Raw genomic sequence first — 139218 nt, 5'->3', positions numbered from 1 at the left:
ATAATCATCGGTTTCCTTCACATATATCTGTGTTTGAGTGAGTGTGTGTGTGTGTCTCACAAACTCTTCCTACCTTCACTTATAAATGATTCTAACTTACCGCTATATTCGCAACTGCAATGATCTTCATCACATGATTGCAAGTGACCAATAACACCGTAATACCAATCTGCACCATCTCATTCATAATTTAGGGTTAAGATACTAGTTTCGAATGAAAATGTAATTCGTCAATACTAATTCAATTCCAGATATGACATGGTGATCGAATAGTCTATCATTGACAAATAAACTATTACCATAAGTTAAGCTGCCTCTTTTGCTCTGAATCTCAATATGGTCACCAGGTTTCAGACCATTATTATTGGATACATAAAGAGTACAAGGAGAAATGTGAACTGGGGGGGATCGTAACCTGTCCCACGTTATACTGTTTTCAATTATTGGCCATTCACCTGTAGGACACCTGCAATTAAAGCTGCTCATGAAAATGTGCAATTATTTTGAGTGATGTAAAACTATCTTATAAGAATACCTTGCTTGAAAGGTGTTTGAAATATGATCATAGCTAAGAAGCGCATCATATGCCCTTGGACGCTGCAATTAATCATTATATAAAATCCAATATTTCAATTTTGCCATAAAAATCATAAAAATTTGTACAACATAAAGAAGAGTTAACTTACAGGAGTCATCTTATACACTTGAGCAGGGAACCAAAACTGACCGCTTTGAAGAGAAACGTACAGAGCCATGTTGGAATAATCTGACGCTAATAAATTAGTTGAGTCCTTAGGATTTTCCAAAAAGGAAGAAAGGCATAAAAGAGGCCAATCACCATAGAAAGATCCTAATGATCCATTTGGATTTAATTGCGATGAAGAGTTTTCTTTATTCAGTATCCTCATCATATGAAATCGCCACTCTCTGTAGGCAACATCACCAAGTAGTCTTCCCCACCTACGTTGTACGTGTTTCTCCCAAAATCGATTACTTCTGCATCTGCGCATCAAACAAGTGCAAACCTCGGACATGCTACATAGTTCAGTTGGTGAAAGTCTCTCGAGGATATTGTCCAAGATGGGTTCTGGTAACTCCAAGATAGGAGCTTCTTTCTTCATGGGAACAAAAATTTTGATCTTGATCTCGTGCTTGAAAGAGGAAATAAGAACAAGCCTCTATCGAAGAAGCAGGATGTATATGTCAAGTTCCACAATTTCGTCCAAGATGCCAAGCAGGATAATTTTTAACTTATGTCTTTGTCTTTTTTTTTCTTTTTGACCCATTGTGCAGGCTACTATCTTGTCTGCGTGCCTTGGTCCGGTGCAAGAGTTTTCGTTTAAAACAGAGTAAATGATGAAATCAAGAAATACAACTTGTTTTTTTCCCGGGCGAAAACGTTAAGAAATAGAATTGAATACTGTCGTTATATTAAATTGTCCGCCATTCTACTTAGAGATGTGACCCAAAGTTGCTCAATATTTGTTGTCACTTTCTATGTGAACCAATCTGTTGAGCGTGTTTGCGTTGCTAAAGATATACGAAAGCTAATTGCTATTTAAAAAAGGAGAGTTAAAACTCGGAGTCTCGCACACATGGACCAATCACCCTCTAAGTTTCTTGAGATGAAGGTGTGCGTGTAATTGGGTAAACACTAAACAGAAAACATGCCTGCACAAATTAAATTGAATTCAACTAATGTAAAACTAAAAGAATTAAGGGATTAATTGCACCCACTAATCACAAGCTATATGAATGAACAACATTCCAGTTCACTCTAGGTTGTTAATGTTCATTTTTTGGCCCACTTGTTGAAATATTAGCCTCCGTATGACTTCATTTTCAGTATTCCGATGTTTTATTATTATTTTTTTCTATATGTATTCAAAGTGTTTTAAATGTTAAAAGGACAAGAATAATTTTTTAAAAAAGAATTTATTAATTTTATTGTGTGTTGCATGGAATAAAATATCCAATTTATAATAAAAAATTATATAAAACGATTGACGAGAAACTAATTAGCGTAGCAGTATTGCTTAATGGGCCAATCTTGTTGCAAAGATGTACTTTTTTTCCCTATGGGCATCATTGGTATGAAAGTGTTTGGTTATCTTAAAAAATATTTTTAAAAAATACTTTCACGCAATTCTAAACAGAATTTATTTCGTATATTTAAAATCAGTTTTAAAATAATGATTTTATTTTCACCCAAACACCTTTATAATCTGATTTAGTTGTTTAAAATTTAAATGAACTAGAGAAACCCATCTCTCATAGACGCAGGGATGCTAGTTAATTCGAATAATTACTCCGCAATATGAAAGAGGTAATTAATAAAATAATTAATGCTCATTCGACTATCAAAACGCGTCCGCATTCAGTGCTCATCACCTGATGGGCAATCTGGGTCGTCCAGATTTAATATTTTTAAATAATTATTAAAAATAAAAAAATTATATTTTTTAAAAATGATAGTTAAGAGATTATCTTTATTTTTTTATCCTATACCGATTAAAATAATTATTTTTAAAAAATAAAAATAAAAATAAAATTAAATCTGGACCGTCTATATCATATTTGGACTGTCTAGATCTGATTAGCATTGGGTGCTCATCAAAACTGATGAGCACCCAATGCAAATCCCTATCGAAACTTTAATTTACTGTATGAATCAATAAAAGATGCTATAACTGATGAGCACCCAATGCTCATCTCTATCGCAACTTCAATTTACTGTATGAATCAATAAAAGATGCTATAAATAAGAAGAAAAAAAAAGTGAGCTTGTGATGAGCTAAATATGGTATTCGTTGTTCCATCTTCGAATATCCTCCACGTTATCCGGTTTTCTGATTCCTCCAATCCTCCAAACTCCATTTCTTTGTTCCCCATTCACCTTTCTATTTATCACTATCGATTTCCACTGTGAGTACTGCATCTTGAACACCACCGCTAACATTTCTACATCCACACAGCGATAATCAAATTACTCTTCTGGTCTTTAATATAAAACTCATTTAACTAGTTTGATTAGATTAAAAAAATTAATTAAATTAGTTAATTATAAAAAATGTGATATGTTTTTCTTAAAATATCACAATCATCTTTCTTAATACCCTATCTTACCCTTCTACTTGATTATGTTTGAGGGAGTATCCATAAGGGTAATTTAGAAAAAATTGATAAATATAATAAATAAGTTTTATATTTAGAACCAAAACCAACTTAACAATTAGGTCCTATATTAAGAACCGGAAGAGTATTATCTATCATCAATTAGTTCCAAAACCAATAATCATTAGTTTCATTCCGCAAATGTTGTGTGTGTGTCTCACACACTCCTTCTGTCTTCCAAATGATTTTAACTTACCGCTATGCTCGCAACTGCAATGATTGTTCCTGTCTTCGCATGATTTCAAGTGATCAATAACACCATAGCACCAATCTACACATCCCATTCATAATTTATATGATTAAATTAAACTACTAATTAACTTCATATGAAAATTAATTAAATCGATCAATACTACTATTGGATTCCAAGTAATATAATGAAGTTATCACTATTAAAGGGGGGGGGGGGGAACTATCACCATAAGCTCGGCTGCCTTTTCTCATCTGGACCTCAACATGATCGCCGGGTTTCAAATCATTTTTATTATTGGACACGTAAAGAGCATACGGAGAAGTGTGAGATGGGGGTAATCCCAACCTAGCCCAACTTATATATTTCTCAATCAGTCTCCACTCATTCGTTGGACACCTACAACAAACAGCTACTCATGAAAATTTGAAAACTTTTAAGAATAGAGATATATGACATCATGTTATGGAATTAAGTTCATTAAATCCAAACTATATGAGCGACAGCCCGACTATATCTCAACAATGTCATACCTTGCTTGAAAAGTGTTTGAGATATGGTCATAACTGAGTAACGCATGATATCGCCTTGGAAGCTGAAACTAATCAATGTAAAATCTGAATTTTCAATTTTGTCACAGAGATTATTATAACATAAAGAAGAGTTGATGAGTGAAATAACTTGCCGGTGCCATCAGATACACTTGAGCAGGGAACCAAAATCGACCACTCTGAAGAGAAATATACAAGGCCATGCTTGAATGATTCGATAATAATAAATTAGTCAAGTCTCTGGGATTTTCCAGATACGAAGAAAGGCATAAAAGAGGCCAAGCACCAGTAAATGATCCTAATGATCCATTCGTTGGATTCATTTGTAGTCGCAAGGGGCTTTCTCTGTTCATTATCCTCATCATATGAAATCGCCACTCTCTGTAAGCAGCAACATCAAGCAGTCTTCCCCACCTACGTTGTACGTGTTTCTCCCACAATCGATTACTTCTGCATCTGCGCATCAAACAAGTGCAAACCTCCGACATGCAACGTAGTTCATTTGGTGAAAGTTGGTCGAGAATGTTATCCAAGACGGGTTCTGGTAATTTCAAGAGATAAGCCTTTTTCTCCATCGGCGTTGGGGCTCTGTTTGTTAATGGCACTATTAATGTGAATATATATTTTGTGCTTGTTGAGAGAAACAAGAAAAAGGCCGAAGCAGAATATGTCAAGAACCTCAACAGTTTCCATCGACAGCTGCGTACCTTTTAATATCTCCAATAATAACGATTATTTCGTTGTCCTATGTCTCTGTTTTTTACCCCACCCACAGGCTTCTACTGTATCTTGTGTGCAGGCCCTTGCCCGGCGAAGTTCTCGTGTAAGACAGTTCAAGTAAATAGCAACAATTAAAACTTAAGAAATACTCCTCTGGTCCTTAATATAAGACCCATTTAACTAATTTGATTAGATTAAGGAAGTTAGGTAAGTTAGTTAATTATAAGAAAAGTGACACATTTTTCCTAAAATACCATAATCATCTTTTTTAATATCCCCTCTCCCTCTTCTATTTAATTATGGTTGAGGGAGTATCTATAGGGGTAATTTAGAGAAAATTGATAAATATGAGAAATGGGTCTTATATTTAGGACTAAAACTAACTCAAGAATTGGTTTCTATATTAAGGACCGGAGGAGTACTACGTCCGGTCTTTAATATAAAAGTTTGTTTGATTTTTAATTTGGTTCTAAATATATGATCCAAATCCATTTTGCCTCTCATGTTTATCTATTTTTTTCAAAGTAGTCATTGTAGTAATTTCACATGCTAAAAATTTTATCAAATGGTAGTTCTAACTAATATACATGATTAATAAAGATATTCTAGAGAAGACAACACATATTTAATACAAATAACTAATTTAACAAATTTTCTTAGTCTACTCAAATTAGTCAATTAATTTTTATATTAAAGACTGGAAGTAGTAAAATTGAATACTTCTATTATATGTGTTAGACTAAATTTGTTAAATTAATAATTATGTGGCTTAGCATTAATTACTTAATAGGAATATTCGCTATTATCCAAAGCAACTAGTCTTATTGTAATACTACCTCTAGTCCTTAATATAAAAATTTATTTAACTTTTATTTTAGTCTTAACTATAAAACCCTAATCCACTTTAGGAGTGTTTTAGAACCAAACCATGGTTTCAGAAGTGCTTTTACGGATTACGAAGTAAATATGTGGAGGAGGTTACCTCGTTTTGCGGAAAATCTGGAGCACCAAACACTTTGTCTTTTGTATTTATTCATTTTTTTTCAAAATACTCGTAGTACTTATAATAATGGTAGTTCTAACCAATAAATTTAATTAACAAAATATTTTAAAAAAATAATACATATTTATTATAAATAACTAATTTAATTAATTTTTTTTAATCTACTCAAATCAGTGAATTAGTTTTTATATCCAAAAGCGAGACAGTATTAAACCAAGAACAGCTATGGTCACGTGTTTCCATGTCTTACAGTTTTCCATGAAATTTATACACCTTTGCTTCCGGTTGGGCGCGTGCATACAGACAACCTTTATCTTATTTCAAAATTTTTAATTATGTGAACTTGTTTATTTAATATTTTTTAAAATTTTAAATACATAAGCTGGCAAAAATAATGCTTCAACATTTATGTCGAAACAAAACAACCATGCTTAACTAACCAAGTGAGTGAAGCAGCTAAGACTCGTAGTCATATACATATCTCTCTGTTCACTAGCTGAGATTCGGCTTTTTAAACAACCATGCAAAAATTTTTCATTATTTGAAAATGTGGAGCACTTCAGAAAACATTGTTTGTTTGAATTAGTTGTAAAATTGGCCAAAAAAAAGAAAAGAAGAATTAGCTGTAAAGAATTTACTTATCTCCCAAAACATAAAAAATATCTTTTTAAGCTGATCCAGACGTAAGGAAGGACAAATTATGCAGAACATCAATATCACAATCATGTGACATCTTTTCAACACATGCAAGTCTTACACATTACATAAATCTTAAAAAATAAGTCATGGTATTCATATATCTTATTAATAATGCAACTTCTTAAAGTTTAAACACACATATAATTAAATTTATTACTAATAAGCTCTCAAATCTCAACACTACCCAATAATATTGGGCCACAGCTCCTTCCACTTTTCAATTTCATGACTATGAAGCTTTTTTATTCCACCATAAAGGCCACCTCCTCCACCATCTGTTTGTTCCCCATCATTCATTTTATTTAGCACCACTCGTCTATAGTGGGAACCAGGAGGGTACTGTCTGAAGTCAATAATCAGCAAATCTAATTATAAGTGATACAATCTGTCAGTTTAACATTAAAACTCGATGGAATGATACCATTTTCCTTAACCAAGTTCGATAAGAGAAAGTATATAGCAATTACAGTAAGATAACAATCAGCATATATGAGCCTTCAATCTAAATCAGGCATTATTCACGCATCTTCTAAAATATGGGAAATTCACTTAAAAGCCTATATCAAGGCCAAGTTTATGCAGTTGAGTTATTTTTACCATAATTTTTTACTCATAAAAAAATCAAAAAATGAGTCATATCATAATTTAAATGATGGAGAGAAAAAAAATCTCACCGCTTAGGTGACAATGACAGAGATCATCCTCCTTGCACGATTCTAAGTGACCAACGATAGCATACCACCAATCTACAAAACATTCACCAACAGGAATGAAATGGACGTTGACACAAGATTGATCTTTCCGATACATAAGGTCATAAGCCACGAAGAAAACATAATATAAAATGTCAGAGCGATAATGCAAAACATCACGGCACTATGAATAAATACACTATGATATTTGGCACAAATATTTAATGAAGTACGGAAAAATGAGCCCCCCCTTTTCTATCAAAATCAATAAGAATTGTAATATCCACTGTACAAAACATATATAGTACCATAAGGGACATTTTTGCTCGATCTCCACTGGACTTCTATATGATCCCCAGGCTTTAAATCATTCAAACAATCAGAAACATGAAGAACATGTGGAGTCTGAGTTGGGGTTGCTCGCAACCTTTCCCACGAAATATTCTGTTCAACCAATCGCCACCCAGAATACCGAGACCTGAAAGATTACAGTGGTTCTGAGTTCAACAAAGACCATGAAGCATAATCAACATTTAGCATTTTGAAACTCACAAAATGTTCCGAAACTGAGACTCATAATTTCGAGATAAATTGTTGGGAAGCTCATAATATGGTCATGGTAAAATTCTCCTATTTTTCAGAATACTGTCCAAGAGGTTCCTATAAGTAGCGGCATCAGAGTCTAGACCCTTCATAAGGCCCTTTAAATTACATTAGATCCTGATCACTACAAGGTTATCCCACCTTTCGTAATTCCTGAAAGCCAAACAAGTGGCATTAAGGCTGTAAATGTGGCATCAGAGACTAGTTATGGTAGGGTTCCTCCCACACGTGGGATTCTCTCCAAAAGATCCCTACAAGTAGTGGTATTAAACTCTGGTTATAGTAGGAACTTAAGCAAGTCAAGTGTAATCCTTAAGGTTTTAAGTAAGTGCTTAATTCTTAAGATTTTGAGTTTGCTTTAAAATTTTGAATTAACATGTCATGTCAAACTCACTTATATACATTCTCTCATAATTTTAGGTCTAAACCCTCAGGAAATTCTCTATGGCTCCACAAATAAGCCTAATTACGGTAGTGTTACCCTGCTTTTAGAATGCTTTCCAGGGCCCCACAAAAATCTAGGTGTAGGTTAAATAATTTGAAGGAAATACTTAAAATACCTTGTCATAAATAGATTTGTTCTCCAATTATAGCTCAGCAGTGCATCATAACAAAGCATATAATCACCACTCTGCAATAAACATCTAAAGTTATTATTTGGCAATATGCATAAATAATGTCCTCATAGTCTCCAAAATAAATTAGTGGAGCTACATTTCAATGCATTAATTAAAGCATTTACCTTATAGACTTGAGCAGGGAACCAGAATTTCCCCTTCTCCATATAGAAATACCAAGCCATCATTGAATATTCTGATAGTGAATTACCAGGCAGTTTGCAATGTTCTAAAAACGATCCAATACAAATAATTGGCCAAACACCTGTGAAAGATCCCAGCGATCCATTTTGAACTTGCTGACTAAAATTATTTTCTCTCCCTCTTGTTGCTAAATGCCATTTCCATTCTTGATAAGCAACATTACCGATTAATTTTCCCCATTTCAGCTTTATTTGCTTTTCCCATAAAAGATCACTTCTACACCTGACTCTCAAGGAAGAGCACACATGTGCAAGTGTGCACAATTCAGCAGCTGTCAAGCACTCAAGAATGCGTTGTAGGGTTAGTTCAGGCAGATCTAAGAGAGAAATCTTACGTTCCCCTTTCTTCTCCTCTTTCGACTCTAAATCTTTCTTCAACATGGTGACCGTGGGACAAAAGAAGGACAGACCTGCACATCCAAGTATCACAAAAACATAAGTATTGACATTGAAAGAAATGAAATATCTTATATTCACTCTATACACCATAGATTGTATAATCTTTCATGCAAAAGCTTAAGTTTGTGTATCAATCACACGTCACAACGACAAGAGACTTTCAACTTTCAACTATATGTCAAATTAGTTGAAACTAAACTGTAGGAGTAAAGCAACCTTTAGTGACGGTAATATACTAAGTAGATCGGCGTAGGTCGCATTTTCTTTTCATATTTGTCGTGAGAAAAAATAAGTTATCTAAAATGAGAAGTAAAAGAGACACGGATGAACGAATAAAAAAAAAAAAAAAAGACTATTAACATTTTCAAAACAGGATAGATGATTCATCTGCAACCCACCTGCTTCTACCTAACTGAAATATGTGCAAGGTTTAATGGAGAGCTACTTTGAACTATTCTTGTAATATGTTGCCCTCATTAAAAATCAATTCACTGAACTCTACAAAAGAAGCTATTGTAATCCTAGATCCTTGAAAATATAGATGTATATGGTTTTTGTGTTAGAGAAGAGTAGGATAAAGAGGATTACTCTGCTCATGGACTATGCTTCAAATGGACAAGAACGCCATACCATCACCTTCTAGGCTACCAACATACCAAAACGATGGTTCAGTTGTTTTGAGTGAAGATTGTGGCACAAGGAGCCGAACGAGGATAGTAGTGGGCTTTTTTAACTCCATAGTTCGATGCTTAGAAAACAACGTGAAGATAGCGACCCAAATGGGATTAAGAAGTCGGCTTTTGACCTCTTGTATAGACATGACAGGCATGATAATAACAACTTTAGATGATTCTAGTCACGATATTTTTTATATGGGCCAAGAACAATGTTTACCAAGTTAGACCCTATTTTAAATTCTTAATAGTGACATTTTTTTTTAATTGAGTTTCCGATAAGAGAATGACAATTGACATATAAGCAGCATCAAAACATGCAAATTGAACAAAGCCGAACGGCGGCAAAAGGAGAATTATCTGGGAAAAGGGTACCTTAGAGAGAATTATTTGGCAAATAGAAGTTGTCATTTCATATAATTGAAGTTATTATTTCTTAAATTAAAATAATCATTCACCTCCGGCTGCAGCACCTGCTCCCAGCCTCCCACCACTCCTTCACTAACGTCATCTCCTCCCTCAGCTACCCCTACTGGGTCTCCGGCACCATCCTCAGTTGCTTGCTAGCTCCTCACCCGCAAATGGTCCTGACGGTGTTTCACCCGCCGGCGGCGGCTATGCTTCTGAGCCACCCGCATGATATCTTGCACCAACCTCTGCGGCATTCTCCGTCAGCAAGGCCTTTGTTGCCCGCACTGCCCTTGTGGGTAAATTTGTAGCCATGGCCATGATTGCTTGCAGCTGGGGAAGGAAGGATTGGTTTCAGTATTCCTGGATTCATCTAGAGGCAATTATGACTTCGAGATAATAGTTGTCATTGCTTAAAATTTTGTTGTCGTCTCATACAATTAAAATTAGCTATTTTAAAGGTAAGGAAGCAGCAGCTCGTGCGAACCAGTGGACCTATCTTTTCATTTTTCCGTTGCTACATCCTCTGCTCTCTCGTTCATTTTTTTTCTTCTTCTGCGGCTTCCCTTTACTTCGTTCTGTTCTATCCGCCGCCTCACTACTCCGGTCGCTCGTTCTTTTTGGTTTTCTTCAGCCGCCGCGTCCTTCCTCTCGCCCCCTCAGCGGCCGCCCAGGTGGCCCCAGTCTCTCAAACCCCAGTTACTCTTCCATTTTTCCAAAAAACTTTTAATATATTTTTTAATATTATTTAATTAATTTTTTGCCATATTTTTTTATATGTTTTTTAATTTTTCTTATTAAAAAATAAAAATATATTTATTTAGTATTCAAGAGACAAATTTACCCTTAGTGCCCCTTGTTCATATTGACCCCATTTTATTAAAAAAACTCAAAATTTGAGATAATAAGAATTAATTCATTTCAATCCAGTTGATCTCGGTTTTTAATTCAACCCTAAAAATCTACATAAAATATAATAATATTCAATAATCACGTGTAAAAATATTAGATGAAAATTTAATCATGAATGTTCAGAGTTTAACTAATGGATTTTTATAAAATTTAAATCGTGGATGTATAATTTATCATATATTATTTATTATTCAACTCATTACATTTTTAAATTATTTTTTTTTCCTGGCCGAATGCTTTTAAACCTGTTAAACACAAAGAAAAAGATGCTATTTTTTCAGATATCTAATATCTTAAAATATTTATGTTATATGCATTTATTCAGCACCTACTTAATAATATTTTAGTATGTACATTAAAAACAGTTTGGAGTACTAAACATATCTAAAAAAAATACTTTTAACATATTGAATGTATCAAAATATAATTTAGAATGTGAACATATCCAAAAAAATATTTTAAAATTTTAGTGTTAGATGCCTTATAAAATATTTTTTAAGGTGCTTAATTTATCTAAAAAAATATTTTAAAATGCTGTTGTATGTAGGAAAATAAGAAACTTAAATAAATAATTAATAAGTGAAATTGACAAAATGCTTGTAAGGCGGCAAGGCCCGCCATTTTGGTGGGAAGAAGAGAGGGGGTGGGATAAAAGGAATCGAGGCGGCCGGAGAAATGGCGGGGAGGGTTATGGCCTCAATAGCGCTCAGTAAATCTCACTCGTTCAAGAATCTTTTCTCAAATTCTCTTCTGTTTATTCCTCGCTTTTACCAGTTTGCACTTCGCAGTACCAGGTACTGTTCTCTTTCTTATGTTTTCACTTCACCTTTACGAATGTGAGAAATTATTAAAAAGTGATAGAAATCGATATCGGTGCTTGCATTATTTGACCGACTACTTGGCATTTTCAGGCGTAATTAAAATAGAGAGAAACCGAGTGATAGCATTTTCGATGTCCTTTTTTTTCTTTTTCTTTTTCCTAACCTCGAGTGGTTTTCTCTTGGAAAAAATTGGCTATATTTGTCTATTTTATGGTTCATGATGCTTCGGAAGTACAAAAATATGTTTGGCGATTATACGGCTTCATACGTATGCAATTATATTTCATCTCTATAAATAATAATGGGAGAGTCCTGTCAGGTAATTGCACAAAATTTTGAAGCAAGATGTGACAGGTCTTTTAGAATGCAAATAGTGAAGGTGAATGATATTGCAGCGACATATTACATTGTTGGTTTTAGTAGACACTCCGGAAGGTATAAATCAATCCAAAGATGTTTGATATTGTAACGTTGAATCTTCTGCATATCTACAACAACGCTGAAGGTCATTCATGTTTTAGTTCGGTTAATTTGCAAAACCCAAATCAAAATCTATAGAATGAGTTGTCTGAATATTGATTTGCACTGCAGTAGCTTGAACTCTGTAATAAGCAAGGCTTATGGTCTGAAGTCTAGTTTTGTCTACCGCTATGACATAAAAACATCTCCTTTCTTGGGACACCTATGTATTCATTCGGGTCCATGTCTGAACTCTGGTGATAAAGTTGTAGAGCAACTTCAGGATTCTGAAGACTCCTCTACTGTTACTGGTGCTTGTAATGGCAAAATAAAGAGGAAGAAACTAAAGGGGAAAAGGGCAGTTGTAAGGTGGCTGAAGTTCTTTAGATGGAAGAAGAAGAAAGATTACGGAAGAATGACAGCAGAAGAAAAAATACTATACAAATTGAAAAAGGTAAATTCTTGTTTTCTTGCCCAAGCCTCACTTGTAGGTGCACATTTCTATCTCAATTTGGTTTGCGCCATCAACTCTTGCCCAATGTCTTCAACTACTTTGAGTCTGTTTTCTTTTTCCTTTTATGCTATTGTGCTTGTTATGTGGCTAAACTTCCTTGTTTGCTATTACATTCACCATAAAGCAGCTTGTATTTTGCCTTTAAGATTAAATTGAACAGAACTTGCACTCATCTTCCTTCCTATGTGCAACAAGTTACTTTAACATGGTGAACTTCACGATAGGGGGGAAAAAATTCTGTTCTCGTTGGTGCGCTTCAGTAGATGCTTCAATAGTCTATTCACATTTCATGCATGCATTTTGGTGATTTAATAAAACCTGTTGATTAAAGAATCTGTTCATATTACAAAGTTTGCTTATAATTTTACTTTGCCATGTAGATTCATTCTCTATGTTTTGTCTCTTAGGTAGGTATATTTCTAAGATTCTTATTGTTGTTTATTTGTTCTCTAATTGCATAATTTTCCTGCGGGGCATATTTTTCCAAGTTGTAGGATAGGTGGATTATTAGGAAGAGAAATAAAAAGAACGATTGATCATATTATCAATTTTAGATAACTGAAGGGTTGAACCTCTTTAAAGAGCTTGCTCTGGTTGGATGCGGTAGACTTTTCCGGCCTAGCAGTAGAGATTTTTTAGGTGTTTGTTTGAATCCTCTATGCGAGAAGGGGACTTTTCTTGGCAATTTGTAACTATGAAATCGGTTTCTGTCTTTCACATAGATGCAAGTGAAAGTGAAAATGAATCGGGCGTATGTTAATGCTGCTACAGAGAAGTACCTGGGCCAAGCATAATGTGCCTGTAGTTAGCAGGCTTCTCTATGCTGAGAGTACTGGATACATGTGAATTTGACTTTCCAAAACTTGCCCAGAAGATTAGAACATCAGAAAGCAAGGAAAGGAGCAAACTCTCTGCTCATCTTAGCTAATATTTAATGGTAGAACTTTGTGCTTTGTCACTGGATAATATCTGGGTGACTGCTGTTGGGTTTGGTGGAATTGGTGCCTATGAAGAGGGTGATTATAAGTTACTCAATGCGCTTTCTCATGTTACAACATTCTGTGTCGCACAGAGCAAACTTTGCCTTGTCTAATAAGGTCATCCCTAGCAGTTCTATATGTGGTGTGTTCTTACGCTGGGTTTTGAGAAATCTCAGCATAACTATGATAAACTCATCTTAATTGAAAGTTTCTTAAGGCTTATGATACCTCAATCCTATAGAGTGTATTTAGATCATTATTGCTTAATAATCAGTTGCAACTCACTTGATTTGTATTGCATGCATAGTAACTGCTCATGCAGGCCTGAATGACTGGGAATTTGCAAAGACTAGCCTTTTACTTGCAATGTTGTCTAATTTATACAAGATCAATTTATTTTGGATCTTGATATACACTATTTGAAGCTTTTTTGGGTTATTTTTTCAGATGGCATTCTATGCGAAAGTCTTATTCAGTGTTATCTAATTGATGATGTGGTATTGTATGAGCATGTAATGTGGTTATGTGGCGCTTAGTTTGCATGCTTCAAGTCTTCAAATTGTATCATGAGAATGACAAGGAAACCAAGGATTGACAGACAAGAACCACCAATGATCTCCATCCTTTTCTATTTCAAAATCCATTCACCTCTGACACTCTCCTCCTTAATTGACCCACTGATGGCCTGCTGCTTGAATAGCCTAAAGCAACTAGGCACAAGTTTTATAAACATTGCGGGACAATTTTGCTTCGTTTACATTAGCATTACAGTGCGCTAATGTATTGTGTTTGGGAATGGAGGGCAGCGACTACAAAGGAGTTGAATAACACTGTTTCTGCTAATAATAGTGTTTTCTTGTCTTTTCTTTTTTTCCCCTCACATGACTGAGAAAACATGTATCGAGTTATATTTTGGTTCACCGATATGTGTTTTATGTCTGTCAGTTACATCAATTAACCAATTTTCAATGCTTTCTTCACTGTTCTAGGCTCGGAGAAAAGAAGAGAGGCTTCTTGAAGCTCTGAAGAAGATTGAGCCTGCAGAATCATCAGAAACAACCCATGATCCTGAGATATTGACGCCGGAAGAGCACTTTTTCTTCCTAAAGATGGGCCTTAAATGTAAAAATTATGTGCCTGTTGGAAGACGGGGAATATACCAAGGTGTAATTCTGAACATGCATCTGCACTGGAAGAAACACCAGACTTTGAAAGTGGTAGTGAAGACGTTTTCACCAGAGGAGGTCAAGGAGATCGCTGCAGAGCTGGCAAGACTTACGGGAGGGATTGTGCTTGACATTCATGAAGATGACACAATAATAATGTACAGAGGAAAGAACTATTCTCAGCCCCCAACTGAGATAATGTCTCCTCGGGTTACTCTGTCAAGGAAGAAGGTATGGTGGCTTTTTTCATGTCCTCTTTTTTTTGTCCAAGCTTCTGTTCAGTTTTTGGCCCGTCTCTTCTAAGAGTAATAGAATGAAGTTTCCATAAATTTGGTACCTCAAATTCCCCTTCTTACCTATCGGAGGTGCTCACAGTCCTTTCTTTTTTTTTTTTTAGTTGTATTTTTTGGGCTTGACTTCACCATTAGTGGAAAACTTTGAGGCGATAGAGCTAGAAATTCTCGGTTATTTTTCATGTCTAAATGACTAGTGTCTTTACATAGCTAATGGTCTTAATGTTGGAAATATTCATATCAGTGGTCAAATTGTCATTCCAATTGAGGCTGAAAAATGACAATTTTGATTAGTGGATCTTAATTTCTGAGATATGCTCACAGTATCTTTAGTAGCTGCTGTATTGTCAGAATTATTAATATTTACTTCATTCTTAATTTCTTATGCAGGCATTGGATAAATCCAAGTGTCGGGATGGCCTTCGAGCTGTGAGGAGATATATTCCGAGACTTGAGCAGGAGCTTGAGATGCTTCAAGCGCAGCTCAAGAGCAACGCCGATAGCAAAATAGATGCTGCTGAGGAAAACCAGAAAATTGATTACAATGGGAGTATTGAATCCGGTAGCGTTACAGAATTCCAGTCAGGGAATGCAGATAAACTTTATGAAATAATAAACAAGAACAATGAGTGCCCCGAGGGTGAAGCTGATATGGACACAGAATTGGATCCAGATCCCGAAGATTTATCAGACATCTTCGAGATTGACTCAGAGACAGAGGACGAAATAAAAGAGGAACAACCTCTATATTTGGACAAATTTGAGAAATTTCCAGATCAGAATGGCGGGGAAATCGATGACTTCGAGGAGCATTTACGACAAATATCTCTGAAGTCCAAAAACTCCAACTCTACGGAAGATGTGGACTTGCCCAAGTTTGATGAAGTTGACAGGATTGTGCTGCGTGCAGCGTCCCTCTTAAAGAAAAAGAGAACATGAGACTTTTTGCGGATAATAGGTGCAATCTTCGTTACAGAAAAGGGGGATCAACTAGGGAAAATGGAGATTGCTCAATTTTTATTGAAAACAATGGTAGTCTTCTTATTAGAATGGAAAAAACGAAAGGTTTCCGTTTTTGGATTGACATCGATCATATGGAGTATGGAGTAAAAGAGAGATAGGCATAAGTCATAACGCAGCAAATGGTTGCGAAACCGCTGGGAATTGATATGATCTCACGCGTTGGTTCGCAGTTGATTGCTAATGTGATATCTGAAAGAAAAGAAGGCTTCTCATTTCTTGGGCGGAGTGAAATTGGTTCGCGAAGCACCCCAGAGATTCTAGAAAACAAGCTGTTGTCATTTGATATGATATCACCCGCAATTTATTGCCGCACAACGCCGTACACAATTGAAGAAAACATGACTGCTGAGATAGAAAGACGATGCAACAGAGAGGGGATGCGCAGTAGGCAAGGGGGATAGCGCTCTGCGGCGGGAGAATGAAAATTAGCGGGCAGGAGCAGATGAGAAGGTTGGGGTGGGGCTAATTTTGTAATTGACATAATAATTACTCAGGAGGAATCAGGGCTCTCAATTTTGGGAGAAGTATCTCAAAGGACGAAAATGCCCCCCAAATTCGCTTCTCGCATTTGCTTCTCGGCTCCTCCTCCATCTTCTTTTTCTTGACACTACTTCCAGCTGCCGTCTCTCCGCCTCTACGCAAACCCCGTCCCATCGCATTCATTATCGCTCGTCAAACTTTGCTTTTTGATCACTGCTTGATGGTCGTGGGTTACCTTCTTTGGCAACAACTTCTCCTCCGACGCACTTCCTCCCCTGCGTGGTGTCATCTCTTGAAGGACATGACCGAGGCAACGGCTCCTTCAAGTTTAACTCCCTCCGAACTCTCTCTGTCCAGTTCTTTGGCGGACTAACCTCTCGTGCAGGTTTCTTCGCCGGACAAACCATTTTTTCATGATTATATTTGCATATGGGTTTAGGTCTGAATGAAATTAAAATGGATTGATTCGAATATGTGGTTGGTGAAATTTCTTGGTTTCGAATCTGATAAAATTTATAGATTTTGCAAATTTTGGTTTTGAATACGCGGAGGTGAACTACAGTGAGCAGAAGCAGCAGCATATAGCCCCCCGCGGGGGAGGAATGATGCATTGCGTGTAAGGGTATTTTGGATATTCCATTTTTCTTTTTCCACTTTATCACCGTGTTTTTTTATCGTGAATTATAGGGAATTCGTCCGCATGCGAATTGGACTTGTGCCCTTTGTACTTACATCTCACCTTTTTGTTATATTTTATAATTTATAATTGATCGGATATTTAAATTGTAATTTTCTGTGAATTTAATTGTTAAGAGACAAAGGTAATGGATTTAAAGAGTTCCTTCTTCCGGCCATAGTATAAAAAGTTAAACTCTTGAATCCTTTGTCATTTTTTAAGGATTTGTCTTTCACAAATCCCGGCATTGATTTGAATCGCATTTGCACCCCTCTACTCGAGCCTCATCGAAAAGTACAAAATATTGGATGACGAGAGGAATTGCTTTCTATTTTTGCTGGCCATACAACAGGCAAGAAGGGAATGCAAATTTACATGGGATCGATCGAAGTCCCAGTCACAGCGTAGAAATAAGCCGGGTGCTGTTGTGCAAGCTTACGCGTCTTCTCATTTACCTTTCCGTTTGAAGCTGGCGATCTCTCAACTACCACGCCCGTTGAAGAGGCCTTGTGGTATGATATTTTCATTTTCACAAGTCATAATTACAAGCAAAGTAACCCAGTTGTGTGCGGCAAAAGGCCGAAGGAACAAACGATGGTTGGGTTTTCAGTGAGTTCGGCGTTCGATTCCAAATCTGGGCAGATGATAATGATAGCTTTGCTGCTCATGATTGTCTCCTTTTATGCGGGCACCCTTTTTGGCAACAATGTTCCCATTTACGCATCCCAGCTTCTCTCCAATTCTTCTATTCGTTCTTCATTTCTGGTAACTTTTTCATTTCTGTATCAACTAACTTTTTTTTAAACTGGTTTTTATCGTTGGCGTTTATATTGCTTTTCTGGGCTTTGGGTTCGTGCCATTTGTTTCCAGTTTCTTGAAATGCAACATTTATCGAGCCCTTTTTGCTGATCTTACAGGAATTTGATTCTTGAGCTATGATGCTTTCTTGGATGCGATTGATTAAATAGCTAATTGTTTCTGGACGGACCTTGTATTATTATCGTTATCATTATTATTATTGAGAGGTATCTGGGACATGGTCATGGTGAAATTGGCAGTTTGAACGTTTATTTAAATTCGTTTTGAAACCTATATTAAAACTTGTGGTTGCTGAGTGCATTTGTTTCTGAATTCTCATTTTTCCAGTGCTTATATACTTAAATGCTGAAGCCAACTGTAAAGGGAATGGGGGTTTGTAGCAGCCACTTGTATCATTGAGTATCTTTAACTTTTTAAATTAATTAAATATATATTAGTTTCTTTAAACGCTGTCAAATCCAAGTGTTAAGTACCCCGCTCCAGACAATGCAGAGGATATCTTTTATTCAATAGCATAGCTTTCTGATGAGAAGAATGATGAGTACTCTCCGTCTCTTATTATAATATCTAATTTTTTGAATTGATTTGTCCCTATTTATGATATCTTTTTTGGATTTGTCTAAACAATAAATGCCTTAATTAATATACTCTCTCTCATTATCTTTTTTCCTTACATTCTCTCTTTTTTTTTCCTCACTCGCACCTACCCATTTATAAATAAGGGCATATTTGGGGGGGGAAAAAGTACATTTCCAACATATTTATTGCTTTTAACTAATTTTAACAGTTTTCTTAAACCACGTAATATAGTTAAGTGAATCTTATAATAAGGGACAGAGGGAGTACGTCAGAATATATGATCAACAAAATATTTACCTAGCTTTTTCTTTCTTTTCTCTATGAAAAGTTGAAAACCTACATTGGTGTTTGTCACTTGATGACTTCTATAAAACACTGGTCTTTTTAATTACATCTAGCTCTGCAAATTATGTGATTAGTACTAAAATGTTTCTTACTATTTTAGGCACATCAAGATTCACTAACAGAATTGCTCTGACTTATCGCAAAACGCCCCCACTGATTCCTGAAACTGGGATGGATGTATGCCCTTTGAAGTACAACGAGTATATTCCCTGTCATGATTTTTCCTATGTGGCAACGCTCCAAAACGTCGATTATTCTAGAAAAGAAGAACTGGAGAGGCACTGTCCTCCCCTTGAAAAGCGCTTGTTTTGCTTAGTTCCGCCACCGAAGGATTATAAAACACCTATTAGATGGCCTATCAGCAGGGACTATGTTTGGCGAAGCAATGTGAATCATTCAGTTCTGGCAGATGTCAAAGCAGGCCAAAATTGGGTGCATGAGAAGGGTCAGCTCTGGTGGTTTCCCGGGGGTGGTACCCATTTCAAGCATGGAGCACCTGAGTACATTCAAAGGTATCTGTATTTCTCTCATAAGGGTGATTTTACACAAGTAAGCTAGCCGTCAGTAAATGGTCATTTTCCAATAATGTGAATTATATGGTGCCTTCACTCATGCAGGTTAGGAGCTATGATAACAAGTGGTAAGGGTGATCTGCGTTCTGCAGGGGTGACCCAAGTTCTGGATGTCGGTTGTGGCGTGGCCAGTTTTTCTGCTTATCTTCTTCCCTTGGGACAAACAATGTCTTTTGCACCCAAGGATGTTCATGAGAATCAAATTCAATTCGCATTAGAGCGAGGAATTGCTGCAATGATTGCTGCATTAGCCACAAGACAACTACCATACCCTTCTAGTTCATTTGAGCTGATTCACTGCTCGCGATGCCGTATAGACTGGCATGAAAATGGTAATTGGCCTTTCTCACTGTTGTTTATGTTTTGGCATTTGATTGCACATTGAGAGTCCAAATTGACATTGAAACGATGTCTGTAGTGCAGATTGACCAATGTAGAGGATTTGCAAACATAAAACCATCCTATGACTAGTGCATTGTCACTCTGTTGGGGTTAGCCTTGTCTCTATGTTAAATTATTTTGTTTTCTGCAGATGGGATTTTGTTAAAAGAGCTGAATCGCCTTCTTCGTTCTAAGGGGTATTTTGTCTACTCAGCTCCCCCTGCTTATAAGAGAGATAAAGACTTTCCTGTCATTTGGGATAAGGTGATGACCCTGACAACAGCAATGTGCTGGAGGCTCATTGCCCGAAAAATTCAGACAGCCATATGGATTAAAGATGATGAGCCCTCATGCCTCCGGCAAAATGCAGAACAAAAGCTTATAAGTCTCTGTGATGCCGTAGATGATTCTAAGCCTTCATGGAATATCCCGCTGAGGAACTGTCTACAAGTTAGAAATTCTCATGGAGAGTCTCACAAGCTTCCTCCACAACGTCAGCGCCTTTCCGTGTTTTCTGAGAGCCTGAGCAAGATAGGTTGGCCTATTCTCATGTTAATGGATCACTCTTGTTAAACTCTAATCTTTTGATATTTCTGACTTCCATCATATTATAATTAGACATGGCCTTTCAATCGAAAGCAATAATTTTCCCCCTATTTTACAACAGGTATAAACCAAGATGAATTTACATCAGACAGTAGCTTCTGGGAAGATCAAATTCGCCAGTACTGGAAACTGATGAATATCAAAGAGACAGGAGTACGCAATGTGATGGATATGAATGCCTATTTCGGTGGCTTTGCAGCAGCACTGAATAACTTTCCTGTTTGGGTGATGAATGTAGTTCCTGCTAGCATGAACAATACTTTATCTGGAATTTATGACCGAGGACTCATTGGAACTTATCATGATTGGTAAAATATCCTAAATATTTTTCGTGGCATTTGCCATTATTATATACTATAAATATGAGTTAGCAGCACCAACAGCTAATTTCCAATATAAATACATGATTAGGTGTGATCCATTCTCAAGCTATCCTCGAACATATGATTTGGTGCACGCCTACCACCTCTTCTCCCACTACGATAACCAGCAAGAAAGATGCTTACTGGAGGATATCTTACTTGAGATGGATCGTCTAATTCGCCCCCTGGTAATTAATTGCTTCTCATCGGTGCTGTTTTGTTATAATTATTGTCAATTGTCAATTGTCAATTCACAACGATGTTTATTACTTCTACTACTGCTATTATAATGTTGCTACGTTAAATCCGTTTCCTTTCGTCTAATTTTCCCTAGTTTGCACACCTACCTTAGTCTTGCCTTATCATCCATGTTTCTGATGCCAAACTGCACTTCCTGCTATTTGTAATTCCTCGTGCTGTAGCTGCTACTTACCAAGTGAATAACATCAATGCAGGGATTCATCATCATTAGGGATGAGGATCATATTTTGTCAAGAATCCAAGAGATTGCCCCAAAATTTTTATGGGATGTGGAGTCACATTCTCTACAGAACAAAGAGAAGAAGATGGAAACCGCTTTAATTTGTAGAAAAAAGTTTTGGGCAATCGTCTAAGGTATATTAATTTGACCATTTCGTATAGGTGAGATTAAAAGGGCAAAAGAAGGTGAATTGAGGGAAATTTGAATAAAAACTCACTGAACTAGAAGCCCCTCCATCTTTCCTCTCATGTAGGTCCAGTGACCCTGGTCATTCTCTACTCTCTAGGTGGTGTTCGGCATGTTAAAAAAAAACATTTTGAAATATTTGGAAATTAATTTATAAAATGTGCGATTATAACGATTATTCATAGTGAATCAAACGCGACCTAGGATTCAATTTGTTGGTTGTGGGGTGATGAAATAGGGCGGGTGAGGAACCCGGAGAGCGAGTCTGATTGTAGGTGGCACTGGAAATAGCTTTGGATCTGCTTTGCTCCGATGTCCGACCTCTAATTCCGGGTTCCTCCTTCGCTTGCTTTTCGATCAGATCCCGATTCGGTGTCCTCGCACCCATACCCATGCCTCGCGCCACGTGCCCAGAGATGTAGAGAGCGAAGGTGATTTAACGGCTTGGGAGTAAACAGATGACAGGTCATATTCTTCCATCATTTAAATAAAAGATTTTAAAGACATGAATTTTGAATGTGAGATTTAAAATTTAAAATTCAAATAGAAAATCATAAATACCACCTTAATGTACTAAAAGGAATTGTTGGCCACCTTGGCGGATTGACGTACTTTTTTCACATGTTAATGCTTGAGTTATTCTATGATATTTTGTTTATTTGTGATGTATTATGGGAAAATCAGTTAGTCTCCGATTGTTCTCCGCATTTTAGAAAATAAAATTACAATTAGAGTTTTTTTTTAAAAAAAATTGAGACTAATATTTTGGTGGTTAAAATTAAAGGAACAAAGTTACGCTAAATCAAAATTTAAGGACTGAGTTCGATTGAATTAAAGTCCATAGATTATAGGAATTTTTTTTCAATTTATTGATTTTTTATACCGCATTAATCAGCTGTGCATGCTGTCATCTGCGAAACAAGCAGTGCTCCATATGAAACCTGACGCACGCGATATTAATTGTAGTTTAAAAAATCAACTGTAGTATTAATAAGCTTATTAGTTAATATTGTAATTAATTTTGTTTAATGTTTAAATTTGTAATATCTTATAAATCCTGATATTATCACATCTTTTATATTAAAAAAGTACCAGTCTGGCTGGCCAGCTTACTATGCTTATGGCCCATATGATAATGGGCTGACCCATTATACCCATTCCCGAGTATTCTTCGTTTGAACGTGATTATGAAAATTAGATGAGGGAAACCTAAAGAATACGTGAGAGGGGCCATAGAAACAGAAGCTGAAAAGACAAGCCAAGACCACGCTAGCCCCCAAATTTGGCATTCCATGATTTGATTTCATCTTCTTCTCTTCTTTCTGGTTTTCTTGGCCTTTGCCTCTCCCTTGTCCATAGCCCAATAAGCTCACTTCCTAATAAATTATAATTCTACTCTTCTCAATTTTCTTAAATCACTTTTTTATAGTTTTATTGGAGTATATGCATACTCCTTGTGCTCCCAAATGCAGAAACTATTTAAGAAGTTTGGTTTAGTTCTTAATGCAATATCCTAATAGTTGAAGGTATCTTTTGAAAATAAAAACAATTAAGTTAATTTAACTTTTTTCCCCTATACTTTTAGAATATGGACAGGGATACCTTGATAATGGTGGCCGAGGGTTTCGTCAGGGTCGATTGGTGACAGTTAGGAAAATAATGTATTAAAAGAACAAAAAGGAAAGCTTTCTTTATGTTTGGTCCAATGGAAAAAGGAGCTTTAAACTGTTTTAGGCCCAGGCAACAGTACTTCAAATATATTCTTATTCCTCTCCTGCCAATGCAGATCTTCTTCTGCTTTCAATCTCATATCCAACCAAAAAGGTCACTCAAATCTTTCTCAATCTTTTGGGACACTGCTTCCCATAACTAGGATAATATCATCAAAAGCATGATGTCGAGATAACTATACAGTTAAAAACCCTTAATTTGAAAAGTATATATCTGTTGGCAAAAAAAGAAAAGAAAAGAAAAGAAAAGTATATATCTATATTAGAATTGAAATCGGAAGATGTTAATTAATACTAACATTTTGAATTGCATAAAGTATAATTAGTTCTAATTTCAAAATGCCCCATTGATTGCAGAGAAGGAACCCATAGCGTATTATTGTCAAATAGATTTGGCAAGAAATAAAGACCCAGGTCATGTCGGCAAAGCTTTTATATGTAGAATATGCTTATTAATTATAATTTGAGCCACGTCGATGCCTTCTTCTTTTTTTCTTTTTTCTGTCCTTTTATTTTTGGGTAATCACATAATTTGTGTGATTCATGTAGTTTTACAAAATCTAAATGGAAAAAAAAAAAAGGCACTTTTAGTGGCGTTTTTTGAACACCAATTTAACGAGCCGCGAAAATTAATGTGTTAGCAACAATTTCAGTTGAAGCAGCTTTCATTAACCACGAATAATAGTGGTTACGCAACTCTGCCGCACGTTAAATACATGCCATAAGTAGTGATTGTCACGTGATATTAACCTAATACTTGTCTAAACTCTTAGGCAATTTACAGCGAATTTTTAACATTGTACGAGAAAATGTCTTCTTTTTAACATTTTCCTATATGTATCATTAGTGTCCCTTTTTTGGAGGTTCAATATCATGGTGCAACTTTAATGAATTGATGATCAAGGGACAAGAGGGGAAGATTGTATGAAATCGAGAAAGATAAAATATTCTGTGTCAACCAAAAGTGGAGAAAAATACTAACAGCTCATAGGATACCTTTTTCTTCTTCAGGCCACTTCGCATCGACTGCTATTGCATGTCGGGAATCCCTCTTTAGGAATTCCCACGAAGATTATCTCACTTGCAATTTTCTTCTCTCTTCTTTCTCGGCAGCAAATTGCATTATCGATCTTAATTCATATTCTCCATTATGCTTTTTTGCTAAAGCTTCCTTCAAGACATGGATGGTTCAACTTTGCCCACTATTATATATCTTGTGGGTAGAAGAAATATTGATGGAGATTAGATTCTTCAGTATACGTGCATATCAGCAGAAAATAATCTATCACGTTTATATATAATCTTAATGTATATATGCACCTAGCTAGTATATGTGCATATCAGCATATTTGATATGCATATATACAATACACACGTCAAAACATATTAAGTGCATATCAGCATAAAATAATCTATCACGTTTATATGTAATTTTAGTATTCTTTGATGCCAGTGTGGGGATATTATGCTTTTGAGAATTGTGTGTGTGTGTGTGTGTGTGACTTGTCTTTCTATTAAAATAGTTTAAGTTATTTGATAGGATTTACCTTTAAGATTATATACTTTTAATTCATTCTTTCGCAGAGATCCACAATCTTCATTTTTCATTTCTTTTCTTCAGTCTTGTTTTATCTCTCTTTTCTTGATACCATATTAGTCTTTGGAGAATTAAGTATATATTAGGTTCAACTTTCTAATAAATAGTTCACTTCATTTGATAGAATTTACCTTTAAGGTTACGTAGTATGCGCGCGCGCACACACCCTTTAATTTATCCTCCAATGTCAGTGTAGGACTTTAACAAGTATATAGTGGAATCGAAGCACTTTGTTCATCATCAACACTTTAAGAGAATCTTTATATTTATATTATAACTGGTCATACAGCAAATTGTTTGAGCGCATCTTTTTTGTGATGAGTGTTGCAATAAGGAAATTGAAGGAGTTAAAAAAGGTATGGTTGAGAATATTATGATGTTACGGAAACAGTGGACAATCTTCAGCAAGTGCGGGTAAGGCGTCCACTTCGCAAGCTTCTTTTTTGGGCTTTCAGCACAACAGAGTTGGTCTCTCAGATTCATCCTATTTTTAGCTTTCGGCATTAACATTCATGTGTAATTATAACAACCACTCCATTGTTTAATTCAATATCATATCAGTCTGTTTTTAAAGTTAATTAATTGGATAAGGGTGACCCTATGTGTGTTGTCCGTGATCTGTTGCTTTAGAGGAGATTCTCTAACGTGGCTCATCCTCAACCTTCTATTTCCATTTTCATTATAATTAGTCATTGAAAAGAAAGAAAGAAAAAAAAAGAATTGGCATACATATATGCTCCATTTATCGTGGATATTCCAGCCAGTTTTTGTTTGTCTTTCATTTTCCTTTAATTAAAAAAAAAAGAGGCAGCTTTAAACCCCATTAGTACAGTAAGGAGAAGGGAAAGAGTGAAGGTGAAAAGAACTGGAATGCTCGAATATGGAAACGAGAAAAGCAAGAAGTGGCCAAATACTGCACACGTCCGTAGACAGGAAGACACAGAGAGAGAGAGAGAGATGGGCGCACGAACTGATAAAGAGTGGAAGTTGTTCAGAGTGTGGCGGAGAAATCGATGCCCCATGGGACTCAGCGCCCTTCACAAATTGAACCCGCAAAGGTTCATATTGACAAAATCAAAATACTAATCACAATTGTTATCAGGGGAAAAAAAAATACCAGTCATAATATTAATTATGTAAAGAATTTCCATAAATGTTACGTTATAAATTAATTACTTATAAGATTTAATTATATGAAGGTGAAAAAAATAGAAAAATAATTATTAAATTGAACTCATATTAGGTCAAGTCGAAAGACACGTCTTGATAAAACGTCAGGGAAATTAATTAGCTAATGAATTGAGGGGGTGATGGGGCGTCGGGCGATGTATAAGGTTCCATCTGTCGAATAGAAATAGTACGGCATCTCCCGTGGGGGTCCGATTCGACCGACTCGGAATTCAGAGAACACAACAGAGCACGGCGCCTCTCTCTCTCTCTCTCTCTCTCTAAATCTCCCCACTCCCATCGTCCTGTCTTGTCTGCATCATATATATATATGTATAGATATTCAAACCCCCCCTTCTTCTCTTGTCAAATCATTCCCTGGCCCCTCGCTATATCTGTAGCTGCTCGGTAATTTTTATTTGTAATCTTGTAAGACTTTAAACATAATTAATGTCAGTGAATTTTGTTTTCATGACGTCCATTATCCATCGAACCAAATTCTAGTGATTGGTGAATGTGTACTTGTTGGTGCCATTTTCCTTTTACTCCAATCATCATGAATTGACAGTAACTTGCAAATGTTTATTTTCAAATTTATGTATTTGGATTAACTTTTTTAAAAATAATTTTATAACATATAAGTAAATATAAAAAAATGTGTATCAATATGCATAAAAATATTTTTTTAAAATAATTGTTGTGGATTGCCAAATTCCTCATTAAAAAGAGTAAAATAAAAAATAAGTAAAGTCAATTGTATGTGCCCGTTGGAGATCTAGTATTTGCGCTTTGAAATAAAGAGCATGTATCTTATATTAATGTGGTTTCCTTGTCAGCTCTGACTCATACACACACATATTATCTCAGATTTTTAATATAAAATTTTATTTGACTTTTATTTTAATTCTAAATATAAGACTCTAATCCATTTTGTTTCTCATATTTATATATTTTTTTCCAAGATAGTTTTTCTAAGAATGGTAGTTCTAGCCAATACACTTGATTAGTAAGAATATTTTAGAAAAGACATTACATATTTATTATAAATAACTAACTTAACTTTTTTTTCTTAATCTCCTTAAATTAGTCAACTAGCTCTTATAATTAGGACTGGAGGTAGTATATGGTTGCTGTAAATTATCCACCTGAGAGACGGAAAGATCCTTCTGATCGAATGTAAAACAGTTCCTTGTGAAAAATGTCCTGCACATAAACAGCGAACCTCTTGAAGAAAAAGAAATTAAAAAAAAAATCAAGAACAATGGGGATGGCTTTTGCCAAGTTACATACAGGAATATATATTGATTGACAAGAAGCAGATATATGTATATATATAAAACATACTGTTGTGGGGTGGGACAAATGATGCAAAGGTCGCTCACGAGATGAAAGATGCAGAATTACAGCGACCCATTGTACGTAACTAAAATTCAATGTGCTCGTTTATATGAGTGATTCAAAGGACCCCATCATATATACTGATATACTGTTTCCGGTATTATTTATAAAAATTAGTTGACTAATTTGAATACATTAAGAAAATAAATAAAATTAGTTATTTGTAATAAATAGGTGTTGTGTTTTAAAATATCTTTACTAATCAAATTTATTAACTAAAATTACTATTAATAGAAGAGCTATCTTGAAAAGAATGAATAAATATGAAAAATAAAGTGGATTGAGATTTTATATTTAGAATCAAAATAAAAACCAAACGAGTTCTTACGTTAAAAATGGTAAGTAGTATATAATATATATATATATTCCAAATTAAAGTGCCAACGTGCGGGAGCAAAATTAAAGGTGGCATATATACGGACAACCCTTTTCTTCAAGCCGCTAAAGATATAATTTCCCAACGTTGGGATCATCTTAATTCTCTGCTACAATAATACAGCGTTATAAAGGAGAAATGCATGCACATACACGAGACAGATAGGCATCGATCTGTATGTCTATTTTTCTCCTCACATATGGCACTTTTGCTGCTCTTTTGCTCTCTTTTTTTCCCCTTTTGAACTAGAAAGGTGACTACTAACAGCATTACAGAATAAGTTAGATTAAACCTGCAACTTTTTTCTTACAGAAGAGCTTTCATACCATCGAACTATATTCTAGTGCTGCTGTGAAGAAATAGAAGTATAAATTTTAAAACCAATCCCTGTCAGGTTTTGTGCTATCACCAAAGCATAGCTTATGCTTTGGTGATTCGGTTCGTGTTGAGAAAAGTCTCAATCATGCAGGTGTAGAGAGATTAGTTTGCGAGAAGTGACAACGATTAAGGTGAATTGGGGTGGGGGGGGGGGAGAGGTCAACATTATTAGGAATGAATTAATGTGGGACCCAGAAGAGTTTGTGGTCATCATGTGCATGGAGAAAATGCAGAGAAAGCAATGAGGCAGTGGCACCTGGGCTGAGATGGCAGGATAATGAATCCCACATTGCAAGTGAACAAGTGTCGGGGCCATCTCATGATGCCCAGCTGAATGCCCTAATTATATTGGTGGCCTTCAGCCACTCACACCAACTCCATCTGGATCGTATTGCTTCATGTAATTAATATAAAAGCTTGTTTAATTTTTATTTTGGTTCTAAATATAAGACTCTAATCCACTTGGTCTCTCATATTTATCTATATCTATATTTTTCCTAAAACAGTCCTTATAATAATAGTTTTAGCCAGTACATTTGATTAGTAAGGATATTTTAGTAAAAACAATATCTTTTTATTACAAATAATTAAGTTAATTAGTTTTTTTAGGGCTTCTTTGGAGCTCCATTCAAAATGGACTTTTAAGCAAATTTATATAAATCGAGACAAAACTCTTCTCACATACTTACCTTGTAGTTCATAAACCACGCTTGAAAAGCTATTTATAGGTTAATCCAAACAAGCCCTTAATCTACTTAAACTAATCAACTAGCTCTTATATTAAGAACCCGAAGTAGTATATAATTTTTCCTCCTTATTGTTATCTAAGTCATTTTAACTAATTCATTAGAATAAAAAAATGATAATTAAATCATTAAATCTGTTTCAAATTGATTTTCTTTTTAAACCCCACACATATTAAATAAAGTTGTAAAAAAAAGAAAAGAAAAATATAAGGACTTATATTGAAGTATTAATTGTACGGATAAAATTGATAAATAAGTATTAAATATTTTCTAAATGACTTATATTTTGAACCAAATCATTCTTTTATAAACATGTCCTGGAGGGAGTATATTCTCATCCCCATCTCCTATATGAATTTAGTTGAAGACTTTGGTATGTTTCTAAATATAAAGTTTCAATATTTTTTAACTTCATCATTTATTATATTATGCGAAATTATCCTTATCAATTATGCCCGCAATCAATGCAAATAATCTATACAAGTTAATTAACCAGCTAGTATATTTATAAGGGGAGCAGGTGTATTGTAACTGCGAATGCGAAACTCTTGTATTGTCTAGCGAGAGAGATATCTGTATGCTTTGCTTTAGCGCAAGTGCCGCCATCCTTGAAAAAGAAGTTCGCCTTCATTAACCCATTATTATTATTCTAACTCTTTCTTAATTGTTTTCTTCCACTCTTCCCCTCTCACCACTCACCACCCCCGCCTATTATTCACACTTCATTATCTGATTTCCCCTCACATATTATATTTATATAGGTCCCTCTCTCCTATATATACATGTATATTGCTTACGCATCCATATGACTGCGCTTTCTCTTTTTACCTTTCCCTCCTTTAATAAATTCTAAAGTAATCCAGCTTCGAAAGTGATTAGGAGGGGAACGTAACACCCCCCCCCAGACCCATTTTTAAAAAAAACGAAAATGACGAATTATATATGCGCCGTTCCTGTTTGAGAAAAGCATACTTCTATTAATTAGCCTGAGTAGTGTGAAGCATGAAAAAATAACCAGAGTGGGGGCTTTCTAATCCTCTTATATTCAGAGGCCGCATTAAGTATCATGCTGACCGACGCCTAGCTAATTAAAAAGATGGTCAACGACGCAAATTGGATATGGACCCACAGGAGTAATCAGCTGCCGTTTCATTGCAAATAAAAGTCCCCATCACTCCACCACCGAATCCATGATTTCTTACTGAGCATAACTGCTTTATGTTTTTTACTAATATTTAAATAAAAAGCAAATATTTCTTATTCGCTTCCAGCAATATATTGTACACGTAATAAGCTTTAGAAGCGGAGGTAGTACGTTTTTCCCATCAATGTGCTGCACTTAGGGCCTGTTTGGGTATCCCAAAACCGTGGTTTCAGAAGCACTTTTCCGCAAAACGAGATAATCTCCTCCACATATTTACTTCGTAATCCGTAAAAGCACTTCTGAAACCATGGTTTGGTTTTTATCCAAACACACCCTTAATAATTAATTGATTTGTTGTGTTGATTGTTTTTGGTCGTTTCCTTAATTTTCATCTACCAATTCGGTACGTACGTGATCGACCGTTTCAGTCGCTCGATCGAATCAATTCGAGAATTTCATCCTTCTGCACATGTTTTTTTTTTTTTTTAAAGCTTCGCATCGTACACATACTCTACCATAAAAGAAAGTACAAAGACAGGACTTTTGCTTCCCGATAAGTATAATTTAACAAATCCGCTTATCCACTATATATACAAAGTCTTACTCCTGGCCTCTTATTATGTCCAAAAATTAATACATGGCCATGCTCAGAATGTTTCAATGCGCTCCAGTAAATCAACTAGAGGATTACTCGTACAGAATGAGTTTTCTATGGTCCCGGGATAGAGGTAGCAAATAAATAGAGGAATTAATTTAATGGGTCAAAAGGGGTGATCATTTTAAGGAAGACCAAGCGAGAATGCATGACATGACCCATATAATGATAATAATATCCACGTGGCAGAGGCAAAGCACATTTCAATTCCCTAGTGTAAGAGAAGTCGCCTTTATTTTTTAGGTCAGTGTCCATATAGACGACGACCATCGATCACTTCAACAAGAGTCAAAATGGAGGCTGAATTTCGCCACTGGGGAAAAAACAAGAGACTGTCCTTTCCAACATAAAATCAGGCTGTTATATCTCTGAGGATATAAGTAAAAAGGAGGGAAGTGTCATGTGGAAAATATATATAGTGGTGGAATGTTCTCTCTTGTGGAAAGGCTTTGAGCTGACCCCAATAATATTCCACCAGCGCAGAGAATATGTAAGAGGCAAAACTTCATTGTGGGATTCTTGACTTCATACCTTCCACAAAATTTGAATCTGATTTTCATCCACTTGCTCCTTTATATGGAACTCTCATCGTTTCCCAATAACATCATAATATCTAATATCACCATCTCACCAAATACACACCAGACATGTATATATCAGTGTAGAGGGAGAGAGACAGAGGGAGAGAGAGATGTAGTGGAGACCTTCTATGAGGAGTGATGAGAGTCAAAGGTCAACCACAAATGGTGTCTGCAAATATACATGGTGAGACAACCCACCTCTGCATTAAGATTATACCAACTTCCTTTGTCTGTTAACTTAAAGCAGAAATGTACTAGAAACCCCACGCTTCTATATCTATTTCATTCCTCCATCAATTATTTTGCCACATCACTTCCTCGTCATTCTATTGCATGCACACCATCGCTTGTGTCCTTAAACACGATCATTAGTTTTAGAATTCCATTCTTCACCACTAGGCACTGGGCTAGCTGCAGAATTGGATATGCGATATATATAAAAAAAAATGAGGAAACCGACAAGATCTTGCAAATATTAGAGAATTTCTCCATTTGATTCCGAAAATCTTGGTGGCTTGAAGATAATTTTGAATAGCTCGATGACAAAATTACTGGTATGTTACATCAATTAGGAGAACAGTACTTTATTCAGGTGAAGAAAATTGGTAAAGTAGTCTGAAAGGACTCGTCAGTGGACAAAAAGGTTGAGGGGCAACCATCTCCTTTACGTGATGCCTCTGATGAAGATTTTTTTCCGCTTCTTTTCGAACTTATCAGAAAGGCACCTAATGCTTTGGAAATTTTAAGAGAGATTAATGCTAGCTACTGGCACATTCAACACTTTGCATATATAAAATAATAAAACTGCAATTTGAATTGCTAAAAAATATAAATATCAGACAGTAGGAGTTATAGAAAAACGTGGATACTCTGCGTCCTAATTAATATTGTACACTTGAGATCAGACCCTTTTAATTAACAGGCGGGGCCAGTTCTTCTGAAAGCTGAGCTCATCAAGTTTTGCAGATAGGAATCGATGTGCATGTCATGCGTGCGACACAGTACTTAACGTAAATACAGGCACCACCTATCACTCCCAGCCTTAATTCTCAAACCATCGTGCTACTTGGAGCCAGAGGATTCCCGATATATAGCATGAGATTTTACTTTCTTTGGCAGAAGATATGCCTAAAATTATTTATATGTAGTGTACATTATATTATATTGGGCTTGTTTGGAATAGTTTATAAACAATTTTTTAACCGTAATTTACAAAATATAAGTTAAATATGTTAGAGGAATTTTGTCTCAATTTATGCAAAATATACTTATAAATGATTTTAATCATGATAACAAACAGGATATTATAACTTAATGACATGAAAAGCCACTACTCTACACCCAAAGAAAAGACAATGAAACCCACCACAACGGAGGAGAATCTCTCCGCCCTCTGCCGGAAGCCAAGAATGTGGAGAAGAGGGGAAAAGGAGAAAGAAGAGCAAATAATTGGGGTTGGGAAAGCTGCAACAAAGAAGAAGGCAACCGTGTAGTATTGCAGACAGAAGGAAAGAGGACGCAGCGATGGTGATGGCCCTGACATGACAAGTCAAACGTCTCATCTCTACTCTCTCCTTTCATATGACTGTCAGTGTGAGATGTGCTGTCAATCATCTCTCTCTCTTCTGCCTTGTTTTTATACACACTCATAAATGAACTCCTGGACCGTACGTATGGGGTGTTTGGAGTGCCAAAGAAATATTTTTAGAAAGCATTTCTTTTTCATGAATCAGAACAAGTTTTTCTGTATATTTATTTCATATATTATAAAAATATATTAAAATAATAATTTGTTTTTATCTAAATACTCTCTTAAATGCAAAACAAAACTTTTGTCATATATTTATTTTATATTTTATAAATTATTGAAAAAAATTATTTATAAACTATTTTAAATAGGTCCTAAATTCTCCAGTGGTGGGACTATATTTTATTTTAATTAATCATGTTTAACCAGTACATTAATATTATTTTTAGTTTTTAAAATTTGATCTCATTTTAATTTTAATTTTCAAAATTTTATTTTATTTTGATCAAATTTAACATTCTTGATTCATAAGACAAGAATCTTTTTTAAAAAATTATTAATATCAAATGTTGGAAAAATTATTATTAAGAAGCATGTGTGAAAATTGTGTTAATTACTTAATTAGTAGCAGAGGTAGGAGGCAAGAAGGCAGGGTCGTAGGGGAGGATTGATTAATTAAAGTAGTTAATTAACAGTTTTATTGATGTGAGGATGTAGGGCACATGTCCCAAGATATGGATGAGTTTTGACCGCTCTTCCCCAAGCTGCCTCCTGCCTCATCGTCCCTTTCCACCTACCTTCTCTCTCTCTCCCCCCCCCCCGGCCAAAAAAAAATCCCGTTTTTATGAGAGGCTGCTCATTTTAATATTTTATGCCCCAAGATACCCCATTTTTCCCCCTATACACTGATGAGAAGATTTTTCTTTTATTAGCATTAAAAGGCTAATTCCCATTTCCCTGAAAAATGAAAAATCACGCTTAAAGCAACTGCACAGATGATCCTGCTCCTGACATCGAATACTTGGCCTCATTTTCAACTATTAATTGCCCCGATCTAAGTAATAATATAATCTCAAACCAATTCATTCCTTCCCTTTTTAAAGAGATGTTTATATAGAAACTAAACTATCATGAAGTAATTTTATGATCCATAAAATAAATATATAAAAAAATTATCTTAATTTATAAAAAAATATTTTCAAAAAAATATTTCTAGAGATATTCAAACACCCTTTAAGTTTACGTCTTTTTTTATTATTTATATAATTTGATAATTAATCAGACTACTCCCTCTACGAGTAGGGTATTAATTATAATAGGGATTGGACGATGGAATATATAACCATCACAATTAAAATGGCAACAAAAAAAAAAACCACAAACAAAACCATTAAACAAATTCTGGATACATATTATAACACATACTTAAATCAATGTTATCATGCGTTTTAGGACAGACGCATTATAATGAAGATATGATCCACATTATTCTTTATTTTAGCTGTTTTTTTTCCCTTTTGCCATAGCTATTTTAGCTGACTGATGAGTGATGATTGATGCCCCTTTCTCTGCCCATATTGCTTCAGTTTCAAAACATTTTTAAAATCAGATTTATTTATGGCAGGGTCCTAAATTAAAAAAACATTGATGAGACATGTTCACCATGAGTTGATCCACGCTCATATTATAACTATAATAAATAATCATAGGCAGAACATAAATGCAGGCTTTTTTTTTTAAAAAAAAAATCTGTTTTCCTTTTTCGGTTAGCAGAACAGCTAATCATTGGTGACATTTGTTTATTTTGAGATAATGATAAGCCTGATATGCCGTAGCAGACATGTGCTCCAATATATATGTTATCCATAAACAAAAGATAACATATATAAACTCAGATTGAACAAATTTCATGGCCTAAAATTGTACAACATGCAGACTTCCAAACTTAATTCATTATTTTTAAACTCTCAAATATATGTGTTATATATATATATATAAAATAAAACATAACTGATCCATACCGGAATCATTTTATTGACAACAACTGTAGAAGGCACGAAGTCGTCGTCAATTGTGACCCGGTTGCCATAAAAAATAGGAACACGCTAATTATTTCCAAGTAGATTTAGTGGAAATAAATTATAATATATATAGGATTCAAATTTGGGTATTATACAAATTTTTAATTAGGGACTGTCTTGCATGGGGCCGATTAGGAATATTATTATGACTTTTCACAACTTATTTAATATTCTCTTGGAGCTGCTCATAACGTATAGAACTATACTTAGTTATTTATAACATTTTTTTGTCAATGTTCGCTATTTTTTTAATTTTCTTTATTAAAGCGCGGCTCTTAAAAGCAGTTTGATTAATATGTGTGTGTTTGTGTGTGTGTGTGAGTATAGTGTCTGACAATGATCGCAAGCATATAGCTGTCGGTATGCGGAACGACAATAGTAAGTAGTTAATATCCCACGGTGGCCTTTTTTGGGGGGTCAATGTTAAAAACAATTTGTTATCAAATATACTACCTCCGATCTTAATTATAAGAGCTAATTAATTAATGTAAGGAGATTAAAGAAAGAAGTTAAGTTAGTTATTTGTCATAAATAAGTATTATCTTTCCCAAAATATCCTTGCTAATCAAGTATATTGGCTAGAACTATTATTGTTAAAAGAACTATTTTAAAAAAATGTATAAATATTAGAGACAAAATGGATTGAGATCCTATATTTAGGACCAAAATAAAAGTCAAACGAGATCCTATATTAAGGACCAAAGGTAGTAGTTATTAAAAACACAGAAGCTATTTACCAACAACAAGGTGTTAGTCGAGACGACAAGTGATCTCATCTTTATAAGGAGGAAAATACAAGTTTGAATTTTAGAAAGTGTACTTATTGGAAGAACTTTAACATTTTTAGTCCAAAAGAATTAATTTCAAGGCCAAAATAACGTGGGGATACTCTAAATTTACGCAAAAGAAAACACATAAGCTGTTTGAACTTTGAAGGCTATGTTGAAATAAAGTTATATATATATATATATATATAAACCTGCTATGCTAGGTACTCCATTAGGCTTCAAGATTTTTTTTAAAAAAATAATTAACTAATATACGTGACTAACTAATCTACGACGAAGGAAAATGGTATTAAATTATTAATTGAAAGACACTGATAATTTGATAAAATAAAGGGAAAATTATTCCCAAAAACCAAATTCAGGAGGTATTTATTTTTAAGAACCCCTTATGATAGATATTTGCAATTGATACTCCCACTCTAAAAAAAAAAAAATCGTTATCTGCATTTAAAAATTGTATCTTAACCGGGTCATTATGAAAAAGAAACAGAGACAAGTCTCTCTTTTTCTCCAATCATCGATATCAATATTACCATTAACACCAACCCAATATGGCATATAAATATTAATATGCAAATATATTCATTCTATATATATATATTTATATGATAACTTATGTTCTTCCTGATTCATAAATATTACATTTTGTATGGCAGGAGTTACAGAGAGACAATAATATTTTTGAACGTAAGTCGTAAATATTTCATTAGATATTATAAACAATCTTTATGAAGTAACAATATGGAGATAAAAATGGTGAAAAAAAATGGAGATAGAAAAAATTCTTAATCGTGGGAGTGGAAGAATGTAGGGGTCAACACTGAGTTTTCAACCAGAGCATGAACACCATATATATAGTGCTCGTTACTGTAACTGAGCGTGTATTTATTAGGGATCTCGATTTGAGATGGATGATCAGCAGCATAAAAACATGGGCCAATCAGAAGCCATCTTTTCAACTCATAATCCAATCAGACATGACTTTGGGAAAAAAATAATAATAAATCGAAATAGTAATTAATAATTTTAATTGAAATTTGAGAATTAAGATGTCCTTTTAAAACCCCTAGCCGCCCAGAATAGGCACCTCAAATTGCTCTCCCTGTCTGCCTCCCTCCTGAAAATATCTCTATCAAAACGCTCACAAAACGCCATCCCCCACACCTACAATCTCACAAACCAAGAATCCCATAACAGCAATTACAGTTCCCACCACACCATCCTCTTCATCAACAACACAAACTAGCTACTGAATTAATGAACCGAATCCACTTCCTTCTTCTCTCACTATTTCATTTCAGTTTCGCCCTCTTCTCCTGATCCTCCTGTCCCGTCTGTTTCTCCGGGTGACCACAAATATTAAGCCTCTCGCAACCCTAAAAGTTTCAGACGTAGAACCATGTCCTCGGATGACTCTCTCAGATCTCTATCTATGGACTATCTCAACCTGCTCATCAATGGCCAAGCCTTCAGCGACGTCACTTTCAGCGTGGAGGGTCGCCTGGTTCACGCCCACCGCTGCATCCTGGCGGCTCGAAGCCTCTTCTTCAGGAAATTCTTCTGCGGTCCTGACCAACCGTCCGGGCTGGACCCGGCCTCAGGGTCGCGGGTGAACTCATCTACCTCTCCGTCGAGGCCCGGGGTCATTCCGGTGAACTCTGTGGGCTATGAAGTGTTTCTGCTTCTGCTTCAGTTCTTGTACAGTGGCCAAGTCTCTATTGTGCCTCAGAAGCACGAGCCCAGGCCTAATTGCGGCGAAAGAGGTTGTTGGCACACGCATTGCACCTCTGCCGTTGATCTCGCCCTTGATACTCTCGCTGCCGCTAGATCTTTTGGCGTTGAGCAGCTCGCATTGCTTACTCAGGTTTTTGTTTTTTCCCTGCTTGCTTCTGTCATCTCCATTTCTGAATAGTATGACCAGTCTTACTGGTACTGTCTTGTGGGTCTTGAAAATTCGGACAATTGCTGATGGGTTCTGGCTTTTTGAGAAGCGGAAGGGGTTATTCTTTCAGCTCCCATTTTCTATTTTACTATTACGTATTTCTCAGTAATTGCTGTTATCTTATGGTGAAGCGGGTGAGGTTTGGTTTTCCAATCATCCCATGTGCAGTTTAGCAATAATTTGTTAATTTATGATTTGACTCTTGTTCCACCTAATTTTGTTTCTGCTTGTTGCTCCGCAATTGAATGTGTGACTGTATCTGTCTCTTCCCTCATTGTGCTCCTCCATTCCTTGCCAACAATTCTGTACTTTTGTTTCTTTTCATCACATACACACAGATTCTTGCTCTTCTCTTCCTAGCATCGGTTTTCTGCTTTTATTTTGTAGGCTACTTCTGGGTAGATGTGACAGTCCCTTGATTTTATGTCCCATGTATCGTTTTTCCAGCAATGGGATGCATCTCACTCGGTTTCTAAATTTAGATGAATTATCGAGTCCTGGCTTCTACTGTTTGCACGCCAAATCTTTCCCAAACATGTTCACTTTCCTCATTCGGTGTTTGGAGGAGAAAAGTGAACAAACCCGCGATGAGAAAAGCGTTGGCTTAAAACGTAAATTTAGCAGACCAACTATCCGCTTTGTTTCGCTTCAATCAATTCGTGGCCTTGATGTCTTACACTTATTTACAAATTATTTCTCCAGATTTGAAATTCCCTTAATCATTCCTTTGAATTTTTTTTTTTTGTTGGTGTGCAGAAACAATTAGCCAGCATGGTTGAGAAGGCCTCCATTGAAGATGTGATGAAAGTGCTTCTAGCTTCTACAAAGCAAGACATGCACCAACTCTGGACTACTTGCTCACACCTTGTTGCCAAGTCCGGTCTCCCTCCTGAAGTCCTCGCCAAACACCTTCCCATCGATGTCGTTGCTAAAATCGAAGAGCTTCGTCTCAAAACCTCCCTCGTTCGTCGCTCCCTAATCCCCCACCACCACCCCCACCACCATCACGACCATATCAGCGCCACCGCAGATCTCGAGGATCAGAAAATCCGCAGAATGAGAAGGGCACTTGACTCCTCCGATGTTGAACTCGTGAAGCTCATGGTTATGGGGGAAGGCTTAAATCTGGACGAAGCATTGGCCTTACACTACGCCGTAGAGAACTGCAGCCGCGAAGTCGCCAAGGCCTTGCTGGAGCTGGGTGCAGCTGACGTCAACTACCGCGCCGGACCAGCCGGCAAAACCCCACTTCATCTTGCCGCCGAGATGGTGTCACCGGACATGGTGGCGGTCCTCCTCGACCACCACGCCGACCCGAACGTCCGGACCGTAGATGGGGTTACCCCTCTTGACATCCTGAGAACCCTAACTTCTGATTTTCTGTTCAAGGGGGCCGTCCCTGGGCTTGCTCATATTGAACCCAACAAATTAAGGTTGTGTTTGGAACTGGTCCAATCCGCAGCTCTAGTGCTGTCCCGTGAGGAAGGCAATGCGAATCCTCCTTCGTCAACGGCCATTTATCCCCCAATGAACGAAGACCATAACAGCAGTAGTAGCAACAGCAATATCGCGAACCTTAATCTGGACGCCAGGCTGGTTTACCTGAACCTGGGTGCGACGTCGTCGTCGGGGCAAATAGGTTCGAGATTGGACGGCGACGAAGATAGCAGCCACAATAGCCAGAACCGTCATGGCTCCCAAGGTGGATCATGTGACCCAACAATGTACCACCATTCTCATGACTATAATTAAGCTCATATAAATCTACTGATACATATTTAAAAAAAGAAAAAAGAAGAAGAAATATATGAAATTGCACATGGATGATCAATATATTGAAAGGAGGCGAGTAGGAGCAAGTTGGCTTGTGGATAACGAGCACTACCATCCTGGATGGATATTGACGATATAAATTTCTTTTTTTCAATTTGTCACTTGAAAATATGTCTCCTTAGAAGATGTACGTAGATGATTACTGCTCTTTTGCTTTAGCTTTTTCGGATCTGCGGTTCGTCTCGGCGTATGTTTCGGTGTATTTTTGTAGGAGGCATTTCAAGGGTCGGCATTTGAAGTGGAGTTCATAGGAGATATATGGGATCAGAGTCAGCGACAAGGAGAATCTGATCAGTTTTTGCTGTAAGAGAAAAGGGCGTGCATGAAGGAGACGCAGGTCAATCTTTTCAAATCTCTCTCCTTTCACCTGTCAACTCCTTCATTTGTATTTACTTCTCGTCCCTTAGCTAATATTACGGCCCTTTTAATTATTTCTCTTGTCGTCCCTCGTCCCCACCTTTCTCATTTAATTTCCCTTGTATAAAAGCTAACCTACATTTCTGGGGACGTCTTTGTTTAATCAGTATAATTTTGTCACTTTTTTGGGGGTTTAATTTACAAGGGGTTTAGTTCGAACATGGTTACTTCATACGTATTCTCTAGTACTATAATCGAGCATCAGCTAGCTGTCCATTCTGTTCCCACCTAATGTCATATTTTCCCCTCCTTCTGGCTTTGTGGTAGGCCTTTGGAGAAATTCAATGGGTTCGAAGGTGATTATTATTTTAATAAATAATGCGGCTGAGGGACAAATTGATTGGTTGTCTTACATTATGTGCAACAATGAGTGTGATTACACAATAGGCTGCACTTTCTCCTTCGAAGCAATAATCCTCGTTTTGTCCACTTGCTCATGCCTTTTTAAGGCCTCCGGCTGAAAAAAACCCAGCTAATAAAAGTATATAATTACATCATGTTGCGTGATCATTTCTTTAATACTTTGATTATGTCCAGGTTCATTGGATGTTGGTTATTCAAGATTATTTCAGACTCTATTTTCCTGCATGTACGTACATGTTATTCCAGGACTTGACTGCATACAACAAACATGGAAGTAACATCCGAGGCCTTTGAATATATTTTTTCTTGTTGGTGTTCCTAAAACTACCATTACATTACATAATTAGCTACCCAAGGAAATAATTTTTTTCCTTTAATTATAGCCTTCAACATTGATTATCACCAAACTTCTATATATATATATTCACCATTATATACCCAATTCAGTCCTTATATAAACTCAATACCTTTTCCTTTGAAAAATCTACAAACAAATTTTTCAGCACCGAATATGTGTTTCCTCGTTTGTTTCACTGACTCTCCACCTATTTTTGCCTGAAATATTGCATACCAGATCCGTGTCTTTTATTCTTCGCCTCTTGGATACTTACTAGAACTACTGTATATAATCTGCAGTGACATACTGTCTGGGAGCCTTTTTACCCAGTAAGGACATATATAGCATACTAGCCCATGGACTTCACCCTGCGATTCATAATTATTGGTTGCATAATTTAGTAGCATAATGATCTAGCAGACGCTTACAAAGTTGATAGTTGTCTAATAATCAATGGGATCTGAAAAATATATATCATAAGTTGATTATCTGAGTTTTAGCAGCAACCCTAGGAGGTGGTGGGATGGTGAAACTTATCAGTAATGGAAAGTACATCTCTCACTCTAATGTGGCTCTTTCTTTCCAAATGCCTGTCCTTTTCACCCTCTTTTTTTAATGTGGCTGTTGCTCATATAGTTGTGGAACACACACACACAATGTCTATATATTTTCTCTTTGGTCTTGCATATACTTGATTAGAAACCTGAACAAATTATTCAGTGAGAAGGACTTCCTATTATCCATGAATTCTATAAAGTCATGATTCTTTCTAGCGACCTGTTATGCATATATATTTTATTCCATGATTAAGGATAGGTATAGATGATCAATAATGGATACATTGGTCAATATCGCCATTAATGGAAGTTTCTTTAGCACAGGCCCTTACCGTCCCAGCTGGATCTTTTGTGCATAATTGCACTTTCTTTATAATTTTAGTATCTCTTGTTCATTGAATGCTTGCAATTATTGTTAAGAAATATGTTCTGTGATTTGTGTGGTTTAAAGTTCTAACTCTAGTAGATAATGATTCAATCAAATGAGCATTAAATTTAATAGTGGCTTTTCCCAAATGCCTAGAATGTGAAAGACTCTTATTGGTGATATAAACGGTAACTTTGTCCTTGCTGGTCACCAAAAGTAACGGCATAAATTGAAAGCTTATATGTAAATGAAATAATTTTAGATCCTACTTTTTAACGTTCGCCCCTTTTCTTGTCAAAGTTAATAAAGATGTGGTTCTCCCTCTTCCGCGCCTCTCTATTATCCTCTCTTTCAATAATTCTCCGTTAATTTAATCTTTGATTGGCCCATGCTGACGTGTAATTGCCAGCAAGCATTTAGATTATTACCCTCTTTATTATATATGCTTTTATTTTCTAGTTAGGTTCAAAGCTGTTCTAATTTAATGATGTCATTTACTTTCTTTACCTTCAACCCCCCCCCCAGAGGCCAATCATACACGTAACTCTCTACCTCCATATATCAGATTTCACTGTCAAATGTCAATACATTAAAAAGGTAAAATAGAATAAAGCTATTGTGATATTATTTTTTCCCCCCCGAATCTAGGGTGTAAGTATATATCACATATTAATTCATTTCTTGGATGTGGTTTGGTTCCTCTATTGCGTGGGGAGTAAAATTATTATGAACACACCATTAGTAGCAGTATTAATATTTGTGCACATCTTTAAATGATCTCATAATTTGTTGCGTGTGATAGGGTTTATTATATTATTGTACTAGCCAGAATATGACCTGTTCGTGGATATTTAAGTCTACACAGTTCCAGTGGTCTATTCTTGTAATTTTAAATTTGATATTCATTTTGAAAATCCAACAAATAGAATTGGATTTTGAAGTTCTTAGATTCTAAGGAAAACTTGTTCATCGCTATCAAGATGAACACGTACAATATATACAAAATGAATTTATTTAAATATTCGAAAATCAAAGTCCTAGACATAACATATAATGCAATAATTAAAGAAGTCAGATGTTAATAATAGATATTAGACATCATTCCTTATAATCTTCACTTTGCAATTATGTATATACGCGAATTATGTGTATTCATATATAGGATTAATCGTGAAACAACGACATTGTGAAATTGCAAATGATTTCTTTTCTTTTTTCAGGTGAAGTTTCCTAGTGCTCGGTTTGATTGTTATCAGGTTATATCTCTATCTTTATTTCTCTTTTGTTTTTTCAAGATGTGTTTGAGACCTTCAAGAGAACAATTTTTTTTCAATTAATACAACTAAATTTCCTTTTCCTTTAATTAATAAGATCGAATAAAACTTGGGTGGTTGTTATAAGCGCTGCATACGTTGTTTGCTTTACTTGCCAGATATATACGTTTGCATAAAGCTAACAAAAGTACACACACTATGAAAAGATATTAATTAGTGTGGTGAAGAAGAAAGGGGGCAACAGACGAAGGTATTGCATGGCTTGTTATGCCATTATCACAATCTTTTCAAGCGGTAATATGGAATTGATAATGACGAAGCACATACATATACATATAAAGCCGATGCACCGTCAAAATTTTTTTCAAACAAAATCTATAAATAAGATTTGGAGGGTCATTGATGATATGATAATGCAAAGCATAATAAGGATACATATATTAAAAATATCAGGTTATTGATCTGCACGGCACGTGATGGCCACTTTCTAATGAATGTGTTACTTTAGGCACATCTATCATCGGTCCAATTTCAGTCAATGAACTGATCAGATCTAATGAACAGCAGAAACACATGAAACAAATGATCATTAATATGGAAAGCTTGGAGCATGTATGTAAGGCTATGCCCAGTACGTAATTATGTAAATGCAGGATAATTCCACAATGGATATTGTTTCTGCCTTCTCCACAAGCCATATATATATATATATATATATATATATTCTCTGGAAATTCAGGATTAAACCAATCTGGATTCCTAGTGTAACTTGTGGATACCTCATGTATGAATTACTAGTCTTAACTAGTCTAAAAATATACTCCCACCGGTACATAATATAAATCATTTTAATTAATCCATATATTTAAACATTAGTTGTAGGGACAAAAATGACAAATATATATTAATGACTTCTCAAGTAACTTATATTATGTACCAAACTATCATTCTAGAAGCGACTTATATTAAGGACCAAAAGAAGTATTTATATGTGTGTGTGGCGTGCAACGTGGCAGTGCCATCGTTCTATATGATGTATGTGCCATAGATGAGTCAGAAGACAGAAAAACATAACGAAGCATGTGCAACTTCAATTCAGGTAATTGCGAATGATGAGCAGGAAAAGTCATCAGACATTGCCTGATGTAGTGATCAAAGTTTCATTTATTTTATTCCAGACATCCACACAACACACATCTGTGTATACGGGGGATATGGGTTGCTACTATTACATCTTAAGTAAGCAATCTCTCTCTCTCTCTCTCTCTATATATATATATATATATTTTCAATTAGCCAAATGTATCTAGCTCTTTCTCCCATATAAAACCAGAATATTACTGTTCCTATTTATATACGTGGTGAAGGGGTTGCCGTATATGGTTTCTTAAACAAAACGTAACTCGGCACATTTTTGTAAGTGAGCCAATCTCCTGTAATATAACTTTTCTTTCGCACTTTTCTCTTATTTAACACACATTACATACTTTTCCCCTCTCTCTCCTCCCTCTCTCACACACACAATTATACTCTCTTTTTATTTCTTCGGTAGGAGGAGTTTCAAAGAGAGAGTGAGAAGAGGGACCAAGTAGCCAACAAGCATGCAAGCGCATCACATACATGGCCAGTGAAACCATAATCCAAAACCTGTGTGTCTTCGCAGACAGAAATAATGAAAAGAAAAAGTATACATATAACAAGTGTTTGTGAATATGAGACTTGAATGTGCATGCATGGGTGTTGTAATAATGCACAAACAAGATGCTAATATTAATTAATATCATAGTTTTTTTTTGGGGGGGGGGGGGGGAAGTTATGCAGTGAGAAAGCATCAAATAAAGATGTCCACATAAGTTGGGATCCCACATGATGCGCTCTCCCACTTCATATAGCAATTCGCCAATTCCAATTAGCGTAACAGTGGACGCATCACAATAATAAAAGCATCCATCCATCACATATCACACTTGGGAGTGGGGACACATGACCACATGTCTCTATCGTTCTAACCCATTTGTCTCTAATCCTATCATTTGCATTCCAATTTGAGCCACTCACTTATTGCCTATTGGCATACCCCTTGATTCCCAATCTTCATCATTTATTTCAAAATAATAATAATAATTCCATCTATCTCCCGTATTATATATATATATATATATATCGATCTGCTGATATCTCAGTTTTATTGCTAGAAAGACAAGGAGTGAATCACTGTAAACTAAAACCTGCGAGCCCAAAAAATTCGATGGGCACCGTCAGGTCAAGTGTGAAGAAATGTTCTGCCATGGAAACACGACGTTCCTGTAAATTTGCCCAGACACGTGAATCTGATTAATTTATAATTTACTTTCCTCTGCTTCTGCTTCATTACAAGGGCCGTTTTCAATTAATATTATGAAAATAAGGTCACTAGCGTACGCCGGTAGAGGAACACCTAACCTACATTAAATATTGGTATTAACGTCAAATTAACAACTGTAGAAATATAGAATTTATCCCCACCCTGATTATTATATGACACTCGTGACTCAGAATCAAAGATTCTCTCTAGTGTCATGGCAAGATTCTATACGACAAGGTGTTTGGGAAGTCTGCAATCCCCATAACACCCTTGCTGTAATTTTATATGGATTCCATTTCACCCCAGTTTTACTCAAACTTGTGCCATGTCTCTTTCAATCTCAGACGAATTCTGTCTTAAACACAAACATCTCTTGCCCTCCCAGGTTACTCCCAATGGAAAAAGGATATTTCTATTGCCGTGGTAACTTTTCCCCCCTTCGATATCCAACTTGGTCCAACTCAAAGAGATTTTCTTAATAATTCCTCGGCTATTGTGATAGCGAATTATGGTTTCAAATATGAAGATCAAGAATATATGACAGATTAGAAAAGCCAATTTAATTAACGTTTACATGCCATGATCTACTGTAAGATCTCGAATAATATACAAAATGTTAAATATAAAAACAAAATGATTATCATTTTTCCCTGTATGAACAATGAGCATTCAACAGTGCAAATTAATCTTTTGACGTACTGACAATAAAGGATATAACCTTTTCAATTAGGACGAGTCCTTATTACTCATATTAATGTTAAACGGGTAAAAGATAATAAAAATGTATATAAAAAAATAATTTTTTCATTAAAAAATGAAAAATATTAGGTGGTATTAAATAATAATCATAGAAAACAGGAATTATATTTTATGCATTAAAAAATAAATTTTTATTATCCCGAAACGAGCCCTAGCCCCTAAGAATCAATTCAACTTGAACTGAACATACGTGAGGTCTCCAACACCAAGTGTACATATGTCGAGAACAAAACATATTCTGAAGTATAAATTACTGTTCCAGTTCTCAATTCACACTCTATGCACCTTTAAGACAGGGCACGGGGAATGATCCATGACGTCAGAAACCTCAAGCTCACGCGATCAGTCTCAAGCCTGAAATCCTTCAGCTCACCACCTTGTATACAGAGACCAAGCTCTTTACTCGCCTACAGACACAGAGGTGCAATATGTCAACTTAACGTGTAAAGAAATTTGTTTAAGAAGAGCAATTAAAATGATATTCCTCCTCATTTACATGACTTTTCTACAGAATACTGTACTAAAAAAATCATTTTAATTGTATTTCATCTATGATTCTATATAATAAAATAAGATATCTCCTGCAAATTACTCAAATTATGACACATAATGACATATAAATGCACCTAGAAAAGTACACGTAATTGATGCAAACTGATAGGACTTTGACGTGAAGACATCTGCATAATTGCAATAGACTTTGCACTGTGACTGTGAGTGACGTTACGTCAAACTAATCCAAATATATTCCATTTCTTTCAGATGAACCCTCTCAAGCCTCACCAACAAGATTCTTACACCTTTTCTTAACTTTCAACTGACTCGTCAGAAAGCAAAATCAAACATGAAGTGAGAGAATTCTTTAATGCTTACAAAAGATGAGGAATATGTTCTTCACGAAAAGTAAATTTCCTTCTGAGTGGGTTTCACACGCAAATGCGTGTAAAACCGTTGACAAAACCAGCGAATACCACGTCTATAATCCAATTGAAAATTGCCATTTACTTTATTCCCCTCTGCCAAGAGAAAGTATCCTGGATTCAAAATGATTTAATTGTGCTTTCTTCGAACAGGAAGAACCCCTAGTGGCTTTCAATCTAAATAATTTCATGCCACATGGAACCCTTTATGGACCGGAAAGATGCAGGGTTACCAGAAAAGACTAAAAGCCAGCTTTGAAGTTGAACTTGGCTTCTGAGAATTTAAAAAGAAAAGAAGGGTAAGAATAACTGCTCCAGCAGCCAAGGTATGTTCACATGAAACGCCAGTGGAATGACTAAGCAGCCGACCCCAAAAAGATAAGGCTACTTCGAGGATTTCTTACTCTAGAAGGTACTGAAGGTGACTAGCCAACTAAAATAGGCAACGGGTCATATCCTCTTTATTTTAACATGCATCACTTAATTTCAAGGAGCGTATATCTGTATATATATAAACTTATAGCTAGAGCCAGAAGATTATCATTACCACATCACAGAACTTGATACCAGCCGGCCATATCAGAGGCACTACAGTAACTATCTACTCCAATATGCAGAAGCCAGAGACTCAGGCAAACCAGCCTCCACCAGGTACATAGCATCTCTCTCTCTAAAACTAAGGTACACAAATATAATCTAATCTTATTCAAGGATCTAACAGAACATGCCTTTTCTTTCTCATATGGTTCCAGGATACCCAACTGAAAATCCTCCCTCAAGAAGAAAGTTCTTCTCTGGAACAAAGAAGAAAGGCGAGAGGGGCTTCATTGAGGGATGGTAAGCTTCGATTAGTTAAACATGAATACAAATTTCTCCCGTAAGAAGGAAAGGTGTGGATGGATGTAACCAAGCACAGAGCATGTATTAGAATCAATATCATGAACCACTATCTAATTTATTGTTTGTTTCTTTTAAAATGAATACATGCGGAAGTGACTTTAGCAAGTTATATAACAATCTCAAGATGTAGAAAAACTTCCTCCCATACTCTACTCTCGAATTGTAAATTTATTAATCACGCTAGGATTACCATCTATAGACTCTGGCCTCCAAGCTATGTTATTAGCAATCTACTAAATTTTATTTTCTGTTGCGACTCTTATGCAGCCTCTTTGCTCTGTGCTGCTGTTGGATCTGTGAAGAATGTTGCTGAACCACACTTTTGGCAGGAGCGCCATATGAGACAACAATAGTTTTTTTCCCCCCTTATCTTGTTGGTCCATAGTAATTAACTTGATTGTGAGCACTCATAAATGGTATTTCTACCATAGTCTGTAACCTCAATAAAGTAATATCATTTTCACGGTTGATTACTCAGCTATTTGCAGCTCATCATATTATCTATAAAACTGAATTTTCTTTGTCGTTTCTTTCTGCATTCTACTTTTGCTAGTGCTCTCGCTAAACTTTTCTAGCTAGAACCAATCAAAGTTATCTTTTAATACACTGGCATCCATTTAAATTTTCAAATGTATCTTCTATACAGTTAGGATGTTGACAGAGCACGATGGCGTCGTTGATTCATGTAAACCTAGTGGGATCTCTTCTATACAGTTGAATTTCACTCTGGGGAAAAAAAGAAGAAAAAACTCAACTTGGTTTCGTTTTCGTAAGTTTTGCAAACCACAGGAAAGATTTTAGCCCATTACGAAACCTCAGAAGCTCTGGGATGCGTTACAAATATTTATCCTTTTAAATAAAAGACAAAATCGTCAAGACGCCACGAACCTGCTTTAGAGGAGATCTAAAGGCATTAAGAACTTGTTTAACAGCTTCTCTGGGAGCAGCTTTTGCAAACTCCTAATGTTCTTGCCATCACTGCTGTTGTTCTATTTGTAAGACAAGTGTACTTTCCTAAGGTCCAAATGATCGTATGCTACTTTCCTTTAAATTGCACTTTGAGAGTCTCTGGTTCTAGCAACATATTTTAAGACTAGGATCATATCAAGGCTAAAATCTGAAATATATATCATTTTGGCCTATAAATGTTATGAGCGCCGTTATGTTCACAGTCCTATCAATCGAGCAATTTGCACAAGTTTATTAACAGCATGATTCAATTCGTTTCATTTCATCCCCTGTTTTGCTATCAAGACAGCTTATCCTAATAATCTACATTCAACTTAATGACTTCTCTTAAAGTTTCTTTGCTCAAGACATCTCAATAAAGTGAAAAGCACGCCTTTTTATTATAGTCCTTGATGAAAAGCCATAAATTGTGCATAAAGTTCAAGAAAGAAGAGAGGAAAAAGGAAAAAAGGAATATTTGGAAGAAAGAACATATACTGAGGACAAGCTTAATCACACGTTTGAAAAAAAGGAAAAAGGAATAATAGGACAAGAACAGATGATAAATTAACCAACCTGAAGTTATCCTATATGGTATCTGATACTGGGAAGAGTCTTTCCAACATGTTATTTGAAAGGATCCTGTTGGGATCCAGTTCTCTTCTCGCTCTATTATATGCATCCACAGGAAAACGCTTTCTTAACCTGTCCTGCAGAGCTGCAAGCTCCTCCTTGTCCTTTGGAACCTAAATAACAAATTATATATATATAAGAACAGAGTAAATATTCTTCAAAATATCCCTTTAATTTTCCTCTGAAATTACGGGTGATATTAGCTAGATGCACCGCAAACCAGAGCTGGTACTCAACCATTCAAAGATAGGGTTGTTCAGCTCACACTTCAGGTCAGTTAAAATCTGACAACAGCACTTGTCCAAAACCACGGACACTCATCTATGTGCACGATGGGGGAAGGGGGGGGGTGGAGATATTGCCCTCATGAGAAAACACATCCAAGATATTCTGAAGAACAAGTTGAGTAGGTAACCAAACATGATTCGAGGTTGAGTAGGGAAATACAACACTAAGAAAAGCAATCCCAAATACCATGTGGAAACATCTCCCATAAATTGAGAGCTAGGATAATTACCTCAATCTTAGCCCAGTGTTCATAAGCCGAAAAATGATCCCACAATTTTGCCTGAGTCAGATGCCTATAATGAAAGAATTCTTCTGTTATATCCTTCCTCTGGCGAGCATCACTAGTGGGGAGGTACATGATAATACCAACCTGAAATGCCATCATATGTAAAATCGACAACATTCTAAGCAACATTATATATACATTATGTCAATCAACTAACATTGACATGATAAACTTTTTTTTTTGGGGGGGGGGGGGGGGGGGGGGTAATATGGTCATTAACCAGATTCATAGACAAAAATAAAAGGTACTATGTAGCTTTTAATTCGCTCGAAAAATTAGAATTTGAAGTAATGACAGAAAACAAGACAACTGAAAGACTTGTCAAATTAAAATATAACGATTAAACTTTTGGTCATATGACTATACGACACTAACATCCCACATCACCCAACCTTAGATTACGATCTGGACATGTGACAAAAACAAAGTGTTAGGAATCTTCAGTTATGGAGTCAACCAGCACAGCAGCTTATACTTACCCAAGAGAATATGTCTTCCTCAGATGAGCTTGAAGCAAGACTCATGGTACTCCTGCTGCTAGCTGTCCATCGCTGCTCAATTGGAGCAGGTGCAGGTATCTCTTCTTTCTCTATGAGTTGCTTCAGCTCTTCAATGTATTCAAGGTCTTTCATGCTTGGCCTAGATAGAGTTCCAGCGGGGAAGCATGTTTCTGACACCCACTGTTGACCTCCACAATCAAAGCCTAATATCTCATCACTCCATCCTACTCTATATCCCTCTGACTTCCGCCAGAATTCAGCTTCAGCTTGATTGACCTTTATGATATGGCTTTTATTGAGAGGATCTAGGGCAAGCAATTTATCTCTTAATTCTGTGAAAGAAAGCTCATTAATATCTTGTTCACCATCAACTGACGATTGAACCCTAGTTTCTTCTGCTCTGCAAACAATTATATAAACACCCGATTATGAATAAAAAAATCCACAAAACAGCAAAGCTAATGTACCCAATTCACTGACATATCCGAGAAATTGACAGTAATTTCAGCAAGTTGTTAGCTGACAAAACAATGAAATAAAACACATTATGCAAGACTGTCACTCCACAGATTGAAGCTCTTTCAAAATACCAACTAATGCGACAAATCACATTGCTCCAAAAGCCAGATATATAAGAAAAAAACAGAAATATTGTATCGCATTTGGTGCCCACTGACTGACATGAAACAGGAAGGATTTTCACAGTCCAGCCAACATGTAAACAATGGTTGCTATGAATATTTGATCATTTGTTCAAATCCATCTGATTCTTCCTCTTAATACAAGTCCAAATCATATCAGAACACCAGCAAATACAAGCTGACAATAAGGAAGAAAGGCCATGAGAAGAAAATAAACAATAATAACAGTGATTATGAGTCAAAAGAGGAGAATAGACTGCAACTTCTCAGCTTCTACTGGGTTTTATCTAGGAAGAAAATAAAAGCACTCATACCAATTATTTCCTTTCATATCAAGCCCACATAAAAGAATCTGCTAAGTTATACTATTAGTGGTATTAAATAGCTGAACCTGTATTTCTTTAGGGACTCTCTATAGAGGTCACGGACGTGCTGTATGGCTTCATCATTAGTGTATTTGGGTTTGAACTTGGGGGGACCTCTCCACTTTGAAATAGGATTGCATCTCACGACCACAACAGAATCAGTGTATGGGATATAAAGGTACTTGATATGCTTGTTGTCAGAGAGCCATTTTCTGCAGAGATTACAAAGAGAAAGGGCCAATATTACTCTTAGGAGCAAGATCATCAATCGGTTATGCAAAAGCAATCAAAAGAGAATACAGGAACATTCATGGAGAAGAAATGAAGTTAAAAACATTCGCCAACAGAATTTGAAAAAGATTACCCAAAATTCATGATGACAATGATGACGACGACGATATATGACAAACTTTTACATTAGTATTGTTCTGGTGTAAATTTTCACTACAACCATGTCTAAAATTCTTCTTCTTGAACAACCTCCTTTATTTCCACTTCAAAGTAGAAACCCAAAAATCAGCTTCACATTTAGTGCCTATTTATTGAACATCCTTCATACCCCCCTTCTGTTGACATTTTAATTTTCATAACCGATTAAAAAAAAAAAAAAACACACATCAGAACCTAACCATTTCAAGATGGTGTAGTCAAAGAATTTCCATACAAGCATATCTGAATATTTCAAGACAGGATAAATAATGGTATTAGATAACTGTTCTCACCATCGAGCATCAGGGTAACCATGCTTGATAACAAAACCATAATACTATGGAGAGGGAGACACAACAGAAGCCACACAACGTATATTGCGCTTTCGTTAAAAATTGAAGTAATATATCATCATCATCATTATTACTAATGTCCTCAATGGAAACAAGTTATAAGCTAACTACAAAAATATATCACAACAGTGGAGGCGAACATTTATATGACCAGGATGTTCAAGATGTAAGTTATGCGACTGCAGCGCCAATGAAGAGCATGATTAAATTACTTGTGGTTTTTCCTGATCTCACTCATTGTTGAGATAAATGTGTGCTCCACAAGCTCCTGTCTCTCAACACACTGAAGGGTCACTTCAGCCACAACTCCAAGTCCCCCAAGACCACAGCGAGCAAGGTAAAACAACTCTGGATCTTTCTCTTTTGAAATCTCTATGGTTCCCTTAGCAGGAGTGACTAGCTTCATACTAATGACCTGCTCATCTATGGGAGGCAATCTTGCCCCAGTACCATGTGCGCCAACCTAGTTATAGTTAAGCCAAAAGGTTAGAATTTATGATTTTTGATGATGACAAAAAGTTCCACTTACATAGTTAAATCAAATACGGGCAAAATTGTATAAAGTGGGGAAAATATTTTTTTTTCCTTTATAAACATACAAAAAAATTACATTACCAAGTTTATTATCATGTAAAAACCAAGGCAAACAAATCCCTTGCAAAATTGTCCGTAACTGCAGCAATACTTTCGTAAGCTGCGAACAATCACTTCAAGTCCAATTAAGAGATAACTCAACCACGCCATCAAATGGTTATGTACCCAACAAAAATATCAATCGTAATGAACAAACTCTGAGCAGCTTATGAAACATGAAATAAAAAACCTGAACAATGCCGCCAATCTGCTGTTCCCTAATGGAGGCGAAATTCTGTAGTGTAAGACCATGCTCCCTTAATCCATCAACGAGCTGCTGCACTCTAATGCCTGCCTGCACCTTCACGGTCTTCTTCTGCTGATCCACTTCCAAAATTTTATCCATCAATGCCAAATTCACCATCCCAGCCCTGGACAAACCAATCCCGTTGGGGGACAGACCCGACCCAACAGGCCGGATTCGAGTCTTATGCTCATGCGCGTCCTTCACAACCTTCTCCAGCTGCTCTAGATTTTCCGGCTGGTGAAAATTTCGGGTCTGAACCTCGTGGGTTCCACTCCAATTGGAGACTGTGTGAAGATCTTCAGGCAAGGGAGCGTAACGAAAGATCTCAGCTTTTTTGTGCTTGGCATTCTCCGGAAAGGGAAAGGAGTAGTAAGTGGCAGCACCGCAGAAGAGAACGAGGGCGCCATAACCCAGGTACTTGCGGAGTTCGGCATCGGAAGAGGATGAGGTGGAGGTCGAAAATTGACGAACAAAGTTTTGGGAGGGGGTAGTAGTTGCGGACGCTAGACTTCGAACAAGATGGGAATTTGAAGTGGAAGAGTGAAAGTGATGATGAAGCTGACGCTGAAGGGAACGCCTCAGAGTAGATCCTCTCAGCATCCTCGGACCGTTGGACCCCGTCCTGTGATTTTGTTACGTGGGTTTATCAGTGGTTCAAACGACAAGCTCCTTTGAGGGGAGCGGCTGGCGAACAGGGTCAAATACTCAAATCAATTGCACTCCCCCTCAGTCGCTCCTCATCACCCTCTAACTGAGTCCGACGGAATAAGGAAGTCAGTTAAGAGGTAGTTAACACTCTTATTTCTTTCTTCCTTTTTTTTTCCCCCCAATTCACCCTTATTTTATTTTAATTAAAAGAAGAGGGATAAGGTATAAATTTTACTCTCACCCATTTTAAGATGAACATGAACAGAGAATTCAAATAAATATCATTTTGAACTGAAGATATGGCATTTTAGGAAATGTTTAGATAGAAACAAAAATTTTACAATATACAAAATAAATATAAAAAAATTTGTCTCGATCTAAAAAAAAACTTTTATAGCTCCCCAAACACCTCTTTACTTTCATAATCTAGAGCAGTAGTTTAAGCCAAAGAGGAGTCATCAACCATTTAACTTCAGTTTTAAGGAAGAAATGGGGAAGAACGGGCCAGCAACCTGAAGCCCATTGCTTTTGTCGCATCGCGGAAGATCACAGCGGCATCCCGACAGCGCAGGAAAGTCTTTTGAAGGGCACTAGGGAGTTTCTGTCTGCTAAATGCTCGTCCTAATGTCAGTACTGTTCTACGTCATTCGCGTTTGTGCTCATTGAAGGAAAGTCTTCTTGGGGAAAAGAGCATTGCAAGCACTGGCGTGACATCTGGGTATTTGAACAGAAGTGGAACTAATAAAAGGGATGGGACTTTATGCTGCTGCCATTCATACAAAAATTTTGAACTTGTGTGATCCAAACATGGCGGAAAGCATAGCTAACGAATAATATTTTGAACTTGTTCATACAATAATTTTCGCCACACATGGCCAAGAACCAAAGCCTTGTTAATTGACAGATGAACTTCCAGAGCAGAATCTGAAATATAATATGTACAAAACTAGGCATGAGATTATTGAGTTAACTATATGATAGTTGATAAACATGCTAAGATCCATAATCCCTTGATGACCATCTACCCTCGTATTTCCCAAATGAGCATGCCGATGAGGGCATCTCATTCATGTGAAAGGGATCTGGTTCAATGCCATAATCTGTGAGTGGCCTATGCTCCAGGACATCATCATGGCCTTTCACAAATTCGGGTATCTCAACCTGTCCTTTCTTTATGTCATCCCAAAGGTATTGAAGACGGCTCACATACTTGATCTTCCAGTATAATCTTGCAAAAAGAATGAAACAATCGAAGGAATTAATATAGAGTTAAAAACAGCCCCTTAAAAACTAGCAGTGCACCACCAAACTTCAATTCCAAATGCATTTCAAACAGCCACATCATTCCATCAGAATGCACATGATAGGATGGGAAGAAATTGTCTATTTCAAATAATCAAATTACTCACCCTCCACTTAAGAAAAACCGGCCAAGGGTAGCAATGACTAGCCTTGAACGAAGCCCAGGGTGCACAAAATATACAGTTTGAAGCCTGTCCTTGATGTCGCTAGGCATTTCTTCATAAATCCACCTCAAGATAGTTACGCCTGGAGAATTATCCTCCTTTTGAACAGTGCTGTGCATATAAACGATGCAAAATGGACCATCTGGCAATTCACTGCGTATCTTGTGGTAAACATACCTCTTCAGCCGTTCAGCACTCACAATTGTTGCTGCAAATCATTTGAGAGTAGGTACCAAACGTAGTTATCAAATCATTACAACAAACGTAATTCAAAACAGCTTCATAATTATAGGCAAGACAATTGGCATTTTGTTTGTTCCTCTCTATTTTTAGTCGTATTTTCTAATTGCACATGACTTTTAGCGGTACACCTCAAGTGTAAGAACTAAACAGATCGGGGATCTGCGAGGAGTAACCACAGAACTGGTAAAAACTAAGAAAGTAGAGAACCATTGATATTACACAAACAAATTACCCGTAAGAAAAGTGTGGCTGCACTAAACCAATACATGGCAAGCCCAGACCAGACTCTAGAAGTGTCTAATTTAAAAATGAAAACTTACATGGATAGTAAGGCTATGCATATCAATTGTTAAGATATTTCATGATTTATACATTCGTGTGGAAAGTAAATCATCAGAATTCGACTCTCCAGACATTCGCATCGTTGAATTAAACAAATCACGCAGCCTATGCTCATGGTTATACTAAAACTTCTAATCCCATCCGGACTCTCTCACGTTCCACTATAATCAGGAAAGAAGGCATCCTTTTTTTTTTACCCATATATTATAGAACATCTGGTTAAGCCCCCGCCCTGCACTAAGAGACAAGGAAGTGAAAACCAACGCCTAGTTGAAAAAGGTTAAAAAAAAAAAAAAAAAACTTCAAATTCAAGGGTTTTCAACTAACAACACAGTTTTAATTAACGCCCTTCTTGAAAAGGCGGCGTAAAAGGAATGCAGGAGAGAAGTGAAATTGGAGACGAATTTGTTACCAGGATAATATTTGCCAACGATACGGAAAATCCGGTTACCGCAATTGTCAGAACCTTCAAGACGAAAGAAGTGTAAAAGATCAAGATCGGAGAAATCTTCGTCGGATGAAAGATGCTGAGCGCAATCATGCCAACTCTCTTGTTCTTCGTCGTGGTTCTGAGTGGACAAAAAGGGACGGGCATCTACACCTAAATCTGATGCCAACACTAACACTGAGAATTCGTCTGTTGAGCTACCCCCGCTCATCGCTGCCTTCTCGCCCCTCCTATCACTCCCACTAGGCACCAGCTATTTTCTCATTATTTTCGGGATGTGGTGTACGGACGATCTTTCAAGAAAACCTGTAAGTCTTTTCTTTTCTCTCTCTCTTTTTTTTTTTCCTTCAAAAGGGTGGGGAGAAGTTGGATGAAGTTGCTGCCTGCTTTTGAATTTTATTTTTAAAATAGAATTTTTTTCAAAAGAATTATAATCAGATCCTAAAAAAATATAATAACAATAATAATAAAACTAATTCCTGAAGTTCTTATTTCTTATTCTAAAGCTTGTCATTAAATACTGTTTAAATTATTATTAAAAATTTTTAGTAATTATTTTTCTTCTTTGAAATCTCATTGTAATTTTTCCTTCTTTTTTTTCTCTAGTTTAGACTTATTCATTCACAACTTAAAAATATTCAAAATTATTATACTCTTCCGGTCCTTAATATAAGACTTGTTTAACTAATTTGATTAGATTAAGAAAGTTAGGTAAGTTAGTTAACTATAATAAATATGATATGTTTTTTCTAAAATACCTTAATCATCTTCATTATATCCTTCCCGTCTCATACCTGACCATGATTGAGGGGTATTAATAAGGATTATTTGAAAAAAATTGATAAATATAAAAAATAAATATTATATTTAGGATCAAAATTAATTCTATAATTAGGTCCTTATCAAAGATGGGAAGAATAACATGTTTACATTTATCAAGTGAATGCGGGCCAGAAAAGGCGGGAGAATTTATAATTCTGGTAAAAGAATGAATTTACATTTATTTTTCTTAAAAAATTTATACATTAAAATCCCCACCTCCTCAACCAATGCCCAGATGGAAAAATTATTCGCTACTTTCGAACTACCGTCCATAATCATCTACATTCTAAAGTCCTAAATATAAAATTTAATTTGTCGTACTAGAGGTAATATATATTATATAATTGCCTCCGCTTGTCTTCTATTTTTTTTTTTACTTCACTTTATCTCTCCTTTATATTCAAGTTTTTTCTCCAGTAATTGTTCATCAGTTCATGGTTTTTTATTCCTATAAATTTAATACATTTACATTGATTTTGATTTTTCATCTACGAAGATAGCAATTTTCTTACAAGGACTTCTTAAATGTCGGCCTCAATGTTTCAGCGGGACCAAAAAATGTTAACCTCAATGACATTTAACGGTGCAAATTAGTTGGAGCCAACTAAATTTTATATGAGTTAACAAAAAAAGGGGAATCCAATCTAAACTGAGATCAGTTTTGTCCTTTAAAAATTATAAAAGTTCAACATTTTCAAAATTCCATTGGCCATTTCAATATAGATTAGCAATCCAGGCAGGGAAAATGATCGGACATGTAAAGCATAGGATCATATCATATACGGCTGCGGTGTAATGAACCTCTTCGAGAAATACAAGTCACGGCCGCCGATAAGAAGCAAAATGAGACTGACAAGAATGATAACCACCTCTCCTATTAGAGATAATACTGTTAGAGTCTATGATCTTGCTATTTATGAGACAAGCTGCGTTATTGATTGGCAACATTAGTTAATCCATAAAATTGTCCAAGGCTTATCCATTGTGAATATTGAATTTTTCTTAAACTAGCACCCGCAACAACTAAAAATTAAAAGATGACATCTGCAAAATTTAGGAGAGCTCACGGCTACGTTTAGCAGCAGCAACAACAGCATTCATCAGTGTTCCACGAAACCCACCTTTCTCCAACTCATGAATCCCAGTAATTGTTGTCCCACCAGGAGATGTGACATCATCTTTGAGCTGACCTGGATGCTTCCCAGTACCAGTGGCCATCGATGCTGCTCCTAATACCTGAATACGCAGCAAATTGCCTTTTTACTTTGTTTTCCCTCTAGCAGGAAAAAAAACCTAAGCACAACTGGTTTAAACGTAGCCTCATTGTAGGATGCCGATCAATAAGCTCTCAAAAACAAGCTACAGACCTTACTAGAAATTAGGGATCATAACAATTCTCAGGAAATATCTTTTGGCAGTAAAAGAAATAAGCCTTCTTTCTGGGGATAAATGTTTCTTGCATCGATGGAAGTAGATTTCTGATGTTAAAGACGAGATATTGGAACCAATTCTATAGAAAATTAGAAATAAATATAAACCGTAAGAAAAAGTAGAAAGTTAAGATATACTAAGGCAAATAAAGTGCTAACCATATGACTAAGGAAACGTTGATAAGTTGCAACAGCAAAATAAAACTGTACACGGTTGACATTATACTTTCGTTATGTTTTTATCATAGTGAATAGCTCTCCAGAAAATTTCCATTATGTTTGAAAATTGAATCATAAAAGAAAAAATAGTCACCCAGGAAGTTGAGATGACAGACCATTCAAAGAGGTAAAAAAACTACTCCAACCATATATGAGTTCCAATCTTTTTTTCATTCTGTGTTTCTGTTGTGGTAAGTGATGAGAAAAGAGAGAGAAAGAGGGAGACAAAGGGGGGATTAGGAGAAGAGAAACAGAGTGATTGACAGAAGATAAAAACAGAGAGAAAGGAAGACGAGAGAAACTGAAATGCTCTTAGGTTTATTCAACATTCAACAACTGAGTAAAATTAGGTTTAGGGGTCTAATTTATAACCTATGACCCTCACCTACTCCCAACGGCTATTACCTAGTAACAAACTTCATTTATTTATCATTATTATTCCATAACAAAATCTCTAGGAAGACTTGTGAAAGAATGAGTGATAGATAAAGCATATTTTGAACCACAAATGCGCAAATTTAATATGATATTTCATTTCTTAATTGATCAAAGGAGAGCACAAGAGTACTTACAGTTTGAGAAGCTAGACTCAAGGCAAGGTCTCTTGGAAGACCTGCAGCTACTCCACCATCTGCTAAAGCCTCTATAGCTAAATAAATATAAGCTGGACCACTGCCACTGAACAATTTCAGCAAAATAAGAGCATCAAAAATTTTGAAAAAGTAATCAAAAAGGACATTCTATTGGGGTAAAAAGGGGCATAACTTTTTCTCCCCTTTTTCCCTCGGAGGTATGAAAAAACACAGGGCTTTCTTTCTCCCCCTTTAGAAATTTAAAAATGCTCTGCAATTGTGAAGATAAATATCCAAATACAACCCACGTCTGGATAAAGTAGCGAACAAACCTCAGGCCAGTTATTGCATCAAAATACTTCTCATCAGCTTTCCATATTTTGCCAACTGATCCAAATAATTTGGAAATAAGGTTTCCATCTTCTTCTGTTGCAGCTCCTCCCAAGCTCATAACTGTCATAATTTAGGTTAAACAAGTAAACTTATTGATGCAGCTCAACAAACCATGACGAAGGACAGAAAGCCAATGGGAAATAATGGATTTTTCCTTTCCACAGAAACATGCTAGGGGAATAAAATGGAAGAAAAACAATCTTATAACAATGACCACAAGATTAACTCTGATGAGTTAATACACAAGAAATGATAATTAAATAACCTTTTATATAAGCCATACTTAATTATTTGTCTAAGACTGTTAACCAGTAAAATATGAGTCTGTAGCCATTAACCAGATCCATTTGGAGGTCTCCATCCCCACCCTTTTTAAAAGCAAAGAAGAAAAGGATCTCCGATTACAACAAACTACCGTGCTTAATCATGTTTAACAAGGTGTTAAAAAGCAGATCTGGATCTAATTCTCCATGGTATATTAGTAAATAAATATCTCCCTCAAACATTTCAAGTTTCTAACCAGCCAATACAGAAGCAGAGAGGGATCTCAATTCTGAAAGCCAGTAAGTTTCCAAGGTGGTGATGAACAGTATACTCCACTCAACCATACATCGGTAGTCCGTACTTAGACCATATTGAAATCCTTGAGTTTTCTTACCCCCCCCCCCAAAAAAAAAAGAAGTTTTTTCTTTTCCAATCAAAATGGTAAAACAAATATTCCATAAGCACTCATAGGGATAACAGAAAATATCGAATGAAACCAAAAAATAAAATAATAATAACATCGAAATTTAAAGCAGGAATATATTAAGCATTAAAGATCATATTGAAAGTCACATAGAATTAAGGAGTTTTATGTCATAAATTACACCGTACAAGGCGTCAAATCTCTGCATGGATTACGCAACTAAAGGACGGAACATTGATTAGCCATTGAAGAATACAATATTTAAGATACCTGATGCTGCCTCGCCTACAGCAGCAGGAGTATTAGGCATTACCCTTACAAATCGACTGTGGCCGGCCCATTCCTACATATGGAACATTTACTTCGGTCAAATGTTTCAACGGAGGCATTCTGAATATTCATAATTATTTTAGTAACATCCACAAATAGTTGGAAGTCACAACAAGTTTATCCGCCAAAAATGTGCTAAGACAAAGGATTAATGATCATGGGGAGAAAGGCATGTGACTGATATTATGACTGATATTCTTTCATCAATTGTTACTCCAATAAAATGTTGATGCTACCAATATATAAATAATTAGTTTAAAGCGCAATGAATATTCAGAATTTCAGAACCTGGAGATCTTTCAATTTCACCCCAGCAGCAACCGAGACCAGAAGCTTCTTCGTTGTAAGAAGTGGCCTTAACTGCACAATCACTTCTTTCACTGCATAAAAATGACAGTATCCGTGTTAAACATGCTAATAAACACAGCATATCAGCAATCCGACCGAGACAAAACGTTCAAAAAGAAAAAGAAACAGAGGGTTGGGACGCAATTTTGTTTATCGGCATCTCTGCACCATCTTTGATTAAAAACTGGAAAAGAGTATTAATAAATAACTCCAAAAAAAACATTTTGATTTACATCAGACACAATAACAAAGGAATTTCACGAATTACATTCGAGAATTCGAGAAAAAAGTGCTAAATCGGTAAGCAAGGCAATACCTACTTGAGGTTTCACAGAAAAAATGACCACATCACTGTCTTCAATCACCTGCGGTGAAAAACAGAAAGAAGTTGCAATTCGATTTGTAGAGTAAGAAGCACGAACAAATATCTGCGGAGTTCCGTTATTTAGGCAGGACAAAGCGCAAATAAGAAAATACGTCTTGATTGCGGGAGAGAACATTGACACCGATGGACTCAAAGGCAGAACGGCGAGCAGGATTGGAGTGAGCAGTGCGAATCCGAGAAGCGGGTAAGACGCCGGATCGGACGGCGCCTCTGGCAATACTCTCTGCCATCTTCCCTGCTCCGATGAAACCTACATTGTACTTATCCACCGAAATAGGAACAATCTCCATTTTTATCAAGAAGATTAAGAGCTCAAGGCTAACTCTGCAGCACTTCAGCTTCACCTTTCCAATTGCTCCACGCAACAGCCTCAGCTCTCACCAGTGAAGCATTCCCAAATGGCAGTGGAGTGAACTGGTGTGGATATTTTATGTGGAGGCTGGCATGCAATATAATATTTATTTTTTGATGGCTGGGGACTACGTGTCTACAATCAAATGGGTTGCGGTTTTTTTTACAAAAGAAAAATTATTTTTTCTTATAAAGATGAAATATTTAATTATTGCCCAGTTTTTTTAATTTGTCTATCTATTTATTATTTAAATGAAAAATAAATTACGGGTCAGATTCCTATGAGATATAAAATAATTAATTCAAAATATATTGATCTAAATATTTGTTTTCATCTGTCATTCTATCGTAATTAAGGGAATACCTAACAGATTAATCATAACCGGATATCTTATATACATTTAGCATCTATGACGATCATTATTTTTTCAGTAGCCTCTGGCCGTATACAATGATTGATGCATATCATAAGATTTATTTAAGGTTTTGAGGCCGCCGAGGGGCGGCGGATGAAAGTGGTAAAGGAGAAGCTACACCGTACATAAAAGCCTCCAAAAGTGAATTTTTCACCCTAAAATATACGCCTCACAAATTTTGTCGATAATCTAAATTATTTTTCAAAAACCTCGACCAATTCCTTTCTCTGCTTCATTGATCCCTCGCTCTCCATATTTAAGTATTCCAACATAAACGATAATTATTGATAAATATCATAAATAAAGACATTTCTTTAGAGAAAAATAATTTATGCCTCTGTAAATTTGCAAGAGGCTCTATAACAAGGATCACGAAAACCTTTAGAAGGTACTCCATGGAGTATTATCTCAGTCGAGGATTATTTTTCATAATTTAATATATTTTTATAATTATTATTGAATATTTTCCGGTGCAATAAAAAAAGATTATTTGGAGAGAGGTTACAAGAGTCGTAATTCGTAAATGTCATTATAGTCAACATATCCAAATGGTTTTATTGCTCATCTAATGTAATATTAAAAACATCGGTGCTAGATACTTCTGCTTTCAAATTAAATAGCATTGCCAGAGTTTTAGTTCTGAGTTAGAGGAGGTAGTTACTGTTTTTGAACGACCAACTCTGAAACTCAGGAAGCATTTGTATGATTTTGTGGGAATTTCTTTCCCATGTACAATGCTGATTGAACAAAATGGGCTTTTACCCCGTACTATTCATTAAAAAAAGAACATCACCAGCGTTTGGGTGCAAAATATACACATTTCTTCCCTAACATTGACTGAATTTGGAACTAATTAAAAGCACATGCAAACATAAATTAATATGTATTTGGATCATTCTATGCAAAAGTATAGGCAATGGAATTAGTGAAGCATAAGACTTCGACTTCCATTTTAAAAATATGCTCAACGTTTTTCTTTTTCTTTTTCTTTTCTGTTCTTTTCTCGTTTTTCGGCATCTAGACACACATCAGTAGGACAGCTTCCAGGCAAACCCAGGCAAAATCACACTCGCGGGTCAAAGGCAAGCAAATAATTTCAGAGTTCCATATTATCACAAAAATACATATTAGATACATTTCCAGCTTCTCACTCCGGTACGAAAGGGGGAGGGGGAAAAACCAACCATATCATGGCATATCAGTATTGGCAAGGGCTGAGTGCAGTACGTCTTCAAGATACTTCTCAGCAGCAGCATACTGCTGTTTCTTATCCTCGATTGCTAAGGCAGCCAAAGCTTTATCCTGCACCATCCCCACCAACACAAAATCATGAATAGAACAAATGACTAAAATGAAAAGTGCTTCTGAACCACAAGAAACTGAAAGATGACATACCGGAGGTAAGTCTTGGTAGCTCCTGAGAGTGTCAAGGATGGGTTGAGTTTTCTTCTCTAACTCCTTTCTATGCTCGGTCATTTCAACCAAAACACCATGGCTAATCTCAGGGGAATAACCCACACGATTAAGCATTGCCTGTGTCAACAGTTCTTGCGCATAAATTCATGAAATGAATTGGGAATGAATAAATATAAACCTACAAAGGTATTTCAAGTTTTGAACGAATGCAAAAAAAAAAAAAAAAAAGCAAATGTAATCATTCTAAATCATACGCCTCGCTGCCACTTTGGTAATAGTGTGATGCTGTTGAATATCGCTTGAAATTGTTAAAGGTCAAAACCAATTTACAATCTCCGTAGAATATTGCACTCTGGAGTCTACACTATGTGCTACTTCCATTGACAGCATAAATACTGTTTAGGAAGCCAAGTAATGCAAATCTAATACCAAGAGCTTTACATGTATGCAAGGGAACTTCTACCGACATGACAACCTAGAATAGCTCATGTGCTTGAGGCAGGAGTGATTGAAGGTTTTTTCTTTTCTTTTTAACCAAAGATTAAAGAATAACTCCAATCAATCAACATTACTTAAATACTTCCAATAACATGTGCTCTAGACAGTAGATACACAATAATCACAAAGGTTAACAAACTTGACCAATTCTAAGAAAAGTGACCTTCCCATCTTTCGCCCTTGTCCTTTTTTTCATGTTACGGGTAAAAACTCGTTGGTTATCAGTTATTTGCACCTCATTGTTCTGTAATATAACAATTTAAGTTTCTCCATGAAATTTTGGTACTTTATCCTTCTTTGTCAACGCTAATAGCCAGTAATTCAAATTTAATTTTTATTCTAGAAAAAAGGTTTACATATAAGAAGAATGCATCCCACCAAAAACAAATATATCCAGTGCTGTCTACTCTGGGTGTTAGCGATTTGTCTTGATTCCATAGCAAAAATTGTAAAGCAAGGACACCTTTACCTTGTAGTTGGCACACTGTTGCATGTACTGCCTTTCTTTTGCAGCCATTACTTGCAAGTTCGTTCTCCAGTTTTCCATTTGAACTTCACATGGAGCTACTTCATCTTCTAATTGGGCAAGTGTTCTGGATAAATCGTTTCACAAAAGTGAACAAAGAAAAAACAGAGCTTACCCTACAAAGGTTCCACATACGATCTTCACAAGAACAGTACTTGAAAAAACATCAAAAGCACGTACTCATCTGAAAGCATACCTCTTTAAATATGTTAGCCTGGCTATAGCTTTTCTAGTGAAATCAAGGAGAATCTTGGACTCCTTCAGTACTTTAGACCTCTTCTCCTCCACACCAGTCTTCCTCAAAGAAATATCAGCCAAAGCAACCAGAAAGCTGAAAACAGTTTCCACAGCTTAAACTTTGAAGCAGAAAAACAAGAATAAGTAATAAATCCAAGGATACTGAGTAAGGTGAAACATACCTACTTAGTTCAGTGTCTCTAATATTCAACAAATTCGCCACATTTGCAAGAACTTGCGTTGATGCAACCACATTTGAAGGTAGACTCTCTTGGGCCAATCCCACATTCTCCAATATCTCTCTAATCCTAGCAGCTGGACCAATAAAATTCACCAAACGGGGGGAGAAAAAAAAAAAGATTTCAATTTGAGAGCATCCCATAACTTCAGCAAAATCAATTGATCCTCGAATTTTGTTCATATAAAAATGGAGACCCAATCCATCAACTGCCGGACTAAACATCGTCATCTTGAAGAAATGCATAATTTGAACAGCAGAGATCAGATTTGCAAAAGAATCAGAATCGCAGAAACCCTACCTTGGGATCGGTATTCCGCGGCCTTTTGACGGAAATCACGAGCAACGAGTCGGGCGGCTTCATCTTTGGCCTTGGAGAGGGTAAGCAAACTGTGCAAATGAGCGACACTTCGTGGAGTGTATTCAAATTCAGGTACAGGTTTGCCGGCGGCTTCGAATGTCTTGGCAAGCCATTCCTTAACTTCTGCAATCCGCGACGCGTCGGAGCCGCCCTTTGGTTCCGTTAGCAGAGGATCTTGTTCGTTCATCTTTGATCTTTTTCGCTCAAATCACTTGTCAAGGCTCAAACACAAATTGAAAGCATTAGACTAAAACATCACCAATTACCGAAACAACAACTCCAATATAGACGTGTTTCCAATTCTAGGGACTTGGGAGAGTTTGCTTGCCGCACTGACTTTCGATTTCGATTTTTGAACCATTTTTGAGACTTTGAGACCCTTTCAGTTCAAATCCCTTGAAGTGACTTATCCGGGCCAACTACTATATAAATTTCATAATGAAATAAAGGGAAATCATGAAATAAACTGCTTTTTTTTAATAACTTTTTGAACGCAGTAAAATTTGAAAGGAAAAATGATAAATAAAAACCTCCTGCAAAATTGTGATTTAGAACTCTCAGTTTGAAAAATAGCAAATAAAGATCCGATTCTATGTAAAAATATAAAATCTTAGTGAAATATCTGAAATACCTCTCGTCTAAGTGACAAGTTGTCTATAAGAAATGACAAGTTCACTTTAGCGAATAACAATTTTAGTACACCAAATCACAACTTGGTTGAGGGTATGTCAAATGATAAGTTGACTATAGAAAATGACAAGTTCATTTTAGTGAATAACAATTTTAATATACCAAATCATAACTTGACTGAGGGGCTTTTCAGACATTTTATTAAAATTTCATATTTGTAATATGAAACTATGTCTTTATTTGTCATTTTTCAAATTGAGAGTCCTAAATCACAATTTCACATATTATGGGGTCTTTATTTGTCGTTTCCCAATTTGAAAACCAATTAATAAGTTTTTTTTGTTGCTACAATTAAAATTAAGTTTTGACGCCACCAACCTAAAATCAGTCCAAGATGTATAATACTCAATCGGGCCCAATGCCCACATATTGCTTGTTTTCTTTTTTTTAATGTGAAGTAGTGTCTATTTTTTTTTCTTGCGTAAAAAAAATACTCGTAGTATCATCTCTTATTTTTTTCTGTCAGAACTCAGAAGTATCATTTTTTTTCCTTTATTGGAGTAGTATCATCTTTTATTATCGTCAAATTTTATGTTTTATTCTTGTCCGAAAGAAACCTTCTGTGCTATAAATAAAAATTACATTTTTATGAGCAGACCCTAGTTGGCCGTAACACCTGCATATGCCGGACACACGCGCTCTAGAATCTCTTTCTATGCATTTGGACTGGGCAAGATAAATCGTTACAGTTAAGAAATTCATCCACTTGTTCATTTGCTGCTTTTCATTTATAGCCTAAATATTATCACCTCCTTTTATAATTTGATTCATCAACGTAATAATAGTTTGATTCATAAAAATATATTATTATCACCTTATAGTTAATAATATTTTAAAAAATACTCCTATAATTGTATCTTTTTACACGACACATAAGTTGTGTTGAAAATACTCTAAGATAAATTATTAAAGGTACGTATTTTGAGAAAAAAAATTAGCACATATTTTTTATAAATAACTGACTTATTTTTTAAAAAAAATAAAATGTATAATTAACTTTTACATTTAAGTACTTCATCGAGGATTTCTATGATGAAGACTTTCCTTAAGGAAGAATGTTTCCTTTCCATCCTAATGACTCTACTCTCAACATGATATGCCTAAGATGTAAATATTTCCTTATTTGACTCCGTAACCCATTATCTTACTCCAATCTAACACCTGCTGTGTCAACTTATAATGACAAATTGAGAATAGGTCTCAACTTTGCCTTACTCCTACTACAGTTACACCGTGTCAAAATACCTGTCACCCGTAATAAATTTCAAATCAGGCCCCACTGGAAATCATGCTCTGCTGCGTGAGCAAAAGCTTGACAGAATGGAAAGTAGGGAGAGTGGGATGGAATGTTCAGAGCCTTAGAACCTTGCAGCAACTATGCATCACACCCGTACTAAAGAATGCGCCTTTATAAATCACCCCAAGATGATAATCAATCAATATCATCAATATATATAAAATAAAATCAATAGCAAGTTATACTACTCATAAATTATAATTGTACAGCTCATTTTTCTGATTTCAAACAATGCTCAACAAAATATGTCTAGTTTATCTAGAATAAAAGTTGAGACAACCTTGTCACCGAAAGGAAAAAGTTGAGATAACCTGAAGGCAATGCTAAATATTAATAATTTATAATAATAGTAATAGTAATAAGAGCAAGCATTCAGAATTGCATCTGCGTCTCTAAGTCTAGACTGGAAAAAAATCCAGGGTGAAAAAGAAAACCACCATGTTATGTTCATGAAGTTCACAGCTACACATACAGCATGATGCAAACCGCTAGGAATGAAGTTTGCGCGATTATAAACATGGCACTAGTTGGAAACTAAAATTCGCCGCTTCTGTATGACTGAACAGCTAGCTTGGACTACGACTAACAAAATACAAGAGATAACTGCACAAGAAAGCATCACCAAACACATCGGTATGTGACATGCATCTGGGAGATATCACCACTATAAGTGACTTTAACCACTTGTCCCCTCTCCAGTCCATAATATCGCGCAATGGCATCTTTCTGCAGCATGCGGGGAAGCTGAAGAAGAACCAAGATTCAACTAAGAACACCAGTGTTGAAATTTCTACTTTTAAGCTTACAACAATCAGATGATACTTACTATGCAAACTCCATTACAAAGATAAATAAGTATATATTATCTTACATTTTTAAGAATATGTCCCAACTGACCTGCTTTTATTCTAAACTTACTATGCAAACTCCATTACCAAGATAAATAAGCATATCTGATCTTAACATTTTTAAGAATATGTCCCAACTGACCTGCTTTTCCTCTATGTTGTATTTCTTCAAAAGCTCTTGCTTCTGTTGATTAGTCAGCACCTCATGCTTTGGCTTTAAGACATGCTTTGTAATGTTAACAAGTAAATCAGTTATCTGAAAAGAGGGTAGAAAAGCATTTAATGAATTATGGAAAATCTTCGGTGAGCAATGAGCATAGATAAAAATATTAGTTGAAAGGTCCAATTTTGGGGGAAAAAACATCACTACACACACACACACCAGTTGGTCATATACCAACCCAGCAGAACCTAAGATATCCATCTTCTTTACGAATTGATGGGGGGCCTTTGAAGTCATAAACTAAAAGGCTGAGTTGTACAGAGCATATAACCTAAATAGATCATCAATGGATCAAAAAACCATTCGAGATCCTATGATGTCACAGTGCGGCAAAGCATCTCAAGTGTGGGATGTTCTTACAAACAATCATGCGAAAATTTACTTCCAGAGTCAGGTTTCCTCGTGTCAAGATGTATGATATACTTGAGGCTTTACCCATAGAGATTCTATAGAGTTATATATCTGTGGTAACAGTGTCTGTTTCTACTAACCTTTATACTCTACTAACTTGTAAGTTCACTTTTTCTATGAATTTGGAATCATTTTGACAATTTTTGCACTCCCTCTCGTGAATCCTACTTTATTTAATGAAGGGCATTTCAGGGAAAGACATTTAAAGATCCAAAGAATGTCTTTTATTTAGCTGTTGCACAGGAGATAACATAATGTCATGCTACCCCTGATCCTTTTTATAAAACAGCTTTTAAAAGGTTTTGGTGTTTCTATTTATAAGGTGCCTTGCAAAATCTAGGCAGTAATCAATATGTTTTTCCCAAAAATGCCCCCGGACAAGATTGCTTTTAATAAAGAGTGGGTTTGGCCAAAAGATAATCAAGAGAATGTGAGACACAAAAGAGTGTTTACTGAAGGATATTTGTGGAAAGATAAGGTCATTTTAATTATCAGGCTCTAATTAACTTTTTCATGTTAAGCAACAGTAGGGTTATGCTTTGACTAATCTATTACTGTTCTCATAATGGAATACTTCTATTACCTGATTTTCATCTGAGAAACATATTCCATTAAACACAAGAATAACGGGGTTGATCGTCCCCCAACATCTGAAGGTCATTATTAGCAAACCCATTGGTACCACTTACATTGCTTCTTGAATAAGTTACTAAGAATGACGATCAGAAAAACAAAGGACTCAGAATCTTAAGTCAGATTTCAAAAATATCACAATGCAATATATGCACAAAGTTGTTATAGCCTAAAAATTCTAGAAAACTGTTGCGTCCAACTTGAGATTAAAGAAACAACAGAACATAAAAGAGAACCATGCTCTAGAAGATGAAAGACAGTTCTGAGAAAACAAACCTGGAAAACTTCAACCTTGAATTTGAAAACTTCTAAAGCTTTCAAGGCCTGGTTAGTAATCTGGTCCTGTACTATCAATATCATCCCAGATAAAGTGTCTGTGTTAAAAAGTTGGCCTGCAAGGCTTCGGATCACATTAACTTTTACAGCACCAGGCCAGCAAAAATTGACCAAGATCTGCAATTCAAGGCAAGGAAATAGGTATAAAAATTCATAGAAAAATAAGAAAGATAACTGGTTTCCTTAATTTAATTGAAGTGATATTATACCGGCTTTACAAATAACATATCTGATTATCTCGTGTGATACACAGCCTGCTATGAAAGAAGCATGTCTAGTTGTGATCGTAGTGTCACTTTCTAACGAAGCTTATAAAACATTTTACAAGAAGCTATACGCCGGGGACATTCCGACATCACCTATCCCAAACACCAGGATGAAATGCGAAAAACGGGTTTCACAGGGTGACTGGCGACAGTGGACTGAGAATATTGCCCCAAGAACCAACAATATTGCAATCCCTAAGTACTGAAAGGGAGAAATAAACGGTAAAGGGCTTAAGAGTGTTACCCGCTTGGAAGAGTCAGAGGCGTGAGTGGCCGAGAAGCGGAGGCGTTCAATATCGGGGGATTGGCCGTGAATGGCTCGAAATTCGGCGAGAGAGAGGTCGATTTCAGAGGAGGGAATAGAAAAGCCTCTGTCTCTGAGCATCTCGAGCACAGTCTTTCGAGAAAGGTAGTATCTGTGACTCTCGATACTGCCTTCGTCCACATAGCTGCAGAGGGTCTTGGCTTGTGCCGGTCGTTCCTCCTCATGGAGCCCATTCGCTTCCATCTATCTGCCCCGATACTCTGTTCGGCGTCCCAGATCTCCCAACCCAAGAGTCGCACCACTCTGAAGCCTCACTGTTGCTAGGATGGCTTAAACTCGATTGTGGAACCAAGGGAGTTGAGATCAGAGTTCGAGCTGATGGCTGTGACAGACCTGCAAAGTAAAACATACTCTTTAAGTATTTAATTTTATTCTTTCGAATCATTTCAATGAAGTTGAAATATCAGCGGATATTAAAAATTTTTGGTGATTTTAATTATCATTGCGATCATTTGTATTATTATAATATATAAAAAAAGTGTTTGGCAAGATGAAAAAATATTTTTTAAAAATACTTTTCTGAAAAACGAGACAGATTTCTCTACATATTTATTTCGTATACTGTAAAAAATAAAAATACTTTTAAAATCATGATTTGATTTCCATCCAAACATCTTCAAATATATAGTAGGCCTAAATCTATTTGGAAAGAAGTCACAATCTTCCTTCACAAACATAAAATCCCATGATAGATGCAATTTTATTTTGTGATGTATAGGTTTTTTTTTATTTGAAATAATTCTATTTAAAATATTATAGAGTATTAAATATAAACGCATCTCCTCGTAAGAACTCAAAACCTTAATTCGCCACAGTACAAGGACCCAATCTCGATTGATTTCATGACGAATACGATTAATCATTAGCTCAAACAAACTAACAAAGAGAGATCCGAACGATAAAAACATGTAGAGTACATATTTAATCAATGGCAAAATTACTTTGCAAGAGTTCTTTTTAATTGGACGAATTCAGTTCAAAAATACAATACATTATATTAGGTATACGTAAAAATAATTAAAAGATGCGCACACCTTCGTCTTTATTAATTGGTTTTTTAGTGAAATTATGTGATTGGGAATGTGATCCCATGCATTCTCGCTTTATGCAATTCAAGAAAGTGTGAAAACATAAATCTACGCAGCTACATATAGATCCATATTTTTTGAAATTAGATTTATTAGTTGTTTGTTCTTTGGCTTTATACCAGTATATGGTATTACTTCCATTTCTAATTATGAAATTTTATTTATAAATTACAAAAAATATTTTATAATTAAGATTGGGGTAGTATACATTTATTTTTTGTGACGTGGATATTCATGTTTCACTACATCATACTTCGGCGTGCCTACTTTGAGGCAAATATATGTATTGTTGTTTTTAATATGTATACACATATAATTTACACATGACTTCTATTTTAAGACCCTGTTCAAGCATGATTGATGAACGACATTATCGCTGAAATAATTTGCTTTTGACAGTATCTGGTCATTGTGCTCGAGATACCCGTAAGATGAATGGCTGCTGCTGTTGTTATTATTATTGCAGTTAATGATTTTTTTTTCAAATATCGTCACGTGATATTTATTGGCAGCCTTATTTAAGACGAATCGAAGTTGCTCTCACCTGATTCAAACTATTAATACCTACTGTTCCTTTAGATCTCAAGCGTCTTGCAAATGTCTAAAAAAAATATAAAAAAAAGTAAAGATATAACTGTAGATCTCTTTTCGAAGTAAATTTGTCTTCCCACTTCTGCACATGCTTCAGCTGAAAATTCCCTATTCAGAAAGTTTAAGTCTAACGATTAAATGAGCTGGCAAACAAATCTAATAATTGAGTATGTAAAAGAAATTCAGTTAAAAATAATATAAGATAAACTAAAAATTTATAATTACGACAATTTTATTTGGGGGTAATACAAACTTTGGTCCATCAAATTTATTTTTATTTTAATTTTGATTTCTCAAATTTCAAACCATAGATTGTAGTCCTTCAGGTTTATTTTCATTTATAATATTGATCTCCATAGTTTAACAGATACTTGGACTATCTTACTCATTCAGAGATGAAAGCTTATAGTTTAAAATTTCAGAGATCAAAACCAAGATAAGAACAAATTTAAAAAACCAAAAATTATATTAACTATTGTATTTGAGACGCTTTCAAATGCTAAATATGAACTCGAATTTTAAATAGGATTCAAATTTTAGTCAGTGCCGTTGGAAGAGGTAGCCTTTGCGACAACCAATCCGTATATTTCCGCTACAACTATTCCGTATAAATGATATTAGGTTGAAATGCCAGATTCGGTCACATGCTGGGAGACGGACATGGGCTCGCAAACCATGCTACTACGATGGATGATCAGGCGTCTGCCTGTGCATGTCCAGGAAGTGTGCACGTGCATAACACGGACCCAACGTCCTCAGATTCCCGGCCAGTTCGCTCAGTTACAGGTTGTTAGGGGGGTGAGCTAACTAAAGACACTGTCCTGGTCATATTAGCATCTTCACCGCAAAGTAACCGCATCCCCACAAAAGTACAGTGAGAGTCGATATTTCCAACGTTACTAATTACTCAACCCCGTAAAACGCGCTCGCTTTTAATTTCTCCGCTGTTTCCCGACCCTCCACCCACCACCCCACCCTACCTATTGCTGGCTATTTACCCTTTTATAAATAAATTCCAAATTATTGCTAATTTGAATTTAAATTACTGAAAAACTACTATATCATGAAAAAGTCAACATTGTTTGACATGGCTCTACTTTCCAAATTTTGCAGAGCCTTATTGAAAATAATAATTTAAATTTAATCTTAAAATTGTAAAATCTTAAATTTTTTAGTGCTACTTTCAGTCCTAAGCTTTGTACTTTGGACTTAAAATAGCATAGCAATACATGTGTTATTCAAACTTAACTTCGCCGGAGTCATAGCAGAGCCGGCCCAAGTCTATTAACAGCAAGAAACATATTTTTTGTTGTGGGCTAATAACATTGACGACGGATCCACGTTTTAACTCGCAATCCTAAGGAACCTCAGCAACAGGCGCATGGGAAAACTCACAAATCATAATTACAGGTCAGTCATCGAATTTGGAAGCCCGTTTTATGAATATTTAGATAGAATCAAAAACATAATTTTAAAAATATTTTTATGATATACAAAATAAATATATAAAATAGTTTATCTCATTTTACGAAAAGATGTTTTTATAAAACACTTTTTATACCTGGTTAATGCAAACGTTGATTCTTTAAATTTATCCTCATTTTGATTTTGGTTCATCAAGTTTTAAACTATAAGTTTTAATCCATCAAATTTTTTTTTATTTAAAACATTGGTCACTATAATCTAATAAAAACGTAGACCATTTTACTCCTTAAAGGACCAAAACCTATAACTTAAAATTTGAGAAATTAAAAAATAAAAAATTATATTAAGTTTTTTATACCTGCCAAACGCCCTTTTAATCCGAAAAGATGGCTTAGTGTTTTTGTGAAAATATATATATACTCCTCCGATCTTTAATGTAAGACCCATTTAACTAATTTGATTAGATTAAGAAAATTAAGTAAGTTAGTTAATTATAAAAATATGACACATTTTTCCTAAAACATCATAATCATCTTTCTTAATGCCCCCTCTTTTTTACTTGATTATAGTTGAGAAGTATCCATAGAGGTAATTTAGAGAAAATTGATAAATATAAGAAATGAATCATATATTTAAGAACAAAACCAACTCAACAATTAAGTCCTATATTAAAGACCGGAGGAGTATATATATATATATGTTCGATTGATGTGTAAGCAAAAGGGCACTAAGATTTGAAGCCACCAGATTGATTTGCTTCAAAAATGGAAGGTACCCGCGCGGCATGAGACATGTGATTCTACGCTTTCGCTGTGGTTTAAATTTTTAATAATGCAGCTTCATTTTGTGACAAGGGTTCTCTCTAATCTTAAAACTCATCTTCGACTTCAAGAAACCCTGACAGAAGTGTTTGTGTTTTTCTCAAAAAAAAAAAAAATTACATATTTACTTTGTGTCTTAAAATTATTTTGAAAACCATAATTTAGTTTCGGCCAATCATCTCCCGATGTACCATACACGGAGACACTACGCAACTTGAGACAACTAAATTAAGGGTGTGTTTGAATAAAAACCAAACTATAGTTTCAGAAGTGCTTTTACAGATTACGAAATAAATATGTGGAGGAGATTATCTCGTTTTGCAGAAAAGTGCTTCTGAAACTACAGTTTTAGGATACCCAAACAGGCCCTAAATCAAAGCACATATATCCACAAAAGACGACCCACTTTTATTTTCTGCTGTTCCGAGAGGCTGCGAACAACAACAACAATGATGATGAAGATGAAGATGATGATCATAATCATAGATCACCAAAAAGGCTTTGCCATACAGGAATGACAGGCACTCATATTTTATATAATGATTTATGTAGTTCTTAGAACTCATGATTGCAAAATTCAGCAAAACAAGATATGGATCACTGACTGTCGTTACCCGGAAGCCTCAATTATGAGCAGCAGCTTGGACACCTTATCAAGCCATTCTCATTGCAATTAGGGCACCTTCTCAACTGTCCTTCTTCTTCTTTAAATACTTTTCTGCTGCCATTACAATTAGGGCAAGGCACAAATCTTGCATCCCCACATCTCTCGCACACAGACCCTGGATCCTGAATGGGAAACCCTTTCAAGAGCTTGGCCAATTCCCCAGCTTCATTCAGTTGCTTAATCTCCTCTGCGCCTCCAACATGTTTTCCCCTTATAAAGATCTGTGGTAATGTCATTGCCTTGCTTCTCAGAGAATTTTGCAATTCTCTTCTGTAAGATGAGTCCATAGAGATGTCCCTTTCATCCACGGCAACTCTGAATCCTCGCAGTATCGTCCTCACTGAACAGCAATCTTCATAAGTCTTGCGGATTCCTCTTAAACTCGTGAAATAAACCACTATTCTCTCTTCATTGCCCGCTGGTATACGACACGAATTGTAAGAAAACGACGAACTCAAAGGGCTAGACCCTAACGACCGGACGTTTCTGGGAACATTGGTGCCTAATTGCCTTGATGAGAGAGCTCGCCGATAGCTCCAAGCCACGTTTGGATCTAATTTAGAGAGCAAGGCTTCCTCCGATAAGTATTGCCAGAGCGGCTTCTTGACAGACGAAGGGGAAGAGTTTTCAACAACTTCTTTTGACGAAGAACATTTCAGTGGCTCAAACGATTCAAGCGGTACTTTCTTCGCAGACCCATCAAATGCAGTATACCTGCATGAACTGGGTTTCTTCGGAACACACACAGGACGGTGAAAAATCGAAGCTTGAGGCTTGGTAGCGTCGTGGCAATCATCATCGTTGATGCCATCCATGAGTTCCCAAGTGTTGATAACAGAGTCAGGGGACAATGACTGCTCAGCCTCTGCCTCATTCGCTCTGCTTTGACAAGTGTTGGTAAGACGGGTCGGAGATTCAGACCGAACATGACAATCGTCGGAGTTGAGGTTAGGGTTTCTAAGGTCGGATCGGTCATGTAAGACAAGAGAGCCGTACGTGGTGGAGGTGAGAGATACGAGGTGGTGGGTATCGCCTTTTCTAGTCGGAGGATGATGAACAAGAGGCATTGGCAGAGAAAGAGCTCTGGGAACAGGTGGCGAAGAAGAACTGGATGAATGTGAAGCTGAAGAAGACGAAGCCAGAGAAGAAGAGTGATCCTCTGGGTTTTTGGCGACAATGGTGACGGGTCTTGAGGCTGAGCAGCCCATGAAGGCAAAAACGGCACTAATTCAAGAACTAGGTTTCTATTGCCTGCTCTCTCCAGAAAGTATTCAGACTTTCTGGGTTGCTTGTCTTCTATAGAAGTTATGGTTGTCCTTGAGGAATCATGATGTGTGAGCTTTTGAAGGCTTAGATGAAAAGGGAAGACAGAAAGAGAAGGAAATGAGTGGGTTGAAGTTGAAAGGGAGCTTTCAAGAAGGTTGGGAGGGGGAAGATGATGAGAATCAATGCTTTTGCAGTTGCAGGGATTTTTATATTGATAAGCCAGGAAAAGGGTTCACTTTACTCGGACTCAGCAATGGAAATTTCTATTCCATTTGCGCAGATCTAGCTTATTTAGTTTTATCTATCTGCACTACCATTGTTAAGGCCTTGAGCCTTCTCCTTAGTGGATCGCAAGTGACTCCAACTAACGCGTAGAGACCAAAAAAAAGCGATAGGGAACGTGCTTAATTCGGGCCTCCGAATGAATTTTTCAGTGCTTATTTGGAATTACTTAATTAAATATTTTTAAGAACATTTCATCTGAATTAAAGCTAAGCTCTTCCCACATCCTTATTTTGTATTTTACAAATTACGATCTATTTATGAGTCATTTCAAACAGTTCCAAATCAGTTGATTATAAAATATTTCCAGTGAATTACTGCTTCCAATCCTTAATATAAAAATTAATTGACTAATTTGAATAAATTAAAAAAGCTTATCAAGTTAGTTATGCATAATAAATATGTGTCATCTTTTATAAAATATCCTTACTAATTATATAAATTGATTTAAAATTTTATTTAATGAAAATTTTAATATGTGTAACTACTATAATAACTATTTTGAAAATATATATATATAAATGAGGGAGAAGATAGATATAATTTTTATGTTTATGATCGAATTAAAAGTTAGACTAATTGTTATATTAAAAATGAGAGGTAATATCATCCTGACTTTGTTGAGTATCGCAAGAGTAAACGATTATCATGTATCTTAACTCTAGTTGGTTGTCGCTGATCAATCCTCGGAGATTAGGCCTGCCTCCATTTATCCTAAAATCCTCAACTATGTGCGTCCAAATTTACTACCTATTCAAGGAAGTTGAGTAGTCCAGCTAACAAGACTTATTTGATGTGAACATCAAAGCGTCCGTGATAACTAATTTTTTAATAATGATATTCCGATTTGTTAAATTTCATATCCTGCTAATTCAGATCGAATTCTTACTAACTAATGTAGTTCTTCTACCTTCATGTCCAATTAGTTACTTAAAGTAGTCTTTCCAGTAATAGTGCCACCAACTAACCGAAACCAACAGTATGCCAAAGAATCTTTACAAGTCAAGCTTTGCATGTAAAAGTTGATATACAGTCAATTTAGGGGAACAGTAATTAAAGTGGAGGAAAAAAAGTATAAAAGGAGGTAGAAAGTGGAATAAAAAGAAGTGGGAGAAGATGAGATTGTAGAGGAAAAAATAAAGTGAAGATACTGATAAAAGATGAATCATAGGGGCACTCAGAAACGAACAGATTGAAGTGGACATTTGATACATGAAGAGGACCACGGCGCAATCAATTTGAAGGACCAGAAAGACACAACTAGGCCACAACTACCTTGTTCCTATGTGGTTGTGAGCTCCTACATTAGCTGTCTCCTTCTAATACGTTGCTTTATCATTTTCATACTAAGTGAAATGTGTTTTTTTTTTTTAAAAAAAAAAGATCGTAGTACCCTACCTATGTCTTTTCGCTTCTCGCCTGACTCGGTTTTCCTCGTGATTTTTATATTTAAATAAAATCAGAAGTCTTCGGACCAAAAAATTTGATTATAAGGCTATTTTTGTTGTTAAGTGTATAGTGTTTGCTTGATTTTGAATTTTGGATATTGATGGGGATTAATGAATCCATCTCTTTGCCATAAACAAAGAGGGCGCTGAAAGCGGTGAATCTATTTCGCTCTTATTTTAGTTGGTTTTTTCAATCTCTCATTCTCTATTGTTCACCTGAATTGTTGTAGTTTCATCTTTTTTTGTTTTAAAAAAAAAGCCACAGGGATGATATGGGGAACGGGGTTGTGACCTCGTTGGGGTGGAAAATAATCCAACGTAAAACAGACTAGTATTTTATCAACCCAAGTTGGCCAACCGAACTTTTATTTTTTCTACAAAAAATAAAATTTTATTACAAATTTTTATAGATTATATTCAAGTTATATAACCTAACAAACACATGCAGCATTGAACAAACGTTATGAATAACAACAGTGCCATATAACATGAAAGGAGGAAGGCAGCGAGGGAGAAGGAAGAAGGAAGGTAATTAAACAAGCGTCAGACGATGAAGATGCCTTACCTCAGGCTTATGTAGAAAAGGAAATGGAAACAGGATGACAGAACTAACTAAACATCATCCTAAATCAAAACCGATATGATGCTGCTATCAAATGATTTTGAAGCTAACAAGCCATCTGCTGGGAATGTTGAATATGGGGAGGCCAATGGGTAAATCATACCTGATGTTGGGCGCATGCAAGAACTAGATCAGAAATGGGCATGGGCTTTTGATTCTTATGCCAGAAGAGGCAAAACAACTACTGATGGGCATTTAATAACTTGCACTGAAAGAAGAACAAAAAGAACATCAATTAGAGCAGTGAGAGCCCAATGATATCAGAAAGGGCAAAAGAGGCAACAACTGATATGTGCACCGTGTGAAAAGTCAAGCCTCTCAAAGTGCTGGGAAATTGAGACCAATCACAACACCAAAAGCTAAAATAATGACAATAACAACAGTGATAGCAGTAAAACAAGAACAAAGTTCACTCAGAATAACAAGTCATCGGGACCTCATCTGTGTACTGTGATAAAAGCAATCACTTGGACTTGAACTTTCCGTATTAGGCATTAGCAACCAAAAACATTGCCTAAGCAAATAATTGAAGTTTCTTCAAAGTTGCATGTGCCTTATAACAGCTCAGGAGAAGACCAAAACAGCCAAAAAAAAACAAGAAGAAGAAGAAACAGTAACACTTCCAACCTTCAAAAGAAAACAACTCACTCGGATATCAGGTATTTGCAGCTGAGGATTGGCGGGATTCTCCGCCCCCACCAACTTAGTCCAAGGTCAGAAGGTCCAATAGCAGAGGCTACCCCCTCCAGATCACTTGTATTTACTTCTCTGAACATGAAATCATTAAAACCACATCATCAGTGAAACCTACGCTTGTTGGCAATTTGGCATGAATCCAGCAGCAATTTATTTTCATAATCCATTGCTCCACCCCACAGGGAACAATATCCAGGAAGCTGAAAAATCGCACTTACCTTGCCTTTGGAATTACTTGGAACCATAGGCTATCTGAACCACCCCAGAGATCATCTCCAGCAACAATTGCTTCACCTACATTTGAGATTGGTTGTATGTGTAAATGTGATAGAGCCCTCAACTCTAATAATCTTAATAACCAACAAAAACTAGAAATAAGCAACAACAACAATAACGTGGCATGGCACTTATAATACTAGTGCTTCCAGTCCTCTATATAAGAGTTATTTGACTAATTTGAGTATATTAAAAAAATTAGTTAAATTAGTTATTTATAATAAATAGGTGTTGTCTTTCTTAAAATACCATTAGTTAGAACTACTATTTAATGAAATATTTAACATATGCAATTGTTATAATGACTGTTTGGAAAAAAAAAAGACAAATATGAGAAACAAAATCGATTGATGTCTTGTATTTAGAACTAAATTGAATATTAAACAGGTTCTTATGTTGAGAGTAGGAAATAGTATTGCTGAATAATAAAGTCATATTACAAGGGAAATAATGATTCAAGTCAGATTACTTAATTTATTACAGCAGATGTCAAAATGACACTAAAAGCAGTCATTTCGGCATACATGATCTCTAATTAAAAATATAAATATTGAGACACGCGCGAGTCATCTCTGTTATAGTTATATAATGAAATATATATATATATATGTATATATTAAAGTATGCGTAGATTATATTGGGGAAGTGTATATATTCGCAACCTCCTAGATACTATAGTCTCAGACCTTAATAAATTCTTGAATTATCTGAATGTCATCTCCGACGTGGTATTGAAAGCTTATGAGTTGATTGTTTCTCCATTCATCGAGTCACAAAGAAAACAACCATAAGGTATAGAATTTAAATATTGATATATTGAGTATTAAAAAAAATGATACATTTAGTCTTATTTTACAATAGTTTATTTATATTTTGAATTAATAGTATTTTTATAAACATTCCCCGTAATTGTAATTTAGTCAAAACATAAAATCACTCGTTTACTCAGAGCACAAAACCATCAGAGAGCGGCATAAATCAAATCACTCTGCTTTTAACAATACGATAATCAGGCATGTTAAATTTAAAAATAACTTTTCAAAAGAATTTTTGACTTTTGGACAAAACAAGCTCCAAGAAAGCCTCAAAATTTACCCTTTTTTACTGAAAACGTTTTTACTGTTGATGAAGATGAGGATTTTTATTTAGGTTGATTGACAGTTGATTACGGCAGAATTAGCTGAAAACCAAACCAAACAAATCATAATTTTTAAAAATAATTTTACGAAATAAAAAATAAGCTGAAAATTTTTATTTAAGTTCGGTAAAAATATTTTTTGAAAAATGATTTTTATGCTAACCAAACACGCCGTATGCCTGATTGATTCCATTTGAAGACAAAACTTTGCGATCCTGGAAGCAAGGGGGCGGGACCTCGAGGGCTGAGTGCGGGTGATGGCGGCGAACTTGCAGAAGATCGAAGGGGATGATTCAGTTTTGCTGCGCGTCACCCATTCAAATATTAAGACCTTCTCCACTGACATTCGATTCTCGCTACAGGTTTGTGTCACTTCACGAACCATTGCCATCCACACTAGCCTATCAAATTCTTCTTCATTTCCGTTATTTGAAAACGTCACTCACCTGTTTCGTAGACGTCAGTCGAATCTGTAAAAGAGAAGCTCTGGAAAAAATGCGGTACTTCGGTGAACTCGATGCACCTCGAGCTCTATGACGACGCAAACTACAAAATTTCCGATCTTACCGACAATTCTAGACCCCTGGGGTTCTACTCACCTCTGGATGGGTCAGTATGTTTTATTATTATTATTATCATCATCTTTCTTCTCCCCTTTTACATTTTACTGTTATTCAGTGATGATATAAAATTACGATTATGCGGAAGCCAAATTTGTTGCAGTCATACCTCGAATATGTATTAATTTAACATTTTTTCGAGTTACTCTATGTTAACTGCGTCGAGCTCAGGGTTGAGGTCGCCCTGCTGCCATCTCCAGTAGAGCCCTCTTTGTTTATCCTGTTGCAGCATTATGTATGTTCTCTATCTAGTGATCCTTCTTTGGTGGTTTGTTCCGGTTCTCATGTTTTGCTGTCACCTTTTACTATATTTTTCGGGGGCAAATTTTGAAATGCGAGGGCTTCAAGTGTTTCTCTGTTCAACTGTTATGGTCTCCCATGTCGCAGCGTCCTAGGTGCTTCAGTTGTCAAATGCATGCGACATTGCTTTGAGAAATATGTTGCATTATGATTGTTCATGTTTGCTATGCTATGTAATTCTCAAAAGCACCATTTTGTTGTTTTCTTATACTTCTAGTTTTTGTTACCATCTTGTTCTTTACATCGTCAAAAAGTTAGCATAGACATTTGGTTTATGTATCTGATCGGCTTCTATGCATTTGCTGCTGGGGCAGGTTTCGTTTGCATGTTATAGATCTTGATCCATCATCTGTCACTTCTGGTGGTTGGCTGGAAGATACTTCATTGGTGGAGAAATACACGATTTCTGAAGAAGCTTATAATAAGCGTGAAGGTATGTTATCTTATCCATTTGAATGAAGTTCAGCTTTTATCCAAAAAAACGTACTCTGTACGTGTATTTATATTAGACTTGGTTAACATTGAGATAGTTGAATAAGAGGTGAAAAATATGTTGCCAATCAATGAAGTTATGATGAAGAAATTATTCCATAAAAATTGACTATTAGTGGGTGATATGTGTTTTATCTTATGCTTTTTCAGGAACTTTTAGAAAATTTAAAGAGAAATTGTCTTCCCAAAATCCATCAACTGTTGCGGCAAAGGTAAGTGTTTGGTTGATTTATCCCTCTTATATGCTGTCAAAATGCTCTCCAGGAGTAATTTGCGTGTTTAACATAAAGATAAGACTACGTTGGAGTTCCGCATGTTCATTATTATCTTTAATGGAAATGGATCATATCTGCCATCTAGAGGACTATCTGACACTTACAATGATTGGCCATTTCATTGCACAGGTGCCAGACACCTCTCTGGAAGACCTCCGTTCAAACATTAAGGTCAGTCAATTATCTCTCTCTGTCTCTCTGGGTTGCTATTCATTACAACTGCTTTATGGAATTTTTAGTCTGAGATGAGCTTTAGCACATGGATGTGGCAAGTGAAAATAGGTGGAGTATAAGAGTGGGCAATTGATTAGTATAGTGTAATGTTTTGATTGTCCTTTCGTTTATTATCCTGTTTAATAACTATAAAAAACAAATTGACTAATATTATTTTTGTTAAGACCACAGTTGATATAATTATTGAATGACTTGTTAGAGTAGAGCTTAATCAGCTTAGAATTTTTATGAGCGCACACACTTGCTGTGATATTTTACTACCAATCATTAAAAATTTGTGCCAAGTATTAACTGCTTCTCGTATAACCAAAGAGTTGGTGACTGATAAAATCAGAAGCTGGTTGTATGCTGTGGCAGTGTGGCTATTGTCGTCTGAATTGTGTAAATATGTTTTGAGTCACACTTTGTTGGATATCTTGAGCCATGAATGTTTTCCTTTGGACACATCAATTATTGCATGCCTTCCTTTTTTTCAGTAGATGCATGTTTTCATTTTTATTCTTTTTCTCCAAAGAGATAAACTATGCATCTTGTCATTATTTAAATGTCATTCAGATCATTTAATTATCAAAACATTGACTATAACGATGATCTTACTCCTCTCTTGAATTTCTAAATATTAAGGTAGGTTCCAGATGTGAAGTTGAACCTGGGGAGAAACGGGGTGTTGTAAAATTTGTTGGCCAGGCAGAAGCATTGGGTCCTGGCTTGTGGATTGGAGTACAGTATGATGAACCCTTGGGCAAACATGATGGCATGTAAGGCTTCTATTTTTGCGCATCATATGTAGAAACCTCTTGTCTAAGCTCAACTATTGAGTTTGCTACTGTTAGATTATTTTCCCCTCAAGTATATCGGGCTACTCATTAGCTTCCTATCAACTTCATATTTTCCTGAATAAATTGTAAACATTTGTTTCTTTTTCAGTAGTGAGCTCTTCGGTTCTCCCCCCCCCCCCACCCCCCAAAAAAAAGAAAAAAGAAATTGTTTTCCCCTTTAAATATTAGACAGACTCTCAAATATATATAGTGGAGAGATCCCAAGATTCACATAGGAAATAGTCTAAAATTTAACTATCAGTGACACATGCTTAATGTAAAGGGTTTATTCCATTCATTGGACAGTTCTTACACAGGCATGTCACCTATTTGTACTTTGGGGATTTTCTTTGATTGTGTCCTTTGGGGATTGAAGATGTGATTACAGCAATCATGTTGCTGACACATCAATCTAATACTACCCCCGATCCTAAATGTGAACTTCACTTTGTAATGCAAATTGCAGATAACACACGCACCTGTCATTTTGTAACATGAAGTTTATTTAGTTTTCGTGCGTATATAATTTTGCAGCCACGCCTGCATGCCTTATCAAGTTATGATGTCTATCGGTCATGTTATGCTGCAGGGTGAAGGGAGTACGCTACTTTGAATGCCCTCCATCTCATGGGGCAATGGTTAGAGCAGAGAAAGTAAAGGTTGGTTCTTAACCATGTTGTAGTGGATTTCATTCATTGCCAGCTAGGTTTCATTCTTGCACACGAGATTGGTGTTCGAGTTTGTTTTTCTTCTTTTCCTTAATGGCCCAGATGCTTTAGTCCGAGATTTAACATATCAATCTTCTCCTTTTTCAGGTCGGTGATTACCCCGAACGGGATCCGTTTGAGGACGAAATATGACCGTGGTTTTTTTCATTTGGACCTGAAAAGTTGAGCACATTTTTCTTATCTTTTTCTTGAGCATCTAAACATTGCGGATGGAAACGCAACTTTCTTGAAGTTTCTGGGTGGCTCATGGGTGAGGATTATTTTCCCCGGAAAGAAAAAAAAAAAGAAGCTCCAATCTCACCGCATGCTTGTTACAAGATATCCACTGTATTTTACTTCCCTCAGCTATCATTTGTCCTGCACAGCTGTTGGGCTAACTACTAATGTACTTCACTTTTCTGCCTTTCGACGTAGGTTTATGTTAGGTGCATATGTTATAAAAGATAAAATACTACTGATGCTCAGCAAAACTCAAAGTGAGATGATTACAAAGGCTTTAGTTATACAATTGCATCCCAGCCTGTGAAGGGGAACCACCAGGAAAAGATGAAACCGTTCGTTGTTCAACATTTATGTACAGCATCGTGAAAATAGGGTTCCACATTGCGTCCAATTCACATTCAAATCGTCTCCGTTAGAAACTGATGAACATATATTCCTCGTCAATAAAGGCAAAAATAAACGCCCGCGAATCATGTACTTCCACCTAAAAGTCTTCCGGCTCATCCAAAATAACCTTCCTGTATGAGCATAGAAATTTTCACATCCGTTAAAGGACACTAAGTGATTCAGGAAACACAAATTCTTACATATTCTTTCGATTACATGTACAAAGGTAGCAATCTGAGTTCCTAAATCATCCGTTAAAAGCTTTAGTCTGTGAGGGAAAAATTACTTGAGCATCAACATTTTGAATTACGGGATTTTAGTATTTATTTCTTACAATAAATGAAGGAGAAACTGACTTCTCATGTAACTCAAGTCTGGAATTCTCTAACCCCATGGAAAGCCGTTTTAATTTATCGGTTAGCCAGAATAAGTGAAGGGCGAACACATTATTACATTGTACCATTTTTCAAAGCTCACTACGGTCATGAACACAGACGGACAAGCGAGATCAGAAATTAGCACTTTGCAAACAGAGAGCCATACCTTCTTGCTCGAGTAGTTCGTTTTCCAGTGTTGTCACCCTTTACCTCCTTCATGGTGCTTTTCTTTGTTCTGGACCGGCTTCCTCCTATGATAATTAGTTTCGTCAGTCATGGATAATCAATATGCCCATATAAAACGTTGAAGTGTAAGTTGCACGGTTCACATGTCATGAATAATGTGCGTGGAGTTCGTCGTAGTTATAAGAACAACCAAGAAGAAAAGTTTAAATGCTTAAACGGTAAAATACCTCTCTTACTGACCAACGGGGATTGAACTTCGATATCCCCTCCATCAGACTCTGTCAGCTCACTTGAAATAACAGAATGTTCTTCTGAATCAGTGTGTTGGCTTTTCAATTTATGATTCTTAGACAAAGCCATCCTCTCACTGCATGGGTCGATAACTTCACCACCTGCTTCCTCTGCTTAATAATCAAGGTTTTTCAGCAACAAAATACTAGTCGGTCAGTAAAAACAGCACAAGCTGCATGAAACTTGTACAATTTTCAAATACTTTATATCCAGTAAATTCATGCTGATTATGGAGAAGATTTTCCCAAAAATTATGACAATGCAGTATCATATTCGCGCTTATAATTTCATATGCTCATCATCGTCACCAACATGTCTCTTTAAATAACTGCCCATATATAATTGCGTTTGTGGTACTTACAAGTTTTAAACGGTAGAAGGCTTCATTCCATCGTTTTATAAAGGTTGATCGCTCGACATTGAAGAGCGCATGTTCACACGTGAAAGTTATTTCACATACATGCAAATAATATTTTCTTTTGCGATTAGTATCAGGTAATCACTACTTATTGATAAAATTCTTGTGGTGGATCCTACCAATCTATCTTGGTTTCACCTAAATTTAATTTTTGGGATAGACATCCCGTCTTATTCCAATCAATCCTTCAAGCTAAACCTACATAATGGGAGACAACAAAAACGAAAGAGCGGAAACTTATGCTGGAAACTGGGGGCTGCAAATAACTTAATGGGCGGTCAGTCATTCGACTCAAGCAGAGATTATGTCAAGGATTATTGTTTGTAAAGTCGGAGATAAATTATAAAGGCAGAGAGATGCGGAAACAGACTGATACGCAAGGAAACATGAACTTGAAAAGAAAATTAGAGCTCATGGACAATTATAGATATCTCTGAAAATTTAGGGAAATTAAGAGGATAATGACGGACTTTCAAGTTAGTGGAATTAACCTGTAGTAATATTAGATTCTGTATGGTCTTCAGCATCTAAGGCCGCAGTAAAGCCTTCCCGTCTGCCGATCTTCCGTTGATGAATGTGGGCGTTTCTAGCAGTAACTTCTTGTTCCTTCACTTCCATATGGAACTTGTGTAGTTTATCCTCGAACTCTTCAATACACGATTTAAGCTCTGGTTTTGCAAATTTCTTGCCCTGATTTCAATTGAGAGTATACAGAGAACAAACTCAGCCATTATAAAATAATAAATGCCAGGGAAGCGGAACATCATTATCCTTTTCGCCGGAGACCAAATTATTACCTTGTTTATTATGTTCCTAAAATGATCAATAACAGACTCCTCTGACAAGGCATGTTCATACGTCTTAAATAACTCAATGAGTTTCTTCATCCCTTTTTCTGTAAATGCTAGCTGAGAAAGGCAGTAAGAAAGATGTTCCCATTGTCTGACATCTGCAAAGGTAAAAAGCTACATTTATCTGTAAACAAGAAATTAATTTCTATTTCTTTCTAATTTAAAGTAAATATCAATGCGTAACAAGGCAAACAGCAGTTGACCAGAAAGTGAATCATGAAAAATATTATATTAAAGGCAATGATTGTTTATTACATCATGGGAAAGGAAAAGAACCAAATAGAAGAAAACGTCTGTAGTTTATATCACCTTTCAGCAAATAAACAGGATTGAAACTTGAAGATAGTGGGTGAGATCATTTCAGACTGAAATTCATATAAAACTAGTGACCTCGGTTCTTCATTATCGCAATTGTAATACTGAAGGAAAAATTTCCCCCATAAAACAATCTCAGAAACCACACAAGTATAAACATTATCGGGCCTTAACTTTCGTAACAAACAGTTTATCCTTTGCTGGCTAATCACCACCTGCGACTTTGCTTACTAAATATTAACAGGGAGTGTCAAGATATTGTCAGGAAATGAAAATACCTGTAACACCATTAAACCTATTGCATAGCTTTTCCACAAGAGCATCCATTTGTTTGTCCTGAAAGAATTCAATAGAACTCGTGAATATTACAGCCAGAAACGTCAATCAAAATTACTGAACATTTAAAATATCCCGTACCTTCTTGATCGAAGCAATTAAAAATTGCATGATGTTGCAGAAAGAATCCTTGGTAAGATTCTGACTGGATAACTTGCTGAGTATATCAGGAAGTAAATTATAAATTGGATTGCTTCCTGATGGCATGATGAGAAGAGATAAATTAGATGCCATTTTCCTATAGAAGGGAACATTAGAAGAAAATAATAGGATAGCAGTAGTATAACTTTTTCCTCACAAGGACAACTCTTCTGTATCTAAATATGCACATATACCCTGCCTGCTTGACATTCTAAATAATGATTTATTAAATTTGGATATCTTCATCCAACACTAAATATGACTGCGAACAAGGCACGGCGCTAATACACTATTGTAACTTACAATTTGCATTTAAGAGTATATATAAAGAATTATTAAAGTAGAAGAGGAAAACCTTTCTTGGAAAGTTCATGAAAAAATAGCTTAGCGAGACTTGAAATTCTCTTGTCTTCATCCTCTAATCTCACAGCCATTTCGTTGATGTAACCTTTTACCTGAGCAACGACACATCAGATTCACTTTAACAGCAAAAATTGAAAAGGGAAACAAAGTTACAGCAACATCTACCTTCATCATGTCATTCAGTATGAGATGTGAAAGCACCAGAACAGCATTCTTCCTTACAGAAACGCAAGGATCTTTAAGGCGAGCATACATATGCTCTGTCCATGGTTCTAAAAGATTGGGAAACCGAACTGCTAAGTCACCCAGTGCAATAGTACAATTAGAACGAACAGTCTCTGAATTAGCACCTTCGACAACAGTGAATAGGAGCTGGAGATTTGCATCACTGAAAACGAATCACTAAGAAAACTATTTCATTCTCCACAAAACATCAATAACTAGGAAAGTGGATGTGGGGGAAAGGTAGCAAGGAACTCACCAAAACTCTGCATCAATAATCATGAATCGACATAAAGCTAACATTGCTGACGCCTGCAATTCTGGGTACTGAATACATAGAAGTTACATTAATGAGCAGGAAAATTGATTGTCACTTTCGGAGTAACATGAAGATTTGAAAAATGTAAAGCAGCTGCATTATAGTATTCTGATTTTCAAAAATTCAAGTAACTTCTCATCACTTCTGCAATAATATATGACATTTCATCTTTGTTAAGTTTGCTCATCTCCATCTCTAGACGTTCATTTACTGTAATCCAAAACGCTACAAAACTTTTGGTAGCCAAATGCATTGGTTGTATTTTACATCATATCTTACTTTTGGTGCTGGAAACCAAGAAGTTGGGAAAGCGAGAAGAGCTTAAAAATATTAAGGCAATCACCTTCTGCATCAGTCCAAAATTTCTACAAAGCTTGGACAAAAAAGTCGCGCAGATTCCAATCAAATTCTTTTCACCTGAACAACCAGAAATGATTTCCTTCTCTGCTTTTTCAAACAAAGCATCAAGCACAGCGTCCTCAGAAGCGGCCAAACCTAACTCTTGATTTATATCATTGTCCTGCAACGCATTATGCAGACAACTCTTCAGAAAGCTGAAAAGTAATAGATAAAATTATCAAGGAAGAGAACATAACCGGGGGGAAGAAAAAAACTCTTACACACCTTTTGCATAGCAGATGGAGCTGCCCCATTGCAATCTATACTCTGATTCTCAGCATCCATTTTTTCCTTCGCTATTTTCTGTTTCTGAATTTTTCTAGAACACGATTCAATATATACTAGTTGATTCATGGCAACATGACTTGTGACAAACAAACACCTACTTAGTTTTGCCACTTGAACGGTAGTAAGCATGCTGACTTCAGTGGGATCACTGTCATTCTGCAGACCATCCGCGCAATCATTAAATACGGAATTCAGAGTCTTTCTAACCAAGTCAGCAGCTATGGCTTCTGGGGTAGGATGAATTGCATATATGGCAGCTATCGCTCTGTCAGCAGCAGCATACCAGATATTTCCTGGAAGCCAGGAGCCCGTAATCAAACTTTCCAGAATACCAAATATCCGAGCACCACTAGTAACCAACAATTTTTTCTTGTCATCATCAGACAGTCTCTGGATAGCAAGACATGCTGTCCTAGCAAGCAAAGGATCAACTTTAGCCCAACGACCAAACCCAATATCAATGATGTCCTGTAAATGTGAGCCAAGGACACTGGCTGATGAATTTGCCACCATGCAAAGAACAGATAAAGCACCACGGCTATGCTCCGCGGTGGTTCCACTAATATTGAAGCAAAATATATCCCACAAAGCTGATATCTGAAACAGCAAAGACATGAAATTAATTAATGGGAGCTAAGCCTGATAATGGGCATAAAAAACTAATTTGACCAAGAAAAATAAGGCATCTGTAAGGCTATTTAAATCAGCAATCGAAGCTCATGGCCAGCGTCAACAATCTTAAAGTCCTGCTTTTCAGTAAACAAGAAGTGTATAGCAAACAACACTGTCTGTCATATAACATTAAACAGTAAAAGACAATACTAAAGCCCGGAGGCTGTCAAATTATTTAAGCAATATATTACTTAATTAAAAACAACAGAAGAAAACATACAGTGCTGGAAGATAAATCACCCTTGGAGACCAGTGCACCGATTATAAACTCAAGAGCTGCTAGATCCCCTATATTGGAATCAGTGACAAGACTCGCGAGATTCTTTGCAGTTTCAACAGGGTTCTTCCTAATATAAATAGTATTGAAAGCGTTCTCCACTGCTTCATAGATGGATTTATCTTGGGAAAATACCTAATACCAGAAAGAGTTAATTGTGGAAAACGATATCATCCGAGCCATAAACAAGAAAGAATGGAGAGCTTACCAATGGCAACATTTTCCGTAGACATTCCTCTGAGCCATCAATTTGAAACTGTCTACACCTCATCAACAAGAGAATTGTATTTTCAACGTCAGTAGCGGAGGATGAAGCCATCAATTGGACAAGGGTAGGCATCGTCGCACATATACATTTAGAGAACCGTAGTCCAGCCTCAAGCGATGCTACCAATGCCCTTGTCTGCTCCAGATTCCCAACATCCGGCAGATTACTATCTTGCAAAGCAGTCACCTCTCCTGGCTGCGACATACAACTATCAGTTAAACTGTCTTGATGCTCCTTCTCAACAGGTCCAGGATTTAAATTGTCGACTTCACCGTCACCAAGACAGTTATCACCATCACATGGTAAGTCATCAGTAACATTTTCTGAAGGCATAGCTGGCTCAAGCTCATTTAATCTCTTTTTGTACTGGTCTAGGGTTGCTTCAAATGAAGTTATTCGGAGCTGTGGACCAAATGGGTTGTGCTGCAGCATCATGATCAATAGGTTTAAAGCAGATTTCCTGACAATTGCACTCTTGTCCTCCAATCTACCAGCAGCAACCGACGCGACTTCATTCCACAAACCAATTGAAATACAATGCTCTTCGCATAATTCAGCCCATACCTGGAGAACTCGACTTCTTGTATAAGCTGACACATCTCTACAACGCTCAAGTAAGATTTCCAACATAGCTTGCTTAGTACGCAGGCGAATAGATTTTGAGCTCACTTCACCCTCAACGTCCTTAAATGCCTTTGCTATCAACTTTCCCAGCACACCAACAAGAGCGTTTCTAATCTTGTAGGATTCACCACCAAAGTGTGGAATGAGAATGCCAATATTAGTGGAAACTAGCTTAGGAAGGCGATCAGCTAGCTCAACGAGAAAACGCCCCACATTTTCAGCCCCAACCGTGTCCCTTACATAATCTTTTGGATTAGTCCTTCCAATCTCTCTAATAAGAGAGATGGCCATACTTCCGTCTGCATACTTCTTCTCAGCATCCGCGACTGCATCAGCCATGTGGGCAACAACAAAATCATGCCTGTGAATCAGGTGCATAATGGATGCACACGATTGTGCCATGTAATGGTACTTTGTAGAGCAAGCCCCAATAATACGACATAGAGCTTCTTTTGCTTCAGAATCTTTAAGGAGCGTTGGTTTCTCAAACAAAGAGAACGCATTTCTATAAAAAGGAAATGTCAAGTGAGGAGGCTTCCACTAAAAATTCACTAGGAAGGAAATACATCTATCTACCTGCAGAACTAAGAGATAGATCTCTTACTTTGTAACAAAAGACAAATAATTGTCATCCGGGTCAGATGAACCAAAAAGTAGTTCAAGGTTGATCTCCAGTGAATTAGCAATAAGGCCAAGTATTCGGCCTCTCTGTGCCTCCCAATTCCACGAATTCACGGGTTGTTTCTTCCTGTGAGTGCTAGCCGTCACCTGAATTAACATTAAGATGCTTCAATTGACTGTGACAAAGGGATGCATGTATCGCTAACTAAAAAAAGCAATGAACTTGTGATGATTTTTGATAAAAAATGGAAATTAGTGAAATGCAAAACCTTCACACTGTTGTTCGAACCACTGTCGGACTCTTCGGCGAGAACTATGTTTAGGAGGAAGTATGTATATATTTTAAAAGCATTGCGATGAGAAGCAACGCGATCTAGTGCTGAAATCTCTTCATCCTGACCTTGAGACACCCTTAGGAGCGAGTCTACATTAGGTAAAAGCACGCTAACATTGGAACGAAGACTTTCGACGATATTCAACTTGCAAGATGGAGAAAGACTGCCATAACTCCGAACCAATGAGTACACCCGATCAAAAATATCTTGGTCTTCAACACAGAACAATTCTTTATCGGAAAGATCAAAGGACACGCCTGTTTAGACGAATAAGCTGATAATTAAGTTCTGCTAATCGAAGATTTATCCGTTAAGCTGAATCCATTATACACACGGTTCAGGTCAGAGGACTTATTTATTCGTTTGGTAACAAAAACCGAGCGGTGCTGAATCAAATTAGATCACAGTTTATCGTGGAACAGAGAATTTCGTGTAGAATAAAATTTGGATCTGTGAAACGCGGTGAAGGAAAGAACCTGACCTTTGACAAACTCTTCGACTTCAGAGGCGCGAAGTGAAGAAGTGTCCACAAGCTTTCTGACGCAGAGGCGGTCATCATCGTGGTCTTCTTCGAGTTCTTGAAGAGTACGGGGGAAGACGAAAGGAGGAGCCATGGAGATTGGAGGAGAGAGCGAGGTTTTCTCTGTTCTTTTCGTTCCAAGCACGTCAGTTTCTTCGGGCGAGGCGTGACCTCCAAAATTCAAATGCAGGTGAACAGTCTGAGCGGGAAATTTTTGTTGTCGCACAGTTTCATATAAAAATATAAAAGAAAAAAGACCAGCCCCAGAAAAATTAAAAAAATAATCAAGTTATTTTTAAAATTTTAGGTAGGTGGGATGGGGGAGAGAAGCCGATGACGGAGAGAGTAAAAAGAAGAGGAAAGTGATTAGTGAGAGAGAGACGCGTACCTATTTCAGTGGAGAACAAAAGACGACGACGAACAGAGGCGAGTAGCGAGTATGACTATGGAGAGTGTCGCTCACGTAAGTGGAAGGCAAGCGGAGGTTGAAGGGGTAGAGGGAGACTGCGAGAGGCAGGTCGGAGGCGGACAATGTGAGAAGGCGGCGGCGACAAGGAAAGGGAGCGCTCCTTCGATCCCGCCCATTTGACAAGTTTCAAAAAATGACAGACAGATGGCAAAAAGTTGCAAAAAGGTTAGAAGTGACATCATAATGCGAAACACGTAACTGGAAATAAAAATTGCCTTTCACCCCAAAAAATATTGCCTCGTAACAGCGATAGAAGTAAAATAATGGCTACATGTTATTCAAACGCCCAATGTTTACATGACCCTGTTTGGCATGATGTTAAAAATCACTTAAAAACATATATTATGTAAATTCAGATAAGATTTTTTTTATATACTTATTTTGTATTTAGTAAATTACGATTGAAAAGTTATTCCGAGTGGGCCTATATTGATATGTTGCCTTGTAACGTGGATAGCTTCATTACATTGATAGGTCAAAATTAATAAATTAAAGACAATTTTGAGAAGAACCATGGTTAATTAAATTTCTTGATGAATCAATTCTAAACTCTAAATTTTAAAACTCAGTTTTATAAATCTAGTCATCTTATCATCCATTATTTGGTAAGTTCATTTTATTTGTGAGATTTCTTACATTAAATTTAAGTCCATTCATACTCTAACGTCCTAACAATTAATTGCTCCTTTGGGCGTGAGTCCATTAACTCTCACACATTAAAAGTATCACATATATAAACTCCCAATTTTCGCAATCCAGGCTAGCTCAGTTTTCATGTTACAAACAGTGTGCCGCATAAAGTTTATGCCACAGACAAAACAAAATCACTATCATCTTTAAACTTCAAACGTGTACAGACTTTCCAGATCAACAAAACGTGCACAAACTTTCAATGACATCCCCCCCCCCCGGCGGGGGGGCGCAGAGATGACGAGACCTTGCCAATACTACTTGCTATAACTTAAATCCTTCAACTTTACTCTACTTTAATTTGAGCTCACGTAATGATTGATTCGGACTAGTAGGTTAGGATTATTAGCATGGATTACATTCATGCCAAATAACAGTCTCAACGTTATGTTTATTTTCTTGTTATACAGAAATTTCTTGGAAAATTCTACCCTTTACAAGAGTTTTTGGCTTTTTGCCCACGGTATTATTTCATCATCGGTTTCTCCCCGTTTAAACCAAAAAAGAATCAACATCTTCGAGCTTAATATTCAAATTGCCCATTCCAAATACTACAACAAAGACTTAACAAAATGGTAGAAGGTGCCAACCCCAATACTAGTTGGACCTAACTCAAAGTCTAAAGAAATAAATAAATTGCATTTTTGTCTGTGAAAAAACTTTTACCTTCACCCCGATGTTTTTTCCCCTTGCCGCGTGGTTAAACAAATAATCACCCATCCATGAACTGTGCATGATTGAGCGAACTGGCCAACGCGGCGCGCAAAATAGAATTTGCGGTTCTAGAGGTTTGGTGAGGCAATCGAAATTCATCAATCATCCAATACAGAAGCCCTCGGAAGCAGTTTTTTCTAAAAATAAAGTCGTCAATCATTCGACCCCTTTATCCTTTGCCACATGGGTTTGTTCTCGGCATCTATTCATCAATTTCTGGCTCTTCCTTGAGAAGCCACCGCGGGTGGAGCTGAATATGGCGGTGCCATGGAGCATGAGTCTCTGGATGGCGAAGATGGTGTGGATTGCTTTGAGTGGGTGGGTATCTTCGTGCTTGACTGTTGCTGACGAGGTTGCTAGTTCTCTTCGATCCGGTGATATTGGCCCCTTCAACGTTGGATGATTCAAAAACCTAATTCACCTTTGCTTCGGCCCTGGTTCGTCTCACGAAGTCATTTTTATGCTTTCTCTTACTCGGTTTTTTCTGTTTCTGAAACTACAATCGTTCAATTAGCTGAAAGATTCATTGAACAAATTGACTGCGCTTCCTTTACTCCACTATATTTCAACCATTGCCATTAGCTAGTTTTTTAAATGCACTGACATAAGAGACCAACTCAGTATTGAATTGTTGTCTTCCCTTTTTTCTTTGTGGCTGCTGCGGGCATTTAACTCTGCCTCCTATTATTTCTGAGTTGGCAGTGAAAGATTGGAAGAAGCTGATGTGATTACAGAATAGTTGAGCGGTGATTTAGTAAGTTCACCCCTATGTATTTATTTTGGTGGCCTCTATGGGCTATGGTATAGTTTTCAATCCTTAGTGCCAGGTCCAAGTACTTGTAACTTGGAGTTAGGGGGTCCTGATATATATAAGAACAAAAAAGTGTTTCATGGAAGTAGACATGGGTTTGAAAAGCACTGACGGTCAGTCATCCTGAAACAAAGATAGCCTGTTGAAGTTTGAACTTTTCCAATAGCCGTAAGAGTGGTCAATTTCCTAGTTTAAGCTGAAGATTTGAAAGAGAATGTTATGGGGGATCATAACATCTGGGTAATGAAGTGGGAACAAGTGTATTTTGATCAATTAAAGATGAATTCTGCTTGTGCTTCGTCAATTATTTGAATGAGATTCTCCCTTTTCACCTAAAAAAGATGAGTTCTGCTGAACAACCTTCCAGAAAATGGCAGGACAAAACGTGACAAAGAGCTGTGCTTCTGTGTTTATTATGTCACTGATGTTGTCTTGGCAGCGGCCATTTTACTTCTGTTTGAGTTATTAAAAAACATGTTAATTGTTTAATATTTGTCTGACAACTCTCACATATGGAATATGTTTGTACAAAAATTAAAGCGCCTTCCTGAAATAGATTCAAGTGGGCCAAGGTGAACAGTCGCTGTAGAGTTGAGACAGGTTCTGATTATGCAACTTGTTAGTGGATTTTATCTTTGTATTGTATTTATTGTTTTAGTTGTTTGGTGTAGTGGGTGTTTTTACAATTTATAGTGTATATAAATACAATGTGTTGATCGCAGTGATATTTATCAGAAATTCAGCAGGCGGTGGAAGAATGATCAAGAAAGGTAATCAAAAGTCACTTTTTCTGTCGTGCAGTTCTTTGGATTGTACGGGAAGAAGAGGATAAGATTCATGTTCAAGAATGTTTGCCTCTCGTTCCAGTGTGTCAATCTGGTGTTGAGATATTACTGTTTTTCCCCCATAGGTTATTATCTAGTCAAAATAAAATATGATTCTTAGCCATACGATTTGATATAGACTATTCCCTGACTTGAAACCATACTTGTAGGATTGGTGTAGTGATGGAATTTGTAACGCACTTGTAAAGAATGGTACAATTTGCGTATAATGATCCGGCGAGGAGAGCATAAACACATTCGGGTGGCCGTTGTGAGAATAGTTTTGAGCGTTGGGTTTCCCTTATCCCCACAGTGTTTGTATGGATGAAACAAATACCCGTGATTAAGGATTAACGAATATAGGTTTTGGAGAGAGAGTGTGTGTGTGTGTGTGTGTTTCATTTTCGCCACCCAAATAGTAAATGCACTTTGAAGTTCCGATTGTTTCCGCAGCATCGGGTCATGACTGCTAATTCTGTAGACACGATATAGAGATATCGTAATTTTAGAGCCGGTAATAGGCTCAGCCTGCCAAAAAAAAACCGGCTTGGGTTGGCAAAATGTTATTTCGTCAACACTGTGGGCGAGCCGGTTGGCGGGCTGATCCTTTTTTTTTTTTTTTAATTTTCATATAATTCCCAACATATTACACAATATAATTAAAATATTTTGACCTTCAAATTCTACATAAACAATTGAACATTGTCTTATTCATATTATTGCATATATAATTAAGCAATATTTGTGACCGTGTGTGTAGTTATCTAGAGAACATTAGCCATCTTTTATTTTTTATTTATTTGTAGCATTACTATATAAGTCCTTATAAGATTAAATAAACATGTGATACTTATATATATACATAAAATATCTACTTAATTAATTTGAATAAAAAAATTAGTTAAATTAATTATTTATAAAAAGTATGTGTTATTTTTAAAAAAATATCTTCTTAGATTATAAATTAATATTTATATTATTTTATTATAACCCACTCTTAAATTTAAGATTCCAAGCTCAATTTTAATATTTTAAACTAAATTCAACCCATATAACAATAATAGTTTTTTATTAAAAAAAAATTAATACGGGCTGGTGGGTGCCCAGGGGTTCATGCTCCTGGTTCATGCTGGCACTTTAGCCCGCACTGTTTTAAGCCTGTACTGTCATGAGTTAGTCCGTATCCATACCCCCAGTCTGCTTTCCCATCTCTATATCATATCCCAGAGAATGAGACTGGATTTACCGGATCATCCTCCTGGCAGGAAGCCAAATTTCGACTTGTCAAATCCAAATAATACAATTTAGCGTCTGACCAAGTTTCGAGGAATATGGCCTGTTGTGGTCAGGCAGAACAAATTCTTGAATTTAAATTAAAAATAATAATAAAATTGGAGTTTTTGGTGAAAAGGATATACTTAGGGATATAATTTTAGAAACAAAAACCGGTTAACTTAAGTGCTCATGGATCATTATGCATGACCTGATGTCTCTACGAGAGCGAGAGAGAAGACAAATATCAACGAGTCGCCTTTGATCCGTGACTGACCTTGTCGAGATGCCCAGGCAATTGGCTGGAAATTCCAAATTTTGTGGATCTAGGTGTGCTTTGGTATACAGTGACATGCATAACACTCTTCTTGTCCTTGACATATGACCTAATTATTAAGTTGATTTTGATAATAAATATAAGACTTATTTCTTATATTTATCAATTTTTCTTAAATTACCCCTATAGATATTCTTTCAATCATAATCAAATAGAAGAGAAATGGAAGATATTAAAAAAGATGATTATGATGTTTAAAAAAAATCTTATATTTCTTATAATTAAGTAACTTACCTAACTTCCTTAATCTGATCAAATTAGTTAAATAGGTCTTATATTAAGGATCAGAAGAATAATTAGGGACAGGAGCAAAATGGCTGGAGTTGAAACATATGATATACAGAAACGCAGAGAACCAGTGCGGACGATAAAATAGAGTGTTATTGTGCGAGGGAGGAGACATATTTTCCTTTGCTGAGTTGTTCAGAATCTCAAGACAGGCAGATCGAAGATTCCATCAAAGTTGCTTCGCCCAAAAAAAAAAAGACAAGAGTTGAGGGGAGGGGGTATAAACTGCAGAGTAAAACGTGTTAAATATAATAAATACCACATAAATAATCCTTTGCCAAGTTACCCAGCAATTTTTTTGGTAGTATCATCAAATTACCATGTTCATGCCAATCCATGCGACATTTCGTGTCAGCTAAAATGAATTAGAAGGATGTGCTAGTATCCTTGTAGCTAATGCAGCGATCATTACAGCAATTCCTCGCTTTAAGGCGATTCGAATTTGACTCTCACGAACACGTTCATGCTGATTTTTCATGCCTGTTTAGAGTTTGAACTCTAGTTTCTTCTGGATTGATGTGCTTGGGAAGCTAAATAGGAAGGAAATATTTCCAGGAAATGTGTACAGGATGAGATTAAGAAAAAGATACATGAGAATTCCATTTCAAAAACGAAAGAGAATAAGCTGGCATGACTCATCAGACCATAGTGGCTATGCCATTGAATCTTGTTCTTGTCCTATCAGTTTCAAGCGAAAGCCCCTCTTCCACGGTTTTCCTCTTGTTAGTATTGACTATCTGCACTGATTGTTGATGTTGTTGTTCTGCCAGAGGTTGTGGTGCTAGTTGAATCTCTGGGGTTTCAAGCTTTCCATCTCTTTTTTGAGCTTGATCCTTCAATTTCTGGGTCTTCATCATATGGGGTCTAAGCCTATGCAGATCTGCTGGCTTCACTGGTTTCAAGAAAAATTCCTCTGCCCCTTCTTCTAGGCATTTGCTAATCCTGGAAGGCACATTTTCGGATGACATAATCACCACTGGTATGTTTCTCAGAGACGAAGATTCCTGAAATACCACAAGTAATGGCCTGTCATTTTCAACTCTAATGCCTCTCAGGTAAAATTTGCTAGCACACACTTTTCAGAGATTCTTATAGAATTCTTCAGCTAATTCCTAGCTAGCGGCTACTGAAGCGGGGCATTTTTTAAAAGCAAATATTGTGACCGTATTATACCAGATTCGTTTCGAATGGGAAATTGTAAATCAGCTAGGAATTGATATATGTTATATGGCAAAACAATAAAACTAAGGAAATTGACAGTTTCATGCCATTTCGATATGGGATTCAGAGTTTCGAAATGTTGAGTCGGGTGTTTCCAATAAAAGATGAAGGAGGCACAGGTTCTGTATTTTAAGTTCTCAACTAATAGAAACAAACAGATTGTTTGAAAAATTAAATTACATAACAGACGAAGAATCGTCAGAACTAGAAAGCGAGGCATACCTTGATTCTCTTGAGTAAGTCATAGCCAGTCATGCCAGGCATACAGTAGTCTGTAATAACAAGGTTCACATCCACTTCCTGGGAAAAACGCAAAAACCAGGAGAACTTCAGGTCAGACATCCAGGAAAAGAAAGTTGGTGGGGAAAAAAAATGGAAGAAGAGACTGGGGGAATCTCATACATTTTGAGCAGAAACAAGAACGAACAATACCTGATCACTGTGAGGAGACACTGAAGGTGTATTAGGATCGGTCTGATCATTGTCACGCAAACCCAAAAACTCTAAAGCCTTGCTACCGGAATCGACGGTGGTAACTGTCATGGACATAACGGAGTTCATTAAAACCGGATGAGGAATCAGCGATCAAGAAAAGAAGAGGGTTGTTTTATCTTACCTTCATAGGAGGAGGTTTTGAGGAGCCTCTCAATAAGCTTCCGGTCGATTAGGCTGTCATCGACGGCCAACACGTGAAATCGGGACTCACAGGCCATTCCCATTTTCAGATGGAAAATCAGAAACCCAGAATCGCAGGAAGGTAAAGGCACGAGAGAAGATGAGAAGGAGGTAAGAGAATGGAAGGGAAGAGAGAGTTGGGTTGGTTGTCTGGTTTTCAGTTATGGAGGAGGAGGACCGGGGAAAAAGATAAAAGGGAAGAGTTTTGTATTGAAAAAAGACACATCGCATCGCACAAAGCAAGATCCGACCAGATTTCATACCAAATCCAAATCTTTCAAAATTTTCCAACTTGATCTCTTCATTACAAGGCAAGCGTCGCTAATATTCAAACAAATATATAAATAAACAAGTCCTACTCAATATATTTTTAGGCTGATGCAAAGGCTGGGCTTTGTTTATTTATTTTGTTATACGCAGAGGTCACCGGCCCTTGATATGCACAAATCACCATACTAGTTTATATACCAGAGAATCAACACAAAGATCAACAGGGACTACTATAATAATCAGTATGATTTTGATGAAAAATTAAGCATGACTACAGAATCGCATTAATATGTTTTATGATTTCTCTTATTAAATGAAAATTATTTTCGTATAAAAAATTATAACAATTGCTTATTGACAATAATAAAAGGGTAAAAAAAATATGGAATTAAAACTAAAAATTGAAAAAATAAGACTTTTATTTTCCTAATCAATGCAACCAGATGAACTATGATGCTCATCAAAAAAACCAGATAAACTATGATAGTGTTTCGTAAATATACCAAAGCAAGCTTTCACCTCTTTATTGTATACTTTATGCAGTCTATGAAATGAGTTTATAATATGTAAATCTCATATCAGATCGCAAAATGGCAATAAAATTCTTTAATCCCTCCAGTCAATGGCAATCGACGATGAAGACAGTTTTTTCCCCCCACACGAGGACGGTACAATTTTCACAGCAAAAGGTGACGTAAAAATTTTTTTAAATTCCAAATAAATTAGAAAAAATGGCAAAAAATAAGACCACTAAAATACCAAAAAAATTATAAATAACGACCCATAACATCATTAGTATGTGTTTTTAAAATAATTTTTGTAAACGGGTCCTGTGTGTAATTTTTCTATTTTGATGTTTTTTTTAATCATTTTTCCAAAAAATTATGTTATTTCGTGATATTATTAGTTATGGAGAAACATATTCACGTGAACAATTCCTTGCTGGAGGGAACCAAAAAGGTTTAATTCCCTGTTGGACTCTTGAGACATTACCTGCCAAATGTTGAATAGTGATGGATACCGTCACATATAGGCCAGCCCCCTTATTATTACTGTCCCCAATCCTAATTATAAGACCCAGTTGACTAATTTAAAGAGATTAAAGAATTTAGTTCAATTAATTATTTGTCAAGAATAAATGTTGTCTTTCCTAAAATATCCTTACTAATCAAGTGTATTGGCTAGAACTATCATTGTTAGAAAAACTATCTTGAAAGAAGTGGATAATTATTAGAGATAAAGTAGATTGGGGTTTTATATTTATGATTAAAATAAAAATCAAACAGAATTTTATAATTAGGATCGGGGTAGTATTTAATTATTCATTTATTAGCAAGGCATAAAAAAACGAACGTATCAACCTCGGAACCACCACGCTCCTCTCCAGTCTCCATCTTCCTCCGCGGGAAACTGGAAATCCTCGACCGTTGGTTTGATGGAACAGTGAGGGAGCATGAGCGATGTTTGAAGGCCAAGATCTCCCCCACGCCACGAGCTTTCCATCTTACTCTACACCCTGTAACACCTAATCCCTCGCTTTGCTCTTCTTTACGGTGAACTCCATGTGGCCATCTGGACACGTGGATCCTGTCCACAGCTTCACCCCTCCGTATCTCTACATCATATCTCGTTTCTCCACTGATGTGTCCTCCTTTTTAATTTTGGGTGATCCATGTGTTCTTATTTATTTGCAGGGGGATTGAAACAAATTTCAAAATATTATTTTATTTTATTTCTAAATTAGAAATACATTCCATCCGGGTCCAAAATGTAGTTACTGGTGAAAACAATTTTTTTGCAGAGGAAGACATAGAAAGGAAAATCGCTTTCCCTTCAGCATGGGCCATGGGGATTCTCTTCTACCAATCATGTTTCTTACTTTTTCTTTCATTCCCTCTGATGGTCCAATCCCTGAAATTATTGAAACATGCCAATAGATTTTTCGAGGAGGAAATTTCATCCAAGTAATCTATAAAACTGCGTGTCATTTAATGGTTTAATACAAAATAAACTATAATTTATCTTGAAAATATATACTATCTATTGTTTTTAATGTAATAACTACTTAACTTTTTCTTTTTTATCATTATAAGAGTTATTTAACTAGTCTGAATAAATTAAAAAAATTAGTTATTAGTAATAAATATGAGTTAATTTTCTTAAATCACCGTTTTTATAATTACTACTTTTGGATGAAAATCTTTCTACACGAGTAATCAGTAGTGATGTTTTAGATAATGAATTACAAATTTAAAAAATAAAATAGATTGAAATCTTATATTTAGGATAAAATTTAATTCTCAGCTATCTTTTATATTGAAGACCAAAAGTAATATTATGTTCAGCCAATCATTGTTAAATAGCCGAATTAGATTGCATGGGTGGTGTGAGATTACAATTACAATACTCACTTACAGAAAAGCATTAATATTATTAGATTACCAGCATAGTTAGTAGGTTATATAAACAAAACAAAATAGTAATTGAGATTTATGCAGGGATGACTAATGTGACTACGAAATAAAATTTACTAATACTCACATGGATTTTATCAATCCGTTATCCCCCCCCCCCCCCAAAAAAAAAGAGAAATCCTTTTATCTAAAAAAGTTAGACAAGCCGGACAATAATTGGGCTGATTTGAGAAGGGCGTGAATAAAGGCGCAGAAAATAATGAAGAGGCCGCTTTCTCCTCTCCTTTGACTGGGAGAGCCACCATAGGAGGAAAAAAATTGAAGGATGTCTGCCCCCAAAAGTGCGTGTATGTGCATTGTTTCTCATCATGTCAAAATTCCTTCTCCTCATCTCTGCCTTTGGCCTCTCATCAATTGCTTTCTTCTGTTTTGACCATCTTTATTTCACCCCACTTTTTATTACCGAGTTAGTTTTTTATTTAAAATAAAAGGCATTAACAATTTTAAATTGTGAATGAGATTAAACATGCAGCCTACTAATGAGAGCGCTAGAAAGAAATATTTTATATTACTCTCTTAAATATTGAGCTAATTTGATATTCAATGTGGTTTAAATATAAAACCTCAGTTAACTTTGTCTTCAATATTTATTCATTTTGCCTTAAAATAATCCTTATAGTGATTGCATATGTTAAGGAGTTAGTATCACTGGGTAATTCAAAAGTGCAAAATTAATAAAGTTATTTTAGTTATTTTAGGAATGACCATATCTTTTTATTACAAATAATTAGTTTAACTAATTTTTTAAATATATCTAACTTAGTCAAGTAGATTTCATATTAAGGGGGTGTTTGGCTAACCCTAGAAATGCTTCCCAGAAGCATTTTTTCGTAAATCGAGACAAACTCCTTTACATATTTACTTCGTATATCATAAAAGCACTTCTGGAACTATAATTTTATTCTTATCCAAACACTTCATAAGAATCGGAGAGGTAGTGTTGAATTTGAGACTAGTTATATTGTTTATAATCCATATTGCTTATAATCAGAGAGTAGTGCGTATTTTTATAAATTTTATATGATGCATGCATGTAGAATAAATACAAATTTCAATGTGCCAAAAAAAATTAAATTTGTTAAATTAATCAATCCGGGCACATTGGATTGTGGATGTGATGGATGAAGAGTTTGAAAGGCAATGGAAACAAACAGACATGGTCCCCTGCCATGGCTTTTATGTGAAGCCATGGACCCCTCCATTAATATTCCCTTCTCTCTTCCCATTTTCAATTCCCTCATCAAACGCCCTCCCTTTTATTTTTTTCCAAAGTGCCCACTCATTATTTATCATCATCATTATTTTTTATTATCACAGGTATATGTTGTTCCCATTTTCACAATATAAATATATTTTATTGTTATATGTGTGTGTTATAAATCCTCCCATTAGGAATCGTATCAGTAGGATATACATATTAATCAGGCTAACGCATTCCTGCACTCAGCCTCGAATTTCTATTTCGTTATAAAATCCCATTTGGATTATTTAAAAACATTAATACAAAATGGAATTTTTAAATGATTATTGATTTATACTCGGCTTATAGTATTATTTGACTTATAGGGAAATATATATAATTTTAGGTCAGTTTCGTATAAAAACAAAAGCATATCTCAAAGATTCGATTCTTTTTTCTTTTTTCTTTTTTTTGACGTGACTAGATATAGTGGGGACCTACCCAGCGATTTAAATCCGATATTCCGATTTAAAATAATAAAGAGGCCAGTTAAAATTAATGAGGAGCGCCACATGTCGGCTTTCTATTGGCCAAATCAACTTACCAAACAAACCTACGCATGCACAAGTATGAACCTAATAATACACACAATTCATTCCTGCAATATCGTTGTCACCATGTTACGCAGACAAACGTGCCCAGCAAACTTATACAACTCAAGAGTTTTGAAATTCACGACCCAAAAAAAAAAAAATAAAAGGTGGGGGGCGGGGCGGTTGTCACCCAGCAGATTTTTCCCCCCTCCTCAGTTCAATTTTACATATACTCGCCTCCACATGGCAGCATGTGAGTGGTTTTTTCTTTTTTCGAGGGGTTTTTTCAAACAACATAACACGATGTGTGTGTGTGAAGGGTTCTCACAGAAATTAGGTTGGTTTGTATACAACCTGCTCCTTCGGATCCTATATATAAATTGCCCGTAATTAATTAATAAAATTATTAATATTATTTTTAGTTCTTAAAACTTGATCTTATTTTTAATTGTAATGCTTGAAATTTGAAATTAGTAGTTTTGGTTCTTCAAATCTTGTTTCAGATACATAAAAAAATTTGACAAGCCAGATGATATTAAATTTTAGAATCAAAATTACTGGGTTGAAATTTTATGAACAAAAACCAAAACAGTATTAAATTTTAGTTAGTAAAGAGTATGATTTTAACCTTTAATAAAAATAAATTAATTAAAACAATAAAGTTATCTAAAGTTTGTGTCACTTTCCATATCACTGCCTCGGGATCTCTTTCCATTGGACATCAAAGTTATGCCTTTGCCGTTGTTTCATAGTTTCTTTAATACCCCTCGGCTTCTTAATATAAGACCCAACTTGAGTTGGTTTTAGTTTTAAATATAAGAATCATTTCTCATATTTATTAATTTTCTCTAAATTACCTCTATGGATACTCTATCAACCATAATCAAATAGAAGAGGGATATGAGGTATTAAGAAAGATGATCATGGTGTTTTTGGAAAAAAGTGTCATTTTTCTTATAATTAACTAACTTACCTAACTTCTTTAATCTAATCAAATTAGTTAAATAGGTCTTATATTAAGGACTGAATGAGTAATTTTATGTCTCCTCACTCATTGTAACTTGCCAGACATTTATCACTGCGTCCTTTTTTTCATAGGAAAAGAGGTGGACATTTACAAGATGGCTCATAAAATGCTGCATTAAGAGATGAAAAATAACTTATATTAAGGACAATAAATTTCTTTTACAAGGTGTCTAACATATAGAGACGCAAGGAGTACGGACTTTTATTTTAATATTCTGGCATCCTGATATCTTTTGATATTTTATGTTGATAGAAAATTGATGGGTTGGACCTAATTAACCACACATTATATATATGTATTTGCGGCCAATCGTTGGATGCAATGATTTAAGATATTGTAATGGTTCAATATAATATAATATACACATGATTCGTCCATGATGGTTTTATTAAAAAAAAAGGCCATCGATCGAGCTATGGGGGGTTCTCAATGAATAATTAAGTCAAGCTAATTAGTTTAAGAGATATGGCTGTACGATGGGATCTGTTTTAGAAATATAATTAAGAGGAGATTAGAGCAGAGAGATTAGAGATTAGTTTTTAATTAATTAACTATTATACGATAATGGCACCTAGGAAATTAGGTGTGGGGTGTATATCAAACGCACACATTCTCCTACAGCGTAAACCTGAGAAAAATTCAAGTTACGTGTAAAGCCTAAACGACTACCACGTCTGCCAAATTTGAAATTCCGAGTCATAATAGTATATTAATATTGGTTGTTTAGAGTTAGACCCCTCTTTGTTAGGCTGATTAGATTAGAGAGGATCCTCCTTCTTTTGTTTCTTTTTTAATTTATAATTTAGAGCCTTTTTGAGTAATCTCAGCTAATCAATTTTAGGAACACTAACTAGCTAGCTAGGCCGATTTTATTCAGGTGAGTTTAATATCAAAAGTATGTGAAAGTGAGAGATTATCAGGCCTTAAAGTTCTTTTTTGTTCTTCTCTTATTTAAATAAAATACCTCTTTTTGTTTTGAGTGCTTTGTTTCAATTCCTTTTAATTTATTTCAGGTCGAAAAAAATTCCTTTAATTTCCTACCACTCGACTGGCATCTCTATATATACACCCTGTGCTCTGAGGAAAAGTCAGATAAGAAAAAAAATAATATAGCATGTGTAGTAATTAAATCATATTATTCACAACGGATTTATTAAATCAGGTAATTTAGTTACAACTTCAAAGTGTGGAAAATCAGGTTGTTGCCAAAATTGACTAACTAAAGTTTAATATGGTTCGTTCGCATGAGTATGGCTAATTAAGGGATCATGCTGACTTTGGAAAAGTCGTAAAGACAATTTTTTTTTTGTTTGACAGATAACGAATTTATAGAATAATTTTTTTTATAAGATCTCCTCTGACCAGTAAAGATATGGCAACTAATCATATATTATCATTAGACCGTGCAAAAATCTAACAATATATGGAAATATAATTAAGATAAAATGGCATGGTTTGACTTCCAAATGAAGAAAAAAAAAAATCAAGACTGATTCGTACCATAGAAGTGACATATATAATCATGTTATACGATGAAAATTAGCACAGCCTGTTGAAATGGGATGATGAATAAAAAACTCGTGAAAGAAAAAAAAAATCGAGGCAGTAGGAATAAGTAATGATGTAAATTATGTCACGAGCTCAAGATTGTATTATTTGAATAATAAGTTATTAAAAAAACTCGCGCAAAAGGCAAAATTCTTAGCTTGTTATAATGAAAATGGACAATATATCATGAAAAATCATCTCAGGAAGCCACATGCCGATGTGTGTGGCATATCAATGCTGTCATGAAATGAGGACAGGCCTAATATTTGTTATTTTATTACAAGTTATATCATAAAACGTGTCTTATATTTAAAACTGGAGGAATGTTGTTTTATGGGTTTGTTAATGGTTATAATATTGATGTTACTATTTTCACTTTTTAATATAAGAATTAGTTTAACTTTATTTGGTTATAAATATAAAAGTTCAGCCTGCTTTATCCCTCTCTCTCTTTGTTTTTTTTAAGTAATCTTTGTATTGTAATAGTTGCACATGTTAAAAAGTTTTGTCAAACTGCGGTTATAATTAATACATATGATTAATAATAATATTTTAAGAAAGATAACATCTATTTATTATAAATAACTAATTTAATTAGTTTTTTTAATCTACTTAAACTAGTTAACTAGTTCTTCTATTCTATTAAGGATCAAGAGTAATGTGTTATATTCGTTTAACTAAGGATAAAAATTATTAATATATATAATTGAAATTATCCAAATCTTATCTAAATGGCTCGGATACACAAAGGCGAGCATCAATTGCGATGAAATGCAAAATTTGGGCATTCACCCAAAAAATAAAATAAAATATAGGTGAACAAGACTTTTTTGACCTGCATAGGTAAACAAGACTGGATAAATATATCAACACCGTACGCAGCAATTAATGTAACATTGCATGAAATATCATATACTCCTTCAATCCTCAGGATAACACCTCATTATTAAATTAATTTTTATTTTAAATGTAAGATCTAATTTTTATATTTATCAATTTTTTTAAAATTATTTATATGGATATTCTCTCAGTCATAACCAAATAAGTAAAGAAGAGAAGATATTAAAAAAGATAATTATGATGTTTAAAAAAAGTCATATTTTCTATAATTAACTTACTTACCCAACTTCCTTAATTTAATTCAATTAGTTAAATAGATTTTATATTAAGGACTGAAGGAGTATCTCATATAACATAATACTTTCTCCGGGTCCTTAATATAAGACCGTATTTGATTTTTATTTTAGTTTTAAATATAAGATTATAATCCACGTTGTCTCTCAGATTTATTCATTTTCTTTCTAAGATAGTCATTCTAATAATGATAGTTCTAACCAACAAATTTGATTAGTAAGGATATTTTAGAAAAAACAACACCTATTTATTACAAATAACTAATTTAATTTGTTTCTTTAATCTATTTAAATTAGTCAATTAGTTTTTATATTTAGAATAGGAGGTAATATCATCGAGGGGAACATGTAACATTGTGCCTGATTTACCGTTTAGCGCCGGCTTTTATTATTCTAATTAATATTTCATATTTCATAAAAACAGTCTAATTATTAATTAGTCCCTTCAGAAAACCTTTGAGATGCGCGCGAACGGAGACAGATGAAATCCGAAATCCGAGACAATCTAATGCGTTGGAAGGAGCATTTTTGTAAAGCCCAATTTTTCAAAAAGTATAACTTTATTCCTGGTGCTTCGTTGACCCTGCCATTGCCCATTGCCATTTATTTCGAGCTTTCTGCGCCCAGTGACCCATCTAATGTCCCTCCGTTATCTGTCTCCAAAAGGCACAGTCGATTAATTTAATTCGCTACTAATTTAATGAATTGTTGGCTAAAAAAAAAAAATTGAATGCACCCAATATTCTGAAATATTTTCTCAAGTATATCTAACATCTTAAAATATTTTATGATATAATTTCAAAATATCTTTTTACGTGGGTCCAGTACTCGCTCCTTCCACGAGATGTGATCGACTAAAATTTAACTTTACAACAATGTTACAGAATCTAAAAGGCGATTTGACCTAGCCCCCCATGAGCCCAAACAAACCGTGTCCCCTATCTACACGTGTTTGGGCAATTTCAGTGCTAGCGAGCTCTGACTCTTTGCAACACTGCAGGATCATATTTATCTCTTTTTAATTTTATACTACATTATCGTTCAAATAAACAATACACTATTTGGAGGTATTTGATTTATCTTAATTTGAGTAATTTTATGTTATACGAATAAACATATAGCAGAAATTTTATTTCGTAAAGTATAAAAATGCTTCTTCTTTTTTTTGCTGTTGCCAAAAAAAAAAAAACTCCACAAATGTTTTTGTGATGGACCCGCTTTCAAATATGGGCTCCTTTAGGCTAAAACGCTGTTTTTGGTACCATTTTTGACAATATTGTCATCACATTCTTTTTCTGGGGACATTGTTGTCCCCAAATTGTAACCTCGTTTGAAGTGTTCGCTCCTTTAGGCCCAGTTCAATTAATCGCCGCTAAATTTAAGAAAGGTGCTCGTGTATTGCTTAAATATTGGGCCTAAAACTTGGGCCCAGAATTTAAGAAAGGTGCCGTGTATTGCTTAAATTTGGGCCCAAAAGACCATTTGAGTTTTAAGTGACGTATAAGGAACATAGATCACTTGTACCAAAAAAACAAAAGAATATAGATCACCAGTGTTAGTATTATATTTAATATATTTATAAAAAAAAACTGCAAGAAATTCCATTATAAGCCCTAGACAACAAAGAGGATATAGTTTATTTTGAGTTATGTGCAAGTGCGAAATATAAAAGTTTTAACAACACATTTATTAATTATTATGCACAGGCGCACACGTTAATTACAACGTCTTATGATCTTAACAATTTTAGGATAGATTCACGTGCGCCTCTGGGAGCACTACCTAACCCCTCACAGCCAGAGAATCTTACCCGGCAACCAAACACTCCTATTCCCGGATGCATCCATAGAAAAATCAATTAGTTTAGCTGGAAATGTTTTGTATTAAAAATTTCTAATTAAAAGTCTCTCATTAATAATCTAGATGTAATTTCCTGTGAGTCTCACCATAAACCCAAGGCAAAAGAGGCGAGCGGGACCAATTCTGGTGGTGGACTCCATCCATCCTGGGGTTCTGTGAGGTGAGACCATGAGCTCAAAGGTCATAGCCACTGTGCTTGCCGTCTGCTCCATAATATTTGCCTTCAACTCTAAGCTATTTTTTGGGCCTCCTTCAATTCCGGGTTCTGAGGATCTGCTCCACGCTGCTCAGATCCTCCATGTCACCGGAGCCGTCGGGCCGGAGAGCCTCGTCTTCGATAGCAACGGGGAGGGTCCGTACACGGGCGTCGCCGACGGACGAATTCTCAAGTGGCAAGGAGAGGGTCGAGGCTGGAGTGATTTTGCCTTCACAACTTCTAATAGGTAATTTGGCTCTTGTTTTCTCATTTTTCTGAATTCCTTTTTGTGCTCGGTTTCAGTGTATAAACCTTTCCCCTTTGGAGTCATGTTTGATGTTGAGGAATTTTACCCTGATTTATTATTTATGTTAAGAACTTGCTAATCCTGCAACTTAGAACATGACTCAATCTGTGGCCCGCGAGGGAACAACTTCATGAGTTGAACGGGCCGAAAAAGAAAGGAAGAGGATCGGCGGGGCATCGATTGCATTTGCATCCAACATTTTTTCCCCACCTTGGCCAGACACAATATTATTTTTTAGGGATTTTTTTATAAAATTTTGACAAAAGTTTTAAAAAATTTGAACCAACCCAGACAATTTCTGAAATAGTTATATTTTCAAATTTTTATTATAAATTTAAAAATATCAAATATATCCCATGCATACTCTTACATATTATATTATTTTTTAAACTTTACAAAATTTTACAACATCCCCCCTCAAAAAAAAAAAAAAAAAAAAAAGGATCTTACAAGTCAGGAAAGGCGAAAAGACTAGACGTCCATTAGCTGTTTGTTAGAGAACCCGAAACTTAAAATGCCCCCTCCTGCTGAGGAAAAACACCCCAGAAAGCCCGACAGGTTTTGACACGCCAGTTGATAGAGGTGCTTGGAGTTTTATTTATTTTATAGGGTCACCCGAAGCCAATATATAAAATAGGTCGATTGATTTTGTTTAAACGCACAAACGCAGAGATATTTAAAATTTATTATATTTTATATATTGAAAATAACCTTTTAATTTATAAATCTCCAATTCATCCATGTTTAATCCGTAAATAATTATGTCCGGTGATGCTGTACGGCAAAAAATAATGTTATGCACGGTGGCTGAGTGAGCCAATTTATATAATCTACAACGCATTTCGAGTTGAGTACATAATTAAGTTGCCCGGCCAATTCATTTTGATGGCTCTATGAAAAACTTCCAAATGATAGTTTGCTAGTAATGGAGTAGTATTCGAGACTTGTTTCTGCCTTAGAGATCTTGTGCTAATATAAGGTCCTCACAGTAATCATTAACGCATGGTTTTATTGCCTTTGAAGGACGGAATGTACACGTCCATTTGCACCAGAGTTGGAGCATATTTGTGGGAGGCCACTTGGACTGAGTTTTGATAAGAAAAGTGGAGATCTGTACATCGCCGATGCCTACCTTGGCCTTCAAGTCGTGGGACCTACAGGTGGTTTAGCCACCCCTTTGGTCACCCATGTTGAGGGTCAACCCTTGCGCTTCACCAATAGCATGGACATCAGCGAGGACGAAGATGTCATTTACTTCACTGATTCTAGCGCTGTCTTCTACAGAAGGTAATCTGTATATTCCCAAAAACAAACCCATCCCTCTCTTCCTACACCCCTCTGGTTTTTGCATTTCCTTACAATGATCCAGTGTTTGCGGAGATGATGTTTAATTTGCTGCTTATGTGAAACTGTTTGAGGAATATAAATATATATATTCTTTAACACAAAATTTAATTTCATGTCTCTAAACTGCCTAGTGCTCTTGTTTGCAGGGAATTCATGAGTTCGATTCTTAGTGGGGACAAGACTGGTCGGTTAATGAAATATGATAAGTTGACCAAAGAAGTGACGGTGTTGATGAGGGGGCTTGCTTTTGCCAACGGAGTTGCACTGAGCAAAGATGGCTCATTTCTCTTGGTGGCAGAATCCTCTGCATGCAGGATCCGTAGGCTCTGGCTTCGTGGACCCAACGCAGGTCAAGTAGACACATTTGCTGAGCTTCCTGGTTTGCCAGATAATATAAGAAGGAACTCAAAGGGGGAGTTTTGGGTGGCTTTGCATGCAAAAGCTAGTCCTTTCGCCAGATTGGTTTCTTCAAAGTCATGGGCTGGAAATGGAATGCTAAATCTTCCACTCGACTTCAAACAATTGCACGCATCGTTCACCGGGTGGAAGCCTCACTCCTCTGTTATGAAGCTGAATGATAAAGGAGAAGTATTGCAAGTGTTGGAAGATTGTGAAGGGAAGGCCTTGAGATTTGCTAGCGAAGTGGAGGAGAAGGATGGGAAGCTCTGGATTGGTTCAGTGTTAATGCCCTTTATTGGCATTTATGAGTTATGAGCATGATATTGTAACTGTCCATCATAGAAGCTAGTGCGCATCGCACTAAACTTGGCATTCAACTTTTCCCACTAAATTTAGCTTCTCGACGAGATCTTGAACACACTCCTTCATAAACACAACATTTCCCGAAAGAACTAAGAATAATGGACGTGTAATGATTAACGGGAAAGATTGCGTCAATTTTTGTACTGTTGTTGCAGAATACGATTCAGATGCATGAAAATTGTGGGAATTATTATTGTCAGGTGCCCACTTTTTTGGGCCTAACCAACTTGCGATGGATTAGTAAGAAATAAAGGGTGAATGACTAAGGCGTTCTATCTTGGGGTTGTGATCAGATTTCGTCTGTTAGGATGGGACAGGATGGCTCATGTGGAGCGCATTTTTTTGTCAATATTGGCATAAATACAGGATGACTGTTGGGCAGATCAGTGCCAAGATTGAAGGCAACTAGAACGTTGATGTCATTAATGTAAATTACTAGAATAGTCGCATTAAAATATTCCCAGTTGGAAGAAAACCCCACAATGGGAACTCTAATATCGTCATTTTCTTTCCTTGCTTGTGCGTGGGACTTATTGGTCTGCTACGGAGAACCTGTGAGAGGGAGGAGAGGATCACACATATTTAATTATTCATCAAGCGCAATTTACAGCCTCTCTCTCTCTCTCTCTCTCTCTCTCTCTCTCTCTCAGCAGCGATGATGAAGCCACGGCTGTACTTGGGGGCGGCGACCGCCGTTGTTGTTGTGGTCTCTGCTTGGTTCGCCCGTAACCACGTCGGGCCCTCCCACGGTGGAGAGCCTTGGCCACACGAGGTTGTTCCGTTAACGGAGAACATCGGCGGTGTGGGACCGGAGAGCTTCGCCTTCAGCCCCGACGGCCAAGGCCCTTATACCGGCGTGTCCGACGGCCGGATCATCAGATGGGATCAGAATGAAAAGCGTTGGGTTAATTTTACGGCCACTTCTCCACACAGGTGAGATGACCCCTCTCCATCTGCTATAGCACATGCAGAGAAGTAATCGTTTATGATGCGGATAGAAAAGATATATATTAGTTGCTGCATGCTACACTTTGAACCGTTTCTAATTTTGTTTTGAGAAAATAATGGAAACTGAGAAATGAAATAAGGAGGAAGTGAATGGCGTGTGAGTACGGTTGGAAGGTGGCAGGGAAGGAGAAGCCCAGAGGCCACCGCAAGCAGACGAAAGCGTTGTGTTTGCTTAGAAGGGTCGCATGTGGGTGGCCACTGTTTGCTTTGGAGCCCCGCCCCGATCCAGTCCCCTTCTCTTGTGTTGCCACGTGCCCCCTGGGGCCCTCACTCTTTCATTCATTCGCTGAGTACTTTAGGTGAAATTTGGTTCCACGTTCTGCAAGTGCAAGTATATGCAGCCCCTGAGAATGTGAACTAACAAGAACAGGGACGTCCCCACCAGGAAATGATGAGCCCACTGACGCCTTCATGCCGCACGACATCATCACTTTTTATATAACATACACTCACTCCATTTGCTTCGTTATTAAAAACTCTCTCTTTAACTTAGCATGAAATAACGCTTAAGTGTTTGGATAGAAACAAAATCACGGTTTTAAATGTATTTTTACGGTATATAAAGTAAATATGTGGATAAGTCTGTTTTGTTTTACAGAAAAATGCTTTTTAAAAGTACTTTTTTAAGTTCCCAAACACCCCCTTACTTTCTTGCACGAAGAAACGATGTTACTTTCCAACCTCAAAATATATACTACCTCTGATTCTTAGAATAAGACTTTGTTTGATTTTTATTTTGTTTCTAAATATAATATCCCAATCCACTTTGTCTTTCATATTTATGTATTTTTTTCCTAATGTAGCTCTTCTAACAATGATAATTCTAACTAATATATTTGATTAGCAAGGATATTTTAAGAAAGACAACATTTAGTTATTACAAATAACTAATTTAACTTTTTTTCTTAATCTCCTTAAATTAGTCAACTGGCTCTTATAATTAGGACCAGAGATAGTAGCACTCAGACGATTATGATGGTGGATAGCTTGCTATGTTTTAAATATCATATTCACCTCTTCTCATAATCCTTCTTTTTCTTTTTCTTTTCAGAATTTGATCTCCACCATTATATTAAATAATAAATGGTTCAGATTTTATATTTTATAAAACTGTTATTGTAACATTACATAAATAAGAGAGAGAAGGTATTTTTAAAATATTAAATCTGAATATCTATTATTTGATGCATCGATGGGGATGAGATTCTGAGTAGAAAAAAGAAAGAAGAATTATGAGAGAATCCACCCACTCCGCTAGCACATATGTATACTGCATTTTTACGTCAAAATGTAAGAGACGTTACGTTTTCTAATCAAATATGCTCAAATTAAAAGAAACCTCGGTATAACGTGCGGCTGTTATGTTACAGCTAGTGCACGTGACATGTGAGTCTTGACCTAAAAATTGCGTGTGACGAGGTAGTCCCATGAAAGCCAGCGATACAATGTAAACTGACAATTTCATTGGGTTTGGCAGAGAAGGGTGTGGAGGAACATCGTACGCGGAACATCGTAAAACAGAGCATAGGTGTGGTCGAGCACTCGGGTTGTGCTTCAGCCCAACTGGTGATCTCTACATCGCCGATGCTTATTTCGGCCTTCTTGTTGTCCCCTCCAATGGAGGCATCCCCACTTGTATCACATCTCAAGTAAAAGACACTGCTCCCTTGGCGTTCACCAACAATCTGGATATTGATCAAACCACTGGAGTTGTTTACTTCACCTCCAGTAGCTCCATATTTCACAGACGGTGTGTGTCTATATACATGTTCTGATTCTGACTTTGTTACTGCAATATGCTGAATCCAATTCATGGGTATCTCCCGTCTCACAAAGATTGCAAAATGCAGGGATTACATTTCTCTGATACTTAGCGGAGATGAAACAGGGATGGTGATGAAATATGACCCAGAAACCAAACATGTGAGTGTTGTTCTGAGGAATGTGTTGTTTGCAAATGGGGTGGCTCTGAGCAAAGACGGTGATTATATTCTAGTGGCGGAGACGGGTAAGTGCAGAGTACTGAGGTATTGGCTGACAACATCAAAAGCTGGAACCTTGGAGGTGTTCGCTGAGCTCCCAGGTTTCCCAGACAACATTAAACGCAGTCCGAGAGGGGGGTATTGGGTAGGAATCTTTGCGAGACGAGAGAAACTTGTTCGGTGGATTCTGTCATATCCCTGGATTGGGAAAGCCATGCTTAAGCTTCCTTTGGACGTTACAAAAGCGTATTCGTATTTGGCCAAGATAAAAGGCAAAACGGGATTCGCAATTCGGTTGAGTGAAGAAGGTGAAGTAATGGAAATGGTTCAGGGGAGGGAAAGAGGGGGATCAGTGAGTGAAGTGGAAGAAAGAGATGGGACATTATGGGTGGGATCTGTAGATGCTACTTTCGTTGTCAAGTATCAGATTCCTACTGCATGAGGACAGCATCAGCGACAAGACTTGACTATAACAATGATAACCTATATAGTGTTGATTCTATACAGAAACCTATAAAGAAGTTCCTTGTGATAAGAAAACGTGGCTCCTAATTTACCAATATGCACGTCCCTCCGCTTCCCTTTGTTCTTTACTTTTGGGTGTTAAGGCGAGCGGCTCATTCTTTTCCCAACTAAAAGTAAGAAGGAAAAGCGCCGCACTTAAAAAAAAAAAAAGAAGAAGAAGAAGTAAGGTAAGAAGGAAAAACCATATAACCTTTTTTTTTTTTAATTTTAATTTGGCGTCTATACATTTTTTTATTAAATTTTTTACCTTCACTCTATTAATATTATTAGCTCTTATAATTTTGTTTTGTTAACATCGTTAGTTCTTATTGAGAGGTTTGACGGCACTGATAGTGCAAAATTAAATGATTTGATTAAAAAAACTAATAGATATCAAATTAAAAAAAATGAGAGAAATGATAATTGATTGCAAATGGTTTTCTGGTGAAAATAAACAGGCATCCTTCCTTTTTAAAAGGGGATGGGACATCCACCATATAGGTGGAAGAAAATTATAAAACGACTTGTCGTATGGATTATAAATTTTATCATGCATGTCATTTTTAAATTTGGACTAAAATTTTTTATATGTTTTAGGTAATATTACTTTCATTTCTTAATACACCTAAAAAGTTATAACTAATTTACAAATATTTGAAAAATTAGTTAAATTAATTATTTATCATAAATATGTATTAATTTATTCAAAATATTTTCTTCACCCATTATTTAATAGACGAAAAACAAAAAATTTAATTTTGAGTGGCAAAACAAATTCATTCATGTATTATATTTAAAATGGAAGTAAACATTCCAACTAGATGCATATATTTACATCTTTTGTAATTTACTCTTGTAAGGGGATTATACCAATAAAGAGTAACCTTAAACCATTTACGTGGAATTTAATTTTAAATCAGGGCTAGTATCAGTACTTATCCCACACTCCAAACAGTAAAAACAGTTATTTACGTAATTAGAGATAAAACTCATTTCATGTACTTATTTTGACATGTAAATTACAATTAAAAAGCTACTTTTGAAAAATCACTCCAAGCAAGGGCTCAGATAATCCTAGTGCTGATGCCTGATACTTATTTTCAAGTAACTAAACATGAATAGGTTTCGAATTAAAATATGACGTACTCCACCTCACCTCTCATGCTTAGCTCCACGGAATGTTTTTCCTTCCATTTTCTTTCAAGCTTAGCTCCAACCTGTTCCTAACAGCTCTCTCTCTCTGTATGTGTGTGTATATTAGTGATTAATGAGTCCTATGGAAGAATGAAAAGCTGCATCTTTAGGGAAGCTATAAACTTAAAAATGGCGATGGACCAGACACGCATGTTCTCGTGTCTTTTATTCGCCAGAAAACTAGAGGGGTCTTTGGTGGGGTAGCAACACGTGGCTCTTAACACAGCAAAGCACGTCTTTTCTACCCACAAGCGTTGGGTGCAGTGTTGGGTGCAGTGGTAAAGGCACCTGACACAATTTAGGCGGACAAAGGTTCGAACCTGGAGCCGCGCTTGTTGGGAGGGGTTTACCGCCTTTGGTGCAAAGCACCTTAAATGGGCGTGCCTAAATCAACCCCGCTCCGGATTAGTCAGTTGTCCCGAGTTACCTGGTCCAGTTTAGAAGGCCAGGAACTCAGAAAAAGCACTGGATACCGGGGGGATCGCGGGTCACTCGCCTTAGATTACCAAAAAAAAAAAAGCACGTCTTTTCTTTTCTTTGACTGTCTTATATGGGGACCAGGGGTCGGGGAATCTTACTTTGCTGCAGTGGGGATCTCGCTTTTTTAATCACTTAAAAGTATTAAAAAAAATACTACTTTCTATTTTATTTATAAGACTTTGTTTATAATTTATAAATAAAATCTTATAGTTAAAATCAGAGGTAGTATATTAAATTAATGTGTTCTAAATAAATTGGGATTTATGAAACATGCATTGATGCAACTGTAGTGCCAGATTCCCTTTTTTTTAAAAAAAAAAATGATTTTTCTTCGGGACAATTACTATAGAGTCCCAAGCAAGAGATTTTATCACTCTAAGGTCCCTGGAAATGCTAAAATGAATCTGAGGTCCCAAGGGACTTAATTGTGAAAAATTCCAATCGTGCAATTACAAAATTACCCTCATTCATTTGAAAGAAAACGCTGAAGAAAAATATGAGGGTTCTTTCATTCGCACAGCTCCGTCGCATCTCGCCTCTCTTCCTATTGCGTCTCGCCTCTTTGACTGTGATATTCTTCTCTGCTCCTCGCCTCTCTGACTCCGTCTCTACCTCACACCTATTGCTTCTCATTGTCACTACCAACTTTCTTGTTTTTCGCTTCTCATTCTGTGAAGTATAAAATGATTCTCTGTTTTTCGCTGGTTCATGCTCTGTTTCTGCTGAAAATAAATGAATATGACAGTGTTTTTTTTGTTATAATCCCTGTAATGCGATGGTTTAATGTGTTGTTAATGGATACATCGAAGGTTGTCAATCTAACTATATGACTTGTCAATGACAAGTGATTGTGACAGGTTGATATGAAGAATGACAAGTTCAAGTGGGAAGCATTTGTTCTGCTATATCCATCCAGGGAGACAATTTATTAATGATGTAGAAGATGAAATGCAATATGTTGGAGATGGTAGCATATATAGCGTTTTGTTTTTTCATTTGACAATATAATGACATCTAAATGTAAAGTTAAGTTAATGTGTATTGATATTATTTAATGGTTACAAAGTTTTTTTAATGCCATTTGTGTGTATTGATTAGCATGAAATTCTTCATTAATATCTTTATCATGTCTAGAAATGATAAGGGTATTAATACTAAAAAAACGAATGCTAACTATGATGACATAATAGGTACATATCACAATCTTCTCTGTCAGATCTATTGACAACCTCAACAGTGAGTGTTGACAACCTGAGGAGAAGTCATTGACAACCTCAACAGTGTCGCTAACAACTGACTCTATGGGATAACACAACCTCTAATCAAATAGAATTATTATCATATATAATGACTTTAACAATAAAATGGGAAGCTCTTTCAAGTCATCAATAGCTTTAAGTGAATCCAATTTGATTATAGCAGAATTTTATTGCATAAATTCATTAACAACCTCAATAACGAGTGTTCACAACCCAAGAAGAATCCGTTGACAACCTCTGCAGTGTCACTAACAACTGACTCTGTGGGATAGCATAGCCTCTGATCAAATAGTATTATTATCATATATAACCACTCTAACAATAAAATGGAAAGTTATTGAAGTTATTAACAACTTTAAGTGAATCCAATTAGATTATAACAGAATTTTGTTACAGAAATTCATTGACAACCCTAACAACAAGTGTTGACAACCTGAGGAGAATTCGTTAACAACCTTGGCAGTGTCACTAACAACTGACTCTATGGAATAGGACAGCCTCTAACCAAATAGTATTATTATCATATATAACGACTTTAACAATAAAATAGGAAGCTCTTTCAAGTCATTAATAACTTTAAGTGAACCCAATTGGATTACAACAGAATTTATTACAGAAATTCATTGACAACCTCAATAACGAGTGTTCACAACCCAAGAAGAATCCGTTGACAACCTCTGCAGTGTCACTAACAACTGACTCTGTGTGTGGGATAGCATAGCCTCTGATCAAATAGTATTATTATCATATATAACCACTCTAACAATAAAATGGAAAGTTCTTGAAGTTATTAACAACTTTAAGTGAATCCAATTAGATTATAACAGAATTTTGTTGCAGAAATTCATTGACAACCCTAACAACAAGTGTTGACAACCTGAGGAGAAGTCGTTGACAACCTTGGCAGTGTCACTAACAACTGACTTTGTGGGATAGGACAGCCTCTAACCAAATAGTATTATTATCATATATAACGACTTTAACAATAAAATAGGAAACTCTTTCAAGTCATTAACAACTTTAAGTGAACCCAATTGGATTACAACAGAATTTATTACAGAAATTCATTGACACTGCAAAGGTTGTCAACAGGTTCTTCTTGGGTTGTGAACACTTGTTATTGAGGTTGTTAATGAATTTCTGCAATAAAATTCTGCTATAATCAAATTGGATTCACTTAAAGCTATTGATGACTTGAAAGAACTTCCCATTTTATTGTTAAAGTCATTATATATGATAATAATTCTATTCGATTAGAGGCTGTGTTATCCCACAGAGTCAGTTGTTAGCGACACTGTTGAGATTGTCAATGACTTCTCCTCAGGTTGTCAACACTCACTGTTGAGGTTGTCAATAGATCTGACAGAGAAGACTGTGATATATACCTATCATGTCATCATAGTTAGCATTCGTTTTTTTAGTATTAATACCCTTATCATTTCTAGACATGATAAGGATATTAATGAAGAATTTCATGCTAATCAATACACACAAATGGCATTAAAAAAACTTTGTAACCATTAAATAATATCAATACACATTAACTTAACTTTACATTTAGATGTCATTATATTGTCAAATGAAAAAACAAAACGCTATATATGCTACCATCTCCAACATATTGCATTTCATCTTCTACATCATTAATAAATTGTCTCCCTGGATGGATATAGCAGAACAAATGCTTCCCACTTGAACTTGCCATTCTTCATATCAACCTGTCACAATCACTTATCATTGACAAGTCATATAGTTAGATTGACAACCTTCGATGTATCCATTAACAACACATTGAACCATCGCATTACAGGGATTATAACAAAAAAAACACTGTCATATTCATTTATTTTCAGCAGAAACAGAGCATGAACCAGCGAAAAACAGAGAATCATTTTATACTTCACAGAATGAGAAGCGAAAAACAAGAAAGTTGGTAGTGACAATGAGAAGCAATAGGTGTGAGGTAGAGACGGAGTCAGAGAGGCGAGGAGCAGAGAAGAATATCACAATCAAAGAGGCGAGACGCAATAGGAAGAGAGGCGAGATGCGACGGAGCTGTGCGAATGAAAGAACCCTCATATTTTTCTTCAGCCTTTTCTTTCAAATGAATGAGGGTAATTTTGTAATTGCACAATTGGAATTTTTTACAATTAAGTCCCTTGGGACCTCAGATTCATTTTAACATTTCCAGGGACCTTAGAGTGATAAAATCTCTTGCTTGGGACTCTACAGTAATTTTCCCTTTTTCTTCTAACGATAAGCTACGCAGTGTCGGCCGAGAACGGATCTGGAATCTAATCCATTTTTGTCCTTGAAAGTTGGAGGAATAAAATTAATTCTAACACTTTTACAAACCCAAAAAAATCATTTTCTTTTTTAAAAGAAGAAAAATTAAGTGGAAGAAATTTTTTTCGCCTATAATTATTATTTTCAAGGGTTGGAAGAAGCGTGATTAGGGTGTTGCTGACAACTGAGGGATGTCAAAAATTCTCATAAATAGGAGATCTGAGTATTTTAAAAAAAGGAGAAAGGCATGATTTCCTAAGGAGTGGACCCACCATATGTGCTAATCAAATCAAATACTATTTTTGTTTGTAGTTTAATAAATAAAATTTTATAATTAGGAAAATCAACACCACATGCTCTGACAATTTTATATGTTTTTAGTTTGAGAGCCATATATTACTATTCTCATCTTTAATTAATTTCAGATTGGTCGTCCATCAATCAATTATCAATCCATTTTATTGCACTCTCCTCGTTCCCATTAAATGCCCACTCCCTGACAAAACTCAAGAAACTAAAAGCTTGGTCCTTCTTCTTCTTCTCGAGATAAATCAAACTCCATATATACATATTTATGGCAAAAATTTGTAAACCACTCCCTCTAATGCATGTTTTTCCATGACAGCGAGGCAAGGCTTTGAACTTGGAGATTGGTGCCCGTGTTTTGGATTACCACGCAACTATACTTTTCCCATGCTTATCTCTTCGTCTTTTAAACCCAAAAACAGACGCCTTTCCTTTCTGGTTAGTGCTACTTGATAAGCATTTTAATAAAGTACTCATCACTCCGCTTCAAGAGGCATTCTTTGGGGTGTGGGGGGGGGGGGGGGAATCTTGATCAAAAATACAAGAAGTCAATAGAATAATTAATGATATTTTTTAATTTTTACCCATTATTGTAAGGAGGAGGAGAGAGTTTTCATTATTTAATAAAGACGGAATAAATAACTTTTATCAATTTAAAATATGTTTAGTGATTTAATTAACATCTCTCAAGCTCCTGAGAAAATTTAACTAATATCTTGCCACCTCCGGTCCTAATTATATTTTATAATTATTACCGGAGGTAGTATTATATATGGATCAAGAGAGGGGGTAACTAATTAAGTTTTCACAGAGAGTGTCCATTAATGAAGGAGTAGTTCATAGTATAGAGAGAGAGAGAGACGGTCAAATTTCCTAATGTAATTTCCAATTAACTTGAATTTTATTTATTGTACATCAAACAATTAAAGTGAAACTATCGCATACGCGCGCGTTCTAATGCTTGAATGATTAAAAAAACCTAAGAAATCAATCCTCACCAATAAGTCAATTTTTACTCATAGGACCTGCATTGACACCACTCGTGCCCCCTCATTAAAATCACACCTTATTACTCATGGAGATTAATTATGCATGACTTAAATTTTAAAACACAATAAAATATTTCCGAACACATGGGAGCTGTCGGCTTTATGCTCCTGGGCTCCGCCACGTGGGGACTGTAAAAGTCAAAATATGCTATAGTAAATTAATCGCAATTGGAGGGATATAATGACAGCTTAAAAGGAACCACCAAACCTGATAATCAATGACCAGAATGAAAATGACTGAGAACGATGGGTAATAAAGTAAATATACGAAAAAGTAGGGGAAACAATTAAAAATCTAAAATCAGACGTGGCGTGGGGTAGAGACCCTCGCACTCATCAAACAAAGAGTTTGAAATTGGCGATGGAGTACGGCTGGCGGAGGATAAAGCCAAAGCAAGCCGATGGTGCTGAGCAATTGAGGACGCATTCCGAGATCGGGACCATGGTGGCCCCCACCTGTCGATGTGATCCATGCTGACCTGGACTCATAACCACCTCGCTTGCTGCCACCTCAACTTTTCCGTACTTTATCTTCCTTCCATTATTGTCCACGACACTCTCCTTATTTGCGCTCTCTCCACCGCCTTCTTCCACTCTTCCGCTTCCCCCATTATCGATGACGTCACACCGCTTCCCCCTGATAAACAGTCATTCGTATGGTTTTGTGTACGGGTGAGCAACAAACCCATTACCCACTAGTCCGCTCATAACCCATGAAATTTTTATCAATTTAAACCCGCCCAATTAGTCCAAATAAGAGGTTATATACGGGCAGGTTTAAATGGACAGAGTAGCCTATTAAACGAGTTGGGCTATGGGCAAGGTATTGGGCTGCCCGCCCGTTTAAGTTTAAATTTTTTAAAAATATTTTTATTCTTTATTTAATTAATGATATTGTTTCTCATTCATTTTTTATTAAACCTTCATGCTTGTCTAAGCTTTTATTTTATCCTTTAGGTGAAAGTTGGAACTTTCAAAGTTTATGAGACTTTATGATTGGTGACTACTTTTATGATTTTATCAGACTTTGATTGTTTGTGAATCTAAGTGAGATTGTGTGATTAAATATGATTGATATTATTTCATATTTGATTTGCTATTTGGCATGCAAAATTTATTGACAGTTTTACAAGATTACATATATAAAATAGCCATATTGAAAAAAATTTTAAAAAATAAATGGGCTATCCCGTAACCCGATCAAACCAAATGGGCCGCCCCGTAGTCCATCTAATACGGGTTAAATGGGTTACTACGGGGTTATGGGTTAACCCATGCCCATTTATTCATAAATGGGCGGGTTATGGGTTAACTTTCGGGTTAGCCCACCCTGTTCATTGCTCAGTCCTAGTTTTGTGGTTGTTATTGTTATTGTTATTATTATTTTTGAAAAATCATTCATGTGGGTAGTTACCAAATTTCCATTTATTTTTTTGACCTGAACCAAATGTCCATTCTTGCAATCATGTGCGTCTAGGAAATTTCTTGATGCATTAATTCCCACCACAATCAATAAAAACATAAATATAATCCATTTTTATGATATATACATATATACACACACTACTATAATTTCCCAAATTCCCAATATATGACGTTGGCTGGAAAAAGTCCCATAAAAACTAGAACGTATCAGTAATATTATTTCATTATTCGCTTATTATTTGTTAACGCGATTCTTATTCTCAAAATCCATGTAATTTCAAAAATTGAAAATGCTCATTTAAAGAAATGGATTAATAAAAACTGTACTATTAAAAGTATCTAAAAACATGGAATTCGGGCTTCTTCTTTTTTTTGCCAAGCTATGGAATTGAATTAGCCGTTACAAATTTTTGTTGGCAAAAAAAATTCTTCTGACTATAAACTATAAAGTTTAAATATAAATTCAGAAATGAGAAAAGCCATTTGGGCATATTGTCATATTATTCATCGCCACATAAAATGTTTTTTTTTTAATTTTAAAAACGGAGAAAAGTATCCGCCTTTTATCACATCACAGGACCACACACATCCAGCATCAATGTCTGATGAACCGGTGATCCACATAATTTTCACGCAATTTTGACCCGTTCCTCAGGGCCGGCCTTGTAAATTTCTTAAATACCGTTCAAGTCCCGGATCATTTCCAGTGTGGGGCGACTTCTCTTCTCAGATTCTCAAGCCTTTCGAGTCGTTCTCGGGCTATAACTTGGCCTGGAGTTCCCAACGAAGCATGAGATATTCATAACAAAATCACGACAATCACACGGAGTTAGCGTCTCAAATGTGATGAAATCATGGCTCTAATGGCTACTAGAACGAAGCTCGCGAGAGTTCTTCCCGCTCTCTCTACTCGAACGCCCAATTCAAGATCAGGGTCTGGCTGTTTCCACCAATTAGGCGCGCTTCAGAAGTTATCGTCTTCTTACACCTCCGCCGCTCTGGCTGCTGAGGAATCAGAGACGATGGGTTCGCGACGCATGGGGTTGGAAGCGTTCGGAGTGAAGGATTATGAGGATTACAGGAAGTCCCGCTACGGTGACATCACTCACAAGGCTGTGCTTGTTGATGCTGTTGGCACTCTTGTTGTTCCCTCTCAACCCATGGCCGAGGTTGGTTTACTCTTTCATGTGTCTTCCGACGCATGCATTTCTGGGCTGTGCCTATTCTTTTCTGAGTTTATTCGGTGATTTTTCAAATTTAGTGCGGCTACTACTTTCTTCTTCATTGCCCACCCATGTGCTTCGATTCTGATTGCAAATGAATCCATTCGGTTGTTGCATTGTAGATATATAGAAAGATTGGGGAGAAGTATGGGGTTGAATACTCGGAGGATGAGATTTTACACCGATACAGAAGAGCTTATGGGCAGCCTTGGGGTAGATCTCGGCTCAGGTGCGTATCATTTTTGTGAGTTGAAAATCTGATTTTGGGTTTTACCCCCTCGGGTTTTATTACGTGTATTAATTGACATGTTCATATTAACTAACATTACTGTCCAAAATTTGGTCATTTATTGCGAACTGGTTTTGCAGAATGAATTTCTTATGGTCTGTTTGGTCCCCAACATTTCTCTGCCCATTATTTGTTCCTTTTTATTAGGAGGCATGGGGGTGACTTGCACAGTCTTCCCGCATTTTTCAAATTTAGATCTTTTTGGGTCGGGGAGGGAGGGGGGGAGAATTTCGCCTAACAGTTTGAGTTGTGCTTCATAACTTAGCATTAAAATTTTTATATTATGGCTCCACTGCGAGGTCCTTCTTGGTTGCTTCTTCTTATAAAAATTTAAGATCATGTAATCTTGAAGAAGAGGACTGTTATGATTTATGAGAAATGACAAACTTGTAATGGCAGAAGTTTTTGTATCCGCCCAAACTCCTTTTATCAGGGAACGGAAATAACCAAGACTAGCGATTAAGCACTTGCAACACCAATAGGCAGCTTTTATGTCCTTTAGTTACCTTTTCCACCCTGCCGCGTCTCTGCTTTAAAAATACCGGCACAATATCCAACAGGCCTTTTAGTGAACAGTAAATTTTCTTTCTCTGAATCCCGAGGGCTCAAACATAAGATACCAGTCCATATCATCCACCTGAAGAACATAGTTTTGATAACACAAACGAACACTATATTCCCTGGCATATAATGCAGTAACTCGCTTTTACTGTGGGCTTTAGAAAGTAGTGGCCTACACGCCGCTGGTTGGTTTTCGACTTGTAAAAGGGTAACTGTGAGGTGAATTTAGGGTTTGACCGAGGATAAAATTTTGTCTTTTCTTGTAACTTACATTAATTGCAGCTGGAACTGTGACTAAAGCATTCAACCTTATAGACAATCAATCAACTATCGTCTTAGGTTTTGTCTGAGACTCTGATTCTTTCTCAATTGCAGATATGTTAATGACGGCAGGCCCTTCTGGCAATACATAGTTAGTTTTTCCACAGGCTGTTCAGATTCTCAGTACTTTGAAGAACTTTATAACTACTATATGACAGATAAGGTCAGATCTTTTGAAAACCATTGATATATATATTGTGATTTTTTGCAACCTTTAGGTAGCAGTTTTTTGATATGTTTTCCTACCTATCATTCATAGGCATGGCACCTCTGTGATCCTGAGGCTGAAAAAGTGTTCAAAGCAATTAGGAAAGCTGGTGTAAAGCTGGCTGTTGTGTCAAATTTTGACACTAGATTAAGACCTCTACTGAAGGCGTTGAACTGTGATGACTGGTTTGACGCAGTAGCAGTATCAGCCGAGGTAGCATAAGTTTCGTTACTTTATTGTTGAATTAGTTTGTGCTGGAAGCAGATTCTCCCGCCCCCTTGTTTATCTCACGACTGCTTGCATTTTTATTGATCGTCATAAACAATCCAGAGTATCTTGGACTTTCAAAAAAGATATGTTGGCATTGAATTCCAGTAATTCTTTGTCTTGCGTCTTGCCGCTTGATCCTTCAAACGAGGTCGCCTCAGTGCGGTGCTAATTCCTGCCTTCTTGTAATCTTGTCCCTCTACTCTTAGCTGTGTCTGGGCCTGATGTAATGTGCTTGTGCTAACCTGATCTGACTACCCTTAAATTCCCCATTCTGTGATTCTTTGTCCAGTCTTTTCTCACATGATTTGTCAGAAGGCTTGGGGAAATAAGTTCTGGGTTTGTTTTGGTCTGTGACACACCTGTCCCACCTCCATTTCCTTCCTTCTTTTTTTGACCTTTTTTTCCCCAAGTGTAATATATCAACTCTGATTATGCTCATTGAACTAAAGGGAGTCACATGCATTTACCTCTTGATTGGAATGAAGAAAAACCCAAGAGAGCTATGGAAGTTGAGGCCTCCTAAGTCTCTATGTTGTGCACGAGTTGGAAGGTGGGGAAACTGTAGGAAATCACAATCCCAGACTATCTACACCTTCAAGCCCTTAAATCTTCAAAGTCTGTGGTCAAGTGTCATCACTCATTCACTCCAGCACCTGCCCCCCCCCCCCCCAAAAAAAAGGACAAAAGAAAGGAAAAAATAGTTTCGAACCTCTTCTCCACCAGAGGCATCCTAGGAAATTCAAAACTCCACTTCTGTGTTCAAAGCATGAGCTCTGAAGAATATCCAAGGAGATCGATGCAGAGGATATTTTTTGCAAGACACTTGTGGGCATAAAATTTTTGTTATGCGCTCACCCACTCCTTTATACTACATATTTATGATTTCTCAATTTCTATGTGATGATGGGTGGATGTGGCTTTGTCAAACAGGTTGAGGCAGAGAAGCCGAATCCAACCATATTTCTTAAAGCATGTGAGCTGTTGGGTGTAAAACCTGAGGACGCTGTTCATGTTGGGGATGATCGTAGAAATGATATATGGGGCGCTAGAGATGCAGGCTGTGATGCTTGGCTTTGGGGAAGTGACGTTCATTCCTTCGGGGAGGTATGTTAGCATCTCCAGCTCACATAGGTTTGTATGCTATTTGTTGGGTGTAATACTTTAGTGACTGTAATATTTCTGCTGATGCAGGTAGCTCAGAGAATTGGGGTCCAAGTTTGACAGATCAAATCAAGCATGTTGAAGAATGTTTTATGATATTAGTGTGTGTGTGTGTGTGTATATTTTTATATATAATGAGGGTGTATATGTTCAGCTGAAATTTGAGTGATTTTGGAAGAATTTTTCGTCTTTCCAAAATATGCATTGGGCCAAAAATATCTACTTGTCGTGATCTTGTGAAGGAATTAGACGGCGAAGAATTGCAATTGCTTTCTCGCTGGCTGTTAATCTCACTGGTGCTTACCGTGAACCAATGAACGCTAGGCAGTGAAAATGTGAGCATGTGTTTGGATTAGCAGTGACAGAAGTGATTTTTTATTAATCTAACTTTTACAAATTGAAGTTGGGATAAAAGTCAGATGGTATATGTTTACCACAAAGTTATGGAGTATAATATGATTTATGTTTTGGCTTGTTTTTTTGTAAAAAAATCAATTGGAGAAATTAAAATTTGTTTGGATATAAGTTTAGATGTGAAATGATTGAAAATGACATAAATTTTTTATTTAATATTATATGTATATAATGTGACAGTTGTAAAAAAAATGAAAATAAAATTATTAAAACAAAAAAAAATAATTTATTATTGGAAATAAATTGAAAAATACCAAGATATTTAATTAAATATATTTTATGTGTTGGTATATAATCAAATATAAGAGTTGAAGAATTAGCAATTTGTATTATATACCCTCTATATTAGCAAAGCCAATAAGAAAAAAAAGTACTGACCTTACATTCACTGTATTGTTACTTTTCCATTGTAAAATGTAAGCTGTAAGAGCTTCTTTCCAAAAACTCATTTGAACATAAAAGCCAGACTGCCAAATAGTTAAACCAAACATTGCTTTTAACAAAAAAAATAAGCTTTTGTCAATTGGGATGCATGTTTAGGCCCCAGACGTGATCCTAAATACACTCTCAGTAGTGTGAGAATTTCTAGAGAGAAAGGGACCAAGAGCCAAGGAACAGTACTAGCGACTAGTAATAATCGATTATCTTTATGATACTGGTCTGGTCAGTTCAACCCGAAAATTGATGAACTGACCAGGTAACTGATTCGGTTGACCATACATATTGGGGTTAAATTGACCCAAGATGACCCAGTGTAAACCAGACCAACCTTGGATCAACCTGGCTAACCCGCCTGGGCTGGTGGGTTAACCTGGTTGCCTTTTTCTTCAAAAAAAAAAAATATTTTGAGCCAAAAACCTTTTCTTCTCTCTTAAGCTATTGATAATTATTAGTTTAGTGTTTAATAGATTTTTTTTTACCAGCAGTTTAGTGTTTAATAGCTTGTAAGTAGGAATATTTTGCTATCATGTATCCATTTTAATAGTTTGCTAGGGTCACTGGATTAATGTATAGTGATTTGTTTTTATATGATATTCCCCTATGATGTTAATTTGTCAAATAAATTGTAAGTCTATAATTTTTTTGTTTGTAATTCAAGGTAATAAGTTAATATCTACTCCTTAGATGGTATGATAAAAATTTAAAACTTTTTTTTATTTTCACTTGTTTGACTTTCGGGCTGACTTCAGTCTGGTCCACAAACCCTTGACCTACTATTTTGACCGATTTAATAATTGATCTAGTTCTTAGTACATTAATTATGCGAGCCATGTCTCTGAGAAGACCCCAAAGAATAATTAATATTTTTTAATGCAAAAAGTACTTAACTTTATAATTACTTCTAAAGGCGAATTCAAATGCTCCCTGCTCAATTTAAAACGAGCATGAGTTGTCTTAGCTAATTGGGCCTGTAAGCCCAATTGAAGCTTAAATTTGCTTTTGGCGTATTTGTAATAAATTAATTGATTGATAATTGATGGTTGATACAAATTATAGGAAAAATTGCAATTAGGTCTCATCTAAGAGAATTAAATACAAAAAATTCCTTAAAATTATGAAATTCTAATAGACCTTTTTGCAATAAATTTTATTTATTTAATTACCAAGTTACTTTTTTTTTTTTTTAAGTTTGTGTTAATAACTGAAAGAGCAGTGATTGACAACTTAGGATATAAAGATTGAGAACTATCGCGGCTGGTATGACAACTCATGCGTTATATTTTGTGATATGCTGAAAAAATGTGTTGTTAAACCAGCCGCGATAGTTGTCAATTCTTGCACCCTAAATTATTAACTATTGCTCTTTTAGTTGTCAATGCAAACTTAAAAAAAAAAGATAATTTGGTAATTAAACAAATAAAATTTATTGCAAAAAGGTCTCTTAGAACTTCAGAATAATTTAATAATTTCAAGAGACTTTTTTGTATTTAATTCACCTGGATGGGACCTAACTGCAATTTTTCCTTTAATTATAATTAATGAAGTAATTAATAGAGTGAACCTCACACAGTGGCATTCCAGTCAAATCATGATGCCTTGTTTGGTTTGCAAGAATACCTATGGCAAGGAATGGAATGGGAATACTTATGCATGCTTGGCGCCTATTACTGCCGACTCCTGAGCTTCTCGTGATTGCATTGTCACGGTAATTTTATTTCGACTAAAACAATAATTTCTGAATCAGAAAATTAAATTAAATTTTATAAATAGTTTATATAATTTTTTAATTGCACAAATTTACAAATAAATTGATAATTATTTCAATAACAGAAATAAAAAACTTAATAAAATAATGTTATTGAACATACTCTTTTGATCCTATTTATAAGTCATTTTCAACATATTTCATACAAATTAAGAAAAATCTTAAATTTTACTAACTCTCATTTAAAATTCAATAACTCTCTAATTTTATCTCTATTTAATATATATATATTATATTCTATAAAAATAAAATCAACATAATAATAAATAAAGAGTTGTTATGAAATTAACCAACAATGAGAGTAAATTGGAGAAGAGAAATAGACAATAAAATAGGAAAATGATATTGTATTCCTTCACTTGTTTCACTTGCATCACAATACAATAGCATGCCTTATTTATAGACATAGTCTTACACATAAGTTACATTTGTACTTAAATGATAGATAGTGGATAATGAACAACATGAATATGAGTGGGGGGAGTTACAAGATTAAAGGCATAGTGGAAAGGTAATGGAGTAGTGGAAGATTAATGCCTAGTGGAAGTAGTGGGAGTTGATGATGAAGTTGAGAGGGAGAGGAAGAGGAAGAAGAGGAGATGGACATCCACATGTTATAATATTCATAACACTCCCCCTTGGATGTCCATTATATAAGATATGTGCTTTATTAAAAAACTTCAACTAGGGAAAACCCTGTGGGATAAAAACCTAGTAGAAAAAAAAGAGTACACATTCACTGATACACTATTTGATGCTGCCTCGTTAAAAACCTTGTTAGGAAAACCCAGTGGGAAAAAAAACCATAGACAAGGGAAAAAGAGTACAGTGTGTATTAACTCCCCCTCTTGATAATATCAATTGATATCCTTGAGTCTGTGACATCCGATATCATAACAAACTTTTCAAATATTGTAATAGGAAGCGACCTGGTGAACAAATCTGCTAGATTTTTATTTGAACAAATTTGCTAGATATATATTTTACCATCTTTTGGATATTGTGAGATAAATACTCTATTTGGAATTACCAGTATGTGAATTAGAAAAGAATCTAGAATTCTATTCCAATGTCTTTGGTGAAAAACTATATCTTACCAGTAAGTTAACAGCAAATGATATGTGACGTCACGCATGAGTGATAAGATATGATATGGTACTTCTGGACCTATGATTTGGTACATTTGGACCAAGTAGTTCTTCATCACCTTGTCAAAATATATAAGGTTCTTTATTCACCTCCACAAATCTCACAACCATCAAAGTATATAATGGATGTGATTTATCCATATAAAAATACTTTAAGGCATTTCTTGTATCAATTATTTGATACAAAAAAAAAATCTCCATTTCTCAAGTATTTACAATCCGAAGCAAAACTTTGTTCTTCCCAAGTCTTTCATGTCAAATTCTTTCTTTAAGCAATCCATAACTTTTGTAAGCTCTTCAGGAGTTCTAATAATATATATGTCATCAACATAAACAACAATCATAGCAAACTCATTTTCAGATCTTTTCATAAAAATGCACGGGCAAATTAGATCATTTTTATATAATTTCTTCAACCGATATTTACTTAGTCGGTTATACCATATACGCCCTGATTGCTTCTGGCAACTTATTTAACTTAATCACTGTGCTCAAGAACTTGAATTGTATGTTTCTGGCAAGTGAAATTCTTCAGGGAATTTCATATATTTTGATTCAAAACTATAAAATGGATCATTTATACTGAAATTATTTTAATCTTTATATTATTTTATATACTGAAAGATTTTCTTATATATGCTCCTGGCATATTTTGGATCCTTCAAGGATTATCATGTAAATTTTACTATTTAATGATCCTCCTCATCCATGGGTCATCTAACAGGCATATTTCATAATGTCAGACTATTCAAATATGTAAAATTATATCCACTACAAAGTAATATGTCTCATCATAATCATTTGTGAAGATCTATATTTTCACATAAACGTCCATATTTACATAAACTTTATATTTCATGTGTTGGGACTGCAGGCTCATTTTCACATATTGAAATGATATTTTCATCACATCCTTTTCCTTTTCCTTTTCCTTTTCTTCTTGGCCAAATTTATATCTACTTTGTATGATAGATCGATGTGTAAGATCCTCTTTTTATCACGCGATATTCTTATAAAAATCATTGTCGACAACTTTACCTTTTCGGTTCCATTTTTTCTTTTGTGACATAACTTGTTGAGATCTCTTTCTTCCTTTTCAGGTACCTGAACCTCTTCTGGGGTTTTACAATTAGTTATGTCTTAACACTCTTCCAGAGTACATGCCTCCTCAATACAACTTCTAAGTTGTATGCTCCTCTTTATTCAATATATTTATATTGGAACCGATTAACCTCTCATGCTTATGGCATGTCTTATTTTTATTTATAATAACTGGAGCATTTTTAGCTGGAATAAGAGATTTAAAAATTTTCATTCAGGTCAGTAAAATATTTTATAGCATTTCATGAATGCAATTTTGATGAACTTCCGGTCCATCGTGATATATATGAGGATCTGCATTTGATAGTAATAATGCATTCTATGCATTCTCTTTTCCAGCTACTCAATTTCTCCCCCTCATGTTATGAAAATTTTGTCAAATAACAGTCAACTAATTATGCAGTATAAGTCTCCTAAATCCATTTGTTTCTTTTAGGAACATTGTTTTGTTCCATTTAGAGACAAACAAGAAGAAGGAGGTTCTTACCCAACATATGTCCCAACTTTCTTTTAATATCCATCTATGTGCATTGTGGTGGATTGGTAGGAATAAATATTGCATGTTTCAATTTTTTTAAATGAAAAATATCTGGCTCCTAACCTGTTTATTTTGCTGAATATTTCATGCTCATGTATTATTCCATATGATTGGGTTACAATATATAGAGTCCGGATGAGAAAAAATATCCCTCCAGAATCAATCAGTCATAAATTACATATCACACTAAATCAGGAAATATATATTCTAGCTAATATCATGGGCAATTAATAGAGAGAATCAAGGGAGATAATTAGGGGCTTTCTAACACTCCCCCTCAAGCTGGAGAGTAGATGTCAACCATTCCCAGCTTGCTTCGAAGCCCTTCAAACTTGACTCTGGCTAAAGGTTTGGTCATGACGTCAGCAATCTGATCAGTTGAGCGCACATAGCTCAGGTTAATTGTGCCATCTTCAACCTTTTCTTTGATGAAGTGCCGATCAATGTCAACATGCTTTGTTCGGTCATGATACACAGGATTCTTGGTCATTTCAATGCTGGCTTGGTTGTCACACCAGAGGTTCATAGGTCCTTCATAGGAAATTCTCAATTCCTTCAGAAGTCTGATCACCCACATTCCTTCACATACCCCCAGGGCTACAGCCCTTAGCTCAGCTTCAGCACTACTCCTTGAGACTACAGTCTGTTTCTTGCTTCGCCAAGTGACTAGGTTTCCCCAAACATAAGTGCAGTATCCTGTGACAGATCTTCTGTTATCCACAGCTCTCCCATGATCTGCATCAGTGTAGACCTCTATGTTCCTTGTACTCCCCTTTTTAAAGAATATTCCTCTTCCAGGATTGAGTTTGAGGTAGGTCAGGATTCTGTATACTGCTTCCATATGTTCTTCCTGGGGTTGATGCATAAATTGGCTTACTACTCCAACTGCATAGCTAATGTCAGGCCTTGTATGAGTCAAGTAGATCAGTTTACCTACAAGTCTTCTGTACCTTTCTGAGTTGACTGGTACCCCGTCTGGTTTCACTTCCAGATTACATGATTCTTCCATAGGCGTCTCACTAGGTTTAGCCCCAAGTATTCCTGTTTCGTGGAGCAAATCAAGTGTGTACTTTCGTTGAGACACACTTATACCCTTTTTGGATCTAGCAACCTCCATTCCAAGAAAGTACTTCATTTGTCCTAGGTCCTTCACTTGGAATTCCCTAGCTAGAGCTTTCTTGAGTTGGGAGATAGAAACTTCATCACTGCCAGTTATGACTATATCATCCACATACACAATTAGGATCGTTACCTTTCCATTACTGTGTTTGACGAAGAGAGTGTGATCAGCTTGTCCTTGGATGTAGCCAAACCTTTTGATTGCCTTGGCAAACCTGTCGAACCACGCTCGTGGAGACTGTTTCAAGCCATACAGTGATTTCTTCAGTTTGCAAACTGAGTTGGGTGGAGCTATTACTCCATCTGGGATTGCCATGTACACTTCCTCCTCCAAATCTCCATTTAGGAAAGCATTCTTCACATCTAGTTGATGTAGAGACCAATCAAGGTTAGCAGCTAGGGACAGGAGTACCTGGATGGTGTTGAACTTTGCCACAGGAGCAAACGTTTCTTGATAATCAATCCCATAGGTCTGGGTGTACCCTTTAGCAACTAATCTTCCTTTGTACTTATTGATACTTCCATCAGGATTGAATTTAGGGGTGAAGATCCACCTGCAACCCACTGCTTTCTTACCCTTAGGAAGTGTGGTAATATCCCATGTGTTATTTTCCTTTAAGGCTCTCAACTCCTCATATGCGGCACGTTTCCAATTAAGATCTTTCATAGCCTGTTGAAATGTTTCTGGAATCTTCACCTGTGAGCTATTCACCACAAAGGTTTGCATTCTAGCAGATAAATTGCCATAAGAGACAAATTTTTGAATAGGATGCTGAGTACATGATCTTACCCCCTTTCTAAGTGCAATGGGCCATCCTAGCTCTTCAGGATCCAACTCTGGATTGGAATCATGTTGCTGCCTTGGAATGGAAGGAACCCTACTACTACTGTCCTGCTCACCTGATTGAGGACTTGAACACTCTGTCACCCCTGCATCAATTTCAGCATTGGTTTCCATTGGGTGAGGGATATTTGTGGGGTTTTGGTGCTCTAGTGGAGGTGTAGGACTAGGGGTTTTTGGTTCCGGTTCAGGGACAATGATCATAGGTTCAGGTGGTATGGCAGGTTCAAGAGGGGTAAGATGTGTGTTGGGGTTGGTCATAGGTTCAGGTGTAATTAGCCATTCTACTCCATAGTGCTCCCCCTGAATGGGTAATTTGGGATAATAAGCATCATCCTCATAAAAAACTGTGTCTTTGGAGATTATGAGTTTTCTGGTAGTGGGACAATAACACTTATACCCCTTTTTGGTGGAGGAATATCCGAGGAAAATACATTTTTCTGCTCTAGCATCAAGTTTGCCCCCATCATGTTTATGAACAAAGACGACACACCCAAAGACCTTTTGAGGGATGGTATTGATGATAGGTGAGGTGGGGTAGGTCTCGAGGAGTTTTTGTATGGGGGTAGTGAAATGGAGAATTTTGGAGGTCATTCGATTGATGAGATAAGCAGCGGTTAGCACAGCATCTCCCCAAAACAAACTTGGAACATTTCTTTCCATCATAATAGCTCGGGTTACTTCTAGAAGATGCCTATTTTTCCGCTCAGCAACTCCATTTTGTTGAGGAGTATAGACACATGAGGTTTGGTGATGGATTCCTTCCTGCTCAAGAAATTCCCTAAAGGCTCCACTCACATACTCTTTGGCATTGTCACTTCTCAGAACTTTGATGGGAGTTTGGAATTGGGTTCTCACAAACGAGTGAAAATTTTTGAAGATTTGTAAAGCTTCGGATTTCTCTTTCATAAGGTAAACCCATGTGACCCGGGTGTGATCATCGATGAATGTAATAAACCACTTTGTGCCTGTTCGGGTGTTGATTTTGGCTGGTCCCCAAATGTCAGTATGAATCATTGTAAACGGGGCAGTAGGTTTGTAAGTATGTTTGGGATAAGAGGCGCGAGTTTGTTTGGCAATTTGACACGTTTCACATTGGAAAGGAGAAGAATTTTTATTGAATAAAGTTGGAAACACATGCTTCATATAATCAAAACTGGGGTGGCCTAATCTTTGATGCCACAACATTACATTTTTATTCTGAGAATTAGAGCTAACCATAGCCTTCTTTGCTCCTGCAGTCTTCATATTTTTTCCTTCAAAGTAGTAGAGTCCATCCCATTCTTTAGCAGTCAAAATCTTCCTCCCCGAGGTCGAATCCTGAAAAACACACTTAACATCATCAAAGATTACCCGACATACTTGTCCTTTAGTCAATTTGCTCACAGATATAAGGTTGCAGGTAAGAGCAGGAACAAACAAAACATTATGGATTTCCAGATCATCAGATAGGGCCACAATGCCAACACCCTCAACTTTAGTATATAGTCCAGTTGCTACTTTTACCCTAAGGTTCTCATGGAATATTTGAGGGTTTTGAAGAAGGACTTATTACCAGTCATGTGGTCTGTAGCACCGGAGTCAACAATCCAAGTCTCATCACTAGTTACCATTGCATTAAGGGCTATAATAGAATTACCTGACTGAATCAAGTTCACGTTGGGAACAGATTTTGATTTGTTTTGTTTTTCAAGTATCTTACGAAGCATTTGAAGCTCTTCTCTGGTCAACTGGTCTCCATCATCACCTTTTTCTTCAGAGGAGGTGTGGTGGCTTTTTCTATCTTCCCGTTGTTTCTGCTTCCCTTGGGTTGGTTTCCCATGTAGTTTCCAACATTCGTCTCTGGTGTGGCCTTTCTTGTTACAGTGATTGCACCACTTGGTCCCTTTCTTCTCAGATCCCTCGAATGTTGGGGACCTCCTCGTGACCAATGCTGAGCCATCTACTGGGGTTTGGTTACCCTGAGTGAGGTGTCTCCGGCTTTCTTCAAACTTGACCATACTGAAGACTTCAAATAGGGAGGGAAGCGGTTTTAGACCCATAATTCTACCTCTTACCTCTTCAAAGACATCATTCAAACCCAATAGGAAGTCATAGGTTCGTCCTTTTTCCACCAGTTGTCTGTAGTAATTAGCATCATCCATGTCCTTCCAAGGATGAACTTCAAAGAGATCCAACTGCTGCCATATCTTTGTTAAAGTGCTGTAATATTGTGTTACAGTTAAGTTTCCTTGCTTCAGATCTTTCAGCTGCCTCCTTAGATCCAATAGGGCTGCAGTGTTGTCTAGTGTGGAGTAAGTCCTCTTAGCAGCGTCCCAGATTTCCTTAGCTGTGCTTGCCAAGAGGTATCCTTCACTGATTTCGAGAGTCATTGAGTTGCACAGCCAAGACATCACCTGATTATTTTCAGCAAACCAGGTGTCAAATTTGGGATCATTATGTGAAGGTTGTTTTGCCTCTCCATTGATATATTTCTCCTTACGCTTCCCACGGAGATACATTAACACACTTTGGGACCATTGGAGATAGTTGCTACCATTAAGTTTGTGAGCCACCACCATAGCTTGATGTTCAGAGGTTAAGGATGGTTCTGGATCAGAGGCTTGAGAGGTGACTACAGGTGAAAAAGGAGTGCTTTGAGTATTTGAAGATGTACCGGACATAAGGGCCATTGGAATATTACGAACAGACCCAAAAAGGGGTGGGAACTCTGATGGGTTCATTTTCTGGATCTCTGGGAGGTACTGTTGCTTTTTCCGGCGGCGGCGCGTGCATTCACGCGCAGGGGCAGTGGCGGCGCGTGGGCTTCACGTGCGGAGCTTGTGACGGCGCGTGTGCTTCACGCGCAGCTCCGTTCGATGTCGTGTTCAAGGGTTGCGCCGATCTGAGGACGCCGGTGAGGACTGGAGGGGCGGTGTCGTCCACGGTCTGCTCCTGGCTTCAGATCTGGGACGTCTCACTCTCTCTCTCTCTCTCCTCGCGTTCTCTCTCTCTATCTCACGGCAGCAACGCACGAAATTTTCTGGGTTCAGGTGGAACCCTACGCTCTGATACCATGTTTATTTTGCTGAATATTTCATGCTCATGTATTATTCCATATGATTGGGTTACAATATATAGAGTCCGGATGAGAAAAAATATCCCTTTAGAATCAATCAGTCATAAATTACATATCACACTAAATCAGGAAATATATATTCTAGCTAATATCATGGGCAATTAATAGAGAGAATCAAGGGAGATAATTAGGGGCTTTCTAACATAACCAAAAGCCAATTTTATTGGGAGAATTTTGTTACCTTGATGTCTATAAGTGCTGCAATATATTAAGTCAAACATGCCAACACTAAAATGGAAAAATTTGTTCTCATAAATATTGATCAAGCTATTCACGGAGGCATTAACAAATGACTTTGCTAGATCAATTTGTTAAGCAGGCTTTTCAACATTAAAAGCCTGATATATAAATTCACTAGTATCTTTAATATCAAGTTTTGAGAATTACGTAGTCTGGAAATATTTATCTAAATAATCTTACAAACTTCAGGTTGTAAATTAATATCAATCACACATCTTACCATTTTATATAGATGCATCTATCAAATATTG

The 139218-nt window shown here is 36.2% G+C and overlaps 17 protein-coding genes and 2 long non-coding RNA genes across 27 annotated transcripts in view; 9 read left to right on the top strand and 10 right to left on the bottom strand.

Annotated features, from left to right (window-relative positions):
* The window catches only part of LOC114724505 (F-box protein At2g26850-like), a 963-nt gene extending 208 nt beyond the window's left edge, over positions 1-755 (bottom strand). Inside the window, exons 1-4 of the mRNA XM_028910856.1 lie at positions 687-755; positions 536-597; positions 300-466; positions 101-169 (exon numbers count right to left, since the gene is read on the bottom strand). Of these exons, the coding sequence (XP_028766689.1) occupies positions 101-169; positions 300-466; positions 536-597; positions 687-755 (367 nt within the window). The remainder of the gene's footprint in view (positions 1-100; positions 170-299; positions 467-535; positions 598-686) is intronic.
* Positions 756-11478: 10723 nt separating this feature from the next.
* Positions 11479-16638, top strand: LOC114724558 (uncharacterized CRM domain-containing protein At3g25440, chloroplastic). The gene is made up of 4 exons (XM_028910921.1): positions 11479-11639; positions 12258-12579; positions 14609-15016; positions 15469-16638. Exons 1-4 carry the CDS (start codon positions 11521-11523, stop codon positions 16015-16017), a joined length of 1398 nt encoding a protein of 465 aa, XP_028766754.1. The 5' UTR covers positions 11479-11520; the 3' UTR covers positions 16018-16638.
* Positions 16639-17419: 781 nt separating this feature from the next.
* LOC114724556 (probable methyltransferase PMT7) lies at positions 17420-21763 on the top strand. 3 transcript variants are annotated; one of them, XM_028910920.1, is made up of 7 exons: positions 17420-18015; positions 19048-19512; positions 19618-19904; positions 20105-20488; positions 20621-20867; positions 20971-21109; positions 21377-21763. In XM_028910920.1, exons 1-7 carry the CDS (start codon positions 17852-17854, stop codon positions 21533-21535), a joined length of 1845 nt encoding a protein of 614 aa, XP_028766753.1. In that variant the 5' UTR covers positions 17420-17851; the 3' UTR covers positions 21536-21763. The 3 variants fall into 3 exon arrangements, with proteins under 3 accessions (XP_028766753.1, XP_028766752.1, XP_028766751.1); XM_028910919.1 differs by having other exon boundaries at positions 17420-18039; positions 19111-19512; XM_028910918.1 differs by lacking the exon at positions 17420-18015 and adding an exon at positions 18078-18282 and having other exon boundaries at positions 19101-19512.
* Positions 21764-36854: 15091 nt separating this feature from the next.
* Positions 36855-40478, top strand: LOC114724548 (BTB/POZ domain and ankyrin repeat-containing protein NOOT1-like). Of its 2 annotated transcripts, XM_028910909.1 has the most exons (3): positions 36855-37621; positions 38456-39401; positions 39744-40478. In XM_028910909.1, the coding sequence occupies exons 1-3, from the start codon at positions 37157-37159 to the stop codon at positions 39767-39769; spliced, it is 1437 nt and encodes a 478-aa protein (XP_028766742.1). In that variant the 5' UTR covers positions 36855-37156; the 3' UTR covers positions 39770-40478. The 2 variants fall into 2 exon arrangements, with proteins under 2 accessions (XP_028766742.1, XP_028766741.1); XM_028910908.1 differs by lacking the exon at positions 39744-40478 and having other exon boundaries at positions 38456-39487.
* Positions 40479-46039: 5561 nt separating this feature from the next.
* Positions 46040-53839, bottom strand: LOC114724547 (L-galactono-1,4-lactone dehydrogenase, mitochondrial-like). Its single transcript, XM_028910907.1, has 7 exons — positions 53037-53839; positions 52426-52676; positions 51458-51643; positions 50405-50825; positions 49869-50009; positions 49295-49464; positions 46040-46357 (listed from the first exon to the last, which is right to left on the bottom strand). Exons 1-6 carry the CDS (start codon positions 53691-53693, stop codon positions 49306-49308), a joined length of 1815 nt encoding a protein of 604 aa, XP_028766740.1. The 5' UTR covers positions 53694-53839; the 3' UTR covers positions 46040-46357; positions 49295-49305.
* A 644-nt stretch (positions 53840-54483) lies between these two features.
* On the bottom strand, positions 54484-79095 carry LOC114724564 (ganglioside-induced differentiation-associated protein 2-like). 2 transcript variants are annotated; one of them, XM_028910928.1, is made up of 5 exons: positions 79091-79095; positions 70325-70330; positions 56205-56467; positions 55151-55415; positions 54647-54969 (listed from the first exon to the last, which is right to left on the bottom strand). In XM_028910928.1, the coding sequence occupies exons 3-5, from the start codon at positions 56449-56451 to the stop codon at positions 54735-54737; spliced, it is 747 nt and encodes a 248-aa protein (XP_028766761.1). In that variant the 5' UTR covers positions 56452-56467; positions 70325-70330; positions 79091-79095; the 3' UTR covers positions 54647-54734. The 2 variants fall into 2 exon arrangements, with proteins under 2 accessions (XP_028766762.1, XP_028766761.1); XM_028910929.1 differs by lacking the exons at positions 70325-70330; positions 79091-79095 and having other exon boundaries at positions 54484-54969; positions 56205-56524.
* Positions 57819-61819, bottom strand: LOC114724563 (pyrroline-5-carboxylate reductase). Its single transcript, XM_028910927.1, has 7 exons — positions 61520-61819; positions 61359-61407; positions 60983-61074; positions 60635-60707; positions 59616-59736; positions 59284-59389; positions 57819-58298 (listed from the first exon to the last, which is right to left on the bottom strand). Exons 1-7 carry the CDS (start codon positions 61715-61717, stop codon positions 58116-58118), a joined length of 822 nt encoding a protein of 273 aa, XP_028766760.1. The 5' UTR covers positions 61718-61819; the 3' UTR covers positions 57819-58115.
* Positions 60322-84794, top strand: LOC114724571 (uncharacterized). The gene is made up of 2 exons (XR_003738330.1): positions 60322-60357; positions 84573-84794. It is a non-coding gene; the product is annotated as an uncharacterized LOC114724571 (long non-coding RNA).
* Positions 63121-65849, bottom strand: LOC114724562 (AUGMIN subunit 1-like). Its single transcript, XM_028910926.1, has 6 exons — positions 65411-65849; positions 65054-65186; positions 64831-64965; positions 64578-64701; positions 63590-63727; positions 63121-63496 (listed from the first exon to the last, which is right to left on the bottom strand). Exons 1-6 carry the CDS (start codon positions 65655-65657, stop codon positions 63383-63385), a joined length of 891 nt encoding a protein of 296 aa, XP_028766759.1. The 5' UTR covers positions 65658-65849; the 3' UTR covers positions 63121-63382.
* Positions 67770-70699, bottom strand: LOC114724566 (DNA-directed RNA polymerase V subunit 5A). The gene is made up of 4 exons (XM_028910931.1): positions 70419-70699; positions 69849-70025; positions 68448-68561; positions 67770-68201 (listed from the first exon to the last, which is right to left on the bottom strand). Exons 1-4 carry the CDS (start codon positions 70680-70682, stop codon positions 68076-68078), a joined length of 681 nt encoding a protein of 226 aa, XP_028766764.1. The 5' UTR covers positions 70683-70699; the 3' UTR covers positions 67770-68075.
* LOC114724561 (uncharacterized protein At5g39865-like) lies at positions 74821-76544 on the bottom strand. The gene has a single exon (XM_028910925.1). It carries the CDS (start codon positions 76297-76299, stop codon positions 75052-75054), a length of 1248 nt encoding a protein of 415 aa, XP_028766758.1. The 5' UTR covers positions 76300-76544; the 3' UTR covers positions 74821-75051.
* Positions 81051-84799, top strand: LOC114724565 (tubulin-folding cofactor B-like). Its single transcript, XM_028910930.1, has 8 exons — positions 81051-81181; positions 81277-81428; positions 82054-82172; positions 82382-82443; positions 82636-82677; positions 83365-83498; positions 84148-84217; positions 84374-84799. Exons 1-8 carry the CDS (start codon positions 81077-81079, stop codon positions 84416-84418), a joined length of 729 nt encoding a protein of 242 aa, XP_028766763.1. The 5' UTR covers positions 81051-81076; the 3' UTR covers positions 84419-84799.
* On the bottom strand, positions 84754-93161 carry LOC114724560 (condensin complex subunit 1). 2 transcript variants are annotated; one of them, XM_028910924.1, is made up of 18 exons: positions 93107-93161; positions 92680-92917; positions 92133-92455; positions 91847-92010; positions 90559-91747; positions 90294-90485; positions 89339-89998; positions 89058-89234; positions 88655-88722; positions 88339-88561; positions 88166-88265; positions 87751-87866; positions 87612-87669; positions 86965-87116; positions 86659-86857; positions 85686-85859; positions 85439-85523; positions 84754-85026 (listed from the first exon to the last, which is right to left on the bottom strand). In XM_028910924.1, exons 2-18 carry the CDS (start codon positions 92810-92812, stop codon positions 84993-84995), a joined length of 4047 nt encoding a protein of 1348 aa, XP_028766757.1. In that variant the 5' UTR covers positions 92813-92917; positions 93107-93161; the 3' UTR covers positions 84754-84992. The 2 variants fall into 2 exon arrangements, with proteins under 2 accessions (XP_028766757.1, XP_028766756.1); XM_028910923.1 differs by lacking the exon at positions 93107-93161 and having other exon boundaries at positions 92680-92942.
* Positions 93162-94604: 1443 nt separating this feature from the next.
* LOC114724569 (uncharacterized) lies at positions 94605-96584 on the top strand. Of its 3 annotated transcripts, XR_003738329.1 has the most exons (3): positions 94605-95028; positions 95294-95345; positions 96204-96584. XR_003738329.1 is itself a non-coding variant. In XM_028910934.1 (2 exons), the coding sequence occupies exon 1, from the start codon at positions 94611-94613 to the stop codon at positions 94992-94994; it is 384 nt and encodes a 127-aa protein (XP_028766767.1). In that variant the 5' UTR covers positions 94606-94610; the 3' UTR covers positions 94995-95028; positions 96204-96584. The 3 variants fall into 3 exon arrangements, 2 of the variants coding, with proteins under 2 accessions (XP_028766767.1, XP_028766766.1); XM_028910934.1 differs by lacking the exon at positions 95294-95345 and having other exon boundaries at positions 94606-95028; XM_028910933.1 differs by lacking the exon at positions 95294-95345 and having other exon boundaries at positions 94606-95028; positions 96138-96584.
* Positions 96585-98356: 1772 nt separating this feature from the next.
* LOC114724568 (two-component response regulator ARR9-like) lies at positions 98357-100190 on the bottom strand. The gene is made up of 4 exons (XM_028910932.1): positions 99961-100190; positions 99777-99880; positions 99567-99644; positions 98357-99127 (listed from the first exon to the last, which is right to left on the bottom strand). Exons 1-4 carry the CDS (start codon positions 100061-100063, stop codon positions 98762-98764), a joined length of 651 nt encoding a protein of 216 aa, XP_028766765.1. The 5' UTR covers positions 100064-100190; the 3' UTR covers positions 98357-98761.
* A 9967-nt stretch (positions 100191-110157) lies between these two features.
* On the top strand, positions 110158-112870 carry LOC114724586 (protein STRICTOSIDINE SYNTHASE-LIKE 10). The gene is made up of 3 exons (XM_028910960.1): positions 110158-110547; positions 111631-111894; positions 112101-112870. Exons 1-3 carry the CDS (start codon positions 110273-110275, stop codon positions 112666-112668), a joined length of 1107 nt encoding a protein of 368 aa, XP_028766793.1. The 5' UTR covers positions 110158-110272; the 3' UTR covers positions 112669-112870.
* Positions 112871-113205: 335 nt separating this feature from the next.
* Positions 113206-117419, top strand: LOC114724521 (protein STRICTOSIDINE SYNTHASE-LIKE 2-like). 2 transcript variants are annotated; one of them, XM_028910874.1, is made up of 4 exons: positions 113206-113649; positions 115202-115474; positions 115575-116000; positions 117290-117419. In XM_028910874.1, exons 1-4 carry the CDS (start codon positions 113372-113374, stop codon positions 117330-117332), a joined length of 1020 nt encoding a protein of 339 aa, XP_028766707.1. In that variant the 5' UTR covers positions 113206-113371; the 3' UTR covers positions 117333-117419. The 2 variants fall into 2 exon arrangements, with proteins under 2 accessions (XP_028766707.1, XP_028766706.1); XM_028910873.1 differs by lacking the exon at positions 117290-117419 and having other exon boundaries at positions 115575-116268.
* A 7470-nt stretch (positions 117420-124889) lies between these two features.
* LOC114724502 (haloacid dehalogenase-like hydrolase domain-containing protein 3) lies at positions 124890-128552 on the top strand. Its single transcript, XM_028910854.1, has 6 exons — positions 124890-125378; positions 125555-125661; positions 126658-126766; positions 126863-127024; positions 128012-128185; positions 128273-128552. Exons 1-6 carry the CDS (start codon positions 125064-125066, stop codon positions 128300-128302), a joined length of 897 nt encoding a protein of 298 aa, XP_028766687.1. The 5' UTR covers positions 124890-125063; the 3' UTR covers positions 128303-128552.
* Positions 128553-136840: 8288 nt separating this feature from the next.
* The window catches only part of LOC114724606 (uncharacterized), a 14048-nt gene continuing 11670 nt past the window's right edge, over positions 136841-139218 (bottom strand). Inside the window, exons 2-3 of the long non-coding RNA XR_003738331.1 lie at positions 138563-138570; positions 136841-136990 (exon numbers count right to left, since the gene is read on the bottom strand). This is a non-coding gene — a long non-coding RNA (uncharacterized LOC114724606). The remainder of the gene's footprint in view (positions 136991-138562; positions 138571-139218) is intronic.

This window comes from Neltuma alba, unplaced genomic scaffold (genome assembly GCF_004799145.2).
Source record: "Neltuma alba isolate B1F8T4 unplaced genomic scaffold, ASM479914v2 tig00012192_pilon, whole genome shotgun sequence".
Lineage (NCBI taxonomy): Eukaryota > Viridiplantae > Streptophyta > Magnoliopsida > Fabales > Fabaceae > Neltuma > Neltuma alba.
This window is presented reverse-complemented; position numbering and strand designations above follow the sequence as displayed.

Excerpts from the sequence above, each read along its gene's own strand:
- LOC114724558 (XM_028910921.1), top strand. The coding sequence starts at position 11,521 with ATGGCGGGGAGGGTTATGGCCTCAATAGCGCTCAGTAAATCTCACTCG. Across the intron at positions 11,640-12,257 it reads TTTGCACTTCGCAGTACCAG|TAGCTTGAACTCTGTAATAA; the intron begins GTACTGTTCTCT and ends TTTGCACTGCAG. Across the intron at positions 12,580-14,608 it reads TACTATACAAATTGAAAAAG|GCTCGGAGAAAAGAAGAGAG; the intron begins GTAAATTCTTGT and ends TCACTGTTCTAG.
- LOC114724556 (XM_028910920.1), top strand. The coding sequence starts at position 17,852 with ATGGTTGGGTTTTCAGTGAGTTCGGCGTTCGATTCCAAATCTGGGCAG. Across the intron at positions 19,905-20,104 it reads TATAGACTGGCATGAAAATG|ATGGGATTTTGTTAAAAGAG; the intron begins GTAATTGGCCTT and ends TGTTTTCTGCAG. Across the intron at positions 20,489-20,620 it reads TGAGAGCCTGAGCAAGATAG|GTATAAACCAAGATGAATTT; the intron begins GTTGGCCTATTC and ends ATTTTACAACAG.
- LOC114724548 (XM_028910908.1), top strand. The coding sequence starts at position 37,157 with ATGTCCTCGGATGACTCTCTCAGATCTCTATCTATGGACTATCTCAAC. Across the intron at positions 37,622-38,455 it reads AGCTCGCATTGCTTACTCAG|AAACAATTAGCCAGCATGGT; the intron begins GTTTTTGTTTTT and ends GTTGGTGTGCAG.
- LOC114724547 (XM_028910907.1), bottom strand. The coding sequence starts at position 53,693 with ATGCTGAGAGGATCTACTCTGAGGCGTTCCCTTCAGCGTCAGCTTCAT. Across the intron at positions 52,677-53,036 it reads AGATTGGCGGCATTGTTCAG|GTTGGCGCACATGGTACTGG; the intron begins GTTTTTTATTTC and ends AACTATAACTAG. Across the intron at positions 51,644-52,425 it reads GAGATCAGGAAAAACCACAA|AAAATGGCTCTCTGACAACA; the intron begins GTAATTTAATCA and ends TAATCTCTGCAG.
- LOC114724564 (XM_028910928.1), bottom strand. The coding sequence starts at position 56,451 with ATGAGCGGGGGTAGCTCAACAGACGAATTCTCAGTGTTAGTGTTGGCA. Across the intron at positions 55,416-56,204 it reads CGTTGGCAAATATTATCCTG|CAACAATTGTGAGTGCTGAA; the intron begins GTAACAAATTCG and ends AATGATTTGCAG. Across the intron at positions 54,970-55,150 it reads CGGTTTTTCTTAAGTGGAGG|ATTATACTGGAAGATCAAGT; the intron begins GTGAGTAATTTG and ends TCTTTTTGCAAG.
- LOC114724563 (XM_028910927.1), bottom strand. The coding sequence starts at position 61,717 with ATGGAGATTGTTCCTATTTCGGTGGATAAGTACAATGTAGGTTTCATC. Across the intron at positions 61,408-61,519 it reads TTCTCTCCCGCAATCAAGAC|GTGATTGAAGACAGTGATGT; the intron begins GTATTTTCTTAT and ends TTTTCACCGCAG. Across the intron at positions 59,737-60,634 it reads TGTAGGCGAGGCAGCATCAG|TTATGAGCTTGGGAGGAGCT; the intron begins GTATCTTAAATA and ends AAATTATGACAG.
- LOC114724562 (XM_028910926.1), bottom strand. The coding sequence starts at position 65,657 with ATGAACGAACAAGATCCTCTGCTAACGGAACCAAAGGGCGGCTCCGAC. Across the intron at positions 64,966-65,053 it reads AGAGACACTGAACTAAGTAG|CTTTCTGGTTGCTTTGGCTG; the intron begins GTATGTTTCACC and ends AACTGTTTTCAG. Across the intron at positions 64,702-64,830 it reads AGGCTAACATATTTAAAGAG|AACACTTGCCCAATTAGAAG; the intron begins GTATGCTTTCAG and ends CGATTTATCCAG.
- LOC114724566 (XM_028910931.1), bottom strand. The coding sequence starts at position 70,682 with ATGGAAGCGAATGGGCTCCATGAGGAGGAACGACCGGCACAAGCCAAG. Across the intron at positions 70,026-70,418 it reads CCTCTGACTCTTCCAAGCGG|ATCTTGGTCAATTTTTGCTG; the intron begins GTAACACTCTTA and ends CTTGAATTGCAG. Across the intron at positions 68,202-68,447 it reads ACAACATAGAGGAAAAGCAG|CTTCCCCGCATGCTGCAGAA; the intron begins GTCAGTTGGGAC and ends GTTCTTCTTCAG.
- LOC114724561 (XM_028910925.1), bottom strand. The coding sequence starts at position 76,299 with ATGGGCTGCTCAGCCTCAAGACCCGTCACCATTGTCGCCAAAAACCCA.
- LOC114724565 (XM_028910930.1), top strand. The coding sequence starts at position 81,077 with ATGGCGGCGAACTTGCAGAAGATCGAAGGGGATGATTCAGTTTTGCTG. Across the intron at positions 82,678-83,364 it reads ACCTCCGTTCAAACATTAAG|GTAGGTTCCAGATGTGAAGT; the intron begins GTCAGTCAATTA and ends CTAAATATTAAG. Across the intron at positions 84,218-84,373 it reads TTAGAGCAGAGAAAGTAAAG|GTCGGTGATTACCCCGAACG; the intron begins GTTGGTTCTTAA and ends CTCCTTTTTCAG.
- LOC114724560 (XM_028910924.1), bottom strand. The coding sequence starts at position 92,812 with ATGGCTCCTCCTTTCGTCTTCCCCCGTACTCTTCAAGAACTCGAAGAA. Across the intron at positions 91,748-91,846 it reads TATTTGTCTTTTGTTACAAA|AAATGCGTTCTCTTTGTTTG; the intron begins GTAAGAGATCTA and ends TCCTTTTTATAG. Across the intron at positions 87,117-87,611 it reads TAGGTTTAATGGTGTTACAG|ATGTCAGACAATGGGAACAT; the intron begins GTATTTTCATTT and ends TTACCTTTGCAG.
- LOC114724569 (XM_028910934.1), top strand. The coding sequence starts at position 94,611 with ATGATTGAGCGAACTGGCCAACGCGGCGCGCAAAATAGAATTTGCGGT.
- LOC114724568 (XM_028910932.1), bottom strand. The coding sequence starts at position 100,063 with ATGGGAATGGCCTGTGAGTCCCGATTTCACGTGTTGGCCGTCGATGAC. Across the intron at positions 99,881-99,960 it reads CAAAACCTCCTCCTATGAAG|TTACCACCGTCGATTCCGGT; the intron begins GTAAGATAAAAC and ends TGTCCATGACAG. Across the intron at positions 99,645-99,776 it reads TGTCTCCTCACAGTGATCAG|GAAGTGGATGTGAACCTTGT; the intron begins GTATTGTTCGTT and ends CGTTTTTCCCAG.
- LOC114724586 (XM_028910960.1), top strand. The coding sequence starts at position 110,273 with ATGAGCTCAAAGGTCATAGCCACTGTGCTTGCCGTCTGCTCCATAATA. Across the intron at positions 110,548-111,630 it reads GCCTTCACAACTTCTAATAG|GACGGAATGTACACGTCCAT; the intron begins GTAATTTGGCTC and ends TTGCCTTTGAAG. Across the intron at positions 111,895-112,100 it reads AGCGCTGTCTTCTACAGAAG|GGAATTCATGAGTTCGATTC; the intron begins GTAATCTGTATA and ends TCTTGTTTGCAG.
- LOC114724521 (XM_028910873.1), top strand. The coding sequence starts at position 113,372 with ATGATGAAGCCACGGCTGTACTTGGGGGCGGCGACCGCCGTTGTTGTT. Across the intron at positions 113,650-115,201 it reads ACGGCCACTTCTCCACACAG|AGAAGGGTGTGGAGGAACAT; the intron begins GTGAGATGACCC and ends TGGGTTTGGCAG. Across the intron at positions 115,475-115,574 it reads AGCTCCATATTTCACAGACG|GGATTACATTTCTCTGATAC; the intron begins GTGTGTGTCTAT and ends TGCAAAATGCAG.
- LOC114724502 (XM_028910854.1), top strand. The coding sequence starts at position 125,064 with ATGGCTCTAATGGCTACTAGAACGAAGCTCGCGAGAGTTCTTCCCGCT. Across the intron at positions 125,662-126,657 it reads TGGGGTAGATCTCGGCTCAG|ATATGTTAATGACGGCAGGC; the intron begins GTGCGTATCATT and ends TCTCAATTGCAG. Across the intron at positions 127,025-128,011 it reads CAGTAGCAGTATCAGCCGAG|GTTGAGGCAGAGAAGCCGAA; the intron begins GTAGCATAAGTT and ends TTTGTCAAACAG.